Source organism: Lynx rufus, unplaced genomic scaffold (assembly GCF_022079265.1).
Source record: "Lynx rufus isolate CCGP_SWC_20201006 ecotype Redwood Valley unplaced genomic scaffold, mLynRuf1.p SCAF_1, whole genome shotgun sequence".
NCBI classification, from domain to species: Eukaryota; Metazoa; Chordata; class Mammalia; order Carnivora; family Felidae; genus Lynx; species Lynx rufus.
The window spans coordinates 161,598,362-161,714,253 of NW_025814823.1; the positions used below are offsets into that span (position 1 = coordinate 161,598,362).

Here is a 115,892-nt window from a genome sequence, read left to right on the forward strand (position 1 = left end):
TGCCACCTTTTCCTGTTTTCCTAATCTTGCCTCTTTCCAAATGTATTTAAATAATACTGTTTTCTCAAAAAGGCTTATTATTCCAGAAACTTATTTTAAACAAATCTAACTCTGATGGAAATTTAATGCAACTGAAATAAAAGCCCAAAATAGACTCTTATTCTTGTATGGCAGTAAACCAAACAGATCATTAGTGGAAACACCACTATAATAACTTTTCTTTTCATATACCGAACAGTTTTGTGCAGAACATAATTTTAATCATACCATCTCCTTTTCCGTGTACTCCATAAAATCTATTATAAAATCCATTCTAAAATAATTATGTGTTTATACATTGTTAACTTCAATAGAGCATTATAAAAATAGAATCATTTCTTCTGGTTAGGCATCTTGGTAGATTTTCCATATTTTTCAATATTCCACATGAGAAGATAAAACATGACGGCTGTAAATTTCTGAACCAACTGACCTAGTCAGGTAGGTATAATATTTAATATCATGTGGAAGATTTTACAGACATATGTTCAATATTCTCTAACTAAATATACTTTTTTTCTTTTTTCCCAATGACTATGTTCTAAATGGAAAAAAATAAATAAACCTTCAGAAGTCTAGAATTGTTCAAAGGCTAAATATACTGAATTACGAGGATGGTATTTTTTTTCTTGTTTTCTGGATTTCAAATGACACTGCACTGGCTGCAAACAGAGCCAAACCAAATTAACTCTAAACAATGAAGAAAAATGAAGGTGGCATCTTAGCCCAGGGGATCTTGCCAAAGGAACATAGTTTCTTTCCACATTTCTAAACTTATTCCATTTCAGAGGATGAAATGGATCTCTCCTTTTTCCACACTAGTAAAAAAGGAGATGGAATTCAGGAAATTCAAATGCTTATGAGAAGAAATGCTAATTATAATCACCCATATTAGTATGAAAAATGTCATAAATAGACCTCAGAGTACTATGATTAAAAGCTGTTATTCTTTTAATTTAGCAAGATAAAATTTATATGTAAGGTGGCTGGTGATTATTTGACACAAACCCAAAGTTTGTGGGCAGTATTGGTAGTGGGAGTTCCAGTATTGTTTACCCACAATTACTCAGCCATGAGGAGGCACTCCAGAGACTTGCTATGATCCATTGAATTAATTATGACCAGTTTCAATGTTAAAAGGACTGCTAAGAGATACTTCAACAATCTAATATACAAATGAAGGATGAAGGACCAAAGAGATTAAAGTACTTACTTCCAGTTAGCACTTAGTAGGGTTGGAGGAGATCCCAGGTTTCCAGATTCCTACTGACACAGATTCTTATGGCCATTTAGTAACCATTTAGTTGATGCCTAGAACGAGTTAATTCAATAAAAACACAGAAACATTTGGAATTTTCTCATACCTAACATACATGTATGTATATAATTTCATTCGCTTTTAAGATACTCAGAGAAGATAATTATCCAGCAAATTATTTGAAGGAGAAAGAGGGAAAAGCATCATTGAGAACTTTGGGGTATTTGAGAAATGAGAAATGTGTTGGGTAAAAATAATGGATTTGGCTTTTCAGTTAAGTATTAGGTGAACAGAATAGCATTTATTTGACAGCAACATGGGGAAGAAAAACAAATGTATCTCAATGCGTTAAAAGCAATGGATTGACTATGCCACAAGGTCTTTGGGATGAATAAACTCATTACACAATACAAAATGAAAGCTGGAAATCTGTGAATAAAACTCAAAAGTTGTGACAGTCTTAAAACATTCAGAAATGAAATGTAAGGTGGTTCTTAGATGACCATAAGCTGCTATTTATTAAGAAAAATGTATTTTAAAGAGTAGATTGAAGATTTGTTTATAGATAATCAAAACAAAACTAACAACATTTGAATTGCGTTAAATTCTAAATGGATTCAACTTTGTAAGTCTGCTTGACAAACCCAGTGACACTGGAGTATGCAATTATCAAAGATGCAGTAACTGTGCACTGGAATTTCCACAACTATTGTGAAACAGAAAGCAGTTTTCCTATTAAATGACAGTAGATAGAGCTTTGAAAAGAAGTCTCTAAACAATTTATTATTTAAAATCATTTCCTTTTAAGAAAACATGGTGAACTAATTTCCTCATTTATAGGAAAAGAATGTTAAACTACAGATGATACAATTTAATTCTTGAGCCATACAAATTCTTTGCCTTGAAAGTTTATTTCCTTTACTTCATATCATTTGAATTGATTTGAAATAAATAGACTTCAGTGACAGAAATTGACTTCAATTTTTTCCAAAGTTAATTTATAAATCTGTAATTATTTTAAAACTATGGGGTTCTTTTATTACTATGATAGTTCCAGTGAAACATAAAGAGAAGTAATTGTCACTATCCTTGCCCTTGTGAAGGTTACATTCTCATTTAGAAGGCAGGATTTACCAAATTAGTAGTATATATTCAGTATATCAACTACATTCAGTATATACATTCAGTATATCAACTCACTAAATGAGTTTCTGACTCAGTAATAGGCTAACCTGAAAACAAACAAACAAACAAACAAACAAAACTAAGACCAGATCATGTAAAATTACATAAATCAGAAAAGAATTTAATGTGATAGACAACATAAAGATATTATAAGATTTTGAGCAGAGGATTGAAATATTTTTCTCCTGTTACATGTCAAGATAAAATTAGTTTGGTGAAGATTAAGCTAGCAGTAATATGTGTAAAGAATTAAAGAAAGGAAAAATAGAGGTAAAAAGACAGTTAAGAAGCTATTATTTTTTTTTTATAAAATTGCACTTTATTTTTTGCATAGTAGGGGTCAGTTGCCCTGCTAAGCATTTCCTCATACATCTGCATCTTTAAATTGTGAAATAGGTATTTCTGTTTTTTTTTATATTTTATTTTATTTTATTTTATTTTATTTTATTTTATTTTATTTTATTTTATTTTATTTTTTGTATTGTATTGTATTTTATTGTATTGTATTTTTTAACTTGTTTTATTTTTTTATTTTTTTAAATTTACATCCAAATTAGTTAGCATATAGTGCAACAATGATTTCAGGAGTAGATTCCTTAGTGCCCCTAACTCATTTAGCCCATACCCTCTCCCACAATCCCTCCCATAACCCTCAGTTTGTTCTCCATATTTATGAGTCTCTTCTGTTTTGTCCCTCTCCCTGTTTTTATATTATTTTTTTCCATTCCCTTATGTTCATCTGTTTTGTCTCTTAAAGTCCTCATATTAATGAAGTCATATGATTTTTGTCTTTCTCTGACTGACTAATGTCACTTAGCATAACACCCTCTAGTTCCATTCATGCAGTTGCAAATGGCAAAATTTCATTCTTTTTGATTGCCAAGTAATACTCCATTGTATATATATATACCACTTCTTCTTTATCCATTCATCCATCAGTGGACATTTGGGCTCTTTCCATACATGGCTATTGTTGATAGTGCTGCTATAAACATTGGGGTGCTTGTGTCCCTTTGAAATAGCATGCCTGAGTGTGGTTTTGATTTGTATTTCCCTGATAAGGAGCGACGCTGAACATCTTTTCATGTGCCTGTTGGCCATCTGGATGTCTTCTTTAGAGAAGTGTCTATTCATGTTTTCTGCCCATTTCTTCACTGGGTTATTTGTTTTTCGGGTGTGGAGTTTGGTGAGCTCTTTATAGATTTTAGATACTAGCCCTTTGTCCGATATGTCATTTGCAAATATCTTTTCCCATTCCGTTGGTTGCCTTTTAGTTTTGTTGGTTGTTTCCTTTGCTGTGCAGAAGCTTTTTATCTTCATAAGGTCCCAGTAATTCACTTTTGCTTTTAATTCCCTTGCCTTTGGGGATGTGTCGAGTAAGAGATTGCTACGGCTGAGGTCAGAGAGGTCTTTTCCTGCTTTCTCCTCTAAGGTTCTGATGGTTTCCTGTCTCACATTTAGGTCCTTTATCCATTTTGAGTTTATTTTTGTAAATGGTGTGAGAAACCTCACGCCAGTCAGAGTGGCCAAAATGAACAAATCAGGAGACTATAGATGCTGGAGAGGATGTGGAGAAACGGGAACCCTCTTGCACTGTTGGTGGGAATGCAAATTGGTGCAGCCGCTCTGGAAAGCAGTGTGGAGGTTCCTCAGAAAATTAAAAATAGACCTACCCTATGACCCAGCAATAGCACTGCTAGGAATCTACCCAAGGGATACAGGAGTACTGATGCATAGGGGCACTTGTACCCCAATGTTCATAGCAGCACTCTCAACAATAGCCAAATTATGGAAAGAGCCTAAATGTCCATCAACTGATGAATGGATAAAGAAATTGTGGTTTATATACACAATGGAATACTACGTGGCAATGAGAAAAAATGAAATATGGCCTTTTGTAGCAACGTGGATGGAACTGGAGAGTGTGATGCTAAGTGAAATAAGCCATACAGAGAAAGACAGATACCATATGGTTTCACTCTTATGTGGATCCTGAGAAACTTAACAGGAACCCATGGGGGAGGGGAAGGAAAAAAAAAAAAAAAAAAAGGACGTTAGAGTGGGAGAGAGCCAAAGCATAAGAGACTGTTAAAAACTGAGAACAAACTGAGGGTTGATGGGGGGTGGGAGGGAGGGGCGGGTGGGTGATGGGTATTGAGGAGGGCACCTTTTGGGATGAGCACTGGGTGTTGTATGGAAACCAATTTGTCAATAAACTTCATATAAAAAAAAAAAAAAAGAAATAGCATGCCTGTATCCCTTGGAGAAATATAAAGTAGTGCAATTGCTGGGTCATAGGGTAGTTCTATTTTTAATTTTTTGAGGAACTTCCATACTGTTTTCCAGAGTGGCTGCACCAGCTTGCATTCCCACCAGCAATGCAAAAGAGATCCCCTTTCTCCGCATCCTCGCCAACATCTGTTGTTGCCTGAGTCGTTAATGTTAGCCATTCTGACAGGTGTGAGGTGGGATCTCATTGTGGTTTTGATTTGTATTTCCCTGATGATCAGTGATGTTGAGCATTTTTTCATGTGTCAGTTGGCCATCTGGATGTCTTCTTTGGAGAAGTGTCTATTCATGTCTTTTGCCAATTTCTTCAATGGATTATTTGTTTTTTTGGGTATTGAATTTGCTAAGTTCTTTACAGATTTTGGATACTAACCCTTTATCTGATATGTCATTTGCAAATATCTTCTCCCATTCTGTTGGTTGGTTTTAGATTTGCTGATTGTTTCCTTCACTGTGCAGAAGCTTTTTATTTTGATGAGGTCCCAGTAGTTCATTTTTGCTTTTGTCTCCCTTGCCTGTGGAGAGGAGTTGAGTAAGAAGTTGCTGTGGCCAAGATCAAAGAGATTTTTTCCCACTTTCTCCTTGAGGATTTTGATGGCTTCCTGTCTTACATTTAGGTCTTTCATCCATTTTGAGTTTATTTTTGTGTATGGTATAAGAAAGTGGTCCAGGTTTATTCTTCTGCATGTCACTGTCCAGTCTTCCCAGCACCACTTGCTGAAGAGACTGTCTTTATTCCACTGAATATTCTTTCCTGCTTTGTCAAAGATTAGTTGGCCATATGTTTGTGGGTCCATTTCTGGGTTCTCTATTCTGTTCCATTGATCTGAGTGTCTTTTCTTCTGCCACTACCATACTGTCTTGATGATTACAGCTTTGTAGTATAGCTTGAAGTCTGGGATTGTGATGCGTCCTGCTTTGGTTTTCTTTTTCAAGATTGCTTTGGCTATTTGGGGTCTTTTCTGGTTCCATACAAATTTAAGGATTATTTGTTCTAGCTCTGTGAAGAATGCTGGTGTTACTTTGATAGGGATCACATTGAATATGTAGATCGCTTTGGGTAGTATTGACATTTTAACAATATTTGTTCTTCCTATCCCGGAGCATGGAATCTTTTTCCATTTCTTTGTGTCTTCTTCCATTTCTTTCATAAGCTTTCTATAGTTTTCAGTGTATAGATTTTTCACCTCTTTGGTTAGATTTATTCCTAGGTATTTTATGGTTTTTGGTGCAACTGTAACTGGGATAAATTCCTTGATTTCTCTCTGTCAATTCATTGTTGGTGGATAAGAATGCAACCAATTTCTGTGCATTGATCTTCCATCCTGCAACTTTGCTGAATTCATGAATCAATTCTAGAAGTTTTTTGGTGGAATCTTTTGGGTTTTCCATATAAAGTATCATGTCATCTGCAAAGAGTGAAAGTTTGACTTCCTCCTGGCTGATTTGGATGCCTTTTATTTCTTTGTGTTGTCTGATTGCTGAGGCTAAGACTTCCAATACTATGTTGAATAACAGTGTCAAGAGTGGACATCCCTGTCTTGTTCCTGACCTTAGGGGAAAAGCTCTCTGTTTTTTCCCATTGAGGATGATATTAGCATTAGGTCGTTCATATATGGCTTTTATGATCTTGAGGTATGCTCCTTCTATTCCTACTTTCCTGAGGGTTTTTTATCAAGAAAGGATGCTGTATCTTGTCAAATGCTTTCTCTGCATCTATTGAGAGGATCATATGGTTCTCATCCTTTCTTTTATTGATGTGATGAATCACGTTAATTGTTTTGAGGATATTGAACCAGCCCTGAATCCCAGGTATAAATCCCACTTGGTCGTGGTGAATAATTTTTTTAATGTATTGTTGGACCCAGTTGGCTAATACCTTGTTGAGAATTTTCGCATCCGTGTTCATCAGGGACATTGGTCTATAGTTCTCCTTTTTAGTGTGGTCTCTGGTTTTGGAATCAAGATAATGCTGGCTCATAGAAAGAGTTTGGAAGTTTTCCTTCCGTTTCTATTTTTTGGAACAGCTTCAAGAGAATAGGTGTTAACTCTTCCTTAAATGTTTGGAAGAATTCTCCTGGAAAGCCATCTGGCCCTGGACACTTGTTTTTTGGCAGATTTTTGATTACTAATTTGATTTTCTTACTGGTTATGGGTCTGTTCAAATTTTCTATTTCTTCCTATTTCAGTTTTGATGGTGTATATGTTTCTAGGAATTTGTCCATTTCTTCCAGATTGTCCTTTTTATTGGCATATAGTTGCTCATAATATTCTCTTATTGTTTTTATTTCTGTTGTGTTGGTTGTGATCTCTCCTCTTTCATTCTGGATTTTATTTATTTGGGTCCTTTCCTTTTTCTTTTTGATCAAACTGGCTAGTGGTTTATCAATTTTGTTAACTGTTTCAAAGAACCAGCTTCTGGTTTCATTAATTTGTTCTACTGTTTTTTGGTTTTGATAGCATTAATTTCTGCTCTAATCTTTATTATTTCCTGTCTTCTGCTGGTTTTGGGTTTTATTTGCTGTTTTTTTCCAGCTCCTTAAGGCATAAGGTTAGGCTGTGTATCTGAGATCTTTCCTCCTTCTTTAGGAAGGCCTGGATTGCTATATACTTTCCTCTTATGACCGGCTTTGCTGTGTCCCAAAGGTTTTGGGTTGTGGTGTTATCATTTTCATTGGCTTCCATGAACTTTTTAATTTCCTCTTTAACTGCTTGGTTAGCCCATTCATTCTTTAGTAGGATGTTCTTCAGTCTCCAAGTATTTGTTACCTTTCCAAACTTTTTCTTGTGGTTGATTTCAAGTTTCATAGTTTTGTGGTCTGAAAATATGCATGGTATGAGCTCGATCTTTTTGTACTTACTTAGGGCTGATTTGTGTCCCAGTATATGGTCTATTCTGGAGAACGTTCCATGTACACTGGAGAAGAATGCATATTCTGCTGCTTTAGGATGAAATGTTTGAATATATCTGTTAAGTGCATCTGGTCCAGTGTGTCATTCCAAGCCATTGTTTCCTTGTTGATTTTTTGATTAGATGACCTGTCCATTGCTGTTAGTGGGGTGTTGAAGTCTCCTACTATTATGGTATTACTATAGATGAGCTTCTTTAAGTTTGTGATTAATTGATTTATATATTTGGGTGCTCCACATTTGGCACATAAATGTTTACAATTGCTAGGTCTTCTTGGTGGATAGGCCCCTTGATTATGTTATAATGCCCTTCTGTATCTCTTGATACAGTCTTTATTTTAAAGTCTAGACTGTCTGAATCAGTATGGCTACTCTGGCTTTCTTTTGTTGACCATTAGCATGTCAGATGGTTCTCCAGCCCCCTACTTTCAATCTGAAGGTGTCTTTAGGTCTAAAGTGGGTCTCTTGTAAACAGCATATAGATGGATCTTGTTTTCTTATCCATTCTGTTACCTCATGTCTTTTGATTGGAACATTGAGCCCATTGACGTTTAGAGTGAGTACTAAAAGATATGATTTTATTGCTATTATGATGCTTGTAGAGTTGGAGTTTCTGGTAGTGTTCTCTGGTCCTTTCTAATCTTCATTGTTTTGGGTGTGTGTGTGTGTGTGTATATATATATATATATATATATATATATATATATATATATATTCATCTTTTCTCCCCTCAAAGAGTCCCCCTTAAAATTTCTTGCAGGGATGGTTTAATGGTCACAAACTCCTTTAATTTTTGTTTGTCTGGGAAATTTTTATCTCTCCTTCTATTTTGAATGACAGTCTTGCTGATTAAAGAATTCTTGGCTGCATATTTTTAAGAAGCTATTCTGAGCCAAGAATGAAAACAATTAATCCTTTACTTAATGTTTTAGTTGTGAGAGTTGAGAGGAGATTTGTATGTCAGTGATTTATGTTCTTATAATTTACTTAAGTTTCATGTATGTGCAATGCAGTCACAATGATGTGTCGTCAAAGGTGACTCTAAAAGTTTTGTCTGTAATACTGAAAGGATAATAGTGCCAAATGGAACAGGGGAAATTGAGGAGGAATGTCTCTGATAATAAAAGCAATTTTAGATTAAGACTATGAGGGAATTTCTAATATTAACCATTACAGCATGAAGCAGAGATCACCTACTGTGAGGCATTTGGATGAATAAATTAGCAACTTGAGACACTTGTTTGCATTTTCCTAGAGAAATGAAATCCTGCTGAGCATCCATTTACCATCACAGCAAGAAAATCAAGAATGACAAACTATAACTAAAAGAATTGTGTGTGGTTTGCATCTCACAAGGCATACCAGATAAGAAGTAAATGTGGGACCATAATAAATGCTACCCTATAGTAGTAAGTTCACTCCATTTCTGCACAGGAACTCCAATCATGTGTATCAATTTCCTCCCAGTTTTGCAAGTTACTTACTAGAGGCTCTTTTGCTTGTGCTCCCAAATCTAGTCCTCTCAAGTGTAAGTCATATGACATTTCTCATTTTCTCTAGTTACTTCCAGCTTTAAAAAAACTAGGAAGCCCTCTGAAGTGAATCATTGAAATTGCTGCCACTGTCTGTTGAAGGGTGCTTTTGCTAATAAGTTCTGAAGGTACTGCAAGTGCTGCTAAAGCTGTCAATGACTGTGCCACGATCGGTAACAGGTGATGTCTGAAAATGGAGACCAGTAAAGATGGCTCTGGCTCCTGTTGGTTTGATATTTTGGCACCAACACAGGGGATGCCCTGCCCTCTCTGTGCACCCTCCAGTTTGAATAACTTCTTTCTTATTTTGACTCTCTTATTTTTATTAGTATATGAATAATAAATCCATAGAAAGTCGGCTGGGAATGATCCTAGTGTTTTTGATGAAGTTTTGGGGTGATGGTGGGGTGGTCCAGAGCTGACAGCCAAGAAGGAATTCTTGAAGACCTCTTTGATGCAAAAAGGTGATTTTGTTAAAGCAAAAGGGTCCATGGGCAGGAAGAGCTGAACTGGGGTCGTGACGTGTAACTCATTACATAACCTCAGGTTGGGAAGGGGTCAGGGATAGAGTAAGTCTCTAAGAAATTTTGGAAGCGAGGTTTCCAGGACCTTGAAGGGCTAGCTGTGGCTAAGGAAACACCATTTATTACCATTTAATAAAACCTTAGTCATGAGACCCTTCAGATATATTTCAGGGTGCCATACACTTGGATATGATTGCCAGCATATATCTTGGGGCAGCTGAGATAAAGAAAGTAGATTTATAGGATCCTCGAGGTTGGGATAATGTTAAACTAAGATTCCCTTTTACCCCTAGCAAAGTGTCATCATTGAGGCGGCTGAGGTCACTCTGCCAGTTTCAAGAACTTGTCAATGGACCGTAGGCAGTAAGGGAACTTAATTTTTCATTTGCCTTAGTTTCTCACATGACCATGGCAAACACTTAAACCCCTTTTCTTTGTTCTTGGGCATCCAGGAGTGTCCAAGAACATCACACATATTCCACCTGGGGGTAGGGGGTGTGTTCCAGCCTATATTTGGCCCTCAGCTTGCCCCACACTCCCTCATCATTATTGACTTAAAATAACTCCTCTCTCATCCAGACACATTGTCCTTGGACACCATGGTTGGGCTTTAGCACGGTTCCTTCAAAGTTTTATAAGCTAACTTTATGATGAAAGGAGATTATTCAAGCAGAAATAAAGGAGCATAAATTAGAGAGATCAGAACTAAAGATGTGGATTTTAGAGTCCAATGGCAAGTGGTGTATTTCAGATGCTCTCTTCTAGTACATATGAAACTAGGTAAGAGGATTTTTCAAGACCTAAAGGCTGAAGAACTTGCAATAAGGGCCCTGTGGAGCTGCCAGGCATCTGGAAAATTGCCAGAGGTATACAATACTATAAATTTCAAATGGTACCCAGAGGCCAAATCCCAGAAATAAGGGGGAAAACTTAACAATATAGAGGAGGAAATCTACTGCCAATTATCAAAATTCTCTTCTTCTGATCACATAATTCCATCCTCAGCTACTAGCAATACACTAAATCTCTAGTACAAGTGAACTCTGATAACAGGAAGGGAAGTAGGATATAGGATACACAAACCGGGCAGAGTAATTGCTACAGCATTATAGAAAAAATGTTTTGATAATGACAAAGAGCATGATGGAACGTGTCTGGCTTTAAGAAAACATGTCCGGGGCGCCTGGATGGCTCAGTTGGTTGAGCGTCCGACTTCGGCCCAGGTCATGATCTTGCGGTCCATGGGTTCGAGCCTCGCATCGGGCTCTGTGCTGACAGCTTGGAGCCCGGAGCCTGTTTCAGATTCTGTGTCTCCCTCTCTCTCTGACCCTCCCCTGTTCATGCTCTGCCTCTGTCTCAAAAATAAATAAACATTAAAAAAAAAAAGACAACATGTCCATTTAATTTTGCATAAGCAATATTTTGGACTGAAGAATTAGTAATTTTAATGAAGAATTAATAATTTTAGTGTATATTATTGAGCTTAAAATGTATCTTATTCAATGTTTATTGTCAATACTCTAAGGCACATTCCAAAACTACTGATCTTCTAGTAGGAATGTTGGTCAATGATGAGCATAAAGAATGAGGTATGGCTATTCTTAAATGTTTATTTTCAACATATATTCTTTGTAAACCAGTTAAAAACCTAAAAGAAACTTGCTCCTGCTTATTGTAGCTTTGCAAAGTCTCTGATGAGTCCTAATTCCATGCTTTATCAATTAACAGTAAGGTAGTATCAGTATGAGCTCTAAGAACCCTCAAAGTAATATTTGTGAGAAGAACCCTCAAGAGAACAAAGAAAAAGTTTAAATATCCACAAGTTCAAATATTTGAATTGATAGAAGAATAAAAATCCTAATTCCAGAAAAGGACTTTCAGATTGATCAATATCAAATCAGAATTATTTAAAGAATTAAGTTCTCAAAAATTCAAGCCTTTGTAATTTTTATCAAGCGTATGTACAATCTATCTAAAAATATAAACACTTCACTTTGCAATATTGTGTTTTGATTAAGCATTTGCATGCATATAAACACTGCTAAATTTTATATTTGCTCATTTAAAAAGAGTTTTTTCAAGTATTTGTGTCAGAGGACATAGAATCTGAATCTAATCTTCATTTTGTACCTATTTCATCCCTTTCCCCAAGCCAGTCTTTCAGAGAGAGAAAAGCTGGTGTAAATGGAAAGATAAGATTTCTTCTATATGTTTCTGAGTCTGTCTTTAATTCCTCAATATCCTTAGAACTCATACCACTGTAAATATAAACACTTGAAAACATTTATTGGGCTTTGAATGACTTATTTGAACCCAAATAGCATATATGGAATGCATATTGTATTATAGGTAGGCACTATAATAGCTAGATACTATATTTTGCTTTTATTTTTGATGATTTACATTTATCTGTTCTTTCTTTTTCTAAATAAGAAAGCTGACAGATTCCTATAATAATAATGAAATGTTACCTATGTTGTTTGGTGAGGAAATCTTCCTGAATCCAGTGAAAAAAACTCAGATTTATTTCCTGCCTTAACTGCTTACCACCTTTCCCTTCGAGATTCCTATATCCAGGTGCAAAAATTTAGCCTGCAGCTTAGCTCAAGAGCTGTGGTGATGCTAGGATTTTTACCTTTCATTGCACCTCTGGTGTCGGTTCATTTCGCACCTTCCTACATGCCCCATAGAGCTGATCTGAGCACAGAAAACCCTTTGAAGTCACTTGGAACTTTGTGCTCTGATGAGGCCTGAAGGACATGCAAAGTAAGAAACATGGCTATGCTTGCAAAGAAGGTGAAAATTCAATCAGTTTTACTAATGTGTTGCTTATACCTCAAGGCATGACTATGTGTGTATATGTGTTTATCTGCAATAAAAACAGAGCAAAGCAAATTTTAATTTTGCAAAAACAGAACGCTTACATAGATATGCCTACTACACTTAAGCTAAATTATTTCGCATATGGAAAAATAGATTAAGTAAATTAGGTGAAAGAAATGCCTTCAAAGGTTCATGTAGAAAGTATTTACTTGCACCATAACATCTAAACCAATACTTAATATATATATTCCTTTAAAAATAATGTGCTTTAAGAAGGAGTTTGAAGCAAAACCAGTTAATGGTTGTGATACACTAATAACCTCCACTGCATAGGTCCAAATCTTAAAACCATATCAAACACAATACCCATTTTTGGGTGTGCCAGTAAATGCGCAGTAAATGAGCATGCAGCTTTGGGGCTGGGACCATCTATGCTTTGCCAATCTACATTGACAGGCTCAGCCAACAGGGAAAGCCACAGGGACACTGAAGGGCTGGAAGCTGTTTGCGTCTTTTGAGCTTTCCGCCTACTTCCTGTTCCTATCAGTTTTGCCTCAGTCTAACTTTTTGACATTTGACAGACAATTTGTTCTAGTGGCTCCAGCAATTAAGTCTACTATGCATTTTCTTACTACTTAATGAATCAGCCCCATCACAGGCTTTCAGAGACAATTGCAGCTACTGGCCAGTGCTCCTCCTCACATATCTGATTTTCAACTTCCTCTGGTCCCTTCCCCAAGCTACTAAATTGTAATAATTTCAACTGTCCCCCTTTGATTACCCAGCTCTAAGCAGAGTAGTTGGCACCTGCAATTGCTATCTGTGTGATATCTTAATTAAAAGTTTTATATTAAGTTCTCTCTAATGTTAAAATGTTACTGTTTTCTGACTAGACTCAGAATGGAACACATATTTAGTTTAATCCACAGTTATTTAGGGATTTTATAAAGGTGACCACATATTCTGAGTGTAAAGAACACTTCTGAGTGCAAACAGCTGTCCCAGGCAAACCAGAACCTATGGTCACACTAGATATGCCACTAAATTCAATCCTAACTGAAATTCTGGTAGCAGTGTTAACAGTTAGAATCTGAATTCTTCCTAGTATTGACCTCACAAACCTAGAGGCTAAGAATTACTGCCTTCACCTCACCCCCACCCTTGCTAGTCAGGTTGCAATATTGGCAAGTCACTTGTGAACATGGCTATAAACAGTGGTAATAATGTTGCAAGAATCCTTAACGTGGTACTGATCTTTCCAAAGTGCACATCTGATTATATCTCTCTTCTGCTTTAAGCATTCAATTGGTGGGGCACCTGGGTGGCTCAGTTGGTTAAGCGTCCAACTTCAGTTCAGGTCATGATCTCACGGTTCGTGGGTTCAAGCCCCATGTTGGGCTCTGTGCTGACAGCTCAGAGCCTGGAGCCTGCTTTGGATTCTGTGTCTCCCTCTCTCTTTCCCTCTCCCACTGACACTCTGTCTCTCTCTCTCTCAAAAATAAATAAACATTAACAACAACAAAAAATTCCCTGGTTACCCCATTATATCAGATAGAGTCTATACTTAGATATTGATTTCTCTGAGAAATCCCAAAGAGTGTATGAAAGCTTCTGGTATGAATACTCCTAGAACCCTTAATATCTTAGTAACTAATGTTATCATAACACTCAAAACAATATTATAACTATTTGTTTGCTTGTATGTATCACCTATTTGATTGTAAATTCTATGAAATCAGAGACTATGTCATGTTCACTGTTGCTAGTGATGAATCCATTGTCTAGCACTCAAAATTACCTCAATAAATTGTATACTTAATTTCTGCTCCATGTACAAAGAAATGAATGATGGAAGTGCTAGAAAGAATTCCCTATTGTACTGGGTCAACACCTCAGTTTTTGGATGGTTCACCCCGCATCTTTAAGCAAGATAATTGGGAAGAAAGGAGGTATATTATCAGGGATATCAAGTTAATTCTCACACAAGCAGCAGAGAGTTCTAAGAAAAAGAAATAATGTGATTCCTGCATAAACAATTGAAAACCCATTGTCCCACAGGTATCTCCCTTGTGGCACCCATACTTACACAATTGTACATTGACATATTGGTGGGCTACTTTTGGAAAAGTTCAACTATAATATTTTTTAAAATACGATAAAAAAGATCTTTTATGTCATAACATGGCAGTTATTTATTTCCAACCTAGAGTGTCTTGGTTGAAAGTCTTATAAACTACATGAATTAGGGATCCTTTCTAACATTGTCTGTGGCATCCTGTAGGCCAAAGGTTTTTAAAATATTTGGATCAGTATAGAATCAAAGGCATATCATACATGTTCATCTTGAGTAAACTTGCTATCATTCATAAATTCAGTAATGTCACAAAATTCCATTCAATGTGAAGAAATATTTAGGCCAAAAACAAAATATAGGCATGCCTGTACATGTATCTATCAACTTTCCCTAGATTATAGTGATTTCATATCTTTGCAAGACTTCAGAAAGTATTAATGGACTAGAGAATCTTTAAGAATACAATGAAAATTAGCAAGCTCTCTCCTGAAAATGTGCACACACATATACATTGTCTTGTTTGCTATTTCAAGTCACTTAGGGATTGTCTGAAACCATCCATGGGCTCAAAGACTTCAGAGTCATGTGTGAATGGCTGAAAATTCTATGTTTTATCTCAAAATCAATGCTATATAGATAACTTACAGCCACTTCACTTTGGCATGTCGTGAATAGAATTCTTTATCTTCTGTTCACATCTGCATACACCAGTTCAATTCCAATCTCAGTGAATGACAACATTGTCCACCTAGTTTATTATTCATAAACATGGAAATTATACTTTACCCATTTTCTTTTAGTTCCTTCATCCAATCAATTAACAAATCATATTGATTCTTTATACTTAATTACTCTTAAATATGACTTGTTATTTTATCTTCTTATCGACACAATAAGCACTTGTTTTCTCCTATGTGAACTCCCCACCTCCAGCCTTGCTTTTTCAAACTGATTCTTCATGCAGTAGCTAAAATGAGCATTCTAAAATATTGATCATATGATTACATGATTTGAAATCATCAAAGTTTCAACCATCGCCTTTACAATAAGAACAAACACTTCATTATTATGGTTTAAAGACTCGTTGTAGCCTTGTCTGTTGAAAATTCTCTACAAGTAATGTAGGCCTCTGCCACAGTATTCAATCTCAGATGTCCCCTAACCCTGTGGGCCCTTGTTTGAATTCTTTATCCTGATCAAGTTGGAAAATACTCTTCACAGGGGTGACTGGGTGGCTCAGTTGGTTAAGGCTCAGTTGATTTTGGCTCAGGTCATAGTTAGGGTTGTGAGACTGAGCACTGTGTCAGGCTCCATGCTGGGTGAGAAGCCTGCTTAAAATTCTTTCTTTCCCTCTCACTCTGCCCCTTCTCTGTACACGCATGTACACGCTCTCTCCTTTTTCCTTTGGCTCTCCCCCTCTCCTTCTCTAGATAGATAGATAGATAGATAGATAGATAGATAAATAAATGAAAATGCTCTTCATGTAGGAGAAATCTCTTGGGCTTAAGGCAAAGGAACAGAACAAGCATCAAGAAATCTGGGTTCTAATATTAAATTTGACACTGGGGCAACTTATATAACTTGTATGGACCTCAATTTCCTCATTATACAAACAAGTGGAGTTACTGCTTCATCTTTAGTAGTCTATAGTTTCCTTTTCCATCTCCTCTTTTCAGATTTCAGAACCCATCAAATATGGGCAAGATGTGGTCATCTAGTGGTTTTATTATTACTGAAAATACTCAGAAAAAGAAAAGGATAGAGGATGATGATTACTTGCCAGGCAGGAAGATTATAATTTTATTTTTACTGATTTGCTAATAAGTACAAAACATTCACTTTAAGGCATTGAATATAATAATATATGTAATATGTGTGATCTGTGAAAATAATTTTTAGTTTTACATTTTGTATTATTAGTTTTATATTATTTACATCATTTTATACTATTATACCATTTTATACTATTATTATATTACTTATTTCATTTTATACTATGTCATTTTAGACTATTTTATATCATTATTAGTTTTTCTTTATAACCTGAGTATTTTTAGGTGGCACTTATAACATCTTTCAAAATTAATGCAACATGAAAAGGTTTAGTTAGAAGGGAAAAAAAACCCACAACAAATGAATAATATGGTAGGAAACAATGGAGATAATTTAATTATTATAGTTGGATAAAGAATGTTATCTGTACATTTCTCTTTTTTTTAAGTTTATTTATCTTATCTGTACATTTCTTACTAGCTAATGCAAACAGGAAAACATATTTAGACATGTCTTGGTGCTTACTGTTAAAGCTTGGACTGTTTAGTCATTTGACTCATCTCATGACACACACACTGCCTCATTCTGTTCTTTACCTACCTCTGCTCTGCTCTATACTTTAGGAGGCTGACACCTATGGATTGGTTCATATAGGTTCCCTGAACACAAAGGTTATAGTGAAAGAAGAAAGGAGAGAATTTCTTTCATTCTTTTTTTCCAGTTCCCTCCCAACATCAGAACTATTTCTCTGGTTGAAGCTCCCTTGTGCCATAAGTTTATGTCCCATTAAGTAAACCCTCATCCTTGGCTCCAGCTCTTGCCGTTTCTCCTTCTTTACTTTGATTCTGAAGAGGCAGGAATATGTCTTTCTCTGTCACTTATCTCTGAATATCTCAATATTCCTTGTGCAATAGACTGAAGGATTCTGCATCCCCAAAATTCAACTGTTGAAACCTAATGCCCAATGTGATATTACCTAAACATGGGACATTTGGGAGGTGATTAGGTCATGAGGGTGGGACCATTATTGCCATTACAAAAGAGACCCCAGAGAGATCTTTGTCCCTTCTACCATCTGAAGACTCAAGGAGAAGACTGCCATCTCCAACCAGGAAATGGGTTCTCACCACACACCAAATGTGCCAGTAACTTGATCTTAGACTTCCCAGCTTTTGAACTGTGAGAAGTAATTTTCTGCTGCCTATAAGCCTCCAGTCTGGTGCATTCTGTTACTGCAGCCCAAACAGACAAAGATATTTTCTTTATTTTCTTAATGCTGCTCCATCTTTAAACCATCTTTAAAGTACATCTACTTAAATGCTCTGAATGGAGTATATTTTATGGCAAATCCTGCTTGATACAAAACTTTAAAAACCTCTTTATAGCAAATAATTCATTAATAATCTATTTTATTATTCTGTAAGTAGCAGCAAAAATGTAATTAATAATATTTTCCATTACTATTATTTAAAAATGCACAAATTGCACCTAAACACATATTTTTTTTACTTTAATATCTTATAAAACCTGAGTGCATACTATTAAATCTTAACTCAGTGAAACAATTCTGAGGAGGTCGTGATGGGAGGAAAAAATGGTTTTAGGATCAAAGTAGCATAGATTTGAATCCTACCTCTATTATAGACTAACCTTAAATTTAAACAAGGAAAATTTACTATTTCTAGTTCAGTTTTATTATCTGAAGAACTTTCAAGATTTTTGTGAAATTAGAGATAAAATAAAGAACCGGTCATATGGTTTTTGTTTAGCAAAATATAACCACTTTAAATTTGTTACTTCTTTTCTTGTAATGGTTATTGTTAATGCAGGAATTTACTCTAAAATGATATATCTCATTTGGATATAGAGAAAATTTTAGGATGTCTGAATACACAAATTCAGAAACGTATACAGCTATGTTGATGGTTGAAGAAGAAACCAATTTTGGCTATATATGCCAAAAATACACACGGCAGAGCCACCATTCTATTAAGTAAATTCAGGGGCTTACATGGAATTCTTATCAACAGATATATGATTTACAGGGTCACTTTTCACTTTCTTCCTTTTGGCACATGCTTCTTTTTCAGATCAATTGAATTGATGCTACCATAAATTCTTGCACCACAGAGAATTTAGACTCAGAAAATCTAGATACTTATTCCACTTAATCATTAATTTGGTAAATAAAAAAAAAAAACAGAAAATTCCATGTCCCAAAAGGGAAACACATTCCCAAACATTGCATTAATTAAATCAGTACATTTATTGAATGTTAAAACTAATACCTGTCTCTGAGTACATCAAGTAAAACAGTCTGTTTATGCTTGAGAAGATTAGAATTATATAAGGAAGAAAAATCAACTTGAGAGATTTTTACCAGCCAAGTGAAAATTTGGTGTAAAGTGTGTAATAATATTATTTTATAGGTGCAGTGGGTATGGCATTACTGATTATGTCAGGCTTCATAGCTAGAGCAGAGCTATATTCTTATAATACCCGTTACTTACCTCCACCTTATCATATACCACTTCATCATTTTGTTGGGTTTCTTTTTCCTTTCACTGAATTCTAAAAATTTTAAGAGCAGTACTGTGATATGTATGAAAAGAACACATGGAATAATTACATTCATTTAATTTCTAGCATGGCTATATCAAAATTAAAATAAATAGAAATACTACCTGATCAAAAATTGCCATAAACAGAAATCAGAAGCAAGTAACAATAGAAGGCAAAACAAAAACTTTAACTCTTTTTAAAAGAAAAGATCAAAATCTACAATAAATAAAATGTTCTTGCAAAAGGGGAAGAAAAAGACCAAAAGGCAATAGAAAAGAGGCAAAGAATATCAAGAAAAGTCATGGAAAATGAAGTACATATGACTCTTAACATTAAAGCAAGGCTGACTTCAATTATCATATGTGAAATGTCAATTACATTTACCCTGAAATGGCATTTTTCACATTGCAAAATGATAAAATCCCAAAACAGAATACTGAAGGAGGGAAATTAGATAGCTTTTATATATATATTCAAAGGTACATTCCTTTGACTGAGCAATTTCAATTTAGGGAAGTTGGCCCCAGATATGCTTATTATGTGTGCAAAATGATATATTAGGTATGTTACCTGTTGCAACACTGTTCATAGTGGTAAAGGGCAGGAAACAGCCTGAATGTCAACAGAAGTCTGGTAAATTAAACTATGGTACCCTAACATGATAAAAAATAACCTATCTGTAAAAAGGGGGTACATTTTTTTTGTAACGATGTAAGGTGATGGAGGGTAACTGGATTTGGGATCATTTTGCAATATATACAAATACTGAGTCATGTTGTATACCTGAAACTATTATGTTATTCATCATAAAACCTCAATTTTTTAAAAAGATGATAAATTTTATATTACGTATTTCTTAAAAATATTTAAGATTAAAAAAATTAAATGTTGCTACTTAAAAAACTAGGAAAAATTGGGGTGCCTGAGTGGCTCAGTTGGCTAAGCAGGTTAAGCATCTAACTCTTGGTTTTGGCTCAGGTCGTGATCTCACAGTTTGTGAGTTGGAGCCCCTTGTTGAGCTCTGAACTGACAGTGAGGAGCCTGCTTAGAATTCTCTCTGTCTCTCTCAAAATAAATTTTTAAAAAACTTGAAAAAAATTAGAAAAAAATTCAAAAGGAGGAAAATAATAGAAATTTCTATTAGTTTGCAACAGTAGATGGCATTATTGGGGGTCCAGACTCTAGTGCTATAGTATTAAAATCTGTCTCTATCACTTTGAAAACAGTGAGATATCCCTCTCCCTTGCTGGGTTGCACTCTCTCTCTTTCTTTCTCTCTCTCTCTCAAAAAAAAAAAAAAAAAAAAAGGCACAGTCTATCCCTTAAATAGAAAAATAAATTCCCTGATGGCAACAATTACTATCCCTTTGCTCTGCTGCATCCTTGCTGTCTTGTGACTTGATGCTGATCAACTAAATTTAGCTACAAACTTCCACAACTACAATTCTATAAAAAGTACAGGCTTGAATTAAAAGAATGAAGTATATGTTTTACTATTAAGTGTACTGGGGTACAGATTATCATGTAAGGTTATCCACATTTTTATAACCCTAAGATTGGGTTATAAGATGTTTTAAATTTATTTTGAGACATTTGCAAGATGTAGGGCATAATTTTTTTTTTTACAGTCATTTAACTTACTTCAGGTATATTCTTAATTAAGAAGCTTTATAGATAGGGATTGGAGAAGGCAAGTCCTATGCCCCCACTATCTTTTTAGTCTCGTGTAGTTTTTCTTCTGATCAAGTACAAAGCAGGAAGAGAAGAAGGAATAGTTTGCACTGTGAATAATTACAATATAACTGAAGAAAAGTGGAATCAGAAAAGATGCCCTGACTTTTGGAGAACACTTATATCATACATAGCCTTTGGCTTAAATATAAGAGGGGATGATAAATCAACCTCTGACTTAAATATCCCTGCCAGTTACTGCTCTTTTCACAGGCATTTCAAGACACACTAAATTCTAAATATTCCTGCTTCATGCAGATATTTATTTTATTTTATTTATTTTTTTATTTTTTTTTTACTTTAAGAGTTATCCCATCTGTTAAAATTTCAGTTGAACTGAGAGAGGGAGCTGAGCTGCCAGGTGTCAGAGTAACCAATTAAAGAAAAAAGCCAAAAAATAAGAGTTAAGCCTTTAATTGCTTAATGCAATGGTATGTGCAAGAGTCTAAAACCAGAGAAAATGCCAGCTCCCCCTGTTTAATTTTTTCCCATGGAACAGTGCACCAGTCAAGGGTCAGGTGGGATAGCACAGATGTGGGGGGGTATCTCACTGGTGACAGAGTCCCAACAAAAGGCTCTAGTAGTTTCATGGACTGTGGGATGGGGGCAAGGCAAGGGAGAAAGCTGGAAGTGAATAAGTACTGGGCACTGATTCAGAGTGGGGAAAAGTGTCTTCAAAGTTTCCCCGACCTCCCCCATTAAGGAGAACTCTGCAGAGACAGCTGAACATGACATCTTCTGAGGCCTCAAACAAATAGGAGCTGTGCACCAAATCCGGTGTGGGGCGGGCAGCATCCCCAGTGAACCCCACCAGGTAGAGCGTTTGCAATGCCTATGATGAGGCCTTGCATATAGGCTTCTAACCAAAAGCCAGACTCCTCACCATCCTTACTTTTCAAGAAGGATATAAAAAATCATTCTCTGATCTTTTTGGTATGAAACCAAGAGGTTATAATTAGGTCAGAGCTTTAATATGTGTTTAACTGAGTCTAAAATACTATTAGGTTGTACCTTTTCTTGAACACTGAAGATTATACATCTTTGAAATGGTTTTTTAATTAAAGTTTTAGATATGCATATGCCAAGGTCACTTTATGTATCTATCAATGTATGATTAATCAATAAATAATTATAGTTCAGCTACTTTATACATTTTAGTTCTTTTTAAAAAAGTATTTTATGTTTCTCATTTCCTTTCAAGGGAAAAGTCAAATTCAAATAGATCCTAAATACTCCTGTTTTAATGTTCACCTAAGGCATGAACTTTAGATAGAAAATTATAGTATGATACCAATTTGTATGCAACTTATATTATTGACTAGTAGTCCACTATTCAATTAAAGTAGCCTGAAGCAGGACAAGAAAGATTGCAAAAATATTTGGGTTGCTGATTTGTGCAGGCACATTGCCATGTCTAGTTTTAGTGAGCTTTCCCATGGCAGTATTTATAATACAACTTCAAGTTCTAATTAGGGGAATAGCACAATAACATCACAAACTGCAGCAAATATGGCCTATTTCTGTACCTTTTATTATTGAGTTGTGTTTTCTTTTATCAGGTAAACTGAGGCATATTAAAAATGTTAGAGTTTATGTGAGCAAAAATCAACTCTAACCAGGCAATGCCAAACAAACTGGAAGTGGTTAGAAGCGCTCCACCAACAGAAATTAGGGAAAGACTTTTAGAGAAGAGGTCAAAAAAAGGAAGGAAATTACTTGATTGGCTATAGCTTAAGGGGCTGCATTATTTGGGAAAGTCTGTTCACTGTATGTGATTGGTTGTACTTAGGTTTAAATTTCTTAAATTTGATACATTTACAGGCTTACGTTTTGATCTGCTCAGGTAGGCTGCTAAAAATATTAGGACCACCTCAGTCTAATAGCCTCTGCTTAATTTAACAGCTTCAATTAATATTTGTAATTTTGAATTACATTTTACCTAAGTTTTAATTGGGATTCCTGCTTTTTTGTCAATGTACAATTGCCTGAAACATCTTTACCCATCCCTTTATTTATACCCTGTTACTAGGATTTAACCCAGTACCTAAGTTTCTAGTTGAATGTAAGTAGCTGAATTTTGTGTAATTAACACAATTGTAAAGTATAGATCTTATAACAGAAAAATCAATACCTTAAAAACATCATTAATTGATAATGTTGTTTTGCATCCTTCTTCACTATTGTTTTTTTCTTAGTTGTTTTACTTTTTAGTTGTTACCTCTTCATTACAGGCATCTTTATGGTTTTTTGGATTGTACTTGATTCTCTTCATTCTCTTTTCTTTCCCAACCCATTAGCTTGGAAGTTTTGCAATTCTTTTAAGTGTCATCAGTATTTACCTTCTGATTTAATATGACTTCCTCAGAAGAGAACATTTAAGGCAAAGGTTTATGTGCTAACACCACTGGTGAGTGCAATCTCAGGGACACAGGACCAAAACAGGGATGAGAAGAGGAGCACGTAGCTGAGCTGGCAGAGCTCCTCGCCAAGTGATGGAAGATGGTACGTCATCTCCCCAGTTTTACTGGTGAAGTTTGCTTCATGAGGTGTCAACTCACAAGCAGTTCTGAAATACACACATCGGATACTTTGCAGGCCTCGAGACTAGAGCTAAAGGCAGGCAGCCTGGATGCAAGGCAAGACACTGTGAGCAGATACAGGAGGTACCAGACCCACGAGTGCAGTGGTCTCTTTTCTTTAATCCCCATACTCCAGTACTTCCACCCTAGTAGTACATAGAAGCAGCTGCAGCAAACTGGCTCTACTACCCTAAGTCACTGTCAAAATCATTTTGGCAGGAATACAAGGGAGGTGCACAGACCTGGGCTGGTACTAAAACAAATTACTACATCTCCCCATCCTAACATGTCCTACATCACCAGTTTTTCGTTTAAATTAAATAATAACTATGAACCTAACATAAAAATGTTTAACTCCCTCAACCCCGTCTTCCATGTTAATAAAAATCTTTAGAATATTTTATTATTTTAATGTTTATTCTTGTGTGTGTATGTGTGTGTGTGTGTGAGAGAGAGAGAGAGAGAGCGCACACATGAGTGGGGTAAGGGGAGGGAGGGAGAGAGAGAGAGAAGAGAGAGAGAGAGAGAGAGAGAGAGAGAGAGAGAGAGAGAGAGAATCTGAAGCAGGCTCCAGGCTCTGAGCTGTTGGCACAAAACCCGATGTGGGGCTTGAAATCATGACCTGCAAGATCATGACCTGTCAGATGCTTAACTAACTGAGCCACCCAGGCACCCCTAAATGTTTTATTTTTCTATTCTTCCTCCTTACACTCCCACTCCAACTTGAGTATTTTTAGATTTTTTCCCCAGTGTCTCTTTTTTTTTTTTGTCTACTTCTAGTATTACAAATTCCAAGCCATGTAATTATCATATATTTGTATATAACTACACAATCCTAATATTAATGTATATAATACTTACATAAATTCCAGAGTCAATATTAGTTTATACGTTTAATTTAATTAACGTCCTAATGTTAATTTCTCAGTTTTCTTTCTACTTCTACATCTTCGATATTTTTTATGCTTCAAATTTCATTTGTTTGTAGCACTTTTTCAAGTAGTTTCTTTAAACTGAGTATATGAAAGTATATTCTCTATGACTGTGTTTGCACTTTATGGTGTCTGCCCCTTGGTGAAATTTTTCATCTGTGGAGTTCACCTGATTTTTGATGGAATATTTTTCTTCATTATTTCTCCCCTTTCTTATTTTCCTTTTAGAACTTTGTTTATTCACACAGGAGTTCTCTAGATATAGCTTTTGAACCAGAGCTCCCAACCTCTTTCATTTCTTTTTCATAGCATTAGCAGCAAATGGAGTAGGCTGCTCATGGTAGCAGTCTGAACCCACTGACCACCTGAAGCCCTTTACAAATGACCCAGTGTTTGTAGGGAGTAAATATTTGAGCACATGTGTACCCCATCAGCTGCTTGGAACAATCTGATAAAGTCCAACAATTCTAAAGTTCTTCACTCAAGATTTTCACTTACCGTATTTCTTTCATATTGATGATATTTCTTCCTTAACAGTAGTCATGGTCTTTATTTGCTTGTGTGAGTGATTTCTTTCAATTTGGAAATCATATTTTCTGACTCCTGAAGGATTTTGGAGAAAGGGTTGGCTATAAGTGCCTCTTTTTGAAGATTATTAATATTTCTCTGAAATCCTTCTCTACTTCATCACTTTTGCCCCCCGCAAATTCCACTTGTCTAGGCTTTTTGGCTTGGTCTTCATCCGTCAAGTTACTATGACTATTATTGGTATTTTTCTTTTGATTATTCACAACTTGGTGTTCCCACATTCCTCATTCAGGTGAACTATTGGGTTCTCTCCAGCAGTGGCAAACCAACAAGAGGAAAAGGCCTCACGCTTTTGTTCTGGCTGGTCAGGTAAGCTGTGAGTGGTCTACTGAGGCACAAAGAGAAGATGTCTCCCACTTCTTAGTCCTTCACTTTACAACGGGCAGACAGACAGCCCTCTCTCAGTCACATGGACCACATCCCCCGGAGTGTATTCCCATTGCATGTCTACTAGACCTGCGGGGTTAGGTTAGGCCGTTCTTATGACCATGTGCAAGAAGGTGCATGCAAACATCTGAGGCCTCTTGAAGATGGCTTAAAACATACCCATTTCACCTCAACTGTTATATCTGACCCCAATGATCAGTCTCATTTCTTCCAATGTAACCTCTTCACTGGGGCTTTGCCATATCATGTTATTGTATTTTAAGTCTTGTCCCAAGTAACCCCCATATAAGGACACATTCTTTCCATAAGTTCAAAATCTCCAAATGGAGTCTACATGTAAATAAATGATTAAATTATATTGTGAAATGTATAATAGAAACCTGCACAAGAAACAGAAGAGTAATTAATTCTTTTTGAGGCTGGGCCAGAGAATCTTAACTAATGAAATGGCACCTAACCTGGTTTCAAAGAATAAGTAGAATTTTGGGGTGGGGGAAATACAATTAAATTATATTGTTACCATTAAGTAATATTAATTAGAATACTAAATGATATTATTACATTTTAGATGATAGGAAACCACCAAATGTAGATATCATTTATGTATTAAAACATGTAACAAATAAAGTGGCAAATAATCTTTTCCGTCTCAGTTAAGGTATATTCTGTGTGGCAATATATATTACAAATTGCTGCATTTTTATTCAATGACTAATATGGTAAATAATTCTATAATGAGTTAACCAATAACTATAAATCTGACTTAATTCATAATTATTATATCTCTCTTTAGCCAAATGGAAATTTTTATAGTAGGCCAGTATACTGTAAATTCGCTCCTCCAGATTTCTTTATAATCTATACAATGATAATTACGTGAATTATAATAGTAAATGTACCACTAGATATCCTTTTAATAATAAGGATTATGAGCTATTTGTATTATTTTTAGGCTGTTTTTATAGTTCCCTAAATATTGTTTGGTCTTAAGTAACTCCACCAAGTGGACAAAATTATTCTTATACTGAATAGATCAACAGACAAATTATAGATTAAATTCACAGAGCATATTTAAGTGGTAGTTTCTCCTGTTATCATTTGGCTTGATTTCTTGCTCATTCTGGAAGTGAGAAAGTATTCCTGAAAACTAAATGGCTGATCCTATTCACTTTTATATACAAGTGTGGTTCTGGATAAAAGAAATAACCATAGTAAATATGAATGGAAAGTGACAATAGTGGCATAGGGTGACCTGATTTTGTATGTGTTTATGGGCCTATAAAGTCTAGGACGTAGTTTCTTGGTTATTTTCATTATTACAGACTAGACAGGGGAGAAATTATCTTTAGTGTGCTGTTTCAGAGCATGAATCACACTTTACAAGCCATTCTTGTCAGCCTATAATGTAAACTAATCTTCTAATAAGACACTGTGTCCTTTCATATAGTTCACTGAAGTGCATAGTGGTTTGAGCATTAATAGAAAATGATTATCTTTCCCTGAGGTGACCTTTTAACCCCAAAAACAGTCCAAGTTCATCTGTATGTTTTACTGGTATGTCTATTAACATTGTTTTTAAGGAGCAGAGAGTTATTATGAGCATTATTGAGCCAGATTTCCATTATAAAATAACAACAAACAATTTTTATGGTATAAATAGTCTTTGACTGCCTACAGAGCTAAACGTGAATGACTGGGGGTGAGGCAACATCTATTTCACCCAGAACACCTGTCTACAGTGTATAACCACAATAAATAAGACTTTATATTTCCATTTGTTTTCTGTTTTTTAAAGGTGAGCCCTCTGTGGTTCCTTGAAAATGATGATACTACCCCTCAGTGTGTTCGACAAGGAAAATAACTTGTACTCATATATTTTAATTTTGTCCTCCCTGCTTTCATATAATCCAATTTGCTATAAATCATAGAGCTTTTCTTATTTGCAGGAAATACAGCAACATACCACACACACACACACACACACACACACACACACACACACACACACACGACATTCATACTCAGTTACATATAGTAATAAGAAATAGGATATCTAAACAGCATTTAGGGAATGTAAAAATTAATTCCTAAATAACACTAGAATTAAATATAAATAAGTTTTCTAAATTGTTTGATATAGTTTATTTTCTTAAATGTTTCAACATATTCTTTAAGCTTTTATGTGAACTATTACTATTATTTAAAATCCATTTTCCTAAGTACAGGATCTTGTGCCCACAATCACTGTTTTAGTTAAAATTCTTAATTAAGAGTGTCAAAGTGACCTTCAATGAATTCTTTTGGGCTGTTATGTCATAATATGAATTAGATGACTTTTTATCTATTGAAGTCCTGATTTCCACTTTCAGGAATACAGATAGTGGCATGAAGGAAACAGAAATGGCAATAACATGTTAAATAGCTATATAATGCATTCATACAAACAATTTATAGTTACTTATTGATTGTTTACAGCTCTTTAACTTTTGAGGGGTTCTACACTCCCCCACCTCCTTAGACTTTTATACTTGATTAAAAAGAAGAATTCTCATCCTTGCTTATTGACTTCCATCTGTACACCTCACAGTAATGCAGTTGGACTGCTGAATACAGATCAGGGTTGAAATTCCTGGGTGCCTAATAAATTACAAACCTACTTCATACCCACTTAATTGTCAGAGGCTTTAATTTAGTACATCTAACTGATTATAAAGAATAGATTATTTTACTAAAATAACACAGACATATTTTTCTTCCAAAAATGCGGATTCTCACATACGGTTGTGAAATAATGTTGGCCAGTTTACATTCTTCACTCTGTATACATTTGTTCCTTTTAGGCAACATTGAAGCCCTGTTATGGTTGTTCTGCACAGCCCCCATATCATGCTATAGTTGTTTGAGAAAAAAGATTCAGTACAATCTATGCCAATGAAGCTTTGATAATCAGGCCAATCACCTAATTACAAGTTTGTATTTCTATTCCCACTGAGATGTGCCAATTAAAAAGATTCGACTTTAATTCCAAACAACATATTAGTCCTAATTACCTGGTGCATGTACTGCCTGCTTTGAATTTTTTAACCCTTTATGTATTTGTGTGTATATACATATTTAATTCGTGGTCTGTAAAGTATTGTGAATAGCAAAGTATATCTATAGCTTCAGCTATAGACCATGGTTTCAAAAATGAAGCTGATTCTATCCTTTCAAAACAAGCTATTGTCATTATTCAGGTAACCTGGATTGTAAAAATAACCACCATGTATCATTGGTCCTGAAGGAATTACTTAAATTGGTTGTCCCATTCACCATGTCAAAAAAAAAAAAATGCATAAACCTCTGTTTCAGTTCATGATTGACATCACTGCCTTATGTAAATTAAGTCATTTGAAATATTAACAAGGTGATGCATGTATATATTGGCTACATTCACTTTGAGCATATTGCAAGTTAATCCCATCACTTGTAGAAACTATTGTTAGTTTAGTTGCATAGTAAGAGCTAATTGGCTAGTCAGAGTCTAATGGACAGTTATATGAAATCTATTATAGGGGAGCCTGGATGGCTCAGTCGGTTAAGCGTCCAACTCTTGATTTCGGCTCAGGTCATGATCTCATGGTTCATGGTTATGAACCCCATGTCAGGCTTTGCACTGACAGCACAGAGCTTATTTGGGATTCTCTCTCTCTCTCTCTCTCTCTCTCTCTGCCTCTCCCCCACTTGTTCTGTCTTTGTCTCTCTCTCTCTCAAAATAAATGAACTTAACAAAAACAAATCTATTATATTTCTAAGGTAGTACTTAACTAAGAACTCTTAGGTTTTCAATTGTTCCCTAATTTACATGTTTGGTGACTCCTCCCTTTGACTTAAAGATCAGAAAATGACAAAGTTGAAGAAGTAAAAATGATTAGTGAAAGCAGGTCAAGTTTCAAGCAAAGACCTTAATTTAGTCTTTTGGAGACCTAAAGTCAAAGTATAGAAAGAATTTGACTGTGGGGCAGAGAAGAATAAGGCCCTTCATCAAATAAAATAATGTCTCAAAGATGTGTGAGCTGATGAAAATCGTAGAAATCAGGGCTGATATTCAGAAGCTAGCTGAAAATAAGTGAAAAGGCGGGGGAAAAAAAGGAAAGAAAACTGCATCCTTTCTTCTTCCAGCCATAGACTCCAAAAGAGGAATTTTTAAATTGAAGATGCTGCTCTCAAATGTGCTTAACATCCAGAGTGTAACTGAATTTTACTCTTCTTTAAGACACTTATTGTAAACCTTCCCATACTCCACATTTTATTAGATATAGTTGGGTATTATCTTATAAAATGTTTGAATCCAAGTTATAATTTAAAAGAAATAGTGCTAAATAACAGGAAAAGAGGAACAAGAAATTGAATAAATTTAAACACTGATCACTGAATTAAAACCAGAAAGCATGAATAATACTCTGAGAAGAAATGCAACACAGGGAACCAGATTCAGGGGAAAAAATGCATCTCTTAGCACTGCTGATTCTCCCTCTAACCAAGGCATTTGAAAGAAACTTAGGTCCTTCTATGTTCTATACACTAGTATAGCAAAGAAAAACAGTAACCTTCTTTATTTCCCTAGGTAGAAAGCCTCAAGACCAGGTTTGTTACACTTACACATTTTTCCTTATTATTAAAGGCTTGGTTTTAGACATCTCAGTACCAGAACACTACAGATAAAAGACTTGTAGAGGAAGTTCAGAGAAGCGTAACAGAAATGATTAAGGGAATATAGGTTCTGACTTATGAAAGAAGATTAAAGACTCAAAGTCTCTATAACTGTACAAAAGGATGACTAAAAGGTAAGATGATAAAAGCCTACAAATATTTGAAAGGTATAAGAACAAGGAAGACAAAGAATTATTGAGCATTTCAGTGAGGAGATTATTGAGGTATGGTATGAACAAATGGATTGAGTTAAAATGAGAAAATTTGGCCCAAATATCATAAAGATCTAACTCTTCCTAGACTCAAGAAAAAAATGGCGAGTTCTCTACTTATGTTATTCTACTCACCTCTTCCCTGCTGTACCTATGTACACTAATGTCAACACACACACACACATGCTAAAAAGAAACATATAAGAAAGGCTCATTCATAATTGGAATAAGCAGCACAAGACTTTTCTTTAAAATCTCCATGTTGCTTTTACTTCCAATTTCACAGGTTGCTATATGTGCCTCTTAATATGTAAGATTTACAATTCTGTGTCAAATAAATCTCGTGTCAGCCTATGACATTGGATGAAAAGTAGTACTGAGAAATACACAGAATCATAGGAATCTGGGCTTATAGGGAAGGGACACCTACTGCTAAATAATCAGCATCTTGACAAATGACCATCAAACCTCTGCATAAACTCTCTTCTTAAGCAGAAATTTTCAATCACAAAACTGCCCATGTAACCTACCCACTTCTCTGTAACAGAGGTCCTTCATTTTATAGAGCTGTTTCTGCCCCACTATACTTTATTATCGTAGATACTAATTCCATTAATTCTGTCCTTAAAATTGTAGAACAAAAATGTATTGGAAGGCAGCTACCTCAACACATTCACTCAGAAAAAACATTTGCATATTCTTCAATCATTTTTTACATCACATAATTTTGACACATCCTTCCATTTTATCATTATCACCTGAATGTGTTCTATTTGTTGAAGTATCTCCTTAAATTTAACACCTGAAAGTTACCAAAATACTGTCGATTTATAGACAAAAACAAGAATGAACACTACCATCAGTTCATATAAGTTATTTCTATTTATGTTTCTAGGAGAATACAGCTTCATAAAGACTAGGCTATCCACTTTCAATGAGATAATTAGGATAAATTACAAAAGGATAGGACACAAGTATAAGATCCTCTATGACTTTAAATATTTTTATATGAGATGAGAGTTTTATATTTTTCTATTTTGTAACACCTCTATAAATGATAGAAGATGCCTGCCTCTCAGTGGGAAAGAAGTTGTTGCAATCGGAAATCATCTGTGTTTATTATTTCTGTAAGGTGAGGAATTTGGGAAAAGATGGAGAAACTTTTTGTGGACTAATAAGTTTTTCTACATCTCCTAAGACAGTGGGTGGGCAGGAGGAGTCAGTCTCTACTGCTTGCAAATACATACATGAAATAATGTAAAGAAATAATGAAAATTATGAATAATACTGTATTCCATAATTTATCATGGATTTCAAGAATAATTTTGAAAAACTTTTTTATTGGCATACATCTCTTAGTGTTTTGCAAATTTCATTTACTCCTCTGTTAATTGAGGATTTAACAAAAAACCTGGATTTCCCCCTGACGTTTGGACCAATAATTCATTTAAATTCCCCATACCGAGTTAATTAATGGCTGACTAAAATATGTATATCTTTGCCTAAATTCTGGCACTGGTATTTATTCAGTTTTTTTCAGTGTAAACAGACGGTCTTATATTCATTTCTGTTAAGTTTCATTTCATCAAATTCAGATTTTTCCTTTTCTCTCTACAGTATTTCTGGATTCTGTCTCTATAACAACATTATCATCTTGTGACAAATTCTAACAAAATTTGGTACACAAAGTTTTATAAATCTTCACTCAAATCATTCAGAAAAAAATGAGTAAGAGAGTCATGATAAGCTTTATACTATTAGAAATGTTTTTTCCAGGTAGGACATCAATCAATAAATTTTGGATATCATTACTAACAACTGATTTTCATTAATCAGTTGTTAGCAACAATCAGTTGTTAATTCATCTAGTTGCCCTAATATCTATCACATATGGGTATTATCTACCTAATACATAAGATCTCATGAGATAACTCATGAATAGAAGAAACGGTCATATGGTGTCCTTCACCCATTGGATAAATGATTTTTTGTTTTTTTGTTTTATATTAAAACTAGAAAACTTATGTCATAAATCAGAGATTTTATAAATATGTTTGTTATAACCATAGAGATCCATAATTTATAAAATACATTTGTATATACATACAGGTATATATTTATACTAAATATATACAGATTCATAGGCGTAAATAGGTTATCTTCTATATATTCACAAAACTTTACAAATTTACTCTGATATATATGTATTACATCTAGAGCTAAAAGATATTCAATTTTATCATGAGAAGATATTATGCTGGAACTAAAAATTGCAGCATAATATAGATTAAGAAGACAGAGTTCAGGTCAGGTGTTTAGAATTCTGGCTCTGACTGCCACAATTAGTAGTTTAGGATGAGTCATTCATTATACTTGGTCTCAGTTTATTCATAGATACAATGAGAAAACATCATTAGATCATTTCTAAATTCTCTTCTTTTTCCATATATTTTATGAGATCTAAACTTATGTAAACTACTCATATGTTGAGTTCCATTCATCTGCAAAAGATTGTTTTGAAAAAACATTATAGTATTATTGATAGTATTTTTAATGTAAATACTACCATTTTGAAATCTATTATTGTTTATTCTGTTCAAATGCATTACTATTTCAGTCTTGTGTTTTTTAGTTGAATATGGTGAAATTTTAAGTACCTTAGTTAATTATCCTTCCTTGAAACTTGAATACTTAGTTTTAATAACCACTATGGTTTTCCATTTTGTCTTTTTTTTTCCTGCAATGGACTTTATAATACTCAAACTTTAAATGCCTTTGGCCTGAGAAAATGATATTTATCAAGTATTGAATTGTGTTGTTTCACCAATACTATTTTCAATTGCAAAAACATCACACCATCTTGGAATCCCAAATAAAATGAAATATATTTGCTTTTGATGAAATCTCTCTTCAAGTAAATGACCTAGAAAAATGCAGAAATTGTAGAATGGTATATATAATATAATCATAAATTTCTTCTGTCTAATCAGTTCTGTAAGATTTGGAGAAATCAAAACTGACACTGGCTGATTCTTACTCACCCACATGAATACTCCTTTCTGCCACAACATTTTGTTGTAATTCATCATGGTGCTTATTTTGTAGGCAGCTTAGTTTAAGTAACACTATAATGTCCTTTGAAAAAATTTAAAAAAAATTGAATCTACTGCTTGTTTACATTTTCTCTGTTCTTCTGTACCTTAATGATATAACCTTTAAACCATACATTTAAACAATACTAAGGAAGTGAAAACCACTGCAGCTACCTGTGACATTCTAAGTGACTATATCCCAATTAAATCCTCATGTGTTGAGTGGCATCAGAAAAATGGAAGAACAGAAAGTCTTCCACTGATACTCTCTCCAATATCCAACAATAATTTGGTAATTCATGGACAAAAGTGACTTTGTGGGAACTTTGAGATGCAAGTAGGAGATGGTGAAACCTCACCGGAGCCAAAGACTGAAGAAGGATGTTTTCAGAAGGCACACCCATGCCCAGGAGAGAGAATTATAGATTATGGTCCTAGCTGCAAACACAGAAACAGCTCTGCTCCACTGTGGGTTCAGCTATAGCATGTTTACCTTTGTCTTGCCACCAGCAAAATCTCGCCAGGAAATTGCCAGGAGACATACCTATCCATGCTACAGATAACAGGCCCTCTAATCTTGGTCCCAATTGTAGACCCTGAAATGGCCTAAGGCTTGACTTTAGCCACTTTTGGTCACCAGTCACACCTGCATACTGCTCAGGGACCACCCACGAAATACATGTCAGTTCAACTGCCAATCCCAAAACTTGGCTCCAGCTCCTCTCTTTCATAGGTAGAGAACACAGGAGGCATACCCACCCAAACTCCAAAGATGGGCCCATCAATCTCAGTCAAACCATAGAACTTCAAGCAGTCCTGTAACCAGCTCTAGTCCCTCGTACCTATAGTCACACAATAATCTTGACTGCCCAGGGATCCACTCATCTTTGTTCCAAGAGGTAGGCCCACTGACCTCAGTCCCAATGGTGGATGCTGAAGCTGCCCTGTAATGGTTCCAGCCCCTCTCAGTCATGTTCCAGGGCTAATCCTGCCCACCTAGGACGCTGTCCACTAATCTGTCAGAAGTCCGCCCAGAAACTTGTCAGGAGCCACAACCATCCATGCACCAGGTAACAGATCCACTATCTGCAGATCTTGAAGTGGACACTTGTCCAGTCCTATTGGAAGACCTGTTCACCCAAGGACCAGAGATGATCCATACTTGCTCAGGACCCAGGTAATAAGTTCTCTAAACACAGACTGTAGTTCAGAACCAGCCACAAGACTTAGCTTCAACCTTGCACAACCTAAACCAGTCTGTAAGATTGGAATAAGTGTGCTCCTTCAAATGCACAGACACCAACACAAGGCTACATGGATCACAAAGAATCAGGCAAATGTGACACTGACAAAATAAACTAATATAAATCTCTAGTAAATGACCTCAAAGAAATGGAGATCCATGGGTTGTCAGATGTCAAATTAAAAATAATTATCTCGGGGCGCCTGGGTGGCTCAGTCGGTTGGGTGTCCGACTTCGGCTCAGGTCATGGTCTCACGGTTTGTGAGTTCAAGCCCCGCATCGGCCTCTGTGCTGACTGCTCAGAGCCTGGAGCCTGCTTTGGATTCTGTGTGTCCCCCTCTTTCTGCCCCTCCCCTGCTCATGCTCTGTCTCTATCTTTCAATAATGAATAAACGTTAAAAAAATATTATCTCAAATGAGCTCAGTGAGATGCAATACACATAAACAAGTAAGAAAAATCAGGAAAACAATGAGTAAATAAAATGAGAAGTTTTATATAGAAATAGAACCACAAAAAAGAATGAAACAAAAATCCTAAAGCTGAAAAATACAATGATAAAGCTGAAAAAGTCAATAGAGAACCTCAATAGCACACTCAGTCACATAAAAGAAATAATAAAAATAAACCCTCAAAAATAAGCCACTTGAAATTGTTAAAGAAATAAAAAGAAAAAAAGAATGTAAAAGAGTACAGAAAGGATGTGGGATCTATAAGATATTATGGAAAGAACAAATTTATACACATTTTTAGAGTTCAAGAACTATAATAGAAAATAAAGGTTAGAAAGCATATTAAAGAAACATGGGGCACCTGGGTGGCTCAGTCGATTGAGTGACCAGCTTTGGCTCAGGTCATGATCTCACAGTTTCTGAGTTCGAGTCCCACGTCGGGCTCTATGCTCACAGCTCAGAGCCTGGAGCCTGCTTCTGATTCTGTGTCTCCCTCTCTCTCTGCCCCTGCCCCACTCATGCTCTGTCTCTCTGTCTCAAATAAAACATTAAAAAAAATAAATAAACAATAGCTGAAAATTTCCTGAATCTTGGGAGAGATGTGGACATGCAGATACATGAAGCTCAAAGGACCCAAGCAAGAGTGACCCAAAGAAGATTATCCCAAGATACACTCTAATCAAACTGTCAAAATCCAAATAAAAAAGAGACTTTTGAAAGCAGAAAGAGAAAAGTGACTTTTCACATGCAAGGGCACCCTCCTGCCACCAAGGATTATAGTACATTTCTCAACAGAAACTTTGCAGGACAGGAGTGAGTGGGGGATATATTCAATGTGCTCAAAGAAAAAAAGAAAACACCAAACAAGAACATTTTACCTAGCAAAGATGTCTTTCAGAAATGAGGAAAGGTAAAAAATCCCTTAACAGACAAAAGCTGAGGGAGTTCATCACCACTATACCTGCCTAATAAAAAAATGTGAAAAGAAGTTCTTCAAGTTGAAACAAGGACACTAGCAAACGATATGAAAAATATAAAATTATAATAAAACTCAGAGGTAAAGGTAAATACATAGTTAAATTCAGAATACTCACCTACTGTCATGATGGTATATAAATCACTTGTAAGTCTTAAAAAATGGAAGTATTAAAAAACAACTATAGCCATGCTGATTTGTTAAAAACAACAAAATAGCCATGCTAATTTGTTAAAAAAAAAACAAAATAGCCACGCTAATTTGTTAACAGATGCAAAATATAAAAATATGTAAAATGGGACATCAAAAGATGAAAAAGTATGAGGAGGAAAGTATATGTATAGAGTTGTTTGATTTGTTTTGTTTTTGCCATTGAACTTAAGTGGTTATCAGCTTGATATAGACTATTGTAAATAGAAGATATTTTATGTAAACCTCACAGTAACCACAAAGAGGAAACCTCTAGTAGACACACAAAAGAGAAAGAAACAGAAGTCAATACATGTCACCACAAAGCCCCAACAAATCACAAAGATGAAATGGAGAAAGAAAAGAACAAAGGGAATTCTAAAAGCTGTAAAACAATTAACAAAATGGCAGTAAAGTCTGTACTCACCACTAGTTACTTTAAAAAATTTTTTTAACGTTTATTTATTTTTGAGACAGGGAGAGACAGAGCATGAGTGGAGGAGGGTAGAGAGAGAGCAGGAATCACAGAATCCGAAGCAGGCTCCAGGCTCTGAGCTCTCAGCACAGAGCCCGACGCAGGGCTCAAATTCATGAGCTGTGGTATCATGACCTGAGCTGAAGTCGGACACCCAACTGACTGAGACACCCAGGCGTCTCTTTTTTTTTTTAATTTTTTTTAATGTTTATTTATTTTTGAGACACAGAGAGACAGAGCATGAGCAGAGGAGGGTAGAGAGAGAGAGGGAATCACCATTAGTTACTTTAAAAGTAAATAGATTAAGTTCTTCAATCAGAAAACACAGAGTGGTGGAATAGATAAAACAAATAGTATTTAACAATATGAAATCTAGAGGAGACTCACTTTAATTTTAAGAGCACACATATACTGAAAGTGAAGGAATTATAAAAGATATTTTGCTAATTGTAACCAAAACAGAGCAGGGGTGCCAATACTTGTTTATATTAGTAGAATAGACTTTCAATCAAAATCAGTCACAAGAATCAAAGAAGGTCAGTATAAATGATAAATGGGTCAATTCATCAATAGGATACAACCATTGTAAATATATATGTACCCAACAATGGAACACCTAAATATACAAGTAAAATATTAATAGAACAGAAGAGAGAAAATGACAGCAATATAATAATAGAAGGCGACTTCAATACCCCTCTTTCATTAGTGTTTAGACCATCCAAACAGGAAATCAATAAAGAAACAGACATTATCTATAATATTATAGATCGAATGGATCTATAAATATAAATAGATCATCTGATAGGTATATATAAAACAATCCATCCAACAGTATCAGATATTCATTCGTCTGAAATGCACATGGAACACGCTCCAGCACAGATCATATGTTGGGCTACAAAACAGTCATAATAAATTTTTAAACACATCAAATCTTCTTTCTTTCCACAGTGATACGAAACTAACCAATAACAAGAAGGAAACTGGAAAATAACATACATGTAGTAATTACACAACACACTGCTGAACAACCAAAGAAAGAAAAGAGAAAACAGAAAGTATCTTGAGACAAATTACAATGGAAATAAAACATACCAAAAACTTATGGGATACAGCAAAAGCAGTTCTAAGAGGGAAGTTTATAGTGATAACCACCTACATCAAGAAAAAGACTGAAACAACTTAACATTACACTTCAAGAAAAAAGAAAAAAAGAACAAAGTCAGCCCAAAATTAGCATAAGAACAAAATAATAAAGATTAGAACAAAAATAAATGAAACAGGATTAGAAAGACAATAAAAGTGACTAATTAAAGAGGAATAACATTCATATCATAGGAGTCCTAGAAGATGAAGAGACAGAAAAGGGTTTATGTGAAGAAGGTTTATGTGAGCAGATTATAGCTGAAAACTTTCCTAATCTGGGGAAGGACACAGACATCAAAATCCAAGAAGCACAGAGAACTCCTATTAGATTCAACAAAAACTGACCAACACTAAGGCATATCATAATCAAATTCACAAAATACACAGACAGAGAAACAATCATGAAAGTAGCAAGGTGAAAAAAGTCCTTAACCTACAAGGGAAGACAAATCAGATTCACAGCAGACCTGTCCACAGAAACCTGGCAGGCCAGAGGGAGTGGCAGGATATATTCAATGTGTTGAATTATAAAAATATGCAGCCAAGACTTCATTATCCAACAAGGCTGTCATTCAAAATCGAAGGAGAGATAAAGAGTTTCCCAGACAAACAAAAACTAAGGAGTTCATGACCACTAAACCAGCCCTGCAAGAAATTTTAAGAGGGACTTTTTGTATGGAGAAAGACAAACAAAACAAAACAAAACAAAAAACAAAAGCAACAAAGACTAGAAAGGATCAAAGAATATTACCAGAAAGATCAACTCTACAGCCAACACAATGGCACTAAATTCATATCTTTCAATAATCACTCCAAATGTAAATTGGCTAAATACTCCAGTCAAAAGACATAGGGTATCAGAATGGAATAAAAAAACAAGATCCACCTATATGCTGCCTACACAGACTCATTTTAGACCTAAAGACACCTACAGATTGAAAATAAGGGGATTGAGAATTATCTATCATGGTATTGAACATCAAAAGAAAGCTGGAGTAACCATACTTATATCAGACAAACTAGATTTTAAAAAAGACTGTAACATGAGATGAAGAAGGGTATTATATAATAATTAAGAAGTTATTCCACCAAGAAGATACAACTATTGTAATATTTAGAAGCAACCAAATATATAAATCCCTTAATTACAACATAAAGAAACTCATTAATAATAATGCAATAATAGCAGGGGGGATTGACACCTCACTTACAGCAATGGAGAGATCATCTAAGCAGAAAATCAAAAAAGAAACAATGGCTTTGAAAGACACACTGGACCAGATGGGTTTAACAGATATATTCAAAACATTTCATCCTAAAACAGCAGTATATACATTCTTCTTGCGTGCACATGGAACATTCTGCAGAATAGATCACATACTGGGTCACAAATCAGCCCTCAAAAAAGTGCAAAAAGATCAAGATCTTACTACCATGCACACTTTCAGACCAAAATGCTATAAAACTTGAAATCAACCACAAGAAAAAAAAATGTGTAAAGAACACAAACACTGGAGATTAAAGAACATCCTACTAAAGAATTGATATGTTAAATAAGAAACTAAAGAGGAAATAAAAATACTTTGAAGCCAATGAAAGAAAATATGACAGTCTAAAACCTTTGGGATGCAGCAGAGGCAGTCATAAGAAGGAAGTATACAGCAACTCAGGCCTTAATAAAGAAGGAAGAAATATCTCAAATACACAACCTAACCTTACACATAAAGGAGCTCAAAAAAGAACAGCAAATGAGGCCCCAAACTAGCAGAAGAAGGGAAAGAATAAAGATTAAATTAGGAATTAATGATTAAAAAAAAACCAGTAGAACATATCAATGAAACCAGGAAGTGGTTCTTTGAAAGAATTAACAAAATTGATAAACCTGCAGCCAGATTGGTCAAAATGAAAAAGGAAAAGACCCAAGTTAATAAAATCACAAATGAAAGAGAAGAGATAACAACCAACACCACAGAAAAACAATCAATAGTAAGAGACTATTATGAGCAATTATATGACAACAAATTGGGCAATCTGGACAAAATGCATAATTTCCTTAAAATAATAAATTACCAAAACTGAAACAGGAAAAAATAGAAAATTTGAACATAGCCATAACCAGTAAAGAAATTGAATCAGTAATCAAAACTTTCCCAACAAACAAGAGTCAGGGCCAGATGGCTTCCCAGAGGAATTCTACCAAACGTTTAAAGAATAGTCAATACATATTCTTTTGAAATTGTTCCAAAACATAGAAGTGGAAGAAAAGTTTCCAAACTCATTCTATAAGGCCAGCATTACCTTGATTCTAAGACCAGAAAAAGACACGACTAAAGAGTTATAGACCTATTTCCCTGATGAACATGAATGCCAAAATTCTCAACAAGATTCTAGCAATCAAATCCAACAATACATTAAAAAAATCATTCACCACAATAAAGTGGGATTTATTCCTGGGATGCAGGGCTGGTTCAATATCCACAAATCAAACACATGATGCATCACATTAATAAAACAAAGGTTAAGAACCATATGATCCTCTCAATAAATGCAGAAAAGCATTTTACAAAATGGAACATACTTTCTTGATAAAAACCCTCAAGAAAGTAGAGATAGAAGGAACATACCTCAACATCATAAAGGTCATACACGAAAGACTCATAGCTAAAATTATCCTCCATAGGGAAAAACTGAGAGTTTTCCCTCTAAGGTCAGGAACATAACAGGGTTGTCCACTGTCACCACTGTACTCTCAACATAGCTTTGGAAGTCCTAGCCTCAGCAATTAGACAACAAAAAGAAATAAAAGGAATCCAAATCAGCAAGGAAGAAGTCAAAATTTCACTTTCCACAAATGACATGATACTCTATATGGAAAACCTTAGACATCAAAAAAAGAAAGAAAGAAAGAAAGAAAGAAAGAAAGAAAGAAAGAAAGAAAGAAAGAAACGCTAGAACTGATACATGAATTCAGCAAAGTCACAGAATATAAAATAAATGTAGTGAAATCAGTTGCATTTCTACACAGCGATAATGAAACAGCAGAAATAGAAATCAAGGAATCAATCCCATTTACAATTGCACCAAAACCCATAAAATATGTAGGGAAAAACCTAACCAAAGAGGTAAAACATCTATAAACTGAAAAATATAGGAAGGTTAACAGAGAAATTAGAGACACAATGACATGGAAAAATATTCCACGCTCATGGATTGGAAGAACAAATATTGTTAACGTTTCTATACTACCTAAAGCAATCTACACATTCAATGAAGTCCCTATCAAAATAACAACAGTACTCTTCACAGAGCTAGAATAAACAATTCTAAAATTTGTATGGAACCAGAAGAGACCCCAAATAGCCAAAGTCATGTTGAAAAAGAAAACCAAAGCTGGAGCCATCACAATTCCAGACTTCAAACTGTATTACAAAGCTGCAATTATCAAGACAGTATGGTACAGGCACAAAGACAGACACATAGATCAATGAAACAGAATAGAGAACCAGTATGGACCCACAAACATATGGCCAACTAATCTTTGACAAAGCAGGAAAGAATATCCAATGGAAGTCTCTAGCAAATGGTGGTGGGAAAACAGGACAGCGACCTGCAGAAGAATAAACCTGGACCACTTTCTTACACCATACACAAAAATAAACTTAAAATGGATGAAAGACCTAAATGTAAGATAGGAAGCCATCAAAATCCTCGCGGAGAAAGCAGGCAAAAACCTCTTTGGTCTTGGCCGCAATGACTTCTTACTCAACACGTCTCTGGAGGAAAGGGAAACAAAACCAAAAATGAACTATTGGGACCTCATCAGGATAAAAAGCTTCCACACAGCAAGACAAACGATCAGCGAAACTAAAAAGCAACCAATGGAATGGGAGAAGGTATTTGCAGATGACATATTAGATAAAGGGTTAGTATCCAAAATCTATAAAGAACTTTTCAAACTCAACACCCAAACAACAAATAATCCAGGGAAGAAATGGGCAAAAGATATGAACAGAAACTTTTTGAAAGAAGATATTCAGATGGCTAACAGACAAATGAAAAGATGCTCAACATCATTCATCATCAGGGAAATACAAATCAAAACCACAATGAGTTACTACCTCACACTTGTCAGAATGGCTAAAATGAACAACTCAGAAAACAACAGATGTTGGTGAGTATGAGGAGAAAGGGGAAACCTTTTGTGATGCTGGTGGGAATGCAGACTGGTACAACCACTATGGAGAATGGTATGGAGGTTCCTCAAAAAATTAAAAATAGAACTACCCTATGACCCAGCAATCACTACTAGGTGTTTATCCAAAATATACAGGTGTGCTGTTTCAAAGGGGCACATGCACCCCAATGTTTATAGCAGTGCTATCAATAATAGCCAATTATGACAAGATCCCAAATGTCCATCAGCTGATGAATGGATAAAGAAGAATATATATATATATATATATAAAATATATAATGTGTATATATATATATATACACACACGCATATATATATATATACACATACATATACATACATACACACATACACAATGAGATATTACTTGTTGATCAAAAAGAATGAAATCTTTCCGTCTGCAACAACATGGATGGAACTAGAATGTATTGTGCTAAGCAAAATAAGTCAGTCAGAAAAAGACAAAAATATGATTTCACTCATATGCGGAATTTAAGAAACACAAAAGATAAACAGGGAAAGGGAAGAAAAAAAAAGATAAAAAGAGAGATGGAGGCAAACCATAAGAGATTCTTGAATACAGAACATACTAAGACTTGCCAGAGGGGTGTGGGGTGGAGGAATGGGCTAAATGGGTGATGGGTATTACAGAGGGCATTTGTTGGGATGAGCACTTGGTGTTACACGTAAGTGATGAATCACTGGGTTCTTCTCTTGAAACCAATACTACACTGTATGTTAACTAACTTGAATTTAAATAAACACATTTTAAAAAAGACAATAGCAAAGATCAAAAAAACTAAGAATTTTTTTTGTTTGAAAAGATACACAAAATTAACCAACTTTTAGACTATGAAAAAAAACAACACTCAAATAAATAAATGTATAAATGAAAGAGGAAATATTAAATTGATACCACAAAAATAGGATCAAAAGAGATTACTATGAACAATTATATACTACAAATAGGATAACCAAGAAGAAAAGGATAAAGTCCTAAAAGCATACTATATCTCAAGACTGAATCACGAAGAGATAGAAAATCTAAGCAGACTGGTAACAAGTAGGGTGATTGAAGCAGTAAACAAAAATTAACAAACTAAAGCCCAGAACCAGCTGGCTTCACAATTGAATCTACCAAACATTTAAAAAACAATTCTTCTCAAGCTCTTCCAAAAAAATTGCAGAGACTTATTTTAGGAGACTAGCATTATATTGATAAAGAAGTACGTAAAAGAGAAGAAAATTTCAGGGCCATATTTAAAAAAAAATACAAGCAAATCGGATTCAACAGCATATCAAAAGAATCATATACCATGATATAGTAGGACTTATCCTGGGAATAAAAAGATAATTCAACATATGCTAATCAACATATGGGCTCAATTGCATTAACAAAATGAAGGCTAAAGGCTATATTATTAGCTCAATAAACACAGAAAAAGCATTTGACAAAATTCAAAATCCTTTGTGATGGAAATTATCAATAAATTAGGTATACAAAGAATAAATGTCCACATAATAAAGACTATATGTAGCAAGCTTACATCTAACATATTCAATGGTGAAAAGCTGAAAGCTTTTCCTCTAAAATCAGGAACCAGATAAGAGAGCCCACTTCTATACTATTCAACAATACTTCTATTCTTTTGAAAATAGCACTGGAAATCCTAGCCTGAGTAGTTAGGAAAGAAAAAGAACTAATTGGTATCCAAATGAGAAAGGAAGTCATTAAACTGTCCCTGTTGGTAGATGACCTGATCATATATAGATAAAACCCTCCAACAAAAATCATTTAAAATTAATACACATATTTAGTAAAGTTAGTGTCCAAAATTAATATACAAAAATCATGTGCATGTCTATACCTTAACAATAAAGCATCAAAAAATGAAATTAAGACCGTTCCATTTACAAATGCATGAGAAAGAGTGAAATATTTAGTAAATTAAACTACACAGGTAGAAAATTTGCACACTTAAAACTTTTAGACAGTAATGAAATACATAGAGGAACACTCAAATAAATAGAAAGATATCCCATGTTCATGGATCAAAAGAATTAACCTACAGATTTGTTGCAATTCCTATCAAATTTACAATGGCATTATTCACAGAAATAGAAAGAATTATAAAATCTGTATGAAATCATAAATAACCAAACAGATCCCCAAAACCAAAACAATTTTGAGAAAGAAAAACAAAGCTGGAGGCATCATCACACTTTCTGATTTCAAAAAACATTACAAAGCTATAGTAAACAAAACAGTATGGTATCTGCATAAAAGCAAACACATAGACCAACAGAATAGAGAGCACAGAAATAAACTCACAAATCTATGATCAACTAATCTTTGACAAGGACAACAAGAATAATAGAGAAACAATAGTCTTTTCAATAAACGGTGTTGGTAAACTGGATAACACTGATTTGGACCCTTCCACCATACATAAAAAATAATTTGAACTGGATTAAAGACTTAAATGTAACACACAAAAATATAAAACTTCATGAAAAAATGTGGGTAAATTTTTCATTTATATTGGTCTTGGAAATGATTTTTGGATAAGACACCAAAAAGAAAGTTAACAAAAGCAAAAATAAACAGGGGAGGCTTGATCAAACTATAAAGCTTCTGTACAGGAGAAGAAACAACCAACAAGATGAAAAGGCAATCTATGGAATGACCGAAAATATTTGCAAATCATATATCGGATAAGTGGTTAATTTCAAACATATATAGGGGAACTTGTAAAATTCAAAAGCAAAAATAAATAACTAAACACCCAAATGAAAATAGACAATGGACTTGATCAGACCTTCTTCCAAAGGAGACATACAAATGGCAACAGGTACATGAAACAGTGCTCAACATTACTGATCATGTGAGAAATGCCAATCAAAACTACAGTGAGATATCACTTCATACCTGTTAGAACACCTAGTATCTCTTTATCTTTTATCTCTTACATATAAAATATTTGCAAGAGTATGAAATAAGGGAGTACTTGTGTACTGTAGGAATGTAAATTGGTGTAACCACTATGAAATGCAGTATGGAGTTTCCTGAAAAACTTAAAAATAGAACTTTTATATGATCCAGTAATTCCACTTCTGAATATATATCCAAAGGAAATAAAATCAATATCTCAGATAAATATCTGCACTCCCTGTTCACTATAGAATTATTCACTATATATATATATATATATACATAAGGAAATATTATTCAGTAATAAATAAGAAGGAAAGGCTTCCATTTGTGACAACATGGTTGAACCTGAAACACATAATGCAAAGTGGAGTAAGCCAGACATAGAAAGAAATATTGTATGATCTCAATTATTTGTGGAATTTAAAAAGTTGACACTTAGAAACAGAGAGTAGAACAATGGATCTTGAGCCTAGAGGGTGGGGGAAATGGGGAGATATTGGTCAAAGTGTACAAAATTTATGTTATAAAATGAATTAAGTTCTGGTCACCTAATGTATAGCAAGGTGATTATGGCTGTTAGCACTGTATTGTGTACTTGAAACTTGCAAACTGTGTGTATCTCATGTTCTTACCATGCACAGAAAAGCAAGAACTATTTAAGGTGATATATGTATGAAATAACTTGATTATAGTAATCATTTAACAATATATACATATATCAAGTCACCATGTTCATACATTTAGAAGAGAAATATAACATTGTACACTAAAAAAATGAATCAATAGATGCTGAGAAAAAAATTAAAACCTTCATTTTTCTCATATAGTTACAAGGCTGTCATCACTTGCACTTGTCTCTTACTCTTTCTTCACTTAGGCTTTCTTTCTCTTCTGAGTAACTCTGGAAGACAATGACAATCGTTTATCATTTAAAACAGATGCACTTTGGGCGCCTGGGTGGCTCAGTAGGTTAAGCATCCAACTTCAGCTGAGGTCATGATCTCACAGTCTGTGAGTGTGAGCCCCACGTCAGGCTCTGTGCTGACAGCTCAGAGCGTAGAGCCTGCTTTGGATTCTGTGTCTCATTCTCTCTCTCTCTGCCCCTCCCCTGCTCATGCTCTGTCTCTGTCTCAAAAACAAAACAATTAAAAAAATTAAAAAACAAACAAACAGATGCACTTTCAGGGTGCCTGGGTGGCTCAGTTGGTTAGGCACTGAACTCTTAATTTCGGCTCAGGTCATGATATCATGGTTTGTGAGTTCGAGCCCTGCACTGGGCTCCATGCTGTCAGCATACAGCCTGCTTGGTATTCTCTCTCTTTCTCTCCCTCTCTCTCTGCCCTTGCCCTGCTGGTGTTCTCTCTCTCTCTCTCTCTCTCTCTCAAAATAAATAAATAAACTTCAAGACAGATGCACTTTTGTTAAGCTCTGCTTACCTCTGTTACTCTACCATATACCATTATACCATTATAGGACTTAATTCTGAAACTTCCATTTCAAACAGACATGTTAATTTTGGGGAAAAAAGTAGAAACAAGAAAAAGAATAAAGGAAAACATATGAAAAGGAAAACAACTGAAAGATACTTAATCTTAATTAAGTAATCCTATTAATCCCAATAACACTATTGCCTTTTTTCTTCCAAATATATCCCTTGAAATTCCACTGGGTTTAACTTATTAACATTACCATCACAGTATCAATTTTATGGATACCGAATGCTTCAATGTCAAAATTATATCAAAATGATTTTTTACCAGCTGATACTCATTTCACACAACATAAAAATGAGCATAGTGTATATATTTATATAAGATGAATATAATAAAATTGTAGTACAACTTTCTGTCAAAATAACTGCATACAAGAAAAAAAACTTGTTACTTATAATCAATATAAGCTAAAGTTAATCAATGATAGGCTAAAATAGTCAAATATTCTTTTGTAAAGGACCTCAAAACATGAGCTGTTAGTATCACATTTTTCTTTTCCTATGGCCCACAAACTGGCTCTAGTCCTTTGTTTCACTGAATTCATCCTTGGATAGTGAATAGAACACATATCCTTGACATAACACATGAAGAACTCTGCATGCATTTAAAATGGTTTCAGGTTAAATACATAATTAACTTGGAGAGATTAGCCATTGTAAATTCACAGTACTTTACAATAAAAATGAAAATGATTATTTCCTAATATTTTTGAAGAAATAAGGTTGTAGCCACATATATCATGTCAGGGTTTAGGGCTGAATACAGTGAGGAAATAACAATTTTCAAATTTTTTTGATTAAGTCTTCTATTCCCAAAGCTAATTAAATAGAACTTCTGCCTTAGTCTGAAGTATAATGTATGAAAATATGTTGACAGAGTTTGGAAAATGTGTGATGAAAGAAATGTATACATTTCCACTTACTAACAAAACCTAAAGCGTTTTTTTTTTAACTGGTTTTGTGAAGAAATAACCCTTAAACAAAAATAACCAAGTCCAAATTTAAACATTTTTCAGTGTAGATCTTAACTGAAGTGGATTCTTTGCCTGTGTATTAGTTTTCCAATGTGACAAATTACCAAAACCTTAGTGGTTTAAAACAACACACTTTTATTATCTCAGTTGCCTTGTCCAGGCACAGCTTTACTAGATTCTCTGATAAGATCTCTCACAAGGCTATGTGCAAAGTCTCCATATGAGCTTCATTTTCAACTGGAAACTTAAAAGGGAATGAATCAATTTCTGAGTTGTAACTGCTGGCCCTAGGTTCTTGCTAGCTGTCAGCTAGAGGCCACCCTCAGCTCCTAGAGAAAGGTCACTCAGTTCCCTGCCAACTGGTCCCTTCCATGGGCATTTCACAACAGAGAAGTTTACTTATTCAACTAGGAAGAAGACAGCCAGCAAGAAAAAAAGCTTATAAAATGCAATGTAATCATGAGAATGACATCCTTTTTTGCATAGTTTATAAATAAGAAGCAAGTCACAAGTAAGAGGATTATATAAGAAAGAAAGAATCCCTGGGGTTACCTCAGTGTCTGTTTGCAACTGGAGTTAGAAAAATCATATATATTTCCAGATTTAAAAACTAGTAGATGCATTAGTAATTAGGAAGGAAGAAAGTATTTACAAAATACAAAATGTTAGCTAAAGAGGTGCTGCTCTGGTCACATAATTTCTTTCAAATCATGCCCTTAGTTTCGGTGAAATGGCTATGGTGGGTCAGTGGTTGTACTATAAAGGTAGAACCTGAATTTAGTCATTTACTCCATTGACTTGCATACAGATAGAAGACAGACATAGGTATACCCTCTGAGTATCATGTTGCCACAAACTGGTGCAATAATTGTCACTAATTTGTTCATGTCTCCATGTCTCTCCATATCCCTACCCTATTAGAATGTTCATGATACACTGACCTTGTACTTGACCATGTGACTTGCTTTGACCAATGAGACAGTGGCAAACATGTCACAAGCAGAGACTTAAATAGTAATTAAGCAGTGGGGCTTGCCTTTTCTCCATTCTTGATATCTGTCACCATCATTGAAACAAACCTGAACGAACCAACTGAACGATGAGAGATTCATAACCTACTTGCCTGCTACTCCAGCCAATGGTCAATCAACACTTAAAAGAAGAGCTGTCCACCTGACCAGGTAATGACTGAAGATGCATGAGTAGACCTAAGTTAAGCCATTGCGAGAACTTACCTACTGAGTCCTACCCAAATTGAGGATATACAGAATCAGGAGCTAAAAAAGTATTTAAGTCTACTGTGTTTTGTGGTTGTTGGTTAGGCAGCAAAATATAGCCCATAAATGTATCTATTGACTATATCCAATAATAGTAAGACACACATATATGTATAAACACACATAAATGTGGGGCTGTGTGTGTGGGTGTATATATATATATGTGTGTGTGTATATATATATGTATATATATATATATAAAACATCTCAGATCCATAAATATTACTTGATATTGACTATATTTTAGAAAGCAGCTAAATAGAGTAGATACCTTCTTATAAATACTTCTTACATTACTGTTATAATTTCCTTTTTTTTTTAAGGAACAAAATAACTCTTAGGACTGTGCCCAACAAAGATAATTGCTAAACAATGAAATATTTTGAAATAGATTTTTATAAAATATTTCCTCTTTTTCTCAAGAAGGAATTGCTGTTGCCTGGTTGTAGTGAGCAAGTCTGTAATCAAACGAATTCAACCAAGAATTACATTACTTTACTCATTTTTAGTAACTAGGGCATTCCAGCTGCATTTACAGTGTGTAAGAAAACAAAAATTTAATTAGCTATATTGTGGAAGGGGACACAGATGGAGATATTAAAAAAGATGCATACATCAAAGAAACAAAAGTTGCTGTGGTTTTGTTTTTCTGCCAGAAAGGAATTGCTACTTTATCCTTTTATATCGCAAATAAAAGCAAAGATGTTTGTGGGCATTTTTGAAATATATTCTCAAAATAGTAAAAAGGATTTAGAAAGTACTGAATATCATAAAAAAAATTGTATGCCATTTAACTGACTTTAGGATTTAAATAAATCCATACTAATTAAATTTAATATATTTTATCTTTTATGGTTACTATTTTTAAAACATATCATGCTGTAATTTTAACTGCTTCCCTCTGTCTACTCATCAGTAAGATATATGGATAAAAAGTGAATAATTTAGCCATGGAGGTTTTTATTTTATTTTATTTTGAAAATTCTTTTTTTAAGTTTATTATTTATTTTGAGAGAGAGAGAGAGAGAGAGAGAGACTGTGAATGGGGGAGAGCAGAGAAAGGGTGACAGAATCCCAAGCAGGCTCCGCACTGTCAATGTGGAGCCCAATGTGGGGCTGGAATTCATGAAACCATGTTATCACGACCTGAGCTGAAAGCAAGAGTTGGAAGCTTAACCAACTGGGCCACCCAGGCACCCCTAACCATCTAGGTTTTTAAATGGCAAGCATATTCCCGTAATAACCATCATGTAAACACTGAAGGACAATTCTTGCCCTAATAAATCTTGCCATATTATTTATTTCAGGATCAATAAGGCTCTTAAAAGAAAGCACTTAAAATATCTCCTAATTCCAATAGTCGCCAAATGTCAAAGGTCCTGTTTCCTAAGTTCCACTTGAATCTATTTTTTCTTCTCCAACTCTATGCCACTTGCTTAGATCTGGTCCTTTCTACATTTGCCTGGACTACTGCATTGACTTCTTTCCTCCTTTCTTGCTGTATTGAGATTTGGACATTATATTCCAGCAATACAAAAACACTAGTAGTTAGTTGGATACACTATGTTTGCCTCATAACTCTATATATATTTATGTGCCAAAATATCATTTATTATTCACTATGTGAACACCTATCTATCTTCAAAACCTTGGCCTAGGTATTTACTCAAATTATATTAAATAGTCTTAATGATTTCACAAATGCTGCTCTTTTCTGCATTTATATTTTCTCCATGTTTCTGCAATTGCACCTTATACAAATTGTTAAGGTGATGTAGGAAACTGCTTTATCAGTAATGTCAGAAATCTTTCCAAATACTACAGGTAAGCCCAAGCCTCAAAAGATTTTGGGAAATAGACAAAAAAATTAATAAATGTATCTGTTCAATAATCTTAAGTTCACACTTCTTGCATTCTGTCAATAAAATGAATTGTTAACAGAATCACATATTTAACATTTCCATTGAGTGTATAATGACCCCAATTTTCCTCAGCATCTTCTCCATTTATTTCATGTAGTCTCATTTTTCTTGTTCTCCAATACATTTTCTAATGTATTCTTCTTTAGAAACGTCCCTATTAAAAGTAAAAACAAAAAACAAAAAACAAAACCAATTCTGTGAATTTCTTTTCATAGCTTCCCTTTGAACATGACCATGAATACTAAACCTCTATCATTTAACCAAGTGATAGCACAGTTCTTTACCTTTATTGATTCGATAAACATCGCAGAACACCAACAATGCAACAGTGTGCACTAAAATAAGCCCTTTAACTTTCTGTACCTTAAGAAGTTGCTTTTTAGTCTAAGTGAGCAAATACTTAAGGGACTACTTTTTTTTTTTTTTGCTCTGAGACTTATCTTATACAAGATATTCCTTACCAAGAACAAAAACTCATAAATAAGAAATGTAAAATCTCAGTAATTTTCCAGGTGGTATAGTGTTACTTTCTACTAGGTACTCTAAATCATTGCTATGAGTTCAATAGATCCCTTCATTGCTGATATCTTCACAACACAAAGGATAACTGGTTGCTTTAGTTTTTTTTATATATTTTTAAATAAAATTTGTATTTTGATGCCCAATAATATCTAGTATAAATAACAAGGAGCACATAACTATTTTTTAGGATCAGGATATGGATGCTTAAGAAATAGTAAATAATAGTTCTTCTACAAGTGTTTTATCTTTATGTTAGTTTAACTCCATTGAATAACAAGGAAATATAACTTACTTGCTCTTGGAAATACGGTTTACCAATCAGCAAAAATCATAGAATTTTAAAGTTGAAAAAGATCAGTAGATCTACGTCCTTCATTTTACAGATAAAGAAACTTAGGTCTAAAAAAACTTAGGTCTAAAAAAAGGTGATTTTCTGGTGGCCATTCCAACAATAGTACTTAGAGAGCCAGACTATGGATGGTATCTTCTGACTTCAGATTCAGTTTTCTATATGACTCTTCTTATGAAAATATTTATATTTGCATATATACATACATATGCATATATGACATATTAATGTCATATAAACCATATGACATTTCTTAGTTACCTTGACCACTGTTATTAGAAGCTACCTTGGGGGCGCCTGGGTGGCGCAGTCGGTTAAGCGTCCGACTTCAGCCAGGTCACGATCTCGTGGTCCGTGAGTTCGAGCCCCGCGTCGGGCTCTGGGCTGATGGCTCAGAGCCTGGAGCCTGTTTCCAGTTCTGTGTCTCCCTCTCTCTCTGCCCCTCCCCCATTCATGCTCTGTCTCTCTCTGTCCCAAAAATAAATAAACGTTGAAAAAAAAAAAATTAAAAAAAAAAAAAAAAAAAAAAAAGAAGCTACCTTGTTTCCAATGAATTAAATACCAAAATCCAACCCTCAGTGTTCCAACCTTGGGAGATTCATCTCTGCTTTAAAAACCTGTGGAAGAGCTATTTTGATCACTGAGTACATCTCTTTGTTTTACTTTCTATAAAGTAAAGAGAGATCCTTCTTCTCCCCATTGTCCTTTCTAAGCCTTCAGAGAGCTGAATCATTACATTCATGAAGGTTTACAGTGCTTTGGAAGGATCTTTCTCATCTCATACTTATTCTATCTGTTAAGTTTTAATGATTGATAAAACCACTTACTAAACATATGCATTATATACAGTATAGTCATCAATGGCTACAATGTCACTGATATTAAGAATATAAACTATTGATTAAACTTAGTAAGCCACTTTGCTCTATAAATGTGAGTAAAGCATAAGGGATTATAGTCCAACAAAATTTTGTGAAGTAAGAGCAAGATATAGCTCTTGATCTAAAGAAATAGTGGTGTTTTGATGAAGAAATTTTGGTTTGACTCTATGTATGAATTAAAGAAGTACAAAAATAAACACAGCTCCATTCTCATAGCAATCAAGAGTATTAGATGTTCCTTAAAGAAATTAACAGAATATAATAAACCTCTATTTTCTCTTCAGTTCTCTTGTCTTTTCTTGTAGAAATAAACTTGAGAGACAACCCTAATGGATGCATGAAAATTCATGGTTATTGTAATCTAATCATACTTAAATGTAGATAAATATGGCGACAAAACATTTACAAAGAGATGTAAAATGAAAAAAAAATAGGGCCAAGAAACTTTCTTTTATTTTTTATTTTTTTAACATTTATTCATCTTTGAGAGACACAGAGACACAGAGCATGAGCGGGGAAGGGGCAGAAAGAGAGAGGGAGACACAGAATCTGAAGCAGGTTCCAGGCTCCGAGCTGTCAGTACAGAGCCCAAAGCGGGGCTCGAACTCACGAACAATGAGATCATGACCTGAGCCACCCAGGCGCCCCGGGGCTAAGAAAGTTTTATAAACAAAACTGAGTTTATATGAGACTAATTACTTTTATTTAACTATCTGTACTATCATTCTAAATTTTTTAACAAAAATTCTTTGCAAATATGTTTCAAAAAGGTATTTTCATTCTTCATTCTTTATCATTAATTGACTACAATTTTTAAATACCCAGTATTGGGGGATACTGGGAAGATTGCAGCGTAGGAGGACTCTGGGCTCACTGCGCATCCTGCTGATCACTTAGATTCCACCTACACCTGCCTAAATAACCCAGAAAACTACCAGAAGACTAGCAGAACAGATTCTCCGGAGCCAAGAGCAGACGAGAGCCCCACGGAAGAGGGTAGGAGGGGCAGAGAGGCGGTGCGCGCTACAGGGACTGGTAGGAGGGAGCCGGGGCAGAGGGGCGGCCCACCGGCCAAGCAGAGCCCCTGAGTCTGGCTTGCAAAAGCAGAGGGGCCAGACAGAGTGTGTTCTGACAGCAAGCGGGACTTGACATCTGGAAGGTTATAAGCTAACAGCTCTGCTCGGAGAACAGGAGGGCTGGAGGACAACGGGAGGGAGAGTTGTTGAGCCCCGGACGACAGAGCTCAGTTTGGCGGGGAACAAAGGTGCTTGCTAGCACCATCTCCCTCGCCCATCCCCCAGCCAAAATCCCAAAGGGAACCAGTTCCTGCCAGGGAACTTGCTTGCACCACGCAAACACCCAAAGCTGTGCTTCTGCAGATCCATCCCTCTGGCGGGTCTGACTCCCTCCCGGTGCCACAGGGCCCCTCCTGAAGCAGATCACCAAAGGAAAAGCTAGCTGAGCCTGCCCCTCCCGCCCCTGTGCACCCTGCCGATCCACCCCAGCTAATACGCCAGATCCCCAGAACCACAAGCCTGGCAGTGTGCAAGTAGCCCAGACGGACCACGCCACCCCACAGTGAATCCCACCCCTAGGAGAGGAGAAGAGAAGGCACACACCAGTCTGACTGTGGCCCCAGCAGTGGACTGGGGGCAGACATCAGGTCTGATTGCGGCCCCGCCCACCAATGCAAATTATTCAAGACAGCACAGGGGAAGTGCCTCACAGTCTCGCACCACTCCAGGGACTATCCAAAATGACGAAACGGAAGAATTCCCCTCAGAAAAATGTCCAGAAAATAACACCAGTTAACGAACTGATCAAAAATGATTTAAACAATATAACATAAAGTGAATTTAGAATAATAGTCATAAAATTAATCGCTGGGCTTGAAAACAGTATAAAGGACAGCAGAGAATCTATTGCTACAGAGATCAAGGGACTAAGGAACAGCCAGGAGGAGCTAAAAAATGCTATCAATGAACTGCAAAATAAAATGGAGACAACTACGGCTCAGACTGAAGAGGCAGAGGAGAGAATAGGTGAACTAGAAGATAAAATTATGGAAGAAGAAGAACCTGAGAAAAAGAGAGATAAAAAATCCAGGAGTATGAGGGGAAAATTAGAGAACTAAGTGATGCACTAAAGAAAAATAATCTATGCATAATTGGTATTCCAGAGGAGGAAGAGAGAGGGAAAGGTGCTGAAGGTGTACTTGAAGAAATAATAGCTGAGAACTTCCTGGATCTGGGGAAGGAAAAAGGCAATGAAACCCAAGAGGCACAGAAAACTCCCTTCAGACGTACATGAATCGATCTTCTGCACAACATATCATAGTGAAACTGGCAAAATACAAGGATAAAGAGAAAATTCTGAAAGCAGCTAGAAATAAACGTGCTCTAACATATACAGGGAGACCGATAAGACTCGTGACCAATCTCTCTACTGAAACTTGGCAGGCCAGAAAGGAATGGCAGGAGATATTCAATGTGATGAAGAGAAAAAATATGCAGCCAAGAATCCTTTATCCAGCAAGTCTGTCATTTAGCATAGAAGGAGAGATAAAGGTCTTCCCTAACAAACAAAAACTGAAGGAATTCGTCACCACTAAACCAGCCCTACAAGAGATCCTAAGGGGGATCCTGTGAGACAAAGTACCAGAGACATCGCTACAAGCATGAAACCTACAGGCATCACAATGACTCTAAACCCATATCTTTCTATAATGACACTGAACGTGAATGGACTAAATGCACCAACCAAAAGACAAAGGGTATCAGAATGGATAAAAAAACAAGACCCATCTATTTGCTGTCTACAAGAGACTCATTTTAGACCTCAGGACACCTTCAGATTGTGAGTGAGGGGATGGAGAACTATTTATCATGCTACTGGAAGTCAAAAGAAAGCTAGAGTAGCCATACTTATATCAGACAAACTAGACTTTAAATTAAAGGCTGTAACAAGAGATGAAGGAGGGCATTATATAATAATCACAGGGTCTATCCATTAGGAAGAGCTAACAATTATAAATGTCTATGCGCCGAATACGGGAGCCCCCAAATATATAAAAAATTACAAACATAAGCAATCTGATTGATAAAAATGTGGTAATTGCAGGGGACTTTAACACTCCACTTACAGAAATGGATAGATCATCTAGACACATGGTCAATAAAGAAACAAGGGCCCTGAATGATACATTGGATCAGATGGACTTGACAGATACATTTAGAACTCTGCATCCCAAAGCAACAGAATATACTTTCTTCTCGAATGCACATCAGACATTCTCCAAGATAGATCACATACTGGGTCACAAAAACAGCCCTTCATAAGTATACAAGAATTGAGATCACACCATGCATACTTTCAGACCACAATGCTATGAAGCTTGAAATCAACCACAGGAAAAAGTCTTGAAAACCTCCAAAAGCATGGAGGTTAAAGAACACCCTAAAGAATGAATGGGTCAACGAGGCAATTAGAGAAAAAATTAAAAAAGTATATGGAAACAAATGAAAATGAAAATACAACAATCCAAACGCTTTGGGATGCAGCAAAGGCAGTCCTGAGAGGAAAATACATTGCAATCCAGGACTATCTCAAGAAAAAAGAAAAACCCAAATACAAAATCTAACAGCACACCTAAAGGAAATAGAATCAGAGCAGCAAAGGCAGCCTAAACCCAGCAGAAGAAGAGAAATAATAAAGATCAGAGCAGAAATAAACAACATAGAATCTAAAAGAACTGTAGAGCAGATCAACGAAACCAAGAGTTGGTTTTTTGAAAAAATAAACAAAATTGATAAACCTCTAGCCAGGCTTCTCAAAAAGAAAAGAGAGATGACCCAAATAGATAAAGTCATGAATGAAAATGGAATTATTATAACCAATCCCTCAGAGATAAACGCAATTATCAAGGAATACTATGAAAAATTATATGCCAACAAATTGGACAACCTGGAAGAAATTCCTAAACACCCACACGCTTCCAAAACTCAATCAGGAGGAAACAGAAAGCTTGAACAGACCCATAACCAGAGAAGAAATTGAATCAGTCATCAAAAATCTCCCAACAAATAAGAGTCCAGGACCAGATGGCTTCCCAGGGGAGTTCTACCAGATGTTTAAAGCAGAGATAATACCTATTTCTCAAGCTGTTCCAAAAAATAGAAAGGGAAGGAAAACTTCCAGACTCATTCTATGAAGCCAGCATTACTTTGATTCCTAAACCAGACAGAGACCCATTAAAAAAAGAGAACTATAGGCCAATATCCCTGATGAATATGGATGCAAAAATTCTCAATAAGATACTAGCAAATCGAATTCAACAGCATATAAAAAGAATTATTCACCATGATCAAGTGGGATTCATTCCTGGGATGCAGGGCTGGTTCAACATTTGCAAATCAATCAACGTGATACATCACATTAATAAAAGAAAAGAACCATATGATCCTGTTAATTGATGCAGAAAAGGCCTTTGACAAAATTCAGCAACCTTTCCTAATAAAAACCTTCGAGAAAGTTGGGATAGAAGCAACATACTTAAAGATCATAAAAGCCATTTATGAAAAGCCCACAGCTAACATCATCCTCAATGGGGAAAAACTGAGAGCTTTTTCCCTGAGATCATGAACACGATGGGATGTCCACTCTCACCGCGGTTGTTTAACATAGTGTTGGAAGTTCTAGCATCAGCAATCAGGCAACAAAGGAATTCAAAGGCATCAAAATTGGCAAAGATGAAGTTAAACTTTAACTTTTTGCAGATGACATGATATTATACATGGAAAATCTGATAGACTCCACCAAAAGTCTGCTAGAACTGATACGTGAATTTAGCAAAGTTGCAGGATACAAAATCAATGTACAGAAATCAGATGCATTCTTATACACTAATAATGAAGCAACAGAAAGACAAATAAAGAAACTTATCCCATTCACAATTGCACCAAGAAGCATAAAATACCTAGCGATAAATCTAACCAAAGATGTAAAAGATCTGTATGCTGAAAACTATAGAAAGCTTATGAAGGAAATTGAAGAAGATTTAAAGAAATGGAAAAACATTCCATGCTCATGGATTGGAAAAATAAATATTGTCAAAATGTCAATACTACCCAAAGCTATCTACACATTCAATGCAAATCCCAATCAAAATTGCACCAGCATTCTTCTCGAAACTAGAAGAAGCAATCCTAAAATTCATATGGAACTACAAAAGGCCCCGAATAGCCAAAGGAATTTTGAAGAAGAAGCCCAAAGCAGGAGGCATCACAATTCCAGACTTTAGCCTCTACTACAAAGCTGTCATCATCAAGATAGCATGGTATTGGCACAAAAACAGACACACAGACCAATGGAATAGAATAGAAACCCCAGAACTAGACCCACAACCGTAAGGCCAACTAATCTTTGACAAAGCAGGAAAGAACATCCAATGGAAAAAAGAGTCTCTTTAACAAATGGTGCTGGGAGAACTGGACAGCAACATGCAGAAGGTTGAAACTAGACCACTTTCTCACACCATTCACAAAAATAAACTCAAAATGGATAAAGGACCTGAATGTGAAACAGGAAACCATCAAAACCCTAGAGGAGAAAGCAGGAAAAGACCTCTCTGACCTCAGCCGTAGCAATCTCTTACTTGACACATCCCCAAAGGCAAGGGAATTAAAAGCAAAAAAGAACTACTGGGACCTTATGAGGATAAAAAGCTTCTGCACAGCAAAGGAAACAACCAACAAAACTAAAAGGCAACCAACGGAATGGGAAAAGATATTTGCAAATGACATATCGGACAAAGGGCTAGTATCCAAAATGTATAAAGAGCTCACCAAACTCCACACCTGAAAAACAAATAACCCAGTGAAGAAGTGGGCAGAAAACATGAATAGACACTTCTCTAAAGAAGACACCCGGATGGCCAACAGGCACATGAAAAGATGCTCATCGTCGCTCCTCATCAGGGAAATACAAATCAAAACCACATTCAGATATCATCTCACGCCAGTCAGAGTGGCCAAAATGAACAAATCAGGAGACTATAGATGCTGGAGAGGATGTGGAGAAATGGGAACACTCTTGCACTGTTGGTGGGAATGCAAACTGGTGCAGCTACTCTGGAAAACAGTGTGGAGGTTCCTCAAAAAATTAAAAATAGACCTACCCTATGACCTAGCAATAGCACCACTAGGAATTTACCCAAGAGATACAGGAGTATTGATGCATAGAGGCACTTGTACCCCAATGTTCATAGAAGCACTCTCAACAATAGCCAAATTATGGAAAGAGCCTAAATGTCCATCAAGTGATGAATGGATAAAGAAATTGTGGTTTATATACACAATGGAGTACTACGTGGTAATGAGAAAGAATGAAATATGGCCCTTTGTAGCAACGTGGATGGAACTGGACAGTGTGATGCTAAGTGAAATAAGCCATACAGAGAAAGACAGATACCATATGGTTTCACTCTTATGTGGATCCTGAGAAACTCAACAGGAACCCATGGGGGAGGGGAAGGAAAAAAAAAAAAAGACGTTAGAGTGGGAGAGAGCCAAAGCATAAGAGACTGTTAAAAACTGAGAACAAACTGAGGGTTGATGGGGGGTGGGAGGGAGGGGAGGGTGGGTGATGGGTATTGAGGAGGGCACCTTTTGGGATGAGCACTGGGTGTTGTATGGAAACCAATTTGACAATAAACTTCATATATTGAAAAAAAATTAATTAAAAAAATAAATAAATAAATACCCAGTATCTTTAAACATCTCACAATATCATAAAATGCTTTGGACCCTTAATTACTTTTCCAATAGTTTATAAGCCATTCATAAGTTTGTTTAAGGAGACCAATAATAATTATACATCCCAACTTCATCCAATTCTACTAGTCACTATTCTAAATTCCTTTTTGTCCTAAACTTTAGAGTGAAAATTCAAATTAAAGTGGAAATTTTAAATGTATGACATGTATTACACAAGTATCTATAAGTGATAAAGTGAGTTTTTGCATATAACAGGAATTACACATTACACATTGTAATAATCACAGGGAGCAAAACCAAAGCTTATGATTGACATAAAATAATTGTCAAATTGCCAACATTAAGGGTTGCTGGTGTCACCTCTTTGTGAGTAAATCTGCTTACATTTGAATAATTTAAGTATTTTGGCAAGTACTTTTTCTTCCTTATTTGACTTCTCACATATTTCAAAAGATGATTGATTATCATGCCAGCAATGAATAAGATGCCACACCCAGATGTCCATGGCAGAGCCTTCTTACCACATGAATATATCATTTGACAAATGCATATGGATGATATATCTCATTTATTTAGCCTTCATATATTCACTCAGTATTCATGGTTTTAGCTTGTGGCTTTCAGAGTCATGAAGATACATTAGTTTCACTTATTATTTAGTTTAAAAATTATATTCTTATTAATATTAATGTGAATAAAATGCTACTATAACTTAGTACTGAAATAGATAACCTGCCATAAAAGTTGTTTCAATCACTTAAGATATTTGCCAGTAAAACACCTGGGACAATATCTTCAGTAATCTCCTCATAGTTTACATTCAGCTACATTGTATGTTAAATAAAATAAATAAAATACTGGCAACAAATTTGAAGAAATTTATTCACCTATAAATAGAAATAAGCAACAACAGAAATATAGGATTACAAACTTGGGAATTATCTATCTTAAAATTTTTTTAATCAAATAAAAAATGGAGATTTAGAGATCTGAAATAACTTGACTCAAATTACTCAGAAAGCAAATCCTTCTCAAATTGTCCTTTAAATTGATTCTCTTATATCTAAATATTGAATTCTTTCTTCTAGAGAATTTAGTTGGTCCTTATATTGTAATATGCCTTTACACACAAAAGGAGCAAATAATTGTTGATATTTCTACTACTTTCGACTACTATAGAAAACCTTACACAATATTGCACTATTCATCAAACCACATAGTTGGAAGAATGACACATGTGAATTTAAAAATAGGTTATATGAGGGATGCCTGGGTTGGTCAGTGGTTAACCTCCGACTTTGCCTCAGGTCATAATTTCACTGCTCAGGAGTTCAGGCCCCATGTCAGGCTCTGTGCTGACAGCTCAGAGCCTGGAGCCTGTTTGGGATTCTGTGCCTCCCTCTCTCTCTGTGCCTCCCCCCTTGTTCTCTGTCTCTCTTTCTCTCAAAAATAAATAAACATTAAAAATTTATTTAAAAAATATAATAAAACAATTAAAAATAAGTGGCATGAACAAAAAAAACAACCTGTTTCACCCAGGGTGTTGGTTACACATTATTGTGTAAGAATCTGCCCCAGAACTCAGAAGCCTAAAGCAAGAATGATTTGTTATTTCTCTTATATCTTTGGTGTGATTGGATGATTCCTGTGCTGTTTTCACATGTGCTTCTTCAGGATGCTACATACAGCTGAGAAGTTGGTTGGGATTGGAGTTCAGCTGTAACATCTAGAATATCTAGGGCTCTCTCCACATGTCTTTTTTCATCCAGGAGACTAGATCAGACTGGACTTCCAGAGATGTGATGTCCACATGACAAGAGAGTGCAAGGTCTCAGAAGTTGTCCAGCATCATTTCTGTCACATTCCATTGATCAAAAAGCAAGACCCAAGACCAGGTTCAAAGGGCTAGATGAAGAGAACACATCTCTGAATGGGAAGAGCAGCAATGGCCCATTGTGCCAGGGCTTTCTAACCAGGCCCTAATTGCAGTCACCATGTTTGCTGTATGGCATGAACACAAATGTATGAGTAAAACTCGGTGTATTTCAAACTGGGTTTTTATGAGGTAAATTTGCCAATACACACTATGCAATTTCTCCTCAGTTTCTCCAACTTTAAGATGTCTGCAAGACTTAGACACAGTTCTTTGTGTTCTCTTTCCTTTTCCACTTCTTTAGAGGCCCCACCCATATTTATTTTCCTTGGAAATCAATGAAGACAACTTATAAATACATATAATGTAGCTTAATGTCACTTCATCCAACTCTACTTGTCTAAAATTAGATTTATCTTCACAGAATTCCTAATTCTCTAACAGTGCTACCTTTCTTTTTTCAGGTTCCTTTTGATCAGTAACTCAGAATAGTGGTTTTAAATGTTGTCAACAAATGAACACTTTTCTTTCCAAGCAAAATCTTACATGGAATCTCAATAAGTAAAAATATAAACATGGGCACTAGTTAACATAAATTTGTTTTTAAGACAACATTTATAACATTTCTTTATCATTTCAATCATGTCAATGAGAAAATTGTAAGTGTTTAGATTTAAAAAGTTGAAAACAACAACTGAAATTATGATTGCTATTATACATTAGTCTAACATCTAATGTCTTTCTTTTTATTTTGATTGCATAACATGGATAAAATTCTGATTCAAACAGATAAGCAGCTACAATTGCTACCTTAAAATCTCAAGATATTTTTTAACTAACCTGAAATAAATGCTTACTAGAAAAATAGAAAAAGCGTGCTTCAAAGTTGAATCACTATCAATATTAAAATTGCCGGCACACTTTATAATAAATTTGAAAGATAAGCAGTATCCCAAAGTTATTACAATGCAACAATGTTGATAAGACAATAATTACAAGGCAGGGGTCTTATTCGGTTATGGTTGATAATGATTATTCCCTGGCATAGATGATCCTAAGCCTTGACTGGAAGCCATTCCACTAATTTACCTAGATGCAATAATCATCAGAAGTTATAGAAAATAGTCTTTTCTTCTTTGTGTTGTGCTCAGCCAGAGGGCGCATGTCTTTAATGACAGATGTCTTTAACTGTACAGTTCTTTCACTTTCAACATGTGATGCACACATGGGTCTATTTGCATACATGGCAACTACCCTTCCTAACCTCCAGCAATGGCAACGGGTTCTTACTTATCCAGTATATCATTTCCCACACTTATCACATATAAAAATGGGATAAATCAAGATATTTCTTGAATACCTACTATGGTTAGGGCCAATTCAAACCCGTCAATCCAGTTTCAAAATCCATATCAACTGGCTCCTTCATAACTCTCAAATTTCATCTTTTACCATTTCAAATACACTATCCTCCTATACAACCCATCTTACAGAACACGTCAATTTCCTCTCTATACCCTACTCTGATGTTTCTCCTATTTACAATGTTCTCATGTTCCCTTGTCAGCCAAATATATCTATTTTTTGTATGTATGTATGCACATATTCTTTGATTTATCTACTATGTACTCATTTAATGTGAGGTTTGGGAAAGTTGCATCTTACATAGGATATTAAATTTTAAAGTCAAAATTGCCCTTAAAATTACTTCTAAAATTTGTACTCATTTTAAATAGCTGTTATGAAATCATCTGCTAATCCTGACACCTCTGTCATTTTCATTATTGATTGGTATTTCTCCTGGATACGGGTCTCATTAGTTGTTTTTGCGTGTCTATTTTTCACGGCATACTGGACATTATGAATATTATATTACTGATTATTTACATGTTTTTGCTTTCCTTAATGAAACATTTATTTTGTTCCACCCGACAGTTAGTTTATTCACCCATATCCTTTACCTTTCCAAGCCTTTAAAAAAATAAAAAAAAAAAATCCTTTTTACTTGCAGTAGAGAGCAGGCTTTGAGACCCAGAATTAGATCACCAGTAAAGCATGATCTCTTTGCTACCTACCATATTAAACAAAGTCTCTCCACACTGGCTACCTGGAATCACAACATCTGTTCTGTGCCAGCTGCAGCAGTTGTTTGGCTCAAGGCTCCCTAATAGTTGTGTGTCTTTTGGCAGTCAGTATGTATGAAGCCTCTCGGAACGTCATTTGCACATGTTCAGCTTAGTCTGTAGCCCAAGACCCGAGGTGAGTTGCATACACATTTCTGAACCTCCTTCTCTAGACAGATATCTTTTCTCTGATACCCTGCTCTGAAAATTCTAGCCAAGTCAGTAGCCTCAAGTTCTGATCTCTGTCTCCTCAATTTGACAAGACTACTTTTGGGCTTCCTCTCGCAGAACTACAGTCAGGAATATACATTCATGCAGAAAACCAGGGCAATCATGAAGCTCATCTCATTTATTTTCTTTCTTTCAGTGATTCCCACCACATCTGAAAACAGTCCATTTTTGCAGTAATTTATGGTAGCACAACAGGTCTAATCGCAGTTATTTTGTAATGACACAAAGTAGTATTATAATACCGCAGTCTATTACATAGTTGCTGGTAACACAGGAGGGCAAATGTCTCTATATGTGATATATATGTATCTCAGTAGTACGGGAAAGGGGGAGAAATTTTATCTAATAAATAATATGTAACAAAAATATTATCTAACAAAAACTTCCCAAAATTACGCTAATTTCTTTTGTAAACATTCAATTAGTATTTCTGGTGTGTGGTGACAGGCATCAAAATATGCAAAAAAGTGTGGTAATCTCACTCTTGAAAGAGATTAATATTTTCTTGTCTTATTTATGGCAATCAGAATAAAAGTCTTATGTTCAGAAACTTGAAAAGCGGAGAGTCACGAATATCCAGGTTCAAGTCCTCAAGTTTATATGTGTAAGTCATGTATATATGATAGGTTTGGTCAGGCAGAGGACCAAGTCAAGGAGGTCAGCTGGTAAGTCTACATGCAAATAAATGCAATTAAGATTTTATATAGGGCCACTAATTACTAACACAAAAATCACTGTGTAGTGTTGAACTCTCTGTGCTACTCTATTCCACTTTTGGAAATAGATACATGCCTTTTTGCCTACAAATCATAACACTGTTCAAAAGAAAGTCAGTCTTGCAGGAAAATATGGAAAGTGGGAAACCAGGCCTACGTAACTCTTCCTAACAGATGTAAGCAGAAGAGAGCGTACGTTATCGCAGTGTCAGATATTCGAAAGCTTCATTTATCTCATGGAAGAGCAAAGTAGCATTTTACCATGAAAAGCCTGAGAGGCTGACCATCAAGAAGATTTAAAAGGTGAATTCAGCAAGACCCTCTACCTTATTGTTAACTTGTAGTCACTTGACAATATTTAAATTGACATTTAAAAAAGATTTATGAATGTCCAATAAACACATAAAAATGCTCAATCTCATTAGTCATTTGAGACATGTAAATTTAAACCACAGTGAGGGGTCATTTTACACACACTAGAATGGCTATATAAAAAAGACATATAATAAGAAGTGTTGGCAAGAATACAGAAAACTGGAACCTTTGTACATGCTAGTAGTAATGGAAAATGGTGCAGTTACTTTAGAAAATCTTTCAGCAGTTTAGGGGCGCCTGGGTGGCGCAGTCGGTTAAGCGTCCGACTTCAGCCAGGTCACGATCTTGCGGTGCGTGAGTTCGAGCCCCGCGTCAGGCTCTGGGCTGATGGCTCAGAGCCTGGAGCCTGTTTCCGATTCTGTGTCTCCCTCTCTCTCTGCCCCTCCCCCGTTCATGCTCTGTCTCTCTCTGTCCCAAAAATAAATAAACGTTAAAAAAAAAAAAATTTAAGAAAATCTTTCAGCAGTTTCTTAAAAAGTGAAACATAAATTTATCATATGATCCAGCAATTCCATTCCTGAGCACTTACCCAGAATACATAAAAATATATGTCCACACAAGGATTTTCATATGAATGTTCACAGAAACATCATTCTTAGTAGCTGAAATGTGGCAACAATTCAAATGTCCACCAACTGATAAATGTCTAAACAAAATGTGGTGTATCCATACAAGGGAATACTGCTCTGCAATAAAAAGGAAGAAACTACTATGATTCTACAACATGGATGAACCTCAGAAACATGCTAAAGCTAAAGAAGTCAGATGCAAGACATAGTGTTATGACTCTATGTATATGAATGGTCCAGAAGGAAAAAAGAAAAAGACAAATGTAGATTTAGTGGTTGCCTGGGAATGAAAGTGGGAATGAGGATTTGCTGAAAATGGACACAGGGATTCTTTCTGGGTTTATTGTGCTGATGGCTCTACAGCTATTTAAATTTACTAAAAATTATCAAACTGTACACTTAAAATGGGTAAATTTTATGATTTGTAATCTATAACTAAATAAAGTTGTTTAAAAAATTGTCAATAACCTGAAATCTAAAAAAGAACCTTAGTGTAACAAATTAGAATTGTATTACAGCTCTTCATCATGTGCTTAGAGCAGAATTTTTTAAGACTAATGTTTTTAGTACCTGGGATTTTCCCTGATCTTCTGACATCTAGGGAAAATAAATAATCTGGAAACTTCTTTGAACAATGGGTGGGAAGAGCTTTAAGCTTTAAGGCCACCATGTATAACATAGCAACACTAATGGCAAAGTGTAAAAGTAATTACTGGATTCCTACATTAATGTGAGAATCTGATATATATCATACATATATATACAACATAACCTGAAAGAATAAACAATAAGCATGCTATTTTAATTTCTCATTAAATATTATTGGTTCCTAAAAGATGGAATGAAAGGAAAAGGTCAATACTTTTCAGTCACTCCCAGATTTACCTATGAATTCTTTAAGTTTTTCATGTATGAACGATAACCTAGAAAAGAGTCTTACACTCTTTGGAGGTTTTTTTTTTTTTTTTTTTCTTGTGATACTTGTTTTTCCTCTTCCAAATTTCAAGCTTCATCCCCCACTCACTGTATTCTAAACCCCACTTGCCATGTAATGAGACTGGTAGTACAGAGGAAACAGGAAAGGAAATACAAGAAAGGAGATTCAGGAAAGAGACTATCTCTCTATGTGCTGCCCATGTTTGCTACTTCCTCATGTGATGCTGTCTTACCCTTACTTCAAAACTATTATAGGATTTGCTCAAACCAGGTATATATCTTCTTCAATGCAGAAATTTTTAAAAAGGTAAAATTAATTTAGTCTTATACTATAACAGTTATAACTAAACCTTGAAATCTTTTAAGCAAATATCTGACTCTCTAAGAAAATGTATAGTTCTTAAGAGGATTATTTATTCTTCCTTAGTACAAAATGCACATATTCTCTGCAGTGGCCTTCAGCATACATTGCTTATAACCAATTGTCTAAATGCATGTGTTCTCTACTAACTCTCACAGGAAAGAAATAACATTCTATGATTTATGACTAGGAGTATTTCATATTCCATGAGTTAATTTTCCTGAGGTATACTAATTTTCCGTTAGTATCCCCAAAATGCCATTGCCTATTTCTGTTATCACATAGCTGTGACAATCATGGTCTTGTGCACAATCTTTATACATCAATATCAGAGACACACCACCAGACTCTTTGTGCCATTTAAAATTGCCTTCAGAGTGAAAAATTGGGATTAAGGGAGAATTTGAACAGAGTAGCATATGAGAAGTCATTGTTAGACGTTTATTTACATGCTTATGTATGCTTTTTTTACATGCTTATTTACCATGTTTTAAAAAATTTACAGTGTTTAATAGGGATCAATAATTGTAATCAGCAATAAATAATAGTAGATGAGACAAAAATGGAATACATTTAAATATAAAAAAACAAAGTAAATATTGAAACTGGTATAAAAATTAGTATCTCATTATTAGTAAGAGTATACAAATGTTGGAATATATCAGTAAGGAGCATTATGCTTTGGATAAAGAGGCATTCTCTAGCCTCTAGAAATCAAATCTCAACTTTATTTACCATACCGAGCAGAGTTCTTACAGGTTTTTTGTGTGTGTGTGATTTTCTTAACTTGGGATAAGAAAAACAAATGTCAGCGGTTCATGAACCGAAAGTACTGTGATAAGTACATAAAAGTAATAACTTTGTACCAGTCAGTAACTGCTGACCACAAAAATGTTTTAGCTTTGGGTGTTACTGAACTTTATCTCACTAAGCAAGATAAAATAGTTGAGTCAACAAGAATTACTCCCTGTCTCTACAAAGCAGATGTTATAAGTAAATAATGCAAAAATAAGCCTACCTGCTTCTAAAGTAAGTCTGTGGGGAGAAGGAAAAATATGCAGCAGACCCCTGCATTGGATGACAGAAAAGGAAAGACAACACAAGAAAATGATGAAGCTTGGGTAAAACTTGAACTCACTGCAGTAAGCACTGTGTTTGAAGGACTTGATAAAAGTCAAACACTTCTTGATTTCTCCCTTCAACTACATTAGGAGACCCAGAGATCATGAATCAATGGTTAAAGGTTCACAACCATCACACCTACTCCAACAATATCTCTCTAAATGGAAGATTCCTGAATCACATATATCTCTGGGAACAAGAACTAGGGATTACTGGGATGGATGGTTGATAAATCCAAATAAGTGGCCCTCTCTTTCAATGGGCTTGACGTGAAGTCTTCATTCTATTAGCCTATGTCAGGATATTAGGGATATTTTGACACACTGATACATTTCCCTCCCATCCCCTTGTTCCTAAGTCAATTGTTCTCCAAATATGATCTGTAAAGCCAAAAACAGCTGGTGAGACCCTTTCAGAGGCCAATGAGGTCAAAACTATTTCATAATACCAAGACCTAATTTGCCTTTTTCACTTGGCTGATATGTACACTGATAGTGTGAAAACAATGGTGGCAAAACTGCTGACACCTCAACATGAATCAGGACAGTAGGCACTAAATTATATCAGTAGTCTAGGAGTCATTGTATTATCTATTGCCATGCACTCATAATTCTGTAAAAAAGAAACACACTGAATTTCACCTAACAGTGTTCTTGATAAAGCAGTAAAATTAATTTAATTAAGCTCGACCTTTGCATACATTCCTCTGTTAATAGAGAATATGACAAAATGTGAGATAAAGATAAAACACTTCTGCCACAATCTGAAACATGTGTCTGTATCCAGTAAAAGCCCTTGTGCAACTGTTTCAGATGCAAGCTCAACTAGCTGCTTTTTCAGTGGAGCAACATTTTTACCTGAAAACACAAGTGGCACACTATAATTATTCAGACATGTTTTGACAGACTTTTGTTTCAAAAATTAATGAAGTGAGCCTATCATTTCAAGGAAAACAACTGACAATATTTGTTGCAATGATATATTTCAAGCTTTCAAGGAAAAATTAGCATTTTGGAAAATATAGGTCTGCCACCATGAACTTGACAATTTCCCAATACTTAAATAATATTCTTAGAGAACACCAGTGATGCTAACAAATGTAATAATGAATTTGCCAATTTTTTAGAGATATACATAACTCAGTTAACCAGTATTTTCCAAATAGCAATGCAGCATGATGCTACAGAATTATGCATGAGTAAAGGGTAATTAAGATGCAAGATACAGCAATGTATTTCACATTTGTTGCTTTGAAATATTTGTTGCTGTAAATCAAAATTCTACATTATAATCAACTTTTGAGAAACTATCAATTGACAAGTTTTGGTGCAATTCCAAACAGACACACACACACACACACACACACACACACACACACACACACTTAACAATTATCTTAAAGATTATTACAATACTCCTTCCTTCTCTAACTGCATATCTGTGTAAAACCAAACTTCTTCGCTATACTTCAGCCAAACAGTACAAAAACAGTTTGAATGCAGAGACAGATATGAGAAGCCAAACAGTAAAGTGATTTGCAAAAAGTTTAAACAATGATGTTTCTCATTTTTTTTCTAATTTTGGAAAAAACAATTTATGTAAAATATGTTTTTAAATAAATTTAAAATGAAGCACTCAACAAATTTCATTTTTAAAATTTCTCAGTTAAAATTTTTTTTTAATGTTTACTTATTTTTGAAAGAGAGAAAGGCAGAGCATGAGCAGGGGAGGGGCAGAGAGAGAGGGAGACACAGAATCTGAAGCAGTCTCCAGGCTCTGAGCTGTCAGCATAGAGCCAACCAGGAGCTCCAATTCACAAACCGTGAGATCATGACCTGAGCCGAAGTCTGATGTTTAACTGACTGAGCCACACAGGTGCCCCCCAAAATTTCTCAATTTTAAACTCTAATACAGTAAATATTGATATAGACAACTCATATAAGCAAAACTTCTTGGAGTTCTAAATAATTATTAGAAGAGTTTAAAGCATTCCTGTTTGAGGATAAACGCTCTAATTAAATATTAACGACTTTTATATTTTATCCTAATGTTCCTGTCATTTACCAACATGCCCCATCATTCCTGTCTTTGTGATTAAATAACCATCTTTCACAAACCCTCCCAAACTAGAGCCCCAGGTCTATGATATAGATACTTTTACAATAGGCCTACAGGTGCTCAGACCTGGGATAATCCCCATCAGTAGTAGCATCAGCAGCAGCAGCAGCATTTTTTTCTTTCCTTAGCTAATCTTCTACTAGGTTCTATTCTAGTTACTTATTTCTCATTTCATTTAAGCTTAACACTTCCTAGATTCTTGTACCACTTAGTTCTAAATAAGCGAAACTAACAAGAGCTTGTTTGAATTGTAGGGGCACTTATTTTATATTCAATAGAAAATCCAAAGACATGAGTTCAGGGTTGAGTCAGCAGCTGAAAGATGTTGTCCAGAACACTATTTTGCTATTTTGCTCACTGATATGACATTCTTCTATTCTTCCATCCCCAGTCTGCTGGTTCCCTTCTTCACATTTGCTTCTAATGGTCACAACGTGTCTGCTGCTTCTCCATATATCATATCCTCATAAGACAAGCTCCAAGATGCAAATAATCAAGAGAGAAAAGGGATTCTTGTAATATGGCACTTTCTTATTTATGAGGAAAATCATTCACAGAACTACCATTGACTTGGCCATTTTTTCCTTTGATATCTTTGGTTATTTAACCTACCTCTAAATTAACTAGAGGAAAGGGGGACTAGTCTATCTAAGCACATACTAGAAATAGAAACATGCATCATCTTCTGAGGCTGGGAACATCATCATTGAACAAATTCTAGGTTCTCTTAGGTAGGAATATTCTTTTTTATGTAATATATTATTATAGATAAAGATAGGTAGGTAGACAGATGCAGGCTCTAATAGGACACATAAGGTTTCTGGATCAGAAAACAGATCATTATTACAAACAGAGCATCCTGGGGGATGCCTGGGTGGCTGAGTTGGTTAAGCATCTCACTTCAGCTCAGGTCATGATCTCATGGTTTGTGAGCTTGAGCCCCACACTGGCCTCTGTTCTGACAGCTCAGAGCCTGGAGCCTGCTTCAGATTCTGTGTCTCCCTCTGTCTCTGCCCTATCCCCGATCCTGCTCTCTCTCTCACTCTCTCAAAAATAAATAAACATTAAAACAAACAAGCAAACAAACAAACAAACAAACAAAAAAAACAGAGCATCTCGGCACTAGGTCTCCAAACTCCAATGAGCAACATGGTAAGAGCCTAATGTTATTGTGTGCTTGTACCACATAGTAGGAATCCTGAATTTATGAGATTCTTAAGTTGTATGGGACAGTTGACATATCTGTCCCTCCTTCCCTTGGATAGAGTGAGAGAGAGGGAGAGAGAGAAATAGAGAGAGAGAGAAGCCTTTAAGCAGGAATGTAAGTAAATCTTTTCTTGAGAAGGCGGAGAAAATTCCCAACCTACCAAAGCTGGAACAGCAAATGGCCTCAGGGGAAATATGTCTCTAAGTATTTGGAACAATACACCATCTCCAGCTTTCAAACTATGTTTGCTAGTAATCATCCTTTTAATGAAGTTTTCCAGTGAGTTTTGTTCAGAAAACCCAGACCATACACAAATATGAAAAAACTTATGGAGGGCTGCTCCCAACAATAGCACACTATCATTATCCCTGCTTTACAAAGGTAAACAGAGCTCAGTGATGGCAAGGAACTTGCCAAAAATAAACCCCTACTCAAACCTAGATGTTTTTGATTCAAAAGCCTTTATTACTTCCTGGATGTTATGCTACTTTTGGTAACATGTGGCAAGGGAAGGGGAAAAGGAATAAATAAATGGGTTCTGGAATCTAAACTATAATTCCAAAATATTTGGAAATATAGGTCATATTCTTATTTTATATCTTTAGTTCTGTTTCAGACTCTACTTGGAATGAAACCATGATTTCCAACATTTAATACAAGTGAAAATGTATCCCTGAAAATGGAACCAACCAAATACAAGTGAAATTTGAAAAACATCTGTTTGAAAGCTGTGACTATTTATAGTTGGAAATCTTTGCTTCCTTAAATATGACTTGAGAGAATACTTTTGTTTATGAAGCAATACAGTCCATTTATAAGATAAAAGTACAAAGGGACTTTTTGTTGAAAAAATTGTCACAACATATAAAATATATACACACACAAAATCATTTTCTGCCTTTAAATATAGCTGCTATTGACTATGTAATACAGCAACTCCTACAGATGTTAGTAGCCATGATATAAAGGGTTGCAATTCTTTTTTTCTCTCTCTCTCTTTTTTTTTTCAAAAGAAACCTTAGACAGTTCAAAGTAATACAATACCAAATAGAATGCCACAAATTGAGATATTGTTTAATCCTTCATAGCTCCTGGGAAATAATGCCCTTTGTAATTAAGCCTGTACTCCATTGACGCTGTGTTTTCATAAGTCAGAGAGGGGTGTTGTTCAACTTACTGTCAAATATTATATGAAAGTATTTCTGCAAGATTACAATGCTGAAAAGCGTATCATTAAGGGTCCTTATGTTTTGTATTTAATTTGTATATATGACAATGTATAAAATAATAAAACTGCAAATCTGAAAAAAGAAAAAAGAAGAATGCATATGAAATACCACAAAGTTGTATGCATGTTCTTCACCTTTTTTTTTAATAGCCAGAATGAATCAGGCAAGCTGCATGTACAGTTGGTTAAAAGAAATTGTCCTGCTAATTTACATATATATTTTTAGAAGTCCTATTTCAGAAGTTCCTCTAATTTTAATCTTCAATTTGGAGACAAATTTTGGCCATCGACAGATGAATATATGGATCATTTACATAGAAGAAAATCTCCTATGTATAATTTTTGACTAAAATTTTCCATCCGTTGTGCCACCTTGTCATACAGAGTGCATTTCTTGTCACTTACATGCCTATGATATAAACCTCAGAGTAAATTTATTCAGACTTACCTGAAAGCTTAGTTTATTTGAAGAAGTTTATGGCCAGAAATTTTTGCATAAATGCATTTGGAAATTATAAGGAATACTGATAATTTTCTTTCTGGTTTTCCTGGTACTTTTTTCCTCAGTTGGTGAAGTCATTAAAACCTAATCAGTTCATAATATGTACACAGTTCCTGATCCATATAAATTGAAATATAGATTTCAGAAAAGGTTTAAAAGTCTAGATATATTTACATGTGTGGAGAAAGTATAGAGAAAAAAGAAAAATTTTTTAAATAAATTTTAAAAATTGGGGCACCTGGTTGGTCCAGTCTGTTAAGCGTCTGACTCTTGATCTCAGCTCAAGTCATGATTTCACAGTTCATGAGTTTGAGCCCCGCAATGGGTTCTGCGCTGACAGTGTGGAGCCTGCTTGGGATTCTCTCCCTTTCTCTCTCTGCTCCTCCCCTACTCTCTCTCTCTCTTTCTCTCTCTAGATATAAATAAATAAACTTAAAAAATAAATAGAAAACACGAAGAAAAAAATTCAAATAATTGGAATTTTGGAATAAAATTCTTTGGACACTTTAAGTGATTGGAAAACAATTCAAGTTGAAGATCAGATGTAGTGTAAAGTCATGGCTGAAAACTCTGTCAGCATCAGGCTCTTTTTGGAAGCCTTACAAATTCCACACACGACATAGAAACATGCAAACCTGCTCCACTGCGCATCTAATTTTCAAATACCTGCTGCCTTACACAACACAAATTCAATAAATTTGCTTTACCCTCATATAACAACACATTACAGAATGAATATTCTTATTCAATGTTTTCACTATCATAGATTCAGTTTTAGTTTGCCAGAAACAGTTCATAAAAACACAGACATACACGCACTATCGATTAGACAATTAAATGTAAATATCAATTGACCAATTAGATATAAATGTTAAATATATGGAAAAATATTCATAAGAAAAGCTTATGCCTATTTCCATGATTTTAAGATGCCAAATAAGATACATCATGAATTTAGCAAGAGATTTTAAAGTGAAACAGTAAATACCTAACCTGAAAGATTCTTAGGATTCTTGATACATTAATAATAAACATGTCTTAAATTTAAGAATGTTAAAAACAAGTAGGGTTGCCAGACTAAGCAAATAAAAATACAGAACACTTAGGTAAATGAATTTCAGGTTAACATGAATAACTTTTTAGTATAAGCATGTTCCAAATACTATATGGGACATACTCATACTCAAACAAAAATTATGAGCTGCTTATCTGAAATCCAAATTTAACTGGGTAATCTGTATTTTATGTGACAACCCTAGTGATAAGACAAAATACCTGAAAAATCTCTCCATGACCACTCAACATTGATAGAATTCTCTACTCATACAATCACAAAACCCTTATCCTGTAGGCCATCCTGGAGAAGATTTGATTCTACTTTTATGTTCCATTTGCCCTGCCTTTTGTACCTTGCTTCACTTTTTTTCAGCTGTTTTTTAAATACTTTCTCCAGATACCAGTTTTGAGAGTGGCCTTTTCTGCTTTCACATGTTTCTATAGTACAAATGACTTTACATGCTCTTAGTATAAATTAGTGTAAAGTGAATATGACATAAAATTCACATGGGATGATGCATGACTTTTTCTAGCCTATTCTATTTTCTGGCACCACTAATAATAGTTGAGAACAAAGCATAAAATACAGAAACATGTTGTGTTAGTTTTCTATTTCTGCTTAATAAGTTATCACAAACTTAGTGGCATAAAACACAAATTTACCCTTACAGATTGAAAGTAGTAATAGCAGTAGTAGTCACAGCATTAATAGTAGCAGGACTAGCTGCAATAGTAGTCTGACACAGCTCTTTATCTCACTGGGCCAAGATCAAAGTGTCTGCAGAGTTGCATTCCTTTCCATAGCTTCTGGAGGAGAATCGGCTCCTTTGACTTTCCCAGTTCCTACAGGCTGCCCACACTTCTTGCCTTGAGGTCCCCTCACTCAAACTTGAAAGCCAGCAAAGTATCTCTCTGAACTTCTTTAGCATTCACATTTCCCTGTGACCACAGCCAGGGAAGAATCTCTGCTTTTAAGGACCTATGTCATTAGATGGAGGGTACCCAGATAATCTAGGACAATCTCTCAACGTCAAAGGCTTTACATGTAAGGACTGCCATTTTGCCACATGAGCTAATATATTTACAGGTTTTAGAGATGAAGATATGGATATGGGGGGGCATTATTCTGTCTACCACATGCAGCTAAATTATAGCAAGCCAAAGAGGGACATTTAACCATGTCACCACATGTTCTTTGTCTTGGCTCAGTTTGGCCCCTTGCGTAGTCTTTACTACCTACTTCTCACCAGTCCTTATAATCTTCTCGTCTGTGTAACTCCACATCTTTCCTTTATTTTTTCTTAAATACTGAGGCTATGAAAGAGTCTATTCCTACTCTTTTTTTTTAAGTTCATTTATTTGTATTGAGAGAGATTAAAAAAAAAGTAGAAGTGGGGAAGGGCAGAGAGGTAGAGAGAGAGAGAATTACAAGCTGGCTCTGCACTGTCAATGCAAAGCCTGATGTAGGGCTCAAACTCACGAACTGTGAGATCATGACCTGAGTCAAAGTCAGATGCTCAACCCACTGAGCCACCCAGGTGCCCCCACATCTTTCTTTACACACCTTCCATCAAGCTTTTTCCTTTTATTGTTTGTTTTTTAAATCATTTTTATGGTACAATTTATTAATTTATTAGGAATTTGCCTTTTTAAAAATCTGTCAGTGTTAAATTTAGAATTGTTTTTTATTCTGTTATTGCTCTGGTTACAAAGTTGCAGAGTTTGATGGGTTTGGCACCAATTCTATCTTTCATGTAAGATTTATTTGTTGCATACAATTTGGCAGAACATAAGGTTTTCCAGGAATACATACACCACATTATGAAATATGTGTGTTTTGTTTTTCTCTTTATTCTTTCCATGAAAGAGAACTAAAACTTCCTTTCTTGGCTTATCAGATCTCCAATAGAGGGCAATCAATCCTAAATCTATATCTCTATTCTCATTGTTTATATAAATATCAGTTTACAATCTTTGGTGATATACTTGCTATTTTCACTTTTCTCATTATTATGACAAATTTATTAAAAATAACTTTTATTCTTTTTTCTTGACCAACTAGCTTCCCTTCCAATCACCCCGTTAATTTTCAACACTTAAATATTAGCAGTTAACTACTGTACTAACTGTGCCCTTCTTACCCAGACTCAGTTACCAAGATTTTGATGTTTCTGCCTTTGAAATTCTTTCATGATAAATTCTGGCCTCTAATGCTAAGCTCTCAAAGTGTGGTTCATACATCTCTAAAGAATAACAAAATTATTTAAGGTTATTATAAAGGTATTTTTTAATATACACATTTTTATAGATACTCTCTTTTAAAGTTTTTTTAAGATTTATTTTGAGAGAAAGAAAGAGCACATTAGCAGGGGAGGGGCATAGGGAGAGGGAGAGAGAGAATCCCAAGCAGGCTCCATGATGTCAGTGCAAAGCCCTACCCAGGGCTCAAACTCACAAACCATGAGATCATGACCTGAGCCCCGATCAAGAGTCAGACACTTAACTGACTGAGTCACCCATGCACCCATGGATACTCTCTTTTATACTAAGTAAATTGGTATATTTTTTATGTCAGTGTTGGGGAAGGCAAAGTTTTACTCAACTCCCTTAAGAGTTCTTGCCTGAAACAGAAAATTAAATTGACAAAGGCATGTTTGTAGGAAAAAAGTATCCACATTTCTTTAATGTAAGTTTTATGTGACATGGAGCCTTCATAAGGAAATGAAGACCTGAAGAAACAGTTAGATCTTAGTATTTTATGGTAGGTTTCATGAAGAGTGGGCAGTTGTGCAGAAATATGATAGATCAAGGAGTATGAGCTAAGGGTTGTAAACTAGAGAAAACTGAGCAAGGCCTGTTTATCCAGATTCTTCCTGGCATCGTTTTGTTTTTGGAGGCTGCTTTCCTCTGGATATAGGGATGATGACTCTCACATGAGGGTTTTATGATCTGTTTCAGGGGAGAAGGGTGGAGGGAGGATGGGCGAGTTTCCTGCCACTGTTATTCTCTCAAACTACTTTAGCTTAAAATACTTAATATACCAAGGAGCCATGATGGGGTAGCATGTCCTGAACCCATCATTGGGGGTTATGAAATAAAACTGCCAACGTTTTAAGTTGCTTAATTTAAAATTGTATTAAGAATTACAAGTACTATGCAAAAGTTGAAAAATCTATTATGGTTATATATAACAGAATAAGAACTAAGAAACTATAGAATAAATGGGGTTTAGATCATTTTCCCATTTCCACATTCCATTCCCTATCGAGGGCAACAGGGAAGCACCAGAGAATTTTTGAGAGTGACTGATGTGATCACACTGATCTTGGTAATGTCTGTAAACTGGGAGTTGATGTTCTACTTGAAATGCAAAAAAGGTTAGAAAGAGTTTGAGATCAAAGGATAGAGCAAGCAAAATCTTAGGTCATCTGTGGCAGACGCCATAGGGAAATGGAGCCCTTCACATCTCCCCCTACCCACCCATCTCCTCTTGTTTTTCTCAGTCAGGGTGGTAACACAAAGTATGCTAAGACACCAAGGTTGCAGGCCTAGCATAAAAATGTTACAAAGCAGTTTGCCTAATACATCTCATGCTCTAGTTCAGATTAAGCTTAAGAGACAAAAGAATATCTACTTGTAAACCACATATGTTCTAACTGTACTACATTCGAAGGTGAGAAAACCATTAGTGATTAGGAGGCAGACACACATATATATTCTATATTGTTTGCCATATAGAAAATGTAACAATAGCCCTGATATATTAGGGATGCGGGAATCCTGATCACATCAACATTGTGATTTCAAGTCTGGAGTCATGATTTAAATTATCCACTGCTTTATTTTCATTGCCATGAATGTCATTGAGGTTCAAATCCTTATTAATTCATTTCTGATGTACTAAAATACCTGAAATACTAGTTTTACTCTTCCTCTGGCAAATACTCTGTACATTTTTTTAATGTTTATTTATTTTTTAGAGAGAGAATATGGGTGGCGGAGGGGCAGAGAGCGGGGTGGACAGAGGATCCAAAGCAGGCTCTGTGCTGACAACCCCGAGCCCAGTGCAGGGCTCAAACTCACGAACTGTGAGATAATGACCTGAGCCAAAGTTGGACAGGGCCACCCAGGAGCCCTTACTCTGTACATTTTTTAATTGAATTTCTTGCAACAGATTTTCTTTTCCTCACCACACTTAATACCATTAAGCATGTGACTACAGAGTCTTCCTTAAAATTTTGATCATCACATAAACTTTCCATAACTCTTTTCTAACCTTAGATAATAATAATAAAAAGTTGTATCTAAAGTTACCAGATTGGCGTCCAAGCAATTATCCAACAATGTCTTACTCTACCTGTCCAACATCATCATTATAATCAACCATGCCAACAGCAATGTTTATTGCATGCCTATAATATGCATTGTGCCATGCACAATTGAAAATTATAAAGAAGTATGAAATCTTGTTCTGGCCCATAAGAGTTTACTTAATCAGTAGAGATTTCATACAAATTGATATATAAATTGGAGAATAATATAAAAGAATTACTAACTGAAGGACACATGCAGAAAATTCTATAAAGGCTTGAAAGAAAGATCAAGCTTGCACATATCTGGTTATTTTAACTGTTACTCCCTCCAATGAGAGAGTCCATTCCTCAAGCCAGATTAGCCTCCTCATTTTTGTTGAGTCATGAAATATTCAAACGCTTCTAAATGCTGTGTTCATTTTACTTGGCAAAGCACTCCAAGGCTTCACCATTTTACCAAATTTTAATATTTAATTTCAATTTAACTTAGATTTTCTAACCTCAGTTAAAACTTATTTAATTCTACATAGTTTTGCTGAAAGAAATACATACTGCCATTAGATGAAATTAGAAATCTCTTCTGGGTTAAGCAGCTTGTCTTTTCATGGTCATGGTTACCTCACAGAAACGAATAATATGCATTTCCTTTGATTTATGCATTTTGCACAAAATTAAAATATTTTGCAATTAAATTAAAATAGTCACTGTTGTCGCTAAATATTTTTAAATTAATGGGCAATGCATACATATATAAGATATATAATCATATGATTATGATATATATATATATATCAGGTTAAATTGCTTTTGATTTTAAATTATAAAATCTCTTACAGAAGGCTTTAGGACAGTTAACTAATAAAGAAATTCTCAATTTTTGAGAAAGTACCTTTTACATTAATAAGTTTAGAAGTAATGTTTTATTAAAAACCAGATTTTCACATTTCTTAGGCTGCAGAGTACAAACAAATGGGAAATGTATTCCACTGTGAAAACAAAAAAGGTGAGAATTTCAGAGACTTTTATTTTGGCATTCCCATGTTTTAAAAGCTGTATGTGTTGTATTTCAGAGGTCTTAAATTGTGTATTTTACTGAGACAGAGGTTCAAACATTGCCAAGCATGACCTTTAAATTCAGTTTCTCCTAAAACTAAAAAATATGTTCTAAGTCTTCCATTTCTTTTTACATCAGTTTCAATTTAAGCAACTAATGGTCCTGTTATGATCACCATCTTCTTCTTAGAATCTGGACTTTTCCCTAAACAGAAATAAAATGAGGCTCCTACAAGGCAAGATAGTTATTTGGTATGCTTGCCAATATTCTTGTGGAAGAAGTAAGTGGCAGGATATCTAAGACATCCAGATTTAAATATAGAAATAAAAAATTCTTGACATTTCATAAAATTGAAGAGGTTGATCATGGTTTCATAAAACTCACTGATTTTATTATAGTGTTCTGAGCTTTTCCAAAGTTTCCCTACTAAGTTTAACTGTAATGCTTCCTTGTGGACTACTTAGTATAATACTCTGAGTAAAGATACTGTTTGCATTCTGCCCAAATTTTCTTAAAATTCTACTTTCTTTTCCAGTATTAGTTCACCAAATTGCTTTAGGTCAGAATCTTCAAAGCAATCTCATCTATAAAGATTTTATTTTGACCTTTCTTACAAACTGTTTTCATTAAATTATTACATGCAACAGAGCTACCTTTAGAGATGAAGAAGTGTAACTTGTTCTGAATGCAACTGTTTAGTGTCTGAAATTCATACTTGCTTTCCCCCTATTTTGTTTTTCAAACAACTTGGTGGGGGTCAGGAGAAGCATAGATATATTACTAAGTTTCTGTTTGGCAACTCTACAAATGACTCCTACACTAATTTGCCATGCCTTTGGGGCTGCGGCTAAGGAGCTGTGATAATGGAACTAGAGGCAAATCAACCTAGCCCTCTAATGCTTGACTAGTTTCAACTTATTGGCGTAAGTTTCTACTAGGGTCTCCCTGAATTAGTACTGTTTTATTCACATACTCAGCATCTCCTACTGTAGGTCAAATGGGAACTGCTCCCTGGGAAAGAATGTGAGTAATCTGGCTGAGAAATGTGCTGGATTGAGTGAAATTGTGTTGGCCGCTCTGCCCCATTTTTCTCCTTCTCTGGTCTCCTTCTATCATAGGAGCTGGAAGCCTGGGGACTACATTTTCAAGAATTCCTGCCAGTATGGTCTTAGGTTAGATTCTGCCAATGAGAGGCACTAGTGTAATTCTGGAAGGTATAGGAAAAGCAAGAGCAATTATTATTCTCATGGCTGTGGACGGAAATTACCAAGGCTTTTCTAGCAGCTTCCTGGTGTCCTCCAAGGAAATCACCTGCTTTAATGAAGGAGGCAGTGAAATCAGTGGCAATGATTTTTTATAATCTGAAAATTTTCTGGTTTCCTAAATGTTACATTCTCTAACCTCTTCTTCCCCAGACCTTTTAATGTTTTTTTAATACCCACTATTAAGCCATTTGCCGTGTGAAACAGCTAGAGTTGTTTTTTTCTTTTTTTTCTAGTTTCCTCACTGAACATCAATAGATATAGAGACTCTTGAAGAAAAGGAATCCAGAACTCATCTCCTTTTGGTGGTTCTGATTGAGGGAAGAAAACCAAGGATACCAAACAGGAACACACCAAGAGGAAATAGGCTGGTGACCTGTAATCAGCTCCAGGGATGTCCACACAGAGTTTATTTGGCAATGAATAACTAAGGACAAAAATCATCTGTCCTAGGCAAGCAGGTAAAATGACTAGGCTTTGGAATTATTAGCTGGGCATGCAAATGACAACTAAAAGTTTTAACTTTGAAAGCATGTAAAATACCATCTCTGCTCGTGCAGATATTAAGCTCAGCAAGAGCCACTTCAGCATTAAAGACAGATGCATCCTATCTCATCTCCATCCCTCACAGAAACAGAAAGTCATCATCAGCAGAGACCCTCCCAATCCTCCACCAAATCTGCAAACAGACCTACATCTGAAGGCTTTCCTTTTTCATAATAATAGAGGAATCCTGTGCAAGCCAGTTGAAGACTAGGACCTGCTTTCTCAGTGATCTGCAGCTTTTAGTTATCCTGTCTGCCTCTTCAAGTCTATGCTACCAAAAATACTGTTAATGTGCTTGCTCCAGGAACTCGCAACTACAAAAAGATCTCTTTTAACCACTATTAGAGTCTACCATTCAAAAGGTCTCTTTTAACTGATATTAAAGTCTACTTTTCCTGCCTTATTATTGGCCAAACTTTTCAAAAAATATTTTTATTTGTACTGTTTCTGTTTTTCTACTTCCAAACATCTGTCAGTCCATTCCAGTTTAGCTTCTTTAAATCTTCAGTATTTCTCAAAAAACTTCTCTGGCTATGGTCATTCATTCATTCATGTATTTTTTCATTTAACGCATATTTACACAGGCTAACTTGCAATATATATCTTTATATATATATATATCTTTATATGTATCTTTTACATATACATTATATATATACACATATATATGTGTGTACATATATAATTCCTACCATAATGCTGCACTATAGATAGATAGACAGACAGATGATAGATAGATGATAGATAGATAGATAGATAGATAGATGATAGAGACAGAGAGAGAGGATAGATAGTGATATTTCCTATATCCAGTTATTGTCATTTCCCAGCCAGTGGAAAAAGTAAAAGAATGAAATGAAGGACAAGCAGCATTTAAGGATATAAACCGAAAGTTGTAGACATCATTTTATACACACACACACACACACACACACATATATATATATGCACATATATATGTAAAAGGGAAAGTGTCTCTGCCTTGATTGATGTTGCAAATGCAATCAACATCTTTGCCTAATCATTTATTCTTTGTAAAATAAGAAAAAAACATAGTACAAGCTTATTGCAACAAGATATAAAATATGAGGATAGATACATAAAAGAAAATGTAATATATTTCCCCAACTAGTTGATTTAACAGTTTAATGTAGATTCTTCCACACATATCTCTATACTCACATAATTTAGGTTGTAACACATGAAATTGCTGATATTTGACTGTTTTTTACTTATAACATTTATCAAATGATTCAATACATATGTACATGTATAAAGATTTTCATTTATTTTAAAATAGTTTTTGAGCAATTTTCAAGTAATACTTTATATTTTTAATTTTTTTAACTTTTACTTATTTATTTTGAGAGAAAGACAGCATGAGCACAGGCAGAGAGGGGAAAAGAGAGAATTCCAAGCAGGCTCTACACTATTAGTGCAGAGCCTGACACAGGGCTTGAATCCATGAACTGTGAGATTATGACCTGAGATGAAATCAAGAGTCAGATGCTTACCTGGCTGAGCCACCCAGGTGTCCCAAATAACATTTTAAAAATATAAATGGTTCGGGGTTCTGACTCTTGATTTTGGCTCAGGTCACACTCTCACGGTAGTAAGATTAAGCCCTGCATCTTACTCTGTGCTGGCAGTGTAAGCCTGCTTGGGATTCTCTCTCTCCCTCTTCCTTTGCCCCTCCCAAAACATGTGCTCAACACACATACACACGCAGACTCTCCCTCTCTCAAAAAACAATGAATGGTTCAATGAATGGATAATATCTGTGTTCATCTTTGCTGGGGAAATATATAAACAAAACCTTCTGCCAACCCAGGAAAACATTTCCACAAAGGTGGGAGAGAAAATACTCATTGAATGAGCATTACACCAGAATATGATGAGCGTAACTGCAAATCCATTAAGAAACTGCAAAGGCAGAAGGAAATCTCATTCTTACACAGCCAAGCAGATACAACACATTTCATACGTGTTATCAAGGTAAACAATAACTATTGTTCAAGGAAGAGGATTTGACAGCATCATTTGTCACACATAGTTCATTCTAAATTCACCTGATAATTGAGATGAGTAATTGTGTTAGTTAATTGAATTTACTCAAAAACAAATTAAATTCTTACCTTTATGACAGGAGGTAGTTCTGCAAGTTGGCCAAGGTTGGGCTCCTCCTACCTGCCCACAGAAATTGGGATATAGGAGTACTATCTTCTTTAATTATTACATTTCAGAGAGGACTCCCAGGTCCTAGAGAAAGACAATCCCAGATTGTAAAAATGACAAGGGGCTTATTTAGCCTTTAAAAAGATTTACATACATTTTAAAGAGATGGAAGGAAAATAACCACAAATTTTCTAAAGTAAATGTCTAAAAAAAGGAAAGGTAGGACATCTCTTCATTTTTCATAGGTAGAATTAAGCCACTTAAACTTGTATTTACTCTTACATATTATATATCAAGCATCAAAACATTTACATAAAATTAACTACCTTTCTCTTCATCATTATATGTTATCTCTCAATATTTGAATAGTTGGGGTCTCTATAGTAGTAACTGTATAGGAGGCAGAAAAGTCACTATGGAAAGGTTGGATAAATATATAAACTTACAGGATAAGAAAACAAATCCCATAGTCAGTAATCCATGTAGATATTATTTTAAGATAACTGAAAATCATCTACACACAAGTAAATTTCTGTCAACTTATATTTTTAGTAAATAATCACGATTAAATTGAATCAATTGTACACAGTACTTTTCTTAATAGTTTAGAAGTAAGAACATGATTGCTACAGTGAAAAACACATATACTAGATCTTGATGGTAATTAAAATGTATCCCCTTTCCTATTGTAGAAATTCAGTTATATCCTGAAAAACCACAACTAGTAAAACATGAGGGCATAAATTAAATACACATGGTTATGCAGACAAGGAAATAACACTTAACTCATGTTTTCCTATCTGAATAAGTATACAATATGTTTCACTTTTGCATTCAGGCTACCACGTATACATGCTCAATTAGTATACCTATCGTACTAAACTATATTTAATTTTGTATTTCTGATGCTTGCACAGTTCCTGGCATGATGACACCTAATAACTGTTTATTAGATTACATGTTAAAGTAATTTTATTTTAAACCTAATAACCATTTATTGAATTAAATTTTAGAATGACTTTGGTTTAAAATTATCCAAGGATTAACCTCTCTATTGATCTTAGGATTACTTATTTTCCCAAACAAAACTAGATAATTTAAAAATTCTGTCTGCAAGAAAGCTAGTATTTTCAGAATACCACATGAAAGCATTTTACCTGCACCATATTTTTTGACCCTCATAAAAATTGCTAAAACATAGGTATTTATATTTATTAGTATATAGACTAAGGTACTAACAGAGACCCAAATATACATTGACTTAAAAAAGTACAGGCTTATTTCTCTCTCAAGGAACATTTAGTACATAGGGTGATCCCAAGAGGGCTCTGCCAGACTCAAGGTAGAGTTTCTACCCCTGAGTCCAAGATGGTACCATTTCCCACATCCAACTATTGTCATTTCCCATAAGTGAGAAAAGGAAAAAAGAAAATGTAAGACAAGCAGGGGTTTTAAAGAATATTATCTGAAAGCTGCATATATCATTTGTGTACCACTTTTGCCTAGAACAAGGTCAGATAGTCACAGTAACAAAGCAGGTTAAGAAACGTAGTCTCTAGCTGGGAGAGCAGTAGTCCTTCTAAAATAATGTGTATAGTAATGGAATTGGTTAAGGTAGACTTACTGGGAATCACTGTGAAGTTAATGTGGTATAACTTTTAGAGCTTCTTCTAAGCTCCTGGGGATGGGGGAGCTAGCAAATTATTCATTTATTTATTTCACATCCTTTTTTTCCCTTAACACTTTCAAAAGATAAATCTTCCCCTGATACATAGAGCTCACCTATAAAAGATACACAGAGAGAATGAATTCTGGACGAAAATTCACTGTCTCTGCCCCAAAATAATTTTCTTGCCCCAAATAATTTCCTTTATTTTACCAGTGAGTTCCAGAGAGGTTAAGTATCTTGCAAAGAGTCACATAGAGTTGGAGTTGAAATTAGAACCTGTAGTCTCAAAGACTTTTGACTATTATATTTCTAAGGCATCAACTACTCACATCTTTTAGAATTTTATTTCCTCCTAGAAATGGAATAGTGCCTTCTGGCACTATTTCAGAAAAAGCAAAGCAAAAAAAAAAAAAAAAAAAGGCTGTACAATCTAGAAATTACAAGGTAATTGGCTACATTGCTTTGTCCCTATCTGTTCAGATGGTCTTGGAAGACAAAGTGAAAGTGAAGGAGAACATGCAAAGCCCAGCTGCCAAACTGACATGACAGCCGGTTAGTTGGGGCAATGCCACTCTCAGATCAACCCAAAGGTTAATAACACAGATGCAGTCAAACATCTGATGGATAGAGGCTGTGAACTCTCTATCACTAACTTACAGCGAATGCCTGGGGGTGGCAGATGAAGAGGCCTATCATCAATTAAGCATGGCAGTCCATTTTTATAAAATTGTCAGAAAGGATTATTAAATTTCACATCTTAGTCCGCTTGGGGAAAAAAAAATCAAATAACACTGAAGGTTGCATTTTAAAAACAATGTTTAGTGTAAACTCTTGCTTCTAGCCTCATGTCAAACCATCAAGGAGGTGCTGTACAAGTTGATCCATGCTTTTCATTTTCTCATTTCTGAGCCAAATCATTTCATTTCCTTATAATTATTATTAAGTCCTGGTATTTTTTAATCTGATTATTACTGTTTAATGTGAGTGTAAGAATTTCATAACTTGGGGAAATATCTAATTATCAAGAAAACAACCTCAAAGTCTGAATATGAGTGCAAGTGGAATACTTATTCAGCATGTCAATTGGAATGCACAGTCCTCAAAGTGAAATTCCTTAACAGACCATTAGCTTTGTTTTTTTATAAATTTCCTTGTTTACATTAAATTCAGAAAAATATGCTGCACTATGTCACAGTGGACTTAAATTGGTCTGACTCTACATGTGCTTTCTTAAATTTCAAGATTTGATTCAGAGGATTCCATCTAGTTTGAGTTAAATTTATTACGAATCAGCTTGATTATTTACCCCTCTATACTAAATCTTAAACTTTCTGTATTTGTTAAATCCCCATGAATGCCAAAATTATTTAGTAGTACATTGGAAAAATTTTAAAGGCCTGATATTAGGCAATTATAGTGATAACACAATCACTATTAAGCTATAACAAGTTCTCAGAATATCTAGAAAACTATTCACAGTTATTACACCACACACATTTCCACACTTAGCATTGTGATGTAGTTTCAGTTCCTGTTTACTAACTTAACATGACTTTCCTAATATCCTCTTAAGGAAATTATTTTTTCTAGCACTGGATTAATATTATCCCATGCTTTTTTACATTTTGGCAACAAGGTATCCCCAATTCTATACCACAATCCACTCATCTAAATGATCTATTTGATGGATATCACTAAAACACTTTGCAAACTTGATTGGAACAAAATGAAATGTTACATAATGATCAACTTGAGGTGGTATGCTGAAAAGAGCTCACAGTATACCAGAAAGCTACAAGAAGCTGTTGAAAAGCCCTATTCTATATACTGACATGAAGAAAAAAAGATCATAGAATTCTAGAATTATAAGGCATAGGAGTTATTCAGGCCAACACTCTAATTAAACAGGCCAGGGACCAAAAACTAGCTTTGATAAAATCCTCAAAATGAGTTGGCACCTAAACCAAGGTTTGGACCTAGGGTTGTATACACCACAGCCCACTGCCTTGCCATAGACCACGCATTCCCCAAAATGGCAGGAATACAATGATAAGAATAGCATTTGCATGTACCATTTCTGAATCAAACAAATTATGAATCAGCATTTTATCCTATCAAACTTCTCACCTATTAAGTGATTCTTTGTGCCCTCCCACCCTCCATATATCAGCTTGGATGTGGAATAAAATCCTTTGGTTGCGATGCTGAGAAAGTTTGCATTTTATGTTCCAAATGTTCCACCTAGCAACAAGTAAATGTAAACTAACTGGTTGACTGATTGACCACCTGATTGGCTGACTTATAGAATAACTGGTTGACTGACTGTCTGATAGATGAGGGCTTTCCAGAGAGGGTCAAGGTCATAATTCCCTACAGGCTCTAGTAAACTTCCAATGTCAAACATTACTGACAAACCTGATACCTGAAGTACCAAGTTACTCAATATCTTTTAGTGACACAAATTTCTAAAAATAACAGAAATATCTTCAAAATTTTCTTAACCCCACCATATTCTTTTTGTTTTACACAAAAATACTAATTTTTAAAAATTAAAGGATATTTAATGTCTAAGAATAAAACTATTTAGAGAGTAATTCAACAATACCTGACATTATGTGAAAGACAGACATAATGTCATGATATTATGATAAAAAACAATATCGCATTTATATTTCAAGATATGATATAAATGTGATGTCTTTCAAAGGGCAAATTTTCAATAAAAACTTTAATATTATCAAGTTTTTGTATCTAAAACTTACTATAGCAATTTTATGCACTTTGTTCTTGCATTCATGCTTGGGAAACATAGTTTTTGCAAACTTTATGGAAAAATATTTGAACAAATTAAAAATCATTGCAACAATACATATAGATTATGGTTTTTTTATTTTCTCTTTAGTTTCTAATTTCTACATCTTTCATTTTATGAGAAAGCATCACCAAAGGGGGGAAAATACTATAAAAGACAACATTGATTGGTTCTTGGAAGAAATGAGAATGAGAACCATCTCTTTTATGTGATCAAAGAATCTCTTTTTAAATGTTCTTATTAATGTGAACTGAACCTAAAAATGTGAACTTGCTGGTATATAGATTGCTTTATTCCAGTTACCTGCATTAGGTAAACTGTTTTACACATTCTTTAAGGAATAATTTTTGCACGTTCATTTCTTTTCTTCAATCTCCCACCAAACTTACAATTACTTTAGAGTACACACTACAGTAAGATATATAAATGTGATAATTTTAAAATTCTATAGTAAGGCATTGTGCAAATATGAAAATTTTAAGAGATATTATAATTTTAAAATGTATATAATGCTTAGTCCTTCATATTATCCTTTGAATTTTAAGATTTATATACAAACATAAATGGTAAGATTAAAATGCCTAGGCTTTGTTCTGTTGTTATACGAAAGAGTACTTATGATATCAGATTCCAACTTAACCAAAACTGAACTAAAATGAAAAGCACCATTGTAATCAACCATATGGTTGCTTCATTCTAAACTGGTTACTTTTAAAGAGCCAGCTTCCAACATTCATCCCTAAAGAAAGAATAAAAATAGCATTACGACGGTGCACATCAAAGCTACACTACTCAGCCAGTCATTGTGTTAGCTGGCACTAAATTCTTGAACAGCATAGTACTACAACACAGGTCATGTGGATGACTGCGAAAGGATAGTCTTCATGTGATCGGGGTTTAATCTGGTGGACACAGTCTTTGTGGAGATTGCTACAAAACACAACAAGAGTTATCTTTTTCATGTGAACAATGAATCTTCTTTTAATGTTCCCACTGCTGCACAAAGATTCCAAAACTAAGAGAAAGATTCCAATATCTTGTTTTATTGTGCTCTTCAAAGGTATTGCAGTGTTTACAAATTGAAGATTCAAGATGTCAGTGGAGAAAGTAACTACAGATACGGTGGAAAAAGCAAGAGAACTACAATTACAAATGGAGCCTGAAGATGTGACTGAATTGCTGCAATCTTATGATTAAGCTTATAGTAGATAAGGGGTGCCTGGGTGGCTCAGTTGAATAAACATTCAACTTTGGCTTGGGTCATGTTCATGGTTCATGAGTTCAAGCTCCACATTGGGCCATCGGGCTCTGTGCTGACAGCTTGGAGCCTGGAGCCTGCTTCAGATTCTGTGTCTCCCTCTCTCTCTGTCCCTTCTCCACTCACGCTCTCTCGCTCTCTCTCTCTCTCTCAAAAATAAACATTTAATGAAATTTTAAACTTACAGTAGATGATTAGTTGCTACTATGGATAAGCAGAGATAGTGGTCTCTTGAGATAGAAACTACTCCTGGTGAAGATGCTGTGAAGATCATTGAAATGACAACAAAGGATGTAAAATGTTACAACAACTTAATTGATAAAGCAGTGACTGTGTCTGACAGGATTGACTCCAACTCTTAAAGAAGTTCTACTGTGGGTAAAATGCTATCCAACAACTTCACATGTTATAGAGAAACTGTTCATGAAAGGAAGAGTCCATTATGTGGCAACCTTCACTACTGTCTTATTTTAAGAAACTGCCACAGTCACCCCAACATTCAGCAACCACCACCCTGATCAATCAGCAGCCCTCAACATCAAGGCCAGACCCTCCACCAGCAAAAAGATTATGTATCCCTGAAAGCTTAGATAATGGCTAGCCTTTTTAGCAAAAGTATTTCTTAATAAAGGTATGTACACTGTTTTCTTAGACATAACACTGTTGTACACTTAATAGACTACAGTGCAGTGTAAACATAACTTTTATATACACTGGGAAACAGAAACATTCATTTAACTCACTTTGTTGTGGCATTTGCTTTACTGCACTCTGGAACTGAACCTACAATACTCCTGGGTATGTCTGTAATGAAAATCATCCTCTTGGAAAACCACTTTGAGTTTAAAAGTACCTCAAAATGGGTTCTGCTTCTTGCAGATAACTGTGGTTCAATTTCAGATATTGTTTGGTAGACTTTTTCAAATCTTTTGCAAAATTTTTAATTTTCTATGGGGAGTTGAAGAGTTTGTAGATGGGAGTATGGGAATGGAAAGTTGGGAGTAAGCTGATAAAATGCTATGATCAAAGAACTTTATGCTGACCATGAACTTGAAGCTTTTTATGCAGTTCTTTGGCAAATAGCAGCAGCTTCACCTACAGGTTACGTGCATCACAGGTTTGGTAGTAGTAAAAGACAGGTGTGGGTCCCCATTTGGCTTCATGGGTTGCAATCTGTCTTCACAAGGTTCCAATTTTTCTCTGTTCTCCCCTGATATACATTCAGCTTACGAAGCCCAGACTGGGCCTAGCTGACCTATTGAGACTTGAGACCTAGCACAAGATCACAAAGGCAGCAGCCTTGCAGAGACTTCTACACCAGCAACTACAACCTTGTGAGGTACAGGTCTCTATGATAAATCTCTACTCTACATTACTCATAGTGATTCTATTTCTCAGGGCAAAATCTTGCAGATAAAGCAGTAATGAAGTGAAATGAAGAAATGAATCAAAGGGATTAATGTCCAATCACTCTCAAAGGCAGTTAGCAGAAGAAACCTAGAAGCATGCCTTTATCTTCTTTGAGTTGATTCCATAGCCCTGAATTCATACCTCTAAGGTCCTTATTTTATTTTAGAGATTACTTTACACGGTAACACCGAGTTTCTCCAAAAGTAGAAAGAAAATAGCTTCTAATAGTTATTCCTTCAGATATGTACTCTCTAGCCCACTAGACTGTTTACTCTGAAGTGTCTTGGTTCTCCTTTTCTCTGCCTACTTGCAACTACTTGGGGAGATTGTCCTTTAGGCTATTTTTGGCAGACCTTAAAAATAACTACCACAGGTTTTCTCTTTGTGTATTAAAAGTGAAGTCTTTACAGTTTAGCAATTCACTGCAAACTTGTAAAGGAAGCGATGCTCACATTTTCTTTTCCTTCTAAGGGTCAGCCTAGCTGTGATATTGCTAGTAGAAGCAGAGTAGAGCAATGACCACATCTTCTAGCACAGTACTAAATCACCCATAAGATGAAAGGAAGCAGTGGATATTAGCTCTCTGCCTAGGAGCTACCAGACAGCCATTTCCTTTTATTCTAGCAAATCTAGTTTTGGGTAACCTGGGCACTTCATTTTTCTTTCCTGACAGCTGTATGTGAGTCACAGGCGCACTATATAGGGCTGTTCTTTTTCCTTACAGTGTTATCAATTACTCTACAAGTATTCACTGAGCACTTATGCAACATGCATAGTAGAACTAAGCCTAGGCCTTGCCTGGAATGCAATATGTGATGAGGGAAGGCTTTTCAGTTTGCCTGAGGACTCAGCATTCTTGGGCATGCAGGCTACCCAAAGTATATTTACTTGTTAAATTTTACCTAAGTTTCGTGTAATATGAATAGGATTTTCATTCTTTTCTCTAGGTTAACCCTTAATGCTTCCATAGCACAATATGCTGCTGGAAAGAAGTGGTTTATAGTAGACAGTAAACAGTATAGTCTATAGCATTCTTATTAGCTAAGCTATGCCCAAGGTTTGGGTTTTGACTTACGAACTAAACACAGATTTAAATGATTATTCTACACATACCAATGTAGTTTGGGAATCCTACTTGGGCATAAAAAGAAAAATCAATTCCTTTTTTACACTCTTTTCCCATTCATCAGGACATCTTAGCACAATACAGTAAGATAGTTAGCAACCCATTCATACCAAACAGCAACAAAGGAGCAACACCATTGTTAACCTATTACAAATACAAGTTTAAAGGTAAGAGAAATAAAAATAGAGACTATATAAATGACTGCAATTTTACTAAAAGATAAAAGTTCAGTTGTACACACACACACACACATATACAAAATATATTGGTGTGTACCAAAATACCTCCCAAGGTAGAAACTCATAATTATGTTTGTAAGTAGAAGACAGAGTAGGTACATTATGGGTAGTATGTTCAATTTGATAGATTTTCTGAATAAGCAACTGCAAAATAGCACATTTACCAAAAGCAGTGATTCCTAAAATATGGGTTTTCTTTTAATTTTTTAAAAAATTTATTAATGTTTATTTAATTTTGAGAGGGGGGGGCAGAGAGAGATAGGGAGACACAGAATCCAAAGCAGGCTCCAGGTCTGAGCTGTCAGCACAGAGCCTGACACAGGGTTCAAACTCACAAACCATGAGATCAACACCTGAGCTGAAGTCAGATGCTTAACCAACTGAGACACCCAGGCACCCGTGCCCCTATTAAAATAGGTTTTTAAACCTAACAGAGAAAAAGGAGCTTCCCTGTTTCACCGTTCTAGTTAAAATACTTTGGATTCATTTTTCTGTGTGGGCCCCCTTTATCTTACTACCTTATTAAAGATAGGTTAGTAGATTTTAAACCTAAATACATATTTACAACAAAAAACTACAAAAGTATGTTGCTAAAGAAACCATTTCTGAAGACATATTGAAACTATGGACCATGTGGAAAAAATGTACAAAACAAACAAAATGATTTGTATGCTGCCTCAGTCACTATTGTTATTTATTTGTTCATTTATATTTGTATTCTCAGTGCTTTTGGAAGTGATTTAACACAACTTATAAATATACACAGTACAACAAAATGCATAAGAAAAAAGAAGTAAAGAATTTGTAGCAAAGATAAATAAAGGTAGAAACAAAAGAATAAATTCAACAGTTATAGAAAATGTGTGCCCTGGAGTATAATAGCTCATCTCAAGCCTCTAATTTGGCAGTTCACTGTCTATAACAGCAAAGCCAGAGGAAACACAACCAATTACTTGACCCACTGCTTCCAAAATATGAAGATAGGCCAGTTTTTCAAAGAAGCACATTTATTGTTCATATGGACACCAAAGGTAGATATCTTTACACCACTGAATGAAAGCATAAATAGTGAAAACTTTAAGGTCTGAAGCAAAAATGATGGCAACAATTTTATTCTAGAAGAGATGAACTAGGCAAAGTGATACTTTTTGTTTATGTTGTTGTTTTTTAAATGTGTGTGTGTGTGTGTGTGTGTGTGTGTGTAATTTTAATAGTCAACTTAAGCACAATTAAATTACACATTTCTGGAGTACCAAAGTCCACACACACAGTACATAGCATTATAGTCTTTTTGCTGAATCCAATTATAGATTTGAAAACATCAGGTGAGATGACTCTTAACCATTTCTTAATTACAGACCATTTTGAATACTTGGTGAAAATAATAGACTGCCCACTAAATTCAAATGCATAAAATATGTATGTAATTTTAAGAAGCTCTTAAATCCTCTTTTATGCAAGGTTAAGAATCTCTGAGCAAGGGGGGTGCCTGGGTGGCTCAGTCAGTTGTGTCTGACTCTTGATTTTGGCTCAGATCATGATTTCACGGTTTGTGAGTTGGAGCTCCACATCTGGCTCTATGCTCACTGTTCAAAAGCCTGCTTAGGATTCTCTCCCTCTCTCTCCTTCTCTCTTTCTGCCCCTCCCACCGTTGTCTCTCTCACAAAAGAAATAAACTAAAAAAAAATCTCTGAGCAAGAAAAATGGATGGATTACTTAAATTTCAGGAAATCCTGTGTTTATTTCCACAAAGACTCTGAGACACTGAACAGTAATGAGTTTGAGGTTATTCTCCCTGATAAACTCTAGTGCACACATTCTGTGTGGTCTCTTAAATCAAAGCCACAAAGGAGTTAACAAGGAAAGCAGGAAGGAGAAATGACACACCTTTATGAGAGTGAGAAAGAGAGAGAGATACAAGCAGATAGTGACAGAGAGACACTAAAAATGACACACACACACACACACACACACACACACACACACAATGCCTAATCTAATAGAAGGTCTTTCTTTCTCTGCACTGAGGTAGGACACACAACAGTTTCTGAGGTCCCCACAGGGCTACTGGGGAATCACACCATTGAATGAAAGCATAAATTGTGAAAACTTGAAGGTCTGAAGGAAAAATGATGGCAACAATTTTATTCTAGAAGAAATGAACAGCTCATTTTAGTCATGCTCTCTGAATTTTAAAAAAAGTGTGGATCTGGGGCGCCTGTGTGGCTCAGTCGGTTGAGTGTCCGACTTCGGCTCAGGTCATGATCTCGTGGTCTGTGAGTTCAAGACCCACATCAGGCTCTGTGCTGACAGCTTAGCGTCTGGGGCCTGCTTCAGATTCTGTGTCTCCCTCTCTCTGCCCCTCCCCTACTCATGCTCTGTCTCTCTCTCTCTCTGTCAAAAGTAAATAAACTTAAAAAAAAAAGTGTGGATCTGTGTGTGTTCTTTAGCAAAGCAACAAATATTTAATAATACAAGATCATAGTACATATTCCAATATACATGTTATTGCTGGATATAAAGCAGTAAATTGTTGGAAGACATGTACCAAAAGCCAACATACGCTTTTGGTTTTATAAGAGCTGATCTGAATTTATTCTTTCTGACATTAATTACCTAATCAATTCAGATGGCTCCAAACTGAAGAAAATGGATTCCTGTCAGTTGCATAGAAGAAAATCAGTTCTATTCTACCCCTAAAGGACACATTCAAAAAAGTGGCAAAAGTGGCAGCATGTCACAATTTTCCCTACCAAACTTGATTTTTTACAAAAGTATTAATATACTGTATAAAAATCAATAGTGAGGTATCTACATCAATTCCAAATAGCTCTCTTCTTAGGTATTGGACACTGTGAGATAAATTTAGAGATTATTCTGATAAACATGCTTAAGTACCTACATACATTCAGTTAAGAATAATGTCTAAAAATAGACTTGTGATTTACATGAGCCAATACATTCCATTTTTTAATTAAACTATGTCAAATTTTGGTTATTTCAAACCAAATAGTATGGATATATGTACCTATAATTAAGTGTAAGTCACTGAGATAAAGGACAAAGTAAAGTTGACAAAAGTTCCACATTATTTAATATTCTTCTCAAAAGAAATTTCCAGGGGCGCCTGTGTGGCTCAGTTGCTTGAGCGTCCAACTTTGGCTCAGGTCACGATCTTGCAGTCTGTGAGTTCAAGCCCCGTGTCAGGCTCTGTGCTGACAGCTCAGAGCCTGGAGCCTACTACGGATTCTGTGTCTCCCTCTCTCTCTGTCCCTCCCCTGCTCATGTTCTCTCTCTCTCTCCTCTCTCTCTCTCTCTCTCTCTCTCTCTCTGTCAAAAGTAAATAAACATTAAAAAAAATTAAAAAAAAAGAAATTTCCACAGTAAGGAATATAGACTTCAATAATGAAATCATTCTACTTTAAGCTACTCTTCAAATAAAAAAGTTGACATAAAAAACCCAGAATGTTAATTGTCAAGAACAGAGTTTACTATAAACATTTTAGATGGAATATCTGCTAATAGAATAATAATATACTGAAAGTAGAAGCTTGCTTTTAAAAAAATGGATAAATTAGCTGATTTATTCACCCAAATGTACTCCACTTTCCCTTGTTACTACTACTCATCTTTCAGGTATATTTTAAATGTCTTTTTCAGAAACCTTTCCTTCAACTGACAAACTAAACCAGGGTGCTGTTATGATTTCCATAGTTTTACCTTTTACTTTTATATAGCTTTTTATTATGAATTAAGTTTGTATACTTTTGTACAATTATTTAATAGCAGTACTCCTCACCCCTAGAAACTGTGAGTCTTGTGAGTGCTGCTTGCTTTCTTGTTTTTTCACTTTTGATGGCTCGCCCATGTACTTGTGTGTGCGCTCCTGCGCGCTCTCTTGCTCTCTTCCTCATTTGATTTGGTTTGGGTTTGATTTTGGTTTTGGTTTCCATCATATCCCCAGCACCCAATATAATGTCTGAAACATGAAGGCACTAAATCAATATTTGTTAAATTGATTAATCAGCGGGTGAATAACCAGATGGAAGAATTGGTAGCTGGTTTAACATCCATGCACTAATCATTTCAAGTTCCAGAGCTCTGCATTATCAAAATCAAAATAAAGCAACGATTAGACTGTATCACTGAATCTTACTACATATAACATGAAGCAGGACTTTATAGTTCAGCTGCTTTCAACAAGTCAACTGCTATAGATCACATTTTTTATTTTTAATTAATTAATTTATTATTATTTTTTTTTTGTAGGCTACATTTTTCCTGTTGTTTGCTCCTTGGCAAATCCTTAAATTTTAGTAGGAAGAAACAATGTCAGAACTCACTGGGAGTAAATTTACTGCAAGTTTCATCATTTGTTCAATACAAAATAGACATAAAGGGAAAACTGCATGGAACTAAGATTGATGCTGGTGGGATGGGAATAACATTGAGTATTGTTGTGTTCCAGGCATATTTTATATAGTTTCACAATAAATTAAGAGGTGGGAATTATTATCCCCATTTTGTAGAAGAAACCTAATTTAAAGTTTAAATAACTCACCCAAATAACTAATCACTAGTTAGCATGTATAATTACAGAATGGTGTGAAACATTCATATGACTCTAAAATGCACGCATAAGCTTTCCACTATAACAAATGGCCTCAGAATAATTATAATTTGGATGTCTACTTATTCCAACCATTCTAGTTTAATAAACAAATACATATGCTAGTGTTTAACAGCAAAATTTTAAAAAATGATTAAAAATCATCCTTATTAGAAATAGTCAAGAAATATAAAAGCACCTGAGGGGTTTACACTTTTAAGGGGAGGGCAACAAAAATGTGTATTATGCAAAGAATATGTAAAAATGAGTAAAGGTTTATAGAGCTACAGATAAAGACAAACTCCTTTATGAATATATTCAATAAATTTATCCAAACAATACAGTACCCAACACAAGCAAAAAAAAAAAAGACAAATAGAGCCTCAATAGTAGATATATACATACACGGCTCAGTGTGAATACAAAAGGTGGGTTATAAAAGAGCATACGTTATATGATTAAATTCATTATAGAGATGAAGATAGTGATAAATACCATATTTAATCAATTCTAAAATGCTTCTTTTGCTGGTGATTTACAGGTTTGTTCTCAGATCCATTTTTCACCCATCACTTGCTCTGCTGATTCTGAAAACCTACTCCTTACTCCTTGCCAGCTGACTTCCTCAGTTTTAAGTAATGGGAGTTATGTGTGAGCAAATGGGGAAGGGAAGGAGAAGAGGCAATGTGTCTCTCTCCTCTCCCTGCTACAGAAAGCATCCTCAGCCAGACATATCCTCTGGGGCTCTAGCTCCACTGTCTCCCTCCATGATTCCAGTTTCTGCCAGGCAAATTGGCTAATATGCACAAATAACACCTCATCCCTTTATGTGTCCACCCTAAAAGTGAGAGTAGCTTCCCTCATTGGCTGTCTGGTTTCTTATCTACCTCTATTTGCCTTTTTAGCTCTCTAAAAATTCTCTACGTAGATCTACATTAAATTCTTTCTATTGAATTTCTTGATATTAGTTCTGTTTTTTGACTGGATGCTAACTGATGCTGACATTGTTTTGTTTTTCTAACATCTCTGAAATAGGAGTAGATATTATCATTTTCTGTTGATGAGAGAGCAAAGCTGACTTATTTCCATTTCCCTGTGTACGTGCAACAAAACTTACAGTGTCCATAGCTTGAAAGAAGATCTCAGAGAAGACAATAGAACACTCCTGTAAAAAGCACTGCATCATAGTCCAGCAGAAATTATGGGTAAAAACATGTACAGGGCCACTTCAAACAATGATTCAATAGAGTTTGTATCTCATGTAAAGACAAGTTAGGAGTATCTTAACCAAGTTATCTTGCTCATATTTTCTTTCTTTTGCATGTACAAGTGCTATATGAGACTAAAGTTATTTGGTAAATTGCAAAAAAAGGCTTTTAATACATAAAAGTAAAAATGATATGTCACAGGAAAGTATTTTACCATAATTTTAATTGGCAGCATATTTCTTTTCTTTCTTAGTGGTTCATAATGTAATGGAACACTTACAATTGATGATATCTTAGATTGGATGAAATATGTACAGGCCAAGCACTAGAGGAATTATTTCCAAGTTCAGGATAGAGATTTATATGACTTTTTAGTTCCTTTAAAACTTTACTTCCTTAATACTTTCTGATTAAATTATTATATTGTTAAAGTATTTTTTATAGTAAGAAAAATCTATTTTTTACACTAAGGATATATGTCAAAATCTGTACTGGGGCTCTATTCTGGGCTCCTGGCTTATATGGCAGAGTGTGCATTCAAACCTACTTTGAAAATATTTCTCTATTACCCTCTGGGGTTAACTGACATTGTAGGCCTTAAGTCAAATGGTGATTCCTCTTCTCATTAAAGGACCCATGATTATTGACAGTTCCTTTTTATGTTAAAATGTTTCAGATCTTATTTAAAAGATAGGCTATATTTAAATTTGAATATTACCCAATAAATTGATCCTGGCAGAGAGGGACCCAAAATCTCGAGTGTTAAGGTATTATCTTAAGAAACACGAAGATCTTGATAATGCGGAAGAATACATTCTAGGACAACAAACTCTGGATGAAAAATGATGATCACAGTGACAGGCTAAGATTTTCCTAATAATTTCTCTGTTTGTCAGGATGATGAGATGGAGATAATACAAGAATGTGCATGTACATGGTAATTACAAAATTCCAGGCACTGTTTAAAATATTTTACATATATTTACTCATTTTATCTAACAACTCAGTACTATTATTATCTTCAACTTATACATATAGACTAGTACAAGGAGCCAGAATTACTTGGAGAAAGAAGGACAATAAAAATACTTAACAGCAGAATGTAAACCTTTACAGTTTTTATAGAGATTGCCCCTAATCTTAGTGCCTGCCATGTGTTCTGGACAGATGAAGCAAATAAGATCACTAAAATTATGAACACCAGGATAGAATCTTTTTTTTTTAAAGTCCTGGATCCCAATTATTGAAAGGATATAATCCCACTCTATAAGTGACGATCATAAAATGAAAGAAACTTTGTCATAATTTATTTTAAAAAAATCATAAAGGAGAAGCTTACATTCCAGTATAGATAAAAATAGCCAACGCACTTAACTAATGCTGCATAACAAATTACTGCAAAATTTAGCGGCTTAAGACAAGAAACTTTATAATGTCACACAGTGTCTGAGGGTTAGGAATCCAGAAGTAGCTTAGCCGTGTGTCTCTGGCTCAGGATGTCTCATGAGATTGCAGTCAAGCTCTTAGATGGTCTGCATCTCTATAAGTGGGGCTGGAGAATCTGTTTTCAAGCCCACTCACATGGCTATTAGTAAGAAGTTTCAGTTCCTCATCATGTGGGCCTCTATAGGGCTTCCCCCAGATCTAGTGATCAGAGAAAGCAAGAGATAGTGAGAGCGCGAGAAAGCTGGAAGCTATAATCTCTTATAAATTAAACTCAGAAGTAACATACCATCCCTTCTGCCATATTTGATTCACCAAACAGACCAACCAGACCAACTCTAGTACAATTCACAAAGGTGTGACTACCAAGAGGCATTAGAGGCCATCTTTAAGGCTGATTACCACAAAGCCCCTGACTTGGAACCCAAAGATTTGGGTTAATGAAGGATGAAACCCACTTTCCCTATTTTCTCCCAAATTTCTGTGATTAGAAAAGATGACCCTTGCCCTTCTATTTTAAAGGTACTGGATACACCTGATTTTGTCTAATCCTTGGGAGACAAAAAGTAATAGTGTATTTGAGAAATGAAGTGATGCACTGAATGCTCCCCTAAATCCTGAATTCTGCTTTTGTGCATTCTCTAGTTAAAGCAATGAATTTACTAGAAAAGCCTATTGTTAATCAGAAGGTGAAGCAGTTTTCTTAATGGGAGCTGCTGAACAGAACAGCAGAGCAACTGCACCTCTGAGATGCTACATTCTCCATTCTTGTCAAAGTTCCCATTTATCCTCCTGGGATCCATGAAATACTTTAGCTCTTTGAGAATGTATGAATTCTTCTTTGATGTTTTCCTGATAAGTTTTGTATATGCTTCAAGACAGAACACTGAATTAAGTTAGCTCCAAGGTGAACCTACAAACCAGGCTGAGAATTCACATGCTGTTCTTTATTCAATCTTAACTAGGCTAGTAGGAGTGGTGTTGTCTAGAATGACAATAAGGTGCATTGCTCATTATTGTATAGAGATGGTTTTATACAGTGTAGATCTTGCTTTAAGTTTGCCCCTTTAAACAGGATTTTTTAATAAGACACAGATTTTTCAATGTATTACCAGGTACAGCGAATGTATGGTTTTAGAACGGACTCACAATCAGGGAGAATTAGAACAAGTAACAGGTATTTTTGTGTGAAGCTTTACTGCTCAGAGTCACCATTTACATGGAATAAATGTAGTTCAAACATCAGCCCAACTCTTCTTCATTCATTTTTAGAGAGAGGCTCTTTTCTTCCCTTATTGATTTTTCTCTGCTCATTACGGATCATTTCATCTCCTTTTGATTTGTCTCTCATACCGATTTGGTACTTCTTGTAGGTGCTTCACTTCCCACTAATGGCAATTGCTGGCAATTGACCAAATATGACAAAACTACTGAATCGAAACTTTTTACATCATTACAGCTCAATATTGGTAAATGCGATTTTATATGCTCCAAATTAGCTTTCCCAATAGTACTGAAAAATGCAGGGATCACCAAGGACAAAAATCATAATAAAAATGTCTGGCAATACAATCACAATTTAGATGTCTCCTGACACTATAAGGGATAATAATTTTGCTTATGTAGAATTAAGTAAAGGAAAAGATTCCACAAACATCCCTTTACTTAATGAATATCACGTTAATTCACTGCGATTTTTATTCTACTTGGTAACAGAACTGCAAAAATTAAATTAATCCTACATGTTAACTATTTAGCCATTGAATAAATAAACCAAAGAAAACTCTGATCTTTTTTTTTTCTTTTTCAGATGCTCCATCTGACAAGCGCAACTTTCTCAAAGTCAATAAATGCTAATTTAGTCCATCTTGTCAGTAAGGAGTGGCAGAAAACAGATGATTACATCCACTGTTTTCTAACCTGTTTCTATCGCCCATCAGAGTTACTGACTCTTCACTTTTTCCCAAAGTTTGCATTTGTAATGTAACATTCTACAGAATATGTGCCTGCAGCAGAAAATGGAAATATATTCCTTTGTGAAATGTGCATGCTTTAGAAACTTGGATAGTCAAATATAGGATGGATTAGGCATAATAAATGGTGAGAAAAGAAGTTAAAAACAAAATCTAAAAATCAGAGAGTATTATATGGCTTTTGTCATACTTGTGAGGGTCATACAAATGATATATACATCTTATGACAGGAAATACTAATGGAAACTATAGAAAATATAAGATACAGAGCTCTGTGTTGAGATGTTATTTCAATTCTTATTTGAATGCAGATCTTTTTCTTTTTTCTACTTTTGCATGTAACTATACGATCATAAGTCAACATCTTCTTATTGACTTCTTCCCATTTTCTTTATTGGTTTCACTGTACCTTTACTACACTCCCTGAGTCCCTAGCCTATCTCTTAATTGATACCTTCACCTTGGCCTACAAACATGTTTAGTCCTTTCCACTCCTTCCAGAAAATGAACAAAATGATCAGTGTATTTCAGTTTCTACTTATTTCTCTTTTCTGACAATAGACTCTCAAGAGCAATCTATACCACCTTTTTCACTCTTCTGCCTCTCAGTGAGTCTTGAATCCACTGCACTGTATTTTTCTCCCTCTACCACTCCACTGAAACTACTGGAAGTTGACTCCTGGATTGTCAAATAGACTTTTCATTTTTCGCCTGCCTTTATTTCTTTGTGATATCTGTCTTCCTAGATATTCTCTTCTTTTCTAGCTTAACTGGCAGTACTATTTTGATTTTCCTTCTTAACACAATTATTTTTCTGGATGGCTTAGCATTAGTTTTTCATATGCTCTCTTATCCACAGATGACCATCTTTTTCCTGTTATGGTTTTATACAGTCTCTCCCATAATATCCATTATACAAAATTATTTCTCCAGTATTTAACTTTCTCCTGGATGCAAGGCTCATTTTGGTTGAACTACTAAACTCTGAACCTCTAATTTGCACAAAAACAGACACACAGACCAACGGAATAGAATAGAGAACCCAGAACTGGACCCACAAATGTATGGCCAACTAATCTTTGACAAAGCAGGAAAGAGTATCCAGTGGAAAAAAAGACAGTCTCTTTAACAAACAGTGCTCATAGAACTGGATAGCAACATTCAGAAGAATGATACTAGACCACTTTCTTACACCATACACAAAAATAAACTCAAAATGGATAAAGGATCTGAACGTGATACAGGAAACCATCAAAACCCTAGAAGAGAAATCTATGACCCAAGCTGCAGTGATTTCTTAACACATCTGCAAAGGCAAGGGAATTAAAAGCAAAAATGAACTATTGCGACCTCATGAAGATAAAAAGCTTCTGCACTGCAAAGGAAACAATCAACAAAACTAAAAGGCAACCGAGGGAATGGGAAAAGATATTTGCAAATGACATATCAGACAAAGGGCTAGTATCCAAAATCTATAAAGAACTCACCAAACTCCACACCCAAGAAACAAATAATCCAGTGAAGAAATGGGCAGAAAATATGAATAGACACTTTTCCAAAGAAGACATCCAGATGGCCAACAGACACATGAAATGATGCTCAATGTCACTCATCATCAGGGAAATACAAATCAAAGCCACAGTGACATACCACCTCATGCCAGTCAGAGTGGCTAAAATGAACAAATCAGGAGACTATAGATGCTGGCAAGGATGTGGAGAAATGTGAACCCTCTTGCATTATCGGTGGGAATGCAAACTGGTGTAGCTGCTCTGGAAAACAGAGGTTCCTCAAAAAACTAAAAATAGAACTACTCCATGACTCAGCAACTGCTAGGAATTTACCCAAGGGATACAGGAGTGCTGATGCATAAGGGCATATATACCCCAATGTTTATAGCAGCACTTTCAACAACAGCCAAATTATGGAAAGAGCCTAAATGTCCATCAACTGCCGAATGGATAAAGAAGATGTGGCTTATATATACAATGGAATACTACCTGGCAATGAGAAAGAATGAAATCATGCCATTTGCAGCAATGTGGATGGAACTGGAGGTTATTATGCTAAATGACATAACTCAGAGAAAAGAAGATACCAAATATTTTCATTCATATGTGGACCCTGAGAAACTTAACAGAAGACCATGGGAGAGGGAAAGGGGAAAAAAAAGTTACAGAGAGGGAGGGAGGCAAACCATAAGAGACTCCTGGATACTGAGAACAAACTGAGGGTTGATGGGGGGTGGGGGAGAGGGGAAAGTGGGTGATGGGCACTGAGGAAGACACTTGTTGAGATGAGCACTGGGTGTTGTATGGAAACCAATTTGACAATAAATTATATTAAAAAATTAAAAAAAAACTCTGAAACTCTATATAGCTCTCCAATACAAATCTCAGGTGTATTATGTAAAAAAATAGTAATAGTGATAATTATTATATTGTTATGATAGAAATAGTAATGGATTTATTATATACTATCTGTTTTAATCTTATAATAATCCCTTCAAAGGAATTACTCTATGTATTTTTGATGAATGAAACTAAAAATGGTTAAGTAATGTGAGCAATGTCAAAAAGTCAGTAAAAGCAAGTGCAGTGATTTTAATTCATTATTTCATTTGAATTTTATTGCTGAATTCTACTGCTTCCCAATTAAAAAAAATTATGTACAATGAAACTTGCTTTCCCACATTGTTTAAAGCTCAGTTAATGGCTACAGCATCCAACAATTATTCATACCTGAAGTATAATAGATAATTCTGACCACTCCATCTCCAATAATACCCACATGCAATTTATTTATGAATTTCGGTAAGTTGGTACCAAAAATGTCTTTAAATAAATTCTCTGCTTCCATTTTTTTCTTCCCTACCCTTGTTCACATACTTTTCATCTCAGTTCTAAGTCACTTTCCACTCATTACCTGAGTTATCCTTAAACATAAGCCTTTTCATATCATTCCCTTGAACAAAAGCTTTCAATTATTCTAACTGCATAAAGGATGAAGTTCATAGTCCCAATCCTCTTATTCACATATCCATTATCATTCCTAGTTTGATCCCTTGCCACTCAGTCCCATGCTGTTTCGTCTTTACATTCACTCTATCACTACTTAGTGTGTGAATATGCCAGTCATTTCACACTTTCTCTTATTCTTTTAAGTTCTTCCTTCTGTCCTTATTTTCTTTTCCGACCCCAGTTCATCTCTACTCATTACTGATATATTTGGATTTGAATAAGTTGGTTATATGTGCATCTTCCAAAATAAACTGACAAGTTTTCAGGGCAAAAGTCAGGTATTCATATTCAAAGATCCCCTCTTTTTCCTCTAGAGACTTCCTTGCCTAGAATTTCTTGGACATAAAAGTTCAGACATAAATTGCTGTTTCACAGCTACAATGGGATAATAAGAGAAAGTTTCAACATTCATAGATGAAGTTTTGAGATTCTGGGAAGAGTATAAAGGTGAGAATAATCATAACAACTTTTTAATAAATTATGACAATGATATATGCAAAAATCTCAACATTACATAGGGACATTTCAGAACAACTGTAACATGAAATTTATTTTTAAATAGTTTTTAAATAGAAAAACAGACTACACATAAAGAAGATCAGAAAAGCATCACATTTCTTAAAATCTATAGGTATAAATAAATACATTTTAAGAAATTAAGGATACCCCTATGAAAACACAAATTTGAAACAAAAACATTTCAATTGTGTAAAAGAAAAATGGAATGAATAAAAAGTCTTATTTTAGCAAAATTCATAAATGACAAAAAAACCCCATAAGAAACCTAATAGCTTGGAATATAAAACCAATCAAGATAATTAAGTAAGAGCTTATGATAAGTGTAAATTAAGATTAAAAACCTTTTACATATTATTGAAGAAGAAAATGAAAGTAAAATGCAGGTAGTTTTATACTGGAAAACTAAAACTAAGGAAATAAGTAAAACAGAAGCAAAAAAGAAGATAAAGGAAAATAAAAATATTTTAAAATGGGAATTTTATATTAAATGACAAGTACTCAAGAAAAATGTCTTATATTGTATTCATGGGATGAGTATAAATCTGTCACAACAAGAAAAGCTATAAAGTTATGACCATTTATAAACACACATCCCTTTAATGTAGAAGCAAATATATAAAGTAAAAATATTAGAAACAAAGATTATCACCCTCCCACCTTCCAAGACAACTTAATGTTAGGAGACAACAACTTATTTACCTCAGACTTCAATAGCTTGAGGAGTCAAAGAAATGATACAAGAGATTTGAATATCATCCTCAATATTACTAGACTTTTGTAACAAAACCTGTATATTCTTTTTAAATGTACAAAAATAGTACTGGGGTGCCTGGGTGGCTTAGTCGGTTAAGCATCCGACTTGGGTTCAGGTCATAATCTTGAAGTTCATTAGTTTGAGCCCCACATTGGGCTCTGTGCTGACAGCTTAGAGTCTGGAGCCAGCTTCAGCTTCTGTGTCTCCTTCTGTCTCTGCCCCTCCCTCACACACTCTCTGTCTCTGTCTCTTTCTCTCTTTTTTTTTTTTTTAAATTTTTTTTTTCAACGTTTTATTTATTTTTGGGACAGAGAGAGACAGAGCATGAACGGGAGAGGGGCAGAGAGAGAGGGAGACACAGAATCGGAAACAGGCTCCAGGCTCTGAGCCGTCAGCACAGAGCCCGACGCGGGGCTCGAACTCACGGACCACGAGATCGTGACCTGGCTGAAGTCGGCCGCTTAACCGACTGCGCCACCCAGGCGCCCCTCTTTCTCTCTTTAAAAAATAAATAAACATTAAAAAAAAATTAGGGGGAATAGGTCAACATGGTGAAGTCGGGGGACCAGAAGTTCCCTAGTCCCTCAAACACAGCAGTATTGAGGCCAGAAGACTTTTAATTCCAGGAATCTGGGCTACAGAGTGACAGAAACATCTCCAGGGGCCCATGGGGACAACCTGGTGGGGCACAGGTGCATGATTGCAAATTGAGAGAGATAAAATGGGCAGTGTAGGCATTGAGGGGAGGTATCCCCTTCTGTGGAGAGACAAAGGCAGAGAAAGAAAGGCTATGGAAGCCTAGGATTGTATTTGGAAAAGAGAGAAACCTCCCCAGACCACAGACTGGACTAGGGAACAGAAAACAAAACAAAACAAAACAAAACAAAACAAAACAAAACAAAACAAAACAAAAACAAAACAAAAAAAAGGAGAAAGAACCAATGTCTAACTTGCAAATAGCCTTAACAATGAGGGTCCAGGGTTGTAGGACTTCCTCTGGACTGGGGCTGGCTGTCCTGTGTGCACTGGGGGGAAGGGGAAGCCAGCTCCGGCTTGGTAGTAAGCTCACAGGAGCAGTCAGAGGGGGCAGTCCCCTCCCTCGAGTGCTGTGGGAAGAGGGCATATAGCCCCTCCAAGGACAAAAGACCCTGCAGGCACCCACCAGCCAGAGGCCCTTTGTCAGCTGGGTAGAGTGGCACCACACTGAACCCAGGGTGTGTAGTGTGTGTGTAAATATATATATATATAATATATATATGTATATATTATATATATATATAATATATATATGGATAAGAACCATATGATCGTGCCAATAGATGCATAAAAAGCATTTGATAAAATACAGCATTCTTTCTTAAAAAAAAAAAACCCTAAAGAAAGTAAGGATAGAGGAATATACCTTAACATCATAAAAGCCATATATGAAAAGCCCATAGCTAATGTCATCCTCAATGGGGAAAAACTGAGAGCTTTCCCTCTGAGATCAGGAACAAGACAGGGATGTCCACTCTCACCACTGTTGTTTAACATAGTGTTGGAAGTCCTAGCCTCAGCAATTAGACAACAAAATGAAATAAAAGGGATCCAAATTGGCCAAAAAAAGTCAAACTTTCACTTTTTGCAGATGATATGACACTCTACATGGAAAACCCAAAAGTCTCCACCAAACAGCTGCTATAACAGATACATGAATTCAGAAAAGTTGCAGGATATAAAATCAATGTACAGAAAACAGTTGCATTTCTATACACCAATAATGAGCAACAGAAAGAGAAATCAAGATATCAATCCCATTTAAAACTGCACCAAAAATCATAAAATACCTAGGAATAAACCCCAAAGATTGTAAAAGATCTGCATGCTGAAAACTATAGAAGACTTATGAAAGAAATTGAAGATGACACAAAGAAATGTAAAAACACTCCATGTTCATGGATTGGAAGAACAAATATTGTTAAAATGTCAATAATACTTGTTGGAGGACAAGAAGCCGGAGGCACTGTAAGAATGTCTTGAAGGAAAGGGATGGAGCAGCAAGGAACTTAAAGCAGTTCCATTCCCAGGTGGAAAGCCACCAGGACTGTGCATTCTCTCCAGAAAGACATCATATGGGCACCAGGCCCGGGATAGGAATGTTTTGTCTGGTGCCAGATGTACTCATGACCCAGTATGGAATACACTGCAGGTGCACGACCCATCAGGATGCCACATACTATGTTGTATGTGCTTGCTTTTATCAGACAATTTGCAAAAATAAATGAGGCTTGAGCCAGGAGACCGGTGCTTTGTCTCCTGGAGAGTCTTAACCCCGTGCTTTCTAATTCTCTCCTCACCACACCTTTAGGACCTGTCTTTCTACAACTACCCAAAGCAATCTACACATTCAATGCAATCCCAATCAAAATTGCACTGGCATTCTTCTCAGAGCTAGAACAAACAGTCCTAAAATTTGTATGGAACCACAAAACATCCCAAACAGTCTAATGTTGAAAAAGAAAACCAGGGGCGCCTGGGTGGCACAGTCGGTTAAGCGTTCGACTTCAGCCAGGTCATGATCTCGCGGTCCGTGAGTTCGAGCCCCACGTCGGGCTCTGGGCTGATGGCTTGGAGCCTGGAGCCTGTTTCCGATTCTGTGTCTCCCTCTCTCTCTGCCCCTCCCCTGTTCATGCTTTGTCTCTCTCTGTCCCAAAAATAAATAAACGTTGAAAAAAAAAGAAAAGAAAAAGAAAAAGAAAACCAAAGCTGGAGGCATCACAATTCCGGACTTTAACCTGTACTACAATGCTGTAATCATCAAGACAGTATGGTATTGGCAATAAAAAAAACAAACTAACTAACAACACAGACCAATGGAATAGAATAGAGAAGCCAGAAATGGACCCTCAAATGTATGGCCAACTAATCTTTAACAAAGCAGGAAAAAGTATCCAGTGGAAAAAAACAAAAAAAAAAAACAAAACAAAAGTTTCTTTAGCAAATGGTGCTGGGAGAACTGGACAGCAACCTGCAGAAGAATGAAATTAGACCACTTTCTTATACCATACACAAAAATAAACTCAAAAGGGATGAAAGACCTAAATGTGAGACAGGAAACCATCAAAGCCCTAGAGGAGATTACAGGCAACAACCTCTTTGACCTCAGCTGCAGCAATTTCTTACTTGACATGTCTCCGAAGGCAAGGGAAATAAAAAAAAACAAAACAAACAAACAAACAAACAAAAAAACTACTGGCACCTTATCACGATAAAAAGCTTCTGCACTGCAAAGTAAGCAATCAACAAAACTGCAAAGCAACCAACAAAATGGGAGGAGATATTTGCAAATGACATATCAGATAAAGAGTTAGTATCCAAAATCTATAAAGAATTTACCAAACTCAATGCCTGAAAAGCAAATAATCCAGTGAAGAAATGGGCAGAAGACATGAATAGACACCTTAGAAGACATCCACATGACTAAGAGACACATGAAAAGATTTAAAAAGATTAAAACAAAAATTTAAGATGGTGTGCTCTCTTTGGAGAATAGGCAAAGGGGAAGAGTATATCAGAATTGACACAATAAACACTAAAGTGAAAGGAAGTTCTAGAAATAAAATCTCTTATTCTCTCAGGTAGCCACTAACAAGACATTTCCCTGGTATCTCCTCCCAGGTTTCAGTGGCATTATTTCTAAAATCAAATTTTGAACATGTTGGGGATGGAGGTTTGGGAGAATGAGAGTACCTTGAGGATGACAGATTCATGGACGCAAAGAAGAAATGGGGTTGCTTGGGGCTCACTGGTTATTCCCAAGCTTTTGAGACCCAAGATGACTAATACCCAAAGTCTGCTCTAGATTTACTCTCCATGTTAGTGTGAAAAAGGATTTTCAGCTTATCACAGGAATAGGAAATGTACATACACTATGTATATTTCTTAAACTAATGTATGTTTGTCTCTTAATAATTCAGTTTTTTTTTTAATTTTTTAATGTTTACTTACTTTTGAGAGACAGAGAGACAAAGTGTGAGCAGAGGAGGGGCAGTGAGAGAGGGAGACACAGAATCTGAAGCAGGCTCCAGACTCTGAGCTGTCAGCACAGAGCTAACGCGGGGTTTGAACTCACGAACCACAAGACCATGACCCAAACTGGCAGCCATTTAACCGACTGAGCCACCCTGGTGCCCCAATAACACAGTGTTTTTAAATGAACACTTAAAAATTGAAATCAGTTAATAATATACTTTTTCACTATTCCTTGTATCTTTTTGTGATAAGCAATTTTCTTCATAGGTATTCTGATTTCATCTGAGTAGTCTAAAATCTAATTCTGAAATTCTCGTAATGTATCTACTACACACATTTGCCTTTACCTTGATGTTTAACACAATACCACTCTCTAGTGACTAGAAATAAATGTCTAATACCTGCTTTAATTTGAATTGGCCAAGAATCTGCAGTTTGTGTACACTTACCTCTCTATCACTTCAAAGTATAAATCTCCAGGTTTCTTTTCCAGAATGAGATTAAATTTCCCAGTCCTCACTACCAATCTTCAATAATACAGTATTCCTCAGAATGGCTTTTCATTACTATGTCAATTTACAAATGACATATCAGATAAAGGGTTAGTATCCAAAATCTGTAAGGAACTTAGCAAACTCAACAGCTGAAAAACAAATAAGCCAGTGAAGAAATGGGCAGAAGACATGGATAGACACTTTTCCAAAGAAGACATCCAAAAGGCTAACAGACACATGAAAAGATGCTCAACATCCCTCATCATCAGCGACACACAAATCAAAACCACATTGAGATACCACCTCACACCAGTCAGTGGCTAAAATTAACAACTTGGGAAACAAGAGATGTTGGCAAGGATGTGGAAAAAGGGGGACGCTCTGCATTGTTGGTGGGAATACAAACTGGCGCAGCCCCTGGGGAAAACAGTGTGGAGGGTCCTCAAAAAATTAAAAAAAAAAATTACCCTAAGACCCAGCAATAGCACTACTAGGAATTTATCCAAAGGATACAGGGGCACTGATTCATAGGGGCACATGTACCCCAATATTTAGAGCAGCGTTATCAACAATAGCCAAATTGTGGAAAGAACCCAAATGTCCATCAACTGATGAATGGATAAAGAAGATGTGGTTTATATGTACAATGTAATACTACTTGTTAATGAGAAAGAATGAAATCCTGCCATTTGCAGCAATGTGGATGGAACTGGAAGGTATTATGCCAAGTGAAGTAAGTCAGTCAGAGAAACAGGTATCATATGTTTTCACTCAGATGTGGAATTTGAGAAACTTAACAGAAGACCATAGGGGAAGGCAAGGGAAAATAAGTTACAAACAAAGAGGGAGGCAAACCTTAAGAGACAGAGTGTGAGCAGGGGAGGGGCAGAGAGAAAGGTAAACAGAAACTGAAGCAGGCCTCAGGCTCTGAGCTGTCAGCACAGAGCCCAACAGGGGGCTTGAACTCACAAGCCATGAGATCATGACCTGAGCCATCCAGGCACCCCTACAAGAGACTCTTAAATATAGAGAACAAACCGAGAGTTGATTGGGGTGAGGAGGTCGTGGGGAAAATGGCTGATGGGCATTGAAGAGGGAACTTGTTGGGATAAGCACTAGGTATTTTATGTAAGTGATGAATCACAGGAATCTACTTCCAAAGCCAAGAGCACCCTACATATACTGTATGTTAGCTAACTTGACAATAAATTATATATAAAAATAAATAAATGGAAAAAAAAATCCCTCCCAAATGATAAAAAAAAATCTTTAAACCCATTCTGTGCTATAAAAAACAAGCACTTAGCAGTTTTCTAAGCTTCAAATATTTTGAAATCCTAGCTTAACTTCAAGCTGCACTGAATCCAATAGGCATTCTTGTATGAATCTCATTTCGATAGGTTATCTTTCAATTTAAAAGTCTTTAGAAAAGAGAATTTTAGAAACATTAAAATCTCACTCATATAACACTGTCCCATTTGGAAGGAGTACTTTGGAAGGCAACAATTTTGTGTAAAATGATATAAAAAGACTGATTTGTTAGTACATAATACAGACGAATTCTGCACAATTAGACATTCTTGTTTTACCTGTTTGGCAGAACTTTTTAAGGATAAATTTACACTAGACATATGGAATTCAGATACAATTAGGTAAAATTAAGATCATGAATTTTTGCAGTAACATTTTTATAGCAATGATTTTCTACCTTTACCATATGTGAGCTCACATTGTCATTATTTACTATTTTTCTTTATAAAGCCTGGCAGAGAAGTTAGATATGCCAATTTGTGTCCAATGAAAACCAGTAATGCAGTTGTGGTTAACTACTGTAGATTATATCATATGGAATAGTTTTGTGTTATTTACTCCCTATTGATGAAGAGATTATTTAAAATGTATTTTGTTTACTGAAGGGTAATTATTTGCTGTAACCTAATATTTGTACACTTTTGACCCAATGTTATACAATGGCATCTGTATTTCAATTGCCTGAAAATATTTTTATTTTACCATGTATTTTAGAAGCTAATTTTATCACCTATTTAATTGAAGATTAATAGCCGTTTTATTTTTCTAGCAACTTAAAGATGTCATTACATTTGTCTCCTAGTCTACACTGTTTCTAATTAAATGTATGCCTTCATTTCTATCATTGTTTTTTGAATGTACTGCATCTTTTTTTATATATCTCCCTTCAAGATACTCTATTTTGGATTCTGATATTTGTGACTGTCTATAGGAGTCTGATATGCCTAAAGGTAGTTTTCTTTGTATTCTGATGTGATCCTCTTGGCACTGTAAGTAAACATTTTCTGCTCTCATTTTTCAAAAATGTTTATTGCCTCAGTATATTCTGATTTTTCTTTTGGAGCTCCAATGCACATATTAAATCGTATAATAGTGTCCCTTAAGATCATGAGGTTCTGTTCACTTTTCTTGAATCTTTATATCTCTGTTCCTGAGGCTATATTTTCTATGTTCCAAGTCCCTCTAAACTGGAGAGGTTGGAACTCCAAACTGCGTCCTCTAAGAATCATATTCAGCCTTGGTTTTAAGCTTTGTTAGAGTGGGCCTTTCTCTGGGTGTGGCCTTTATCATTCAGCAGTGACTCAGCTTGATTTCCATGTTGTTAGGAGTTATTAAGGTCTATTCAGTATGTCTGGGCCAAAATTTCAAGGTCCTCAGCACTCTAATGTCTTAACATCTCTGTTCTGCTCTCACCTCTGTAGCAGTCACTCTCCTATAAGCGTTGAGGGGCCATGCCTGTGGCTGTCCAGCCCAGCTCTCAGTAAGGTACTTATGGGGAATCCTCATATGAATGACATAACTCTACAGACTCCTTCTCTTAATCCCTGCCCCACAGATTCCAACCACTTCAAACTCTCATTCATCTCTGCCTCCTTAGATAAGAAAGACTTCCATATTCTGACTGAATTTCAGATCACTGCATTGGAGCTGGGAAATTTTCCCCAAACAGAGGTCCAGAGCAATGGTAGGCTCACTTTTTTCTTTCCTCTCAGGAACCATAGCCCATTAGTGTGGTAATTTTCTTTTAGACACTTAATTCTAACATTTATTCATGTTCCTACTTGGTTATGCTGTGCTTATCCCAATAGCACTGTTCCCTTATTCTTGAACTATTGTTCTTTAGTTGTCTGACATTCCAATTCTGCCTTTATACTCTAGGTTTCAGTAAATTCTCTTGGCCTCTTGGTTATGTAATCAGTTCATATTCTCTTTTCTGGACAATTGGATTCTGTTTACTTTTGGATTTCAGGATATAGACAATCCACTGATATGGAAGTTTCTGCCCCTTAAAAGGTAAGAGATTCCTTCAGTCAGATATGACTATGAATGACTATTACAGTTGAGCCATCCTCCCATCTTCCCTCATTTTAGTGGACAAGGAGATTCTAACACCAGGGAACACTTATTGAGCCTTGCTCGCCATTACATTGAACTAAAAATGAAATACCTATCAATATAAACTTTCTTTTTTTTCTTTGTTAGCATAAATACAATTTGGTTAGAGACTAGAAAACATCCATCTAAATATTAAAATTCCCAGATTCCTGAAAGCAAGAAGTGCCCATGTAACACATCTCTTTCCAATGAAATGCATGTCAAGGGCATAAGGTAGGACTTTGTGGTAACCAGTTGTTTTCATTTAAAAAACCAGATGCACATGGCTCCTCATTTCTCATTATGCCTATTGTCTCCTTGAGAATTATGCCTATTGCCTTTCCAGTCACCCATTCTGCTTCGTGAAGTTCTGACCTTAGACTTATGAAGGACATGACCCAGGAGGCCATGAGATCCCAGAATGAGAGGTGCCTGGAGTAAAAGTGAACTCAGTCTTTGGCCTGGAACCAAGCCTATACAAGGTCAGCTTAAATTAGTCAACCTCAGCTTCATCAAACATGTGCAAAATAAATGCCTATTTGCTGTATGCCACTGAGATCTTTTTGCTATTGGTTATGGAGCACTGATTCGAGACAAGCTGGTTGAGACTATAAGCTAGGGTCAAAAATCGGAAACTCTTAATTAGGAGAAGATAAAAATGTAAGAGGAAATAGCCCCCCTCTGCTGCTAGACTGCCCAGCCCTTTTTCACTCAAATGGATTTTCACCCAAATGATGATCCTGTGTTTCAGTTTCCTTAATTACGAAACAGGAATAATGATGGCTTTTTGTGAGGATTAAACACATAATAGCTTAACATTTGATAATATGAATTCTAGTACACAATAGATACTTAATTAGTACTCAGTATCATTATTCAATACCAGACTGTAGGCTTTAGACTTTACTCAGCAGGCCACTGTATTTTCATGGAAGACTGTTGTCGGTCAGCTGAGGTATTCCTTGATAAATCAGAATAATGGCAACCTTTTCCCATTATACATATTAACTTAAGTAAGTTTATATAAATTCTTTGTTATAAGAATTTTTCTCACTTATATGTTTCTAAATCTCTATTGGTCAGCACAACTTGTTGACAAGCCAAATGAAAACAAGGAAATGAACATGTAGTTTTATTGTTAATAGTGATAATTCAGAAACACTAGTTATATAGTTTGGTATAATTATATAATGTTTTTTAAATAGACATGTGTGGCTCAAGTTGTCATTTTATACACAAGCAAAATATAGTACTTTCTCCCGGGAAACTTGCTCCTAGTTCCTGTGATGAAATTGAAAATATTTTTTTTCATTATACTTTGGAAATAATAGTGTTATTCCAAGAACACAATAATTTGTAGCTGGTTTGCAGTCCTCACTGTTGTTGAGGACTAAAAATCTCTGGGTAAAAATATACTTGGTGTTGTTATTTTAAAAGAGATCTGAGCTTGAAAGTTTACCCCAGCAGTAGTACATAAAGCTTAATTAAAGGTAAAAAGGGCTGGGACCCAAATAACCAACATAATAGCTCTAGCAATATAAAAAAATGATTCCCTATCAGAAGCACAAAAAAGAATTAATGAAAAAGATGAGAGGGAAGTGGGTAAGATTTGACAACATCTGGATGCATGTGGCAAGGGAAAGGAAAAAGATCCTTAAACTTTAATGCAAATGAAAATCACTCTGAGAGCTTAGTAAAAATGCAGATGGTCCTTGTCCCCAATCCCAAGAATTCTAGCTCAGAATTTCTGGAATAGTGACCTAAACCTGCATTTTAAACATACTCCATTTCAGATTCTGATTCAGGTGGCTGAGAGTAATATCTGGAAAAAAATCAGAACATGACATACTCTAATCATTTAGAAACAATAATTTGACTCTGCTATTTAAATTATTTAGTACTTTGTATATTCCAGTTACTGGCAAAGACTGCTGCAGATGGTAAACCAATTGTAAAGGATGACTCCGATTTTATACTTGAGCATCTTGGAGAAGAATAATGCCATCAAATCAAAATAAAGTACACACTGGTAAAATGATATATTTTAAGGAAGGAAAGATGATACCTTTTTTTGGGGGGTGGGGGGGTTGATGTGTTGTATACTGGAAGTTTTTGAGAGGTGGTGGAGAGCATATCATACCAACACTCTTCTATATACGACTCTGATGAAAATTGTGAATCAAGGAAGATAGAAAATCCAAACAGCCATTTTATTACTGATAAGTGCCAGGTTGAAAGCTAAAATTAGGGTGTGTCACTAATGCTCTCCCTCACACTGCAACCCAGAATTAAGATGTCTAGTCCCTGTAATTTTACCAGGCAGGAGCAATTGCATTACTCTGTTACTTCCAAGTGGCTAAGATATTATCCTATCTACACTACCTACAAAAGCCCTTTACAAAAGTTTTACCCTAGATTTGTACTTGTCATTTGTAACACTTCAGAATTCAGAATTAATGCAACTGCTCATTGTGTTATCTCTACTTGAACTTAAGTGCTATAAGAGCAAGGATCCAATCTTATTTGTCTATTGTCCGATACACATAATTTACCACAATGCTAATCAAGGAGTAGAATTTCTAATCAATTTGTTGAATAAGTAAGTTTTTTAAATAAGAACAAATATTCACTTTGGCTTGCGTTCCGGCCTCTTTTGTTTATAGTTATCTGCTCAAACCAACATTCTATATTACTGATGTCAAAGTTAAACAGATAAGGAAGATTTTACTCAAAATTATCGCACAACTCTATTCTAGTTCAAGTCCTCAGAAACAGCTGGAGATTTTAAAAGCTGAGGTAGGGTGCATCATAGAACACCTGTGTTTACTAACTGGTCTTCCCGGAGGGAAATGGTTATTTTTTCTCATAGTTTTGTGACAGAAGGTAGTTTTAGAACTTGGTCAAGGGGCCTGCCTGAGTTAGGCTCTCCTACCCTTCCACAGAACCTGGGACTTATTAGGGTGGCTGTCTTCTTTGTTGATCACATTTCAAAAAAGATGTTCCTTAAGAAATACAGCCTTTGGTTGTAAAACTGGCAAGAACTTTTAAAAGGATTTGTATCTCAGAAAGGCAGAGAATGAATTTACAATCACAAGTTTCTAAAGTAAATGCACTAAGGAAAGGGAGTCAGGGTCTTAGAGACAGTCGGAAACATGAACGTAATTTGTACCTGAGCTGAGGCAAAGTCAAGCT

General features: G+C 35.4%; 1 long non-coding RNA gene across 1 annotated transcript; it reads right to left on the minus strand.

Annotated features, from left to right (window-relative positions):
- Nucleotides 1–18,741: 18,741 nt before the first annotated feature.
- On the minus strand, nt 18,742–82,827 carry LOC124519403 (uncharacterized). Its single transcript, XR_006964092.1, has 3 exons — nt 82,711–82,827; nt 24,709–24,813; nt 18,742–18,978 (listed from the first exon to the last, which is right to left on the minus strand). It is a non-coding gene; the product is annotated as an uncharacterized LOC124519403 (long non-coding RNA).
- Between the last annotated feature and the right edge of the window lie 33,065 nt (nt 82,828–115,892).